General features: G+C 44.5%; 1 protein-coding gene and 1 long non-coding RNA gene across 2 annotated transcripts; both read left to right on the forward strand.

The window, feature by feature from the left end:
* The first annotated feature begins 2726 nt into the window (after positions 1–2726).
* LOC144693470 (uncharacterized) lies at positions 2727–67382 on the forward strand. Its single transcript, XR_013579543.1, has 5 exons — positions 2727–2827; positions 36337–36488; positions 44535–44611; positions 52638–52723; positions 67343–67382. It is a non-coding gene; the product is annotated as an uncharacterized LOC144693470 (long non-coding RNA).
* LOC144693561 (uncharacterized) lies at positions 67372–107681 on the forward strand. Its single transcript, XM_078563403.1, has 6 exons — positions 67372–67428; positions 74970–75085; positions 75684–75819; positions 98964–99026; positions 106545–106605; positions 106961–107681. The coding sequence occupies exons 1-6, from the start codon at positions 67372–67374 to the stop codon at positions 107116–107118; spliced, it is 591 nt and encodes a 196-aa protein (XP_078419529.1). The 3' UTR covers positions 107119–107681.
* The last annotated feature ends 36498 nt before the right edge of the window (positions 107682–144179 follow it).

Below are 144179 nucleotides of genomic sequence, written 5' to 3' on the forward strand. Positions count from 1 at the left end.
CATCCTACCCTGAACCTGCAAAACTTTAGCTCATCATTCAGACTTAGGCATTCAATTTTCTTACAAAAGATCTTAATTGGAATCAAACCAGGAATTCATGTCCATAGATATGTTATTAGACAATTTTGGATATTTTTACCTTATCAACAGCCCTCGGTTTGTACTTAATAAATCTCTCAACATGAGGGAATTTAATGAAGAAGAACTCATGTTATTGTTAAATTGGTTTATCGTTAAACTTAAAGATCTTTGAAGCTAAGTGCTTTTTAATCATTTTCAGTATCTGCAAGAAAGACTAAATGGAGCATCAGCTGCTAACCTTTAAGGAAGACTTTTGATTCAGGCAGAAAGGGTCTTTTTCTTCCAACTGCCATGTCAGATGCCTGTGGTATCTGGTGAATGCTGAAATTAAGTAAAAGTTAAGACTACCTACAATGCAATGTCGTTCTTTTTCCGCAAATTGTGGCATCCTCTACATACTAAACCAACCATTTTCTCTATTCTCTTGGCAAAATATTTTATCCCAGTAAGTTTTCTTCTGGAAAAGAGCTGATGCATTAGCCTGGCAAAAGTAGCTTTTATACCAGACAGGAAGGGTAGTTCAAACAAATGCCTTTTTCATTGACATCAAACTATCTTAAAGATATTGCATCTGCTATGATTTTTCCCAATTACTGTATCAATCTTACTCTTGCAGTGTGTAAAGGCTGTTTCTATTTCATGAAAGAAAAAAAACCCAAAAGATGAATAATTACAAAGGTGCATTCACATTATAACTGTAGTGTTGGTGCAAAGTGCTTCTGCTTTGTCCTGATGCTATACTTGTAAATGCAGCTTAAATCTGGAGTCAGAACATGACCTAAAACTGCAACAAAGAGGACTGAAACTCCATTAAAGTGGTAGATTCGCTCAATATCAATTTAGAATTTCCTCAAATTGACACTAAATTTACACTCCACAAGTTTAGTGTCAGTGCAATGATTAGTAATGTGAATACAATATCATTACAGCTGAAACAAAAACAAAAATACCTGGAAAAACTCAGCAGATCTGACAGCGTCTGCAGAGAGGAACAGAGTTAATGTTTCGAGTCTGTATGACTCTTCAACAGAACTAAGGAAAAATAGAAAAGAGGTGAAATATAAGCTGATTTAAGCGGGGGATGGGACAAGTGGAGCTGGATAGAGGGCCAGTGATAGGAGGAGATAACCAAAAGATGTCATAGACAAAAGGAAAAAGAGGTGTTGAAGGTGGTGATATTATCTAAGGAAAGTGATAATAGGTGACATTAAGGGTAGAAAGCAGGACGAGCAAGATACAGATAGCCCTAGTGGGGTGGGGTGGGGTGGGGGGAAGGGATCGAAATAGGCTAAAAGAGAACAAAGAGAAGTACAGCACAGGAACAGGCCCTTAAGCCCTCCAAGCCTGCGCCAATCATATTGCCTGTCAACTAAAACAGAGCTTCAACGCAAACTGGAGGAACAGTACCTCATCTTCCGACTAGGCACTTTACAGCCTTCCGGACTGAATATTGAGTTCAACAATTTTAGATCATGAACTCTCTCCTCCATCCCCACCCCCTTTCCGATCCCCCTTTTTTCCAATAATTTATATAGATTTTTCTTTTCCCACCTATTTCCATTATTTTTACATGTATTTCCATCCATTGTTTTACCTCTACCTTTTAGCCTATTTCGATCCCTTCCCCCCACCCCACTAGGGCTATCTGTACCTTGCTCGTCCTGCTTTCTACCCTTAATGTCACCTATTAGCACATTCCTTAGATAATATCACCACCTTCAACACCTCTTTGTCCTTTTGTCTATGACATCTTTTGGTTATCTCCACCTATCACTGACCCTCTATCCAGCTCTACCTGTCCCAACCCCCTTAAACCAGCTTCTATTTCACCTCTTTTCTATTTTTCTTTAGTTCTGTTGAAGAGTCATATGGACTCGAAACGTTAACTGTGTTCCTCTCCGCAGATGCTGTCAGACCTGCTGAGTTTTTCCAGGTATTTTTGTTTTTTTTTGGATTTCCAGCATCCGCAGTTTTTTGCTTTTATATTATTACAGCTGACTCTGGAGTCATGTTCATATTGTAACAGTAATTTCACTGAAGTCTTTCTACTATTATTTTTATTCGTTCATGGGATGTGGGCGTCGCTGGCCAGGTCAGCATTTATTACCCATCCCCATGTTTTATGTTATTGCCTTAATAATATAGTGCCACTTTAAAAATAGACACAGACAACAATTTGAGGCAAATTACTACATTGACTAAAGAGAAGGCATCAGTGGATCAATACGAAAGACAAGAGAATGCTTCACAGGTAACTTCTGTGTTTCTAAATTCAGATTGCAATTGTGTAATTTCCTTTAGTATGACTACATCGTGCACACTTCAGTTGACAATGTCATTATAAGAATTCTAACTAGAAGAGATGAACCTTAAATTCACAAATAAAAACAGAATAGCTTGTGATGTACTGTATAACATGACAGCATAGAATCTGAAATTTATTTTAAGGTGCCATTAAAATAATTACAATATTTAGTATATTTATCTACATGAACTAAATTGAAATATAGAAACATAAAATAATACTCCAGTAATCTTTTAATAAAGAAATATAGAATACTTGCTTAATGCCTGCAGCCTCATGTAATCTGTATCTTATTGTATTTGAAGCATTTTAATTTCATTTAAATTTTATCATGCAGTTTGGTGATTCTGAGAGTTTCAAAGAAATAAGCGAACTTCAATCAGATCTGTTGCATTTCAGTAATTTGCCAAATATTGTCACCCCTAAGGAACAAGAACAACGGTATGATTTCAAAATTCAAAAGTAACTTTAGCAAATATAGATAAATAATTTGGTGCTGAACAGTTGTAATATTAATAGGTATGCTTGGTACATGAGAGAAAAATAATGTCTATAACCAAAAAGGTGCAGAGCTCATGAGAGTTCCCTGGGAACCGAGCACAAACATGCAGGATTTGCTTTCTGCTACACGTTCAATTCTATCTTTTCTATTGATGAATGTGACTGGCTGTTGTCAGGGAGTTCTCAAGGTTACGTGTGTAGTCAATTGCGCCCTGTATTTGCGGGAAACCTGAGATTGCTACAAATCCCAACACTTGCAGCCTGGCTTTCAGGATCCACGTGGAATTGAAAAATTGGTGTGCTCTCCTGAACAGGGCATCTGTGACCTCATGTATGCGCTTGTTTGTCGTGACTGGGAGATGCCGCAACAGATCCCTGGTGGAGCCATAGAACCATAGAAAAGTTACAGCACAGAAGGAGGCCATTCAGCCCATCTTGTCCATGTCAGCCCGAGGACACCCAGGTGCCTTTTCTAATCCCACCTTCCTGCAACCGGCCCATAGCCCTGCAGCTTACAGCACTTTAGGTGCAGATCCAGGTACTTTTTAAAAGAGTTTAAAGTTTCTGCCTCTACCACCACCTTGGGCAGCGAATTCCAGACACCCACTACCTTCTGCGTAAAAAAGTTCTTCCTCATGTCCCCCCTACACCTTCTGCCACTTACCTTGAATCTATGTCCCCTGGTTCTAGAATCCTCCATCAAGTGAAACAATTTTATCCTGTTCACTCTATCTATTCCCCTCATAATTTTGTACACCTCAATCAAGTCACCTCTTAGCCTTATTTGTTCTAAGGAAAATAACCCCAACCTATCCAATCTCTCCTCGTAGCTACACTTTTCTAACCCTGGCAACATTCTTGTAAACCTCCTCTGCACTCTCTCCAGAGCTATTACGTCCTTCCTGTAATGTGGTGACCAGAACTGCACACAATACTCCAGTTGTGACCTCACCAATGTTTTATACAATTCCAACATTATATCCTTACTTTTATATTCTATACCTCTGCCAATGAAGGAGAGCATTCCATATGCCTTCTTCACAACCTTGTCTACTTGAACTGCTGCCTTCATGAACCTGTGTACTTGTACGCCAAGATCTCTCACTTCATCTATCCCTCTTAGTATATTCCCATTTATTTTGTAATACCTGTAACTGTTTGACCTCCCTAAATGTATGACCTCACACTTCTCTATGTTAAAATCCATCTGCCACTTTACCGCCCACTCCACCAACCCGTCTATATCGTTTTGGAGATTATGGCTATCCTCTGCACTATCCACTACTCGGCAAATCTTTGAGTCATCTGCAAATTTCCCAATCGTGCCTCCCACGTTCACGTCCAAATCGTTTATATATAACACAAACAGTAAGGGTCCCAACACCGAGCCCTGCGGAACACCACTTGAGACAACTTTCCACTCGCAAGGACATCCATCGACCATTACCTGTTACAAAGCCAACCTTTTATCCAGTTTGCCACATTACCCTGAATCCCATGGGCTTTTACTTTCCTGACAAATCTGCCATGTGGGACCTTGTCAAATGCCTTGCTAAAATCCATGTACACAACATCCACTGCACTACCTTCATCAACCCTTCTTGTCACTTCCTCAAAGAATTCAATCAAATTTGTGAGGCAAGACCTTCCTTTAACAAATCCATGCTGACCATCCCTGACTAGTCCATACCTTTCCACATGACAGTTAATCCTATCTCTCAGGATTGATTCTACTAATTTGCTCATCACTAATGTAAGACTAACTGACCTATAATTGTTTGGCATTTCTTTTGATCCCTTTTTAAACAATGGAACTACGTTTGCATTTCTCCAGTCCTCCGGTACCTCCCCTATATCTAGTGAAGATTGGAAAATCATCCTCAGAGCATCTGCTATCTCCTCCCTGACTTCCTTCAGCAGCCTCGGAAACAATCCATCTGGCCCTGGTGACTTATCAACTTTCAAGGATTTCAACCCTTCGAGTACTTCCTCTCTCTTTATGACTATCCCATCCAATATCTCGCAGTGTTCCTCCTGGACTACTATATCTACATCCTCCCTTTCCTTTGTAAACACGGAGACAAAATATTCATTCAAAACCCTTCCCACAGCCTCTGCATCTACACACAAGTTTCCATCTTCATCTCTGATAGGTCCCACTTTTTCCTTAACTAACCTTTTAGCATTAATGTATTGGTAAAACATCTTTGGGTTATCTTTAACTTTACTTGCTAATCTTTTCTCAAGCCCTCTCTTTGATTTCCTTATTTCCTTTTTTACTTCGTCCGTGCACTTTCTATATTCGTCTAGGCTATCTGCAGTGCTTAGTTCTTTGTGCCTATCGTATGCTTTCTTTTTCTGTTTGATCTTCCCCTGTATTCCTCTAGACAACCAGGGAGGTCTAGATTTGGCAGTACCACTCTTATTTTTGTAGGGGACATGTCTACTTTGTACAATTAGGATCTCGCTTTTTAGTGCTTCCTGGTTTTCCACTGTTTTATCTTCCAGCAGTGCTGTCCAGTCCACCTCAGCCAAGTCCCTTCTCATTTCTGCAAAATTTGCCTTCCCCCCCAGTTCAAGACTTTTACTCTTGCCTTATCTTTGTCCTTTTCCATGGTAATGCTAAATCTAACTGAATTGTGATCACTGTCCCCGATATGGTCGCCAACTGTCACTTCACCCACTTGCCCTTCTTCGTTCCCCAAGACTAGGTCTAGAATTGCATCTCCTCTCGTTTTTTTGTCACTAATTCGTTGAAAAAAACTTTCCTGGACACACTGCATGAATTTTTCTCCCTCAGTGCCCCTTATATTGTTTGAATCCCAGTTGATATTAGGATAGTTGAAGTCTCCTAATATTATTGCCCTCTTGTTCTTACAAGCAGAAATTTGCCTACATGTTTGTTCTTCTATCTCCTTTTCACTATTTGGGGGTCTGTCGTATACTCCCAGTAGTGTGACTGCCCCTTTTTTATTTCTAAGCTCAATCCATAAAGCCTCGTTTGTTGACCCATTTAGTATATCATCCCTTCTCACAATTGGAATTGATTCTTTAACCATTAGTGCTATCCACCACACACACCCCACCCCCCCCCACTCCTTTTTTTATCTCCTACTCTATTGTGTCTGAAGACTCTATAGCCAGGGATATTTAGCTGCCAGTTTTGTCCCTCCTTTAGCTAGTTCTCCATTATAGCAATGACATCCTGCTGCCATGTGTCTACCTGTGCCCTTAACTCATCCACCTTGTTTGTAATACTCCTTGTATTGAAGTATAAACAGTTTAACCCCGTCAATTTCCCTTGCTGGACACTTTTTGAACTTTGCTTCTCCTGTAACTCCATGTCTATCACAACGTCCCTAGCTAATGTTCTACCTCCATTTTTCTGATCTGAATCTGACCTATCTGATCCTACTCCTGGGATCCCATCCCCCGCCACACTAATTTAAATACTCCCCAACAGAACTAGCAAAAGCCCCCGCAAGGACATTGGTCCCAGCTCTGCCTGGGTGCAACCCGTCCGGTTTGTACAGGTCCCACCTTCCCCAGAACCGGTCCCAGTGCCTCAAGAATCTGAATCCCTCCCGGCTACACCATCTCTCCAGCCACGTGTTCATTTGGTCTATGCTCTTATTCCTGCTCTCGCTAGCACGTGGAACTGGGAGTAATCCTGAGATTACTAAATTTGAGGTCCTGCATTTTAATTTATCTCCTAACTCCCTGTACTGAACTTGCAGGTCCTCATCCCTTAGTTTACCGTTGTCGTTGGTACCAATGTGTACCACGACCACTGGCTGCTTACCTTCCCTCCCCAGAATGTCCGGAAAGGATCCACTGGCAAGGAAGTTCAAGGCAGCAGTGACTTTCAATGCCACAAGCAAGGGATTCCCTCCAAGCCCTTGTTGCCGCAGCTTGTCATGGAGAAGCTGGCATATGTGATCAACCACATCCCGGGACATCTGAAGGCGCCTCTGGCATTGCCTTTCATTTATTTGTAATAAGAGCACCAACTGCGATACAGCCATGGTCAGGCCAATGGTCGCTGTTGTAGTGGACCCTGTTCAGCATTTTGACCTTGTTGAGGCCTCGCTGCCTCCTGCTGCTTAGGCTGTTGCTCCTCCTGGCTGTGGCCAACCTGCGACAGGTCCTCCCTCTCATCTAGATGAGAGCCAATACCAAGGCAGGGTTGCCTGGAGGCTGCACTATTTATGTCTCAGTGGATCTGTGAACGCACTGAAGTAATAAATTTAGTAAACATATCCTTTACAGGTTCTCAAAGCGAGTGAGGCAGTGCTAAGCCCTTTGCCTGGCCTCTGTCTAGACATGGCATTCCCACCCCACCCCATCCAGGTGAAGGACATCCCTGGAGGACCAGAGATCGGTGTTCCTCCTGTTCACACATGACTGAAGATGGAGACATTGCTCTTTGACCAGGGTAATGAGAGCCATATGCAAGAGGCCTCCCTCTGACACTGTTCCACTTGCCTCCAATACCCTCAAGACTCTATAGAGAAACCATTGCCTTGGCATCTTAGAAAGACTAACCACATGAGCCCTTGTCAGGCATGACCACCTAGCTTTGAGAATGCAGGTTTAGAGACGCGAGTTGGCTGCCGTCCACCAGCTGGGTCCTTTGGAGGTATCGACCTCCTTCCCTCCCTTCATCTCTGCCTCTGCAGCAGATGGTAAATGGCACAGAATGAACAGCAGCTCCACACCTTGCTGGGATTTTGATGTTTTAAGACCCATGCATCAGGAACAAGCCTGCTGCTGTGTGTGCTTCCCCATAGAGAGAACACAACTGAGCATGGTTGACATCCAGTTGCCTCATGATTATTAGGGTGTCCCTTTAGTCAGCCACTTATGCTGACCTTGAACTCCACCCACCTGAAAAGACCCTCTTCCCACTTCAAGGGATTGCACTTACTGACTAACTGCACTGTCAAGGTCAGATTTGAAAATGGTGCATGTCACCTTACAAGCTTGGTCCACCACATTCCACCCTCCCTCTGTCACCCACCAACTTCTCCCCATCATCCTTAACCCACCTAATGTCACCGTTCCTCTTTCCTCTGTCACCCTTGAATCTCCCCCTGTTCCCTGGACTCTAACACCATTCAGCTCCACATGCGTTTGCTCCCCTCAAAGTCGAACCCGTTAACGTCCCCATGCCCACCCTGACCCCTTCCGTTATTTGAGCCACCTGTGTAGTCCACCTCTGTGACCCCACCACCCCCAACTCCCATGATACCTTTACCTACCAAGCCATCACCCTGGACCTACCACATCCCCGCTCCCACCTCTGACTGTGACTATTCTTTCCTCTGACCAGCACCCTGAGCTCAACACCCAGGACCCCACCATCGATAGCACAGATCCCACCCTCTAGGACACTCTTCCCCCCCACCGCCCCCAATCCCTCCCTGGACATTCTACTTCCCCCCCCAACTCACCCGCTACACAGACACTCTCTCCCACGCCCCTTCCCTGAACACTCCCTTCCCCCACTGCTTCCCCAGACACCTTCCCCCTTCCCCTTTCCGTTACATGCTCTGCCCCACTTCCCTGCATAGTCTCTCCCCCATTTTCTCCAGACAGTTTCACATCCCAGCCTTCGCCTGCCTCCCCAGTCCAGCCATCGCCCCACCTTCCAGCCTTTGTTCCATCTCACCCTGCATAGCCTGCCTCCCCTGTCCAGCCTTTGCTCAACCCTACCCTGCTTAGTATGCCTCCCCATCCAGCCTTCGTTCCAACCAACCCCACTTAGCCTGCCTCCCCTTTCCAGCCTTCACTCCACCCTATCCTGCTTAGCCTGCCTACCCTGCCCAGCTTTCGCTCCATCCTACCCTGCTTAGTATACCTCCCTTGTCCAGCCTTCGCTTCACCCCACCCTGCTCAGCCTGCCTCCCATGTCCAGCCTTCACTTCACCCTACCCCGTTTAGCCTGCCTCTCCTGTCCAGCTTTTGCTGCACCCTATCCAGCCTTCACCTGCCTCCCCTGTCCAGCCTTCATTCTACCCTACCCTGCCCCTGCTTCCACTCTTTGTCTGCCTCTCATTTCCAGCCTGAGCGCAGCTTTTGCTACCAGCAGCTGATGTGATTGAAGTTATGAGCAGTTAAATAAGTTCCCCCGCCCGCCATGCTTCCCGATGTTGGCGGGGCAAGAAGATTCCACCTGTCGAAAATTTGCAACGCAGGAGGAGGACATTTGGCCCATTGTGTCTATGCTGGCTGAGAAACAGTTATCCAACCAGTCCCACTTTCCAGCTCTCGAATAAGTTATGGCACTTCAAGTATTTTTTTTAAATGCGATGAGAGTTTCTGCCTCTACAACCATTTCAGGCAGTGAGTTCTGGACCCTAGCTCAAGATCTGAGTGACACAAACTATTGTTTTTTGACAAAAGCATTTTGTTATTATCACCTGGATCATGGACACAGGTGTGGGTACCAGTGGGTGGGGGCCAGGTGCTACATATGGTTCCTGATCAGTCTAGCTTTCTTGCATAGTTCTGCGTGGTATTCCACTTCTTGCTCTTCATGGAAGAGGAATTCACAAGAGAAAGATCAATTGCCGCAAATTTCAATTGAATAGCACCTGTATTTTGGTGCAGCTGTGCCCTTTCGGGTTTAAAATTGTGCCAGTGGGGGAGGTCACGTGATGGGAATGGAGTAAGACGTGGTCGAAGTCAGCTCCCACGATTTCTGTAATTTATCCGTATAAAAATTACTGATATTGGGTTAAACGGTTCAGCTTTTTGACTATCAGTGTCTTGGGGTTTATTCTGACGCTCAACATAGATTCAAAATGTCTAAACCCAGAGGCAAATGCAATCAGAATGAAACCGGGCCTGGTGCTTTATCGACTGCGGTGTCCGATACTACACCTGGTAACAACATGGTGGTTTCCCATGCTGAATTTAATTCTGATCAAAGGGTATGGGGAGAAAGCGGGAGCAAGCTATTGAGTTGGATGATCAGCCATGATCATAATGAATGGCAGAGCAGGCTCGAAGGGCCGAATGGCCTACTCCTGCTCCTAGTTTCTATGTTTCTGTCAGTACACTTGCTGACGTACACAGTACTATTCTTGCTGAATTTGCTGGACTCCGTTTGGAACCGGTTTCCTCTGTTGCTACTCTACACACCTGTCGCCTCCTTCAATCAAAGGCTGCAGGATGTTGAACAATCAGCTACTGACTCAAGTGACAGAATTGCAGTTCTGGAGACCTGCTGCATGCAGCTGGAAGCCTAAAATACTGAATTGCTGACGAAGGTGGATGACTTGGAGAATCGCAGCAGAAAACAAAATTTAAGGGGCTGAATTTTGCCGTCGGCGAGCAGGGGGCGGGGCGGGGGCGGGGCCCGCTTGCCGACGTGTAAAATGACGCGGGATGATGTCGGAGGGAACCTCCCGACGTCATCCCGCCCCATTTAAATTTTCAGGAAGGCAGGCCCGCAGCAAAATCAGCTGTCCGCCCACCGACCTGTCAATGGCCAATTGAGGCCATTGACAGGAGCATTGAAATAATTAAAGGACCTGCCCGTCCAACCTTAAGTTTGGCAGGCAGGCCAAAAACCCCGGCGGGCAATAGAAAAAACATGAAACCTCATCCACCGGCGGGATGAGGTTTCATGTAGGGATTTTAAAAGTTTAATAAAGTTTTAATGTAACTTATGAACTTGTCCCATCTCATGTGGGGGACATGTTAAGGATTTTTTTTCTTCTATTTTTAATGTTTTTAAAACTGTCAGCAATCTTCCTGAGGCAGTACTTAGCCTCAGGGAAATGTGTGCGCTTTTGTGCGCATGCGCGAAAGAGCGTGCTCTCGCTTTTGGGGAATCCCCCCCCCCCCCCCCCGCGCCTGCACAGGAAGTGCATAGCGCTTCCTGGCGGACATCACGCTGGGCGGGCCTTAATTGGCCCGCCCACGTAAATTGGCGGCAGGGCCCACCCGTCTAGTAGGCAGAAAATTCTGCCCAAGGATTCTCTCGTTGCCTGAGGGTTGGAACAGTGAAACTTTACAACTTTTACTGAGGCACTTCTTTTGAAGGTTTTCGGCAAGGAGAGTTTTGATCCACCGCCAGTAGTGGATGGAGCCCATCACTCTTTGGTATCACAGCCGCAGCATGGTGAGCCCCCAAGGCCGAATATACTAGGACTCCATCACTATAGAGTGAAGGAGCAAATTATGCATCTGTCTAGAGTAAAGAGTCAACAAACTTTTGTGGAAGCAAGATATTCATCTACCCTGACCTCAGCATAGATCTCGCCTGGCATCGTGGAGAATACAAATCTGTTAAAACCCAACTTCGTGAATCCGGTCTTAAATGTGGCCTTCTCCACCCTCCTCGTCTGTGTGTAACTTTCAACGGAGTGAATAAGATTTTCAACACGCCACAAAAAGCTTTAGCCTTTTAAAAGGACACAATTGTACATTCTCTTAATAAGTCATACCGTGACTTCATCCATGACAAAATGGTACTCAATGCTTAATTAGATAACTATGTGTGATGGTTCTGTTGCACAATAAGTTTTGTTGGTTATAATAATTGCTTTGTATCTTATGTCCCAACTGCATTAATTGCGGCAAGTTTTACATAAACCCTATGGGTGCTTTTTTTTTACCTTTTTCCACGTGCAATTGAATTCTTTGACAGTTCAATGTCTCTTTATATTCTCCCTCTCTTGTTGAGTACTGTACTACAAAACTATTGCTTCTGGACAGATTCTGCACTTTGTTTAGCATATGCTGAGCTTTACAATACTTTTATTTGGGATATTTAATTGTCTATTGCTTTAATGTGGGCTGTCTTTTCAAGACACACTGGTAAGATAGGTATGAATAGTACACTAGCTATGAGGGGTAGCATTCACCTTGTTTGGGGAGGTGATATAAGCTTTTTTTACCTTCCCCTTCTATTTTTTTCTCCCTTCTCTTCTCTTTTTTTTGTTCTTTTCCAAATATACGTTTATACTTTCCTTTTGGTCAGTTTTTAACATTCTTCAGGTGGATGAGCTCTGGTTCAAAAATATTTAATCCTTTATTTGTAATGGTTAACTTATGGGAACCATATGGTTTGATACGTTTTTATTATCATAATGTCCACTAATATTAAGGCCTCAGGGTGGTTGTCCAATCCATTTTATCACCTGGAATGTGAGAGGTCTAAATCACCTGGTTAAAAGAAATAAAGTTGTCTCTCATTTACATAATTTGAAAGTGGGCATTGCCTTCATGCAGGAAACTCATTTACGTACATCTGACCATTTTTGAATGCAGAAGGATTGGGTTGGGCAGATATTTCATGGGGCAGCAATTTCCAGTCGGCGAGCGGGGGGCAGGGCCCGCTCACTGACATGTAAAATGACGCAGGGTGACGTCTGGCTTGCGTCCCGACGTCACCCTGCGTCATTTAGATTCTCAGTTCGGCAGGCGCGCAGTGGCTACTTAAGACCTTTAAAAAAGTAATTTACCTAATTAATGGGCCTGCCCATCCAACCTTACAGTTGGCGGGCAGGCGAAGAGCCCAGGTAGCCTTCCGAAAAAGTATGAAACCTCATCCATGGGCTGAATGAGGTTTCATGAGGGATTTAAAATGTTCGGAAAATTTTTAAATAAAAGTAATGGACATATCCCAGCTCATGTGACAGTGTCACATGAGCGGACATGTCAGGAATATTTTTTTCTGCCTTTAATAACGTTTTCACACTTGAGTCGAACTCCCTGAGGCAGCACTTGGCCTCAGGGAAATCTGTGTGCTCTTTTGCATGCATGTGCGAAAGAGCGCACTCCCGGCTCAGGGCATCCCACCACCCCCCACCCCGTCCGCACAGGGAGCTCACAGCACTTCCGGTAGGATGGCACGCTGGGCAGGCCTTAATTGGCCCGCCCACGTAAAATGGCTGCTTGCCCCCAAATGGGGGCGCCAATCGGGAACCCGCCCACCCGCTCCTGCTCCCGCGCAACCCCCCCGACGGGGGAAAATGCTGCCCATTATAATTTTCACAGTAAGGTGAGAGGTGCGGCAATTCTAATCCATAAAGGCATTCCTTTTGTTCATTCTCAGGTTATAGCTGACCCTAATGGCTGCTATGTTATAGTATAAGACAGATTTTTTAACTGTCCATTGATTCTAGCTAATGTATCTGCACCGAACTGGGATGATCACCGTTTCATTTCAAACTTCATATTTTCCATGCTTGATTTAGACTCATATCACTTACTTCTTGGAGGAGACTTTAACTGTGTTCTTAACGCAAATTTAGATTGCTCATCCACAAAACCTGTTCCATTATCAAAATCAGCCACAGCCATCAGGTATTTTCTGGATACAGACGGATTGGTAGACTCATGGCGTTTTCTATACCCATCTCTTCTGCTCACACACCTACTCACATATTGACTATTTTTTCCTTGACAAGAGGCTGCTCCCGTTTATTCAGTCTTGTGCATAGAATAGTTTTGTGATCTCTGATTATGGCCCCTTAGTTTTAGCAATATGATCCCATGACCAACCTGTTTCTTCTCCACCATGACGTCTTGATTCTCTTCTTCTGACGGACTTGGATTTTACTAAATTCATTCCCTCGCAAATAGATACTTTTATAGAACTTAATACTGCTCCAGATATTTCCTTTGCTACTGGCTGGGAGAGTATGAAGGCTTACCTACGTGAACAAATAATTTCATATACTGCTCAATTTAACAAACGCAATACCTTAAAGTTGTCCCAATTTAGTGGACCAGCAGTATGCTATTGCACCTACCCCAATATTATACAAACAGTATCTGGCGCTACAGACTGAATTTGATCTTCTTTCTACTAAACAAACAGAAAAGCTTGTACTTAGATTATGTGGTACATTCTATGAGCATGATGAAAGAACCAGTAGACTTCTGGGTCACCAGCTTTGCCACTCTGCTTCCTCTCAACTTGAATTGAAATCACCACCCCAACAGGGTCAACCACCACCGATCATCAGGAGATCAATGATCAATTTAAACGTTTTTATTCCATTCTTTATACCTCGGACTCCTTTTCAGATCTTGGTTTATTTCACAATTTTTTTGATAATATTGACATCCCATCTCTAAAGTCTGACTCTATGAATGTGTTAGAAGCACCCCTTTCCCAAGATGAAATACTAAAGGCAATTAAATCCTTGCAAAATAATAAGGCACCAGGGCCTGATGGATTTCCAATAAAATTTTATTAAAAATTCTCATCACAACTTTCTCCGTTATTATTGTCTCTGTTTTTAGTATGTTTTTTCTTTAAAACGCTCCCTCCTACACTGCACGAGGCACCTTTGTCTATTCTTTCAAAGAGGGATAAGGATCCTCTGCATTGCAGTTCATAGTGGCCTATTTCCGTTTTAAATGCGGATGTCAAGATACTGTCTAAAGCCTTTGCCCACCATCTTCAACCCGTCCTTCCATCTGTTATTTCTCCTGACCCAGACAGCTTTTATACAGGGCAGGCAATCCTCTAATTTAAGGCGTCTTTTCAACATTATTTATATGCATTCAACTACTCCTCTCCCTGAGGTTCTTTTAACTATGGATGCAGAAAAGGCTTTTGATAGATATTTTACTATAGATGAATTTCACACTTACTGAACAAACATTACTTATTTCCTCTGTTTATTGGACTGTAGATTAATTACACACTTACTGAACATACATTGAGTGGAATGGGACTACCTTTTCTTCACTCTTCAAAAATTTTGATTCAGACCCATTTTTATAAAATGGATAAAACTATTGTATTCCTCAACAGTTACTTAAGTACGTACAAATAATATCCACTCTAAACTCTTTGATTTCATCAAGGTACTAGACAGGGCTGTCCCCTTTTCCCCTACTTTTTGCTATTGCTGTTGAGCCCCTGGCAATTTCACTGAAGACCTGTAGAGATATACAGGGTGTTATATGGGATGGAGCCAAGCAGAAACTCTCCCTATACGCCGATGACCTACTTTTTTACAATTCTGATTTGGCCTCATCACTCCCACGTATCTTATCTATTTTTGAGTGATTTGGTCATATTTCAAGTTTTAAAATTAATTTGCGAAATTTTTCCTATTAAACTCTATTGCAAAGAGTTATCTTCTTTCTTCCCTCCCTTTCAAGGTCTCAGTAAACAGTTTTAAATATTTAGGAATTTTAATTACTTGATTCCATGGAGACCTTTTTAAGCTCAACTTTGACCCTTTGTTGGAATGTACAAAGCAGGACTTAGCACGTTGATCTAGCTTACCCCTTAGTTGGTTGTATAAATTCTGTAAAGATGAATATTTTGCCAAAATTTCTATACTTATTTCAGTGCATCCTATTGTTTATCCCCAAGCGATTTTTTTGTTGCAGTAGACCAATTAATTTTTTCCTTTATTTGGAATAAGAAAACACCCAGAATTCGTAAAGTTTTTCTACAAAGACCCAAGCTGGCACTGCCAAATTTTCAGTTTTATTATTGGTCTGCTAATATCTGAATATTTATTTTTGGCTTTATTCAGACTTGGCTAATTTAGCGTGGGTGCAATTGGAGGCAGCCTCCTGTCAATTCACATCTCTGCCTGCTCTGTTGTGCTCCCCCATTCCTTTCTCAACTAGTCACTTTTCTTTAAACCCCAATGTTACACGGTCACTTAAGATTTGGACCCAGTTCAGGACACACTTTGGGCTACAATCTCTGTCTTTATGCAGCCCTATTGATGCAGATCATTTATTTCCGCCTTCATTAGGAGATTCTGCCTTTCAACTCTGGCTCGCAAGAGGCGTCAAAACCCTTGCTAACTTATATATTGATAATATTTTGCTTCTTTTGACTCTCTCTCAGAAATACGATCTGCCTTGCAAACACTTCTTTCGCTACTTACAAATCAGAGATTTTGCGTGCAAAAATATCACTCTGTTTCCTTTACTGCCCTCTAAATTACTGATAGATATTATATTAGAATATTAAATCCTTTTGTTAAAGGGTTCATTTCCAAATTGTATTCTCTAATTTTTCCACTACACTGCCCTTCACTTCTACCTTAAAAACTCTTTGGGAACAAGATTTTGACTCAGACTTACCAGAAGATAACTGGATGTCTATTCCTCTCGTATGTGCAAGACATGGGTTGCTACAATTTAAAATCTTACATCGTATCCATCTATCCAAAGTGAAATTATCTAAGATTTATTCAAATTTTGATCCAACCTGTGATAAATGTCATACTGTCCCAGCCTCTCTAATTCATATGTACTGGTCGTGTCTTAAATTGGCTTTGTTTTGGACAAAATTTTTTACACCACTCTCATATTTTTAGTAGCAACATTGAAGCTTCTCCTATTACAGCATTCTTTGCAGTGGAACCAAATGGCATCCCTCTTACAAAATTTCAGACTCATGTACTTGCCTTTTCATCACTATTGGCTAGATGCATTATTCTATTAAATTGGAAACAGTCTGGCCCACTTTCTTTTACTAATTGGATATGTGATCTTATGCAGAATCTTAAACTTGAGAACATAAAGTACACTATAAGGGGTTCCTCTGATGGGTTTTATGTAGCTTGGCAACCTTTCTTAGATTATTTTGAGGAACCACAACTCTACTTTCACTTAACTGATCCTAATTAGGTTGTATGTATGATATTATCATGTGAAACTATATCTGACCTATAATTGTTGTTGATTTTCTTATTTTTTGTGGGGGGCTTGGGAGGGCTTCTTTCTTCTTTCCTTTTCCTCCTCCTTCCTTCTACTTTTCTTTTCCTTTCTCTTTTCTTTCTCTTCCAAATGTAAATGCATTAAATTATTTCTGTACTGTAAGCCATTTTTTGTACTGTTACTCATTATGATTGTTAAAACTTAAACAGAAATAAAAAAATAATAAAATGGTGCTGGTGCTACATGTGCACATTTCTGGTTTGGGCCAAGCTGGATGCCATTTTGGTTTGGTTGTTAGCACAGGAGCTGGAAGCATGCTCCACCAGTGTGCAGAGTAGGCAGTTTGTGCTGTTAATCAGCTTGTAACACTGCTGTTTTCGACCTCAACACATCAGCTAACAACCTCTCAGCCTTACATAACTGAATATGTGGAGGAATAAGCAGAAACAACACAGAGGAGGAAATTCTGCTCAAAGAGGTAGAAGTTGGAAGGTTAGAAGAGCTTTCAGGAGGGGGCCATTTCCACCCAGAGTCTTTAGGTCGCATTTCCTCTACTTCAACCTAAGCCAGACAGTGTGTATAATATCTCCATTTCACTAAGGAGGTTGTCACTGAAGGCTGCCACCTATTGCAGAGAGGAGGAGGATGGCATAGCAAATGGTTGTGAAGGTGATGTGGCCATGAACTTTGCATCAGATTCCTTTCGGATTGGAGCAGGGGACATCTCCAACATCTTGCAGTTTACTGTCCACTGCTGTATAGAGGAAGTGATATGAAAAGAGAGAGGAATACGTTTCCTTCTCCCTTTCCAGAGAGAAGCAGACAGAGCTCTGCTAGGATAGCAGGCTTTCTCATGGTGCAGGGTGCCCTTGACAGCATACATTTCACTTTGTGGATGCTATATCTAAATTCAGAGATATACTGCACTGCAAAGAGTTCCACTCCCTCAATGTGTAGCTGGTGTACGACCATACTCAGCACTTCATGCTTTTCATGCTTGCTATACTGACAGCAGTCATGATGACTTTATTCTGCTGCAGTTTGCTGTACAATTGGCATTTGAGTGCCACAAGAGACCAGAGAGGGTTTCTGTGTGACCAGGCTTACTCACTGACCCCCTGGCTCATGACTCAGGTGCACAAGCCATTCACACGTGCATATAATGAAAGCATTTCCATCCTTTTCTGTTTTTAATTCAGATTTCCAGCATTCACAGTACAATTTGCTTTTGGTATAATGTGTGTCACACTGCTACATGAAATAGACCATTGGGATGCTTAAACAATGGTTATGATGCCTAGATCACTCTGGAGTCTGGCAAAACTCTGCAGTGTGTGGCATGATTCATTGTGGTTTGCTGCATTCTGCACAATCTTGCCATCAAAGGGGGTACAGTCCTTGGCACCAGGTATATGGCAAGCAACTAAGAAGGAGGAAGGGAAGCTGCAACCAATACACCTGCTTTCGGGTCAGACTGCCTGTGATGCAGTCACCTGACTGCAGTACCAGTGATGCAATCCCAATTTCCCATTCAACAACAGTCCCACAGCTTACCATCATTCTGTCCTCTTGGCCACAATGCTGAAATAAAAGCTACCATGAAACAAGCATGCAAACCAACTTAATCAAACAAGCCATCCAATCTTCCATAAAAAAGTCAACCAGTCACCCTTGTGCATTCCCTTCGTGCCTGTCTTCCGTGTGCCTAACTTCATGTTCCTGCATGGTGCAACCCCAGTGGCTGCGGCATTGTTGCTGAAAGGCTACTGACTAAGTGGGGAAGACTAGGGCTGTGTCAGTACCTGAGCTGGTGACTACAAGTGTCAGAGTGAATGACGATGTTTCTTCATCCTCTGTTTCTTCTTCCTCTAGCACTTCTTGTCCTGCACCATTGCCTGGTCATGTTGCAATTCTTAAACAACCAGAAAAAGAAAGGCTGAAGGGTGTAGTTGTAGAGAGGGCAGAGGGTGTGTAAGAGGTAAAAACTATCTGCAGCTTGTAAATCAGAACAGATTGTGAAATGTGAGTAGGAAGATTAGGTACGAATGTAAAGTCATCTTGAGTGGTTTGAGCCCTGCTACAGGTCCCAGCCTCTGTTGTGGCTGTCCCAGTGATGGCAAACACCGTCTTCTTCATCGGGGTGAGGGCTTGTAGCCGTGCCTGCTGCCAGCTGGTTAGGTGTTGCTTCCTATGGTTGTCTGCCATCTTGTCCTGAAAGTTAGAGGGAAGTGTGTCAGTGATTGTGGTGCAATGAGTTTTGATGATGTGGCTGTCATGGTTAAATAGCTAGCAGTGTGTGCAAGCTGAGAGATGTGGATGTGAGGCTTGCTGCTATGTTGTTAAGTGTTTGAGGGTGAAGTGAAACTATAAATGTGGAGCGAGAGTCATAAATGATAGAGATTGTTGGTAGGTAATTGAAGGAGAGGGTATTGAATTGAACAATGTTTGAAGTTAATAGTTTAGGTGTAAGGATATGGCATCTGAAGTTAAATTCACTGAATCTGACCACTCGGAATTAAACTTAATGTGGCACTGCCTCCAGGTCCTTAGATGACTGCTACCTGCTCTCAAAGCATTCTGATTGTCTGCCTGTAGAGCTTCCTGTCCACTTCCTGCACCAAGGCCTCCAGTTCTGCATTTGATTACCTTGGATCATGTTCTCTGTGCAGTGAATTAGTGTTCATCCTGCACAGAATGTTTTACTCAGCCACTTCCAGCAGTTGCTCCAGCCAGAATACACCGCTCCTTTAAGAATAACAGGCTGGCTTTATGTAGTGCAGGTTTTCTTAAAATGGTGCCTTGCCCAAACTTGGAACCCACCCTTGGCCCCACTGAGGCATTCAGCCACTCAACAGCACATTTAGCACTGCATTGCACCCATGTAGCATGTAAATCAGCAGGCAGTATGAAGTTTGCATGCTGCCTGCATTGGAAGGAATAGGGATAAAAACAAAAAACCGCGGATGCTGGAAATCCAAAACTAGGGCTGTGTCAGTACCTGAACTGGTGACTACAAGTGTCAGAGTGAATGACGATGTTTCTTCATCCTCTGTTTCTTCTTCCTCTAGAAGGGTCATGAGGACTCTAAACGTCAACTTTGCTCTTCTCTGCCGATGCTGCCAGACCTGCTGAGTTTTTCCAGGTATTTCTGTTTTTATTTTGGAAGGAACAGGCGCAAGTTAATCTTGCATTGTGATCCCCACACTCATTTGCAGGGGCCTTAATTTTGCCCCATTGTTTCTTGAGGACAAAAAGTCAACATAAATCAAAGGAACAAACCACAGCAGCAGTACTGAGTAAATTAGCAATGGTGAGATGACAGAAACCAAAAAGCATCTTCAGCATCGAACTAGAAAATAACTTCTGAAGATAGCCTTCAACTCATCTTTCACCTGCAAAAGCCACCTGGCAACCCAAAACATTTCTTTTGTACTAATGGTCATTTTTCAAGGCAGGTGAAAAGTGTAAATAGAAGAATATTCAATATCAAAGGAAGACCTAAATGCTGTTGGAATGCAATGAGCAGTATTTCAGCAAGTGCTGCAGGCCACACAAATGTGCACTGAGGAAAATTACAAAGTGACTTGTAATGAATAGGGATTTGTCACAACATTTCCTCATCCTTTATTCCTCTTCTTGCTGTCCTGAGTCCACCCAAAAAAAGGTGGAAAACATGAAGGACATCTAGCTCAGTGTCTTTTTTCATTTTAATTTGAATTATTTTTCTTTTAGAAACATAGAAAGTGGAGTAAGCCACTCAGCCCCCTCAAGCCTGCTCTGCCATTCAGTTAGATCATCTATACCACAACTGCATTTACCCGTCTTTGTTCCATATCCATTGATACCCTCACCTACCAATTTCAGTCTTTAAAATTTGAATTGACCCCATATCCACAGCCTCTCAGGGGACAAAATTCTAGATCTCCACTATCTTTTGAAAACATGCTTCCTTATTTTGCTCCGAAATATTTTAGCTCTAAATTTAAGATTATGCCTGCTTGTTCTGGATTTCCTCACCAGAGCAAATAGTTTCTCATGATCTATCCAGTCACTTTATCATTTTAAATACTTCAATTAGGTCACCACTCAATTTTCTAAAGTTGAGGAAATACAAGCCAAATTTAACCCTTTAAGTACAGTATCATTCCAATGAATCTGTCCTGTATCCCTTCCAAGGCCAGTATATCTTTCCAGAGATTTGTTGCCCAAAACTGAATAAAGTATTTCAAATGGAATCTTGACCATGGCAGCACCACTTTGAATTCCAAACATGTTGAGATAAGACCACTATTCCATTAACCTTTTTGGGAACTTTTTGTACCTGTGCAATAGCTTTTAGTGATTTGTGTACATGGACATCCAAATTATTTTGCTTCTCCACAGCTCCTAGTCCCCAGACACAAAAGTTGACTTCACACTTCCCCATGTTGAACTTCATCAGTTATAATTTTACACACTCACTTAGTCTGCCCATGAGGTCTATTTGTACCTTTGTAACTTCCTCCTCAGGACATCTTTCTGTGCCTGCTAACTTAGCGTCATTTGTAAACCTGGATATATTACTCTATTCATTCATCCACACCATTTATATACATTGTGAAAAGCTAAGGTTGAAGTACTGATCTCTGGGGAATATGACTTGTCATAACTTGCCAATCATAGAAAGAACCTTGGTGGGTGAAAGTGGGTTTATGCCAGCAGTGCAAAATGGGCTATTGAATCTGCAGCTGATTTTTCACTTCGCCCAATCTTCTTTCCACTGATGCTCATGGAATGATAGTTCAAACTCTTCTTGGAGATTCATTTCTTAGTCTCGCTGTCTCCTCTATTTGGTTTGAAATTAAAAATCTTGGCAATATTTTCCAAGTCATTTTACACTGTTGGCATAGACCAATTTCACACCGCTTACCTCAACTTTGTCTCCTTACTTCAGCCAATTACCAACCCATAGCACAAGCTTACCTCCAATTTAATGTGCTCTTATTCTTGCTAATAATCTCTTGTGTGGAACATATCCAGTGCATTTTGGAAGTACATGTAGACAACACACTATTTCCCCTATTCCTCATGCCAGTGACCTCAGTAATGCAACAAGATTTGTCAGGTTTGACCTACACTTGGTTATCCGCGTTGACTCTAATCAACTAATACCTGTCTAAGTGCTCAATCACTCTGGGCAGAATTTTATGGCTGACGTGCAGATGGTGGAGACCGCACGTCAGCGCTTAAAATGTCGCGCGAGCATCCTGACGTCAGTGCGCGGCATCGCAATATTTAGGTGGGCGGGTGCGCTATGAAGCGTGACGCACACCCGCCATTAATTAAAGGCCTTGTTAAGGCCCTTAACTCGGCAATTGAAGCCGATTTTGAGGAGCCCATGCGATCTTCACCTCGGCACACGGGCCCAACGGGCAGGCGGGTAACTGATTTTTTAACAAACCTCATTCATGGGTGGGATATGTGGGCTCAGAGGGGCTGTTCATGTTTTTTCTGAAGTATTTAATGCAGAAAGTGTTTTAAACTTGCCTGTGTGATTGTTAGCAGTTCATATCGATTTCCAATAGCTTTCTCTATACTTTGAAGCTTCAGCTCAGCAGTGTGCAGACAGTAATCTTTATCGGGCCTGCAGCTTTCCCGAGGCCTCCATTTAGCCTGGGTATGGGTTCTGACATCTCCACTGGAGGCAGCTCCTCTGAGGAGGAAGGGAGGGATAGAATAAGGAGGAGGCCAGGAGTGGACAATCAGCCTCCGGGGGAGCCACCTTTGGGAGGCCAGGCGCAGGCACAAGGGGTGCAGGGCCAAGAGGTTGTCCAAGGTGGAAGGGGCCACAGAAGACGCCACTATCCTGCTGCCAGGGTATACAGGCAGCGAAGCAGCTACCTCAACATGACTGAGGTGCAGTGCCGAAGGAGGCTCTATCTGTCAAGGGAGACAGTCAACTATACCTGTCAGATGATTGGCCCTGAGATCTCCCCTAACTGTGTGGGTGGACACCCCATGCCAGCAGCTCTGAAGGTCACAGTTGCCCTCCACTTCAATGCATCTGGCTCCTTCCAGGGCTCGGTGGGTGATCTTTGCGGTGTCTCCCAATCAGCTGTACATACTTGTGTCAAGCAGGTTACAGACGCTCTGTTCAGATGGGCATTGACCTTCATCCACTTCCGCTGTGACCAGGCAAGTCAGATACAGTGGGCCAGAGGCTTTGCGGCCATTGCTGGCTTCCCCCGCATCCAGGGTGCTATAGACAGCACACATGTGGTCATCAAGGTGCCAGCAGATGAGCCCAGTGCCTTCATCAACAGGAAGGGCTTCCACTCCATGAACGTGCAGATAGTGTGTGATCACAGGATGCAGATTCTGCAAGTTTGTGCAAGGTACCCTGGCAGCTCCCACGACGCCTACATCCTCAGACACTCCCAGGTGCCGGCGCTCTTCAGTGCTCCGGCTCGGCTGGATGGTTGGCTGCTGGGTGATAAGGGCTATCCCCTCAAAAGGTGGCTCATGATGCCTCTCCGCCAACCAAGAACAGAAGCTGAGGAGCACTACAATAGGAGCCACGGCACCACAAGGGCTGCGGTGGAGAGAGCCATCAGTCTTCTCAAGATGCGCTTCCGTTGCCTGGACCGCTCAGGGGTCGCACTCCAGTACCCCACCAGATTGCGTCTCTGTGATAGTGGTAGCATGCTGCGCTCTGCACAATCTTGCACTGGAAAGGGGGGATGCAGTTGACGATGAAGACCTTGACGCACTGGATGAGGCTGCACATGATGAATCCAGCAGTGGCTCAGAGGATGAGGAAGCACAGGGCAATGATGAGGGGCAGCACGCTGACCTGCTACTACACTAAGGAGGCAGGGACACCTGGGACACTTTAATCCAATGAGCCTTCTGCTAGCTCCACACACATGGATCAGCAGGACCAGCATTGCCTGGCGCTTCCACACGTGGCACTTAGGTGCTACATCTTCCACCTCATCAGCTGCAACTAAGGGCTTAGTACAGAAGCATCAATGTCCACCCAAATACTCATGAGATGTCTGTGAAACATACAAATGCAGCACAAAGGAAACACCCTCAGCCATGGTCATAAAAGTGGACTTTATTCCCACCAAAATAAACTACAAACGTCACTCAGATGTACATAATTATTCTGTAATTCTGTTGAAGAGTCATACGGACTCGAAATGTTAACTGTGTTCCTTTCCGCAGATGCTGTCAGACCTGCTGAGTTTTTCCAGGTATTTTTGTTTTTGTTTTGTACATAATTATATATTCCCTAATCTAGGGCCAACACAAAATCATCAGTGACAAACCCGTGGAGTGCCTAACGTGCCTTATGCTTACGTTTGCGGGTGCTACGTCTAGGTGCCGCCCCATCACTCGGAGTGGCTTGTGAGACAGCCTGCTGACTCTGCTGTCCTGTTGGCCTCAATGACCTTGGCGGCCGTCCTCTGGCCCGTGGAGCCTGTGATGGCCCCGCCTGGGAGGGATTGGCCAGTTCCAGAACTGGCACATCCCCAGTTGTCGCAGCCTCAACAGATGCAACGGTCACTGGCAGGGGGTGCGGAGGAGCTGCTGCCCTCATCCGGAGCACCCTGAGAGGAGCTCGCAGCGACGACAGGCAGCTGCTGCGCCGACGTGAGGTCACATTAGGCCTCCCTGCTTACCACAGATGGATGGGCACCGAGTGGCGACATTTGGTGCCCAGAACATCTCCCATGTTGCGAATGACCACCTGTGGCCATTAGTGCTATGAGGGCTTGCAGCTCAGAGCGTAACCCAATCAGATGCTGATCAATCCGTTGGAAGCCCCTCTCCATGAGACTCGCCAATCTCTCAATGGAGGAAGCCTGAAGCTCTGTCCTGAGGTTCATGCCTTCCTGACACTCTGCCTGGACTCCTCCGCCACAGAGACCAACTGAAGCACACCCTCATGCAACCCTGCCAAATGCTCCCGCGCACCCTGCCGCTTGTCCTGCAACTGCTGCATGGCTGACATCTCCAGAGGCACATCATCACTGCCAGACTCAGCATGTGCCTGGTCCCCTGCAGCCCTCCGGATGCTTGCGCCATCGGCACTCTCTGTCCGTGCCATCTCCTCCAGCGATTGTGAACTGCCCTCTCCACTGTGCCCCGGAACACTAGCCGACGTCATAATCCCCACCGAAGTGTTTGTCGCTGCGCTGGTGTCTGGCTCGCTGAAAGGATGTGATGCAAGTTGCAAGTCTTGGCCCTCAGGTGTGGAGGGGGGGGCTCTGGACGTGTTGGTCAGGTTGGTCAGATGGCCTAAGGAATGCCACATGGAATGTTATGTGGATAAGTGTTCGGTTAAGCACTTGGGCAAGACAAGCAAGGTACGGGAATACATGAATAATGGCAGGACCGTGGGAAGTCACGACGATTACAGGGACCTTGCTGGGCAGACCCGTTAAGGTAGCAGAACATAGGCGTTTAACAAGGTCGAAGCCGGACTTGCCTTTATTAGCCGAGGAATAGAATGTAAGAAAAGGGAGGTCATGTTGCATGTGCAGAAAACGCTGTCAAGTCCACATCTACACTTTTGCGTTCAGCTGTGACCTGCGCTTCATGGGAGGGATGGCATTGGAGTGGGGAGAGTGCAGAGGTTCCTGACCTGGATGCATGCTGGCCTGGAGAGTTGGAGTGACGAGGAAACATTATGTACACTTGCGACATTTGCCGTGGAGCACAGGAGATTGACAGGTCACATTATTGACCTTCATACCGTTATGAGGGGCATAGAATGGGTGGACAGAGGGCAACATTTCCCCTTGGCGCAGGGATGACTAACATGATGGCATTTATTTAAGTTGAGTGCCATGAGGTTGACAGGTGAGGTGCTGAGGACCTTTTGGACAGAGTAATGTGGGACGCATTGGCTGAAAGGGTGGTGGATGTACAAACCCTCCTAAGATGCAATAAGTCTTTGGATGTGCAGCAGCGATGCCATCTCAGGCCATGGGGATAGTGGTCACAAATGGGATAAGGCGACTTTGGAAGGTGCTAGAAATGCGCATCCTCAAGGGGCCGAGGGACCTTTGTGTATGACCCACACGTCTGACTGTATGAGTCTGTGAATGAGCAGTGTTGCTGCATTAACGATTGCAGCAACCATCAGTGCTTTGGATGGTGGGGAGACAGAGTGGATGGGACTGTGGCCCTCAAATACCTGACCGCTGCACCCCAGCCTCGCTGACACCTGCTGACCTGGCCGCCTGCTTCCTCCCCAGATCCATGGTCTGCTCCTCATACGTGGTGAGGCGCTGCAGCATGGCATGCCCACCACCAGTCCGCTGCCGCTCCCGCATATTGCTCTCAGCTTTTGCCTGCAGAACATAGAAGAGCATTTATTGGGGCTGATTGCTCATGTACTCTGCATGCGCATGCCGCACCCCAACCACAGTGGCCCATCGGAGGCCTCCAGCGGCTCATGTCCACCCTACTGGTGACCAGTCCCCAGAAGATAATACGGCTGGTCCCAACCCCCTCCCCCAACGGACACCTTGGACACATTCAGCGTCCATCACTTTGAATAACACATCTTAGCACCCATGGCAAGGAGGCGCAACTAGGTGCGACACTGAGGCCAGCAGATGGCTCTTGGCCACGACACCTTGAGGTTCCCCTTCCACCATCTCATCACCATCAATAAGACATGTGTTGGAGTTCTGATTATGTGTCTAGCTGCCTCCCCTGCAGGTTGTCCTCAGACTACTCAAATGCGACAAACACCAACATGTGCTGCAGGGAGAACCCATCTTCTCCTCAACCACTAAGGTTGATGTAAGCATGGTCACTATCTGTTTGCCCACCCAGCGTGCGCCAAAATGCCCAATGCAGTAACGACACTAAGGGGTGGGGGGGTGGGGGTGGGGGTGGGCCCTCAAAGGCTAAGGCTACCTGCTGGGTCAAATGGCCAAGGCTGACATGGTACTCACCCTTCTAGAGCGCAGCAAATCATTGAAGCGCTTGCGGCACTGCGTTCCGGTGCGCCACACAGCATCATGACAGCTAACAGCCTCCGCTACCTCCTGCCACGCCTGCCTAGTGATGTGGGGGGCCCTCCTCCACCCATCCTTCGGAAACAAGACATCCCGATGGTTGGACACCTCTTCGAGGAGGACAGCAAGGCAGGCATCTGAGAACCGAGGGGCACAGTGCGCCCCCGCTGGCCTACCCTGCAGCCTGCCCCCCTCCTCCTCCTCTGCCCTCACCTCTTGTGCTGCCTGATGACTGCCCAAGGTGAACAGCCTAAAGGAGGCTGCCTGGCCGCTCTTTATACAGACTGCTGGTTCCCCATTGGAAGCGGCGGTCTGAACACGCCCACCACCGATTTAATTTTCCCAATGAACACAGGAGTCAGAACCCTGCTGGGCAGGCTTTAATTGGCCCACCCGCGCAAAATGGCGGCGCGGCCCGTTTCGGTGGCGGGGATCGGCTGCCCACCCGCCGCCGAGTCGGTTGGGCCCGTCCGCCCATCAAGCACAAAATTCAGCCCTCTATCTCTGATGATAAATTTCCAAAACATATCCCAAACTCAACCCCTGCACCTAGCTCTGGCAAACTTCAGTTTTTCCCTCCACAATGGTGGCAAATCATTGGATGCCTCCCTGAGCTGCTAAGATGCTACCAATCATCAGGGCCAGGGAGAGAAATCATGGGCCCTGGTGCTTCTGCTGTTTCCAGGCACCTTACAGGCCACAATAAGACGTAGGCGCAGAAGTAGGCTTTTCGGCCCATCGAGTCTGCTCCACCATTCAATGAGATCATGGCTGATCTGATAATCCTCAACTCCATAACCTTTGATTCTGTTACTGATTCAAAACCTCTCTGTCTCAGCCTTGAATATACTTAACGACCTAGCCTATACAGCCTACTGCGGTAAAGAATTCCCCTGAGAGAAGAAATTCCTCCTCATCTGTGTTTTGAATGGACCCCTTACTCTGAGATTACATCCTCTGGTCCTAGGCACTCCCACAAGGGGAAACAACCTCTCAGCATCTACCCTGTCAAGCCCCCTAAGAATCTTATATGTTTCAATAAGGTTGCCTCTTATTCTTCTAAACTCCAATGAGTACAGCTCCAACCTACTCAACCTCTCCTCATAAGAAAATCCCTCCATACCCAGGATCAACCTAATGAACTTTCTCTGGACTGCCAGTACATCTTTCCTTAGATAAGGGGAGCAAAACCGTTCACAGTATTCTTGGTGTGGTCGAACTAGTGCCTTGTATAGTTTTAGCAAGACTTTCCTATTTTTATACTCCATTCCCTTTGAAATAAAGGCCAACATTCCATTTGCTTTCCCTATTACCTGTTGAACTTGTATGTTAGCTTTTTGGGATTCATGCACAAGGACTCCCAAATCCCTCTGTGCTGCAGCCTTCTGCAGTCCTTCTCCATTTAAATAATATTCAGCTCCTCTATTCTTCCTGCCATTTTCCCACATTCTATTCCATCTGCCAAGTTTTTGCCCACTCACTTAACCTGTCAATATCCCTCTGTAGACTCCTTGTGTCATCTTCACCACTTGCCTTCCTACCTATTTTTGTGTGATCCGCAAACTTGGCGATAGTACATTCATTTCCCTCATCTAAGTCATTAATATTATTGTAAATAATTGAGGCCCCATCACTGATCCCTGTGGCACTCCACTAGTTACAGCTTGCCATCCCAAAAATGCCCCCCTTATCTCAATTCTCTGTCTTCTATTAGATAGCCAATCCTCTATCCATGCTAATATACTACCCCCAACACCATGGGCTCTTGTCTTATTAATTAGCCTTATGTGCGGTACCTTATCAAACACCTTTAGGAAATCCAAATATATTACGTCTACTGGTTCCCCTTTATCTATCCTGCTTGTTACCTCCTCAAAGAATTCTAATAAATTTGTTAGGCATGATTTCCCCTTCATGAAGCCATGCTGACTCTGCTTGATTAGATTATGTATTTCTAAATGCTCTGCTATTACACCCTTTATAATAGACTCCAACATTTTCCCAATTACAGATGTTAAACTAACTGGCCTATAGTTACCTGTTTTTTGTCTCCCTCCTTTTCTGAATAAGGGCATTGGCAATTTTCTAATCCTCTGGGACTTTTCCAGAATCTAAGGACTCTTGGAAGATTACTCACCAGTGCACCCACTATCTCTAGCTACTTCTTTTAATATCCTAGGATGCAACCTATCAGGACCAGGGGACTTATCGGCCTTTAGCCCCATTAGTTTCCCTCATACTTTTTCTCTAGTGATAGTTATTGTATCAATTTCCTCCCCTGCTTTTGCTCCTTGATTAGTTAGTATTTTTGGAATGCTATTAGTATCTTCTACTGTGAAGACTGAAGCAAAGTATTTATTCAACTCCTCTGCCATTTCCTGGTTCCCCATTATTATTTCCCCAGCCTCATTCTCTAAGGGGTCTATGTTCACTTTGGTCTCTCGCTTCCTTTTTATATATTTAAAGAAGCTCTTATGGTCCATTTTTATATTACTTGCTAGTTTACCCCTCAAAGTTTATTTTCTCTCGCTTTATTATTTTTTTGGTCATCTTTTGTTGGTTTTTAAAACTTTCCCAATCCTCTGGCTTACCACTAATCTTTGCCACATTGTATGTTTTTTCTTTCAATTGGATACTGTCCTTAACTTAAAATAAAAGCAAAATACTGCAGATGCTGGAAATCTGAAACAAAAACAAAAATTGCTGGAAAAACTCAGCAGGTCTGACAGCATCTGTAGAGAGGAAGACAGAGTTAACGTATCGAGTCCGTATGACTTGAGTTCTGATGATAAGTCATATGGACTCGATATGTTAACTCTGCCTTCCTCTCCACTGTCCTTAACTTCCTTGGTTACTATGGGTTGGTTTATCCCCTTCTTTGAATCCTTCTTCCTCATTGGGATATATCTTTGTTGAGAGTCATGAACTATTTTCTTAAAGGTCTGCCATTGTTAATCAACCATCTTTTCTGCTAAACTGCCTTCCCAGCCCACTCCAGCCAACTCTGCCCTCATTCCATTGTAATTACCCTTATTTAAATTTAGCACAGTTGTTTCGGACCCAAGTTTCTCACTCTCAAACTGAATGCTAAATTGTACCATGTTATGGTCACTGTTTCCTAGGGGATCCTCTACTCTGAGATCATTTATTAACCTGCCTCATTACACATTACCAGATCTAAAATAGCCTAATCCTTGGTTGGATTCTCAACATATTCTTCTAAGAAACTGTCCCGAATACACTCTATGAATTCTTGCTCGTGTCTACCTCTGCCAATTTGATTTTCCCAATCTACATGAAGATTAAAATCACCCATGATTAATGTACTGCTTTTTTTTACATGCCCTCATTATCACCTGATTTATTCTCTGTCCTACAGTATAGCTGCTGTCAGAGGGCCTATAGATTACTCCCATCAGTGTCTTCTTCCCCTTGTTATTTCTTACTTCCACCCATATGGATTCTATATCTTCCGATCCAAAATCCTTTCTTGCTATCATACTTATTCCATCTCATACTAACAAAGCTGCCCCACCAGCCTTTCCTTCCTGTCTGTCCTTTCGAAAAGTCACATACCCCTGAATATTTAGTTCCCAGCTTTGACCTTCTTATAACCATATCTCCGTAATGGCCATAAGATCATACCCATTAACCTCTGTTTGTGGCGTTAATTCATTTATTTTGTTCTGAATACTGTGTGCATTTAACTAAAGGGCCATTAATTTAGCTTTTTCGCCATTTCTTCCCCCTTTGACCCTATTTGCTGCTGTTTTTTAATGTTTATACAGTCTGTCCCTTCCTGTCACACTCTGGGTATCATTACCTAAATAGCTGCCCTGCAAGGCTGCCATATCCTTTTGCTTTGTAAGCCTACGTATCCCCTTTCCAGAACCCCCCCCCCCCCGTCTATTTTGTTTAAAGCCCTCTCTACTCTCTCCCCACCCTACTTGAACCCTTGCCGTCAATCATGCATGATATTTTTTCCCCTTTCAAGATTGACCAATCAATTCACAAACAACCACAGAAAGATCCTAGTAAATGATAACGCACATTGTAACGTTGTGCAGTGCTCGTGAGGGTAGCCCATTGAACCTCAAGGTCGAGGTGCCGTGCATTCAGGCAAGGGCACAGGCAAGTCGTTTTTTCCTGCTGGCTGACAGTGCAGTGCTGGGACAAGGGCTGCACTGCAGTTGAGGCGAGTTGTGGAGGGGTTGGGGGGGGTGGGGGTGCAGATGTGCAAGGGCAGCACTCCAGTTGAAGTAAGTTGTGCGTTGGGGGACAAGGGCAGCACTCCGGTTGATGGTAGTGGACAAGCACTTGCGGAAGGGATGGTTGGGGAGGGAAGCAGCCACGCATTAGGGAAACCTTGCATAATGTGACCATTCCTCTGCAACTAAGACAGTTAAGGCACAGCCACATTGACATGCGTGGAGTCAAGCCTCTAGCTTATCTGCCCACTCAAGGAACGCTGAAGCCTGAAAGTGCCACCAAATGCTCCAGAAGATTTCACCCCTCGGGCATAGACTGCAAACTAATGAGCATTTTAGTGGACTGCAGATCAAATGGACGACCGCACATATTGTACAATCTCCTTGCGAAAGCTAGCCATACAGCTGTCACTGATGGAGGCACTCACAGCGCTTTGCAATGTCATCATTCAGGTTTGGACCAGTCTCTGCCATGGTTCAGGCTAACAGCGTAGCCTTGCAGTGTGGGTCAGGAGAATGCCTGAGCTGAGAGCACAGCATGCAGTCCAGTGGGCGAAGCTGCCGCCAATCGATCAGGTGGAGCGGGGCGGAGGTGGGTGGTGTTTCAGGCAGCCATGCAGCGTACTAAACTCTGGCCATCTAAGTGGTGGCCAGCACTTTCTGGGATGCGTTAAGGGGCCTTCAGACTTAATCAAGAGAGGTTCTAAGAATACCCAAGCTAACCCACGAGTCCCTCTCTTTCAACCTGCAGGAGGAGTACATTAGAAGCATGGAGCCTGGTGACCTAACTGTATGCCTCATGGCTTACAGAGAGTGGAGATGAAGGAGAAGAGAGCGACAGAAGCGCCTGGCTGGGCAGAAGGAGGAGCAGCATCCTCGGGATGAAGGGGAGGCTGGAGCACGTGTACCCGCGACTGAAGAGCCACAGCGAACCATTGCTGGTCGGCGTCCAACTATACCCAGGGTCCATAAATGCCACCTTTCATTCCTGCAGATGATCGAGAACCAGTGTTGTTGAAGACTGCACCTGTCTAGGGAACTGGTCAGTCACATCTGCCACCTGCTGCAGGATTTGACACCACAGGGACATGGAAGGCATCCACTGCCAGTGGCCGTGAAAGTGATTGTGGCACTCATTTTTATGCCATTGGCTCCTTTCAAGGTTCCATAGGTGACCTCTGCGGGATATCGCAAGCCTCCACCCACAGATGCATCCATGAGGTCACGGATGCCATCTTCACAAAAGCACACAACCCTTCCCCCATATATTCCCCCCATATCCTCCTCCCCCCATGCATTTTGCCTGGGCCCGGAAAGTCTGGATGCAAGAGCAATGGGAATGGCCCAGATCTTAGGTTTCCCATAGGTGCAGGGTGCCATCGGCTGCACTCACGTTGCGCTCAGATCTCCGTGGCAAGAAGTAGTCAACTATGTCAACCACAAGGGCTTCCACTCGCAGAAAGTTCAGCTGGTATGTGACCACCACAAACGCAACCTGCACATCTGCGCACGGTTCCCAAGGAGTGTCCATGACTTCTACATTCTAGTAGGTCTCCGATCCCTGACATATTCCAGGGCCCACAGAGGCTGCAGGGCTGGCTCTTCAGGTACAAGGGCTACCCGCAGAGGACATAGCTGATGACACCCATGCGGCGGCCTCAGAGTGCAGCAGAACAAAGGTACAATGAGGCTCATGCTGCAACTTTCACCTTGGTGGAGCAAACTATGGGGACGTTGAAAATGAAGTTCCATTGCCTGGACCCGTCTGCTGGAGCCCTGCAATACACTCCACAGAGGTTGTCAGGTGGCATTGTCGCCTGCTGCGCCCTTCACAACCTGGCGCTGCAACGGGGAGAGGAGCTGGCTGAGGAGGGATGGAGGAACTGCACGTCTCCTCCGATGAGGAGGACGTCGACGGAGATGAGGGTGAGGAGGTCCTCGAAGCCGATGATACCAGCAATGAGGCCATCGCACTGACCAGACGAGACAGGCATACTCGGGAGGCCCTCATAGCTGTTAGATACGTGGAGGATGATGATGACATGCAGTGAGGAGACACCATTGATCTTCACATGGCCTTCATGAATGTTTGATTCCAGTCTGGCTGAGGGCAGTGTACATACCCTCTGTGATAAGGCTCCTGTCATTCAGACGCAGCGGAGGCCCTAATAGTCACTAGATTCCAGGGGGATGATGACGACATGCAATGAGGACACTCCATAGATCTTCACATAGCCTCTGTGAATGTCTGACTCCTGACTGGCTGAGGGCAGCTTGCTTGCGCTTTGTGATCAGGGCCATATCATAGAGACACAGCTGTCTAGAAATGCACCTAATCCTTTGTCAGCCTACAGCACCTGACCCCTTCAGGAGCACAGTGTCACAGGTCACAGATGCTGAAGTGATGGGGGGCCTGCCCCACCTCAAAGGTGCTGAGAACACATAGAGAGAATGACAGACCAATGTGACGCCTGTCCACGACATTCTGGCAACCAAGACAGGCACCATCGAGGTGTAGGCATCACTAATGTGTCCAGTGAGTGTGAAGCCAGACCATCACTTTGGTCTGAAGGTTGCACACTGCACAGGGAAGAGGCCCTGGACTGAGGCACCTACCCTTATCTTGTGCAGGAAACAAGGTTTCACATCTGAGTGACACGAACCCTGCTCATCAGAACAAGGAGCCTTCGGCAAGGAGACAGTCTTGGGAGTTTATTTACAATATTGAACATTATGTACACATGATTAACACCCGTGCCCTGGCTGTGCAACTATGTCTTCTTAACCTTCCTAACCCTGCTGCTACATCTTGGTGCTCCCCCGACATCCATGGTGGATGTGAGGCAGCCTGCTGACTGCTATGCTCTGTCTGTGATGACCTTGATGGGCATCCCCTGGAGGGCTGAGACCTGGAGGGCCCCAGCCTGCTTTTGGAGTCCTGCCTGTGGAGCTGGAGCTGCTGAAGTCACAGGAAGAGGGGATTTGGATGGGTCGGACACTCCCGAGTCACCTGAGTGGATGGCCCCGGGGTGCACACCTGCTGAACCTCCACCCAATAGGTGTCCGAGGGCCCCTGGCTGACTCCTTGAGGAGAATGGGAAGCTGGAGTGAGATTGAGCTGTCCCACACCCCTCTTGCATTGACACTGTTGGAGGCCAACTATGGCGTCAGCAATGAAGTTCAGCCCGCACAGCAGTGCAGGACCAATGGTCACCTCAGACTGAAGGTGGACGGACTCCTCCATTGTGCCTTGCTATCTGAGGAGTGCAATGGAGATCCCTTCTTGATATTCCCGGGCTTGCCTTTGCAGCGCCAGCAACTGAGGTATGGCTGAATCCAGAGGCTTGTCATCTGACTCGGACTCAGCAGATTCCTGACCTCCAGTAGTCCTCCGAGTGCCAGAAACCTGGGAAGTCCTTGCCGCCTCCTGGTGTGGATCAGACAGTGCAATGTGCTTACCAGATTCTGACCCCGAGGCTACTCTAGAACTAGGTCTCACCAAGGTGTGTGTCTCTAAGCTGGTGGAGGGTGTGGCCGAGTGCTGTGACGGGTCTTCAATTGGGGTTTCAGTAGATTCCTCTTCTGAGGTGTCTTTGAGGCTTGAGTCGAGGACCTAGGTCATGGACTGCCTCGGCAATTTTCCAGATGTGCATGCAAAAGCAAGGAGAGATAATTGTGCATGGCAGTGGCCTGTGAAACAGGACACATCACTAACAACATGGTTGTTTGATGGATATTGCACTGCTTGGATCCTCACTTGGTAGAGCACCGCTGACCTCACCGTCAGCACAGGAAAGGTCCAGATCTTGACTGGCCAACTATCTGACTCTATTTTCAAAGTGTGTTAGAACCTTTAAGTCGAGCATTCCTTCACCAGTTTGAGACCTCTTCCTCTTTTGTGCCAGCTTGTCCTGCATGAATACAGATAGGGAGAATGTAAGCAGCACGCCTGCCAGACCAGATGATAAGTATGCCTGGCATGTGTGGGTGGTGAGTAGTGCCATGGACGGGATGATTACAGTGAAAGTGTGTGTGAGAGAGTGAATGGTGATGTCCCTTGAACTGGCAGTGAGTGGGATCCCTTTGGATGTGTGATGGGTTAATGAGTGTGTGAGTTGAGAGTGATGAGAAGAGTGACTTACCCTGGCAGAACAGAGGAGATCATTCATCCTCTTTCGGCACTGGGTGGTGGTCCTCTTTTGCAGGGCATTGGCAGTGACCACCGCTGCCACCATCTCCCATGCTGGATTGGTGATGTTGCTGCCCCTCCTGTTGCCAGAACAGGGGTAGAGGACATCACAGTGGACCTCCACAGTGTCCATAAGGTGTTCCAGGGATGCATTACTGAATCGGGGGGCTGCAGTCTTCTTGCCTGTCAGGGCCATGTCTTTTGTGCAGCAGTCCTGGGCTAGAAGCATTGAGAGGTGTGCATGCGGCTGCACTTTAAATATGGCGCCCAGCATAAGGAAGTGGCGATGTGATGGTGTGGCAGGCGAATGAGAGCACGTCCGCCAGCAAAACAGCATGTTTCCCAGGAATGCATGATTAATGAGGCAGGATTGGGACAACACAGCTTGAAAAGCCACCACTGCGGCCAATGGGTAAAACGTTCTCTTTCCCGTCCGCTACTGCACCTAGTGCGAATCTGGGATGATTCCACCCAGAGTGATTGTAACAATGGTGAAATTGGAGGCCCAATGCTGAGGATAATTCATCACAGAGCAATCAACTGATGTTACGAAACTGGTTACAAAGAAATCACTATATTTACAAAACAATTCAACTCTGTAGCTAACCGCCCCTCTAACCCCTAACCTCCCTCAACGCACCTTCTAATGGCCCACACTCCAATCTCTCCCCAACCGCCCTCTAATGTTCCCTCTTACCTCTCCCCCAGCCTCCCCGCAAACCCACTCCAAACCCCTGAACCCCCCCAAAACCCCCCAACCTTCCCTCTAATCTGCCCCAAACCTCCCCTCCAACCTCCCCTCCAATCCCACCTCTCCCCAACCTGCACTCTAACCTCCTCTAACACCTAAAAGTAAGTTTTAGTCTGCTCCTTGCCCATGTGTACCTGGAACTGTGATTATTTACAATATTGAGCTGACATAAGAAAATTGGGTGCAAGCAACATACTTCATTTTGGGTGAGCTCTGTACCTACTTCTGATACTGTAGCTTTACTTCTGATGTTGGGAAAGTGGCTATAAAGAAATCACTACATTTACAAAACAATTCAACTCTGTAGTTAACCTACCCCGCAACATCCCCTCCAACCACACCCTAACCTGCCCCCAACACCCACTCTAACATTCCCCCAACCAGCACTCCAACCTCGCCCCATTTATTCTATCAGGTGATTGTCCTTGAATGCCTGAAAATGACTTGAAGCTGCTGCAGCACAAAAATATAAGAATATGTTTCTCGTATTGTATTATTTGGTGATCTGATTAAGGTACACTGTGATAGAAATGTTATGAAGAAGAATATTTGACATATTTCATTAAGTAAGTTACCCTCTTGCAGTTTACTCTAACGTTACTGCATCTAAAATCTGTTTGCAGCATTCACCAACAACATGAATGCCAGATTATTATGAATGCTGCACAGAATACTGAACAAACACAGTTTCAGAGACATGGCACAGTTGGTTTGAAATCAACACTATGTTTGAAACCATTCAAACTTGGACGGCAACAGTCACAGGCAGAAACAGGTACACCTTTCCTTTAAGTAAAGTTACATTTTTTAAGTGTGTCTTACACGTTTTTTTCCATCAATTTTGAAATTTTATCTTTTGCTGTTTTTAAGGTTATTGTTACGGACTGTAAATCTATTTTTCAAAGTTAAACTTAAATTAGCTGTCCAGGTAGCAGAACGATCTATACCTTTGCTGAGAATTTCTGAGGTGATATTTGAGATGATGCCTATCCATGATTGAGGAAATATTAAACTTTTCCCTGAACTGTCATTGGTTTTTAGTTTTTCTACTCAGCAATCTCTTGTGGCATTGTAAACAAAATCAACACAAGATATAGTCTTCAGATGAAGTGGGGTAAACACACCAGGGAGTGGAGATATATTTCAGTCTCACTTTAAAGTCAAACATGTGGATATCCACAGGAGATTTTTGGAATCCCCAGGGCAAGTGTAAACAGCTAAAAAAAAAAGTTATGATTGCGATTCTCTAGCTTTCTGCTAATCTCTAGAAAAGAGCGACATGCTGCCGGAGCTTTTCGTCTTGGGGTCACCAGGACAAATGCAAAAATACCAAATTTCAAACAATCACAACAGTTTATATACAGGCAAAAAGGACGCTGATTGGTTGGCCCTGATGGGCCAAGTTATTTCCATGCAGAAAGCAATGAGGAACTATGGGCTGCCTGGGTAATTCAAAAAGGCACAAGACTTGAACATATTCCCTTTGTTTGCAGACAGTGGGTCCCAGTGTATGAATGTATGTTGCTTCTAGCAAGCGTAAATGAGCCACATTATGAGCTTGACTGATTATCTTAAATTGGTTGTTATTGTAGCTATTAGCGCACTCAGGATTATTCAACAAGTGCTGCCCAATTGTGAAATTATATCTAACAGTAGTCGTTTTGTTTTGGGTTTTGCAAGCATGGGTCGGTTATGTACAGTCTGTACTCTGTATATCACGAATAACCAAAGGAACATGCTGTTTGATTCGATCAGCCAAATGCTGGGATGCATGGCCTGCCTACCTGGCATCACACCAGCACTGAAATTCATACATGATGTTGCTTAATCGTGTGGTAGGCAGAACATCTTTTTGGACTGACAGCTGCATCCTGTTAGTGGAAAATACCACTCGCATAGTGACTGTATCGTAGCAGCATGAAACAGTTTGCTTAACCTGTTGTTCAAAAAGACTTTCTGCCTACCACACTATTGAGCAATGTCATGTATAAATTTAAGTGTTGGTATGATGTCAGGTACGTAGGTTGTACGTCCCAGCGATTGGCTGATTGGATCAAACAACATGGGCAGGATTTTTCAGTCGACGTGTGGGGGCGGGCCCGACGTGCTGATGCGTAAAATGACATGCGATGACGTCGGGCGTGCATCCTGACGTCATCGCGCTGTCTTGTGATATTTCGTTTGGCAGGCATGCACTGAAGTTGGCTGCACGCCCACCGATATGTAAATGGACTATTAAGACCATTAAGGAAGTAATTAATGTAATTGTTAATGCTGCCAGTCCAACCTTAAGGTTGGCGCGCAGGTAAAAAGGCCAAGCGACCTTCACGTTTTTTAGGAAACCTCACCCACGAGCGGGATAAGCTTTTATTAATTAAAGTAAAAAATGTTCCTAAATATAAAAACATGTCCCATCTCATGTGGCAGCTCCGTGCCTCAAGGACATTGAAGCGTTCTTTCGCACGTATGTGCGAAAGAGCGCTGGCCCCAACTCTCTCTCCTCCCCCCGCCCGCACAGGTAGTGCTGAGCGCTACAGCTTACGTCTTACGCTTGGTGGGCCTTAATTGGCCCCCCCCCCAACGTAAAATGGTGGCGCGGAACCGATCACAGGTGGCGAATGGCTCCACGACCGCCCCCGCTGAGCCTGCCCACCAACTGAAAAATTCAGGCCCATGTTTCTTCAGCTGTTCGTAATAGACAGAGTATAGACTGTACTCAACTGGCCCACTTTTGCGAAACCCAAAACAAAATGTCTACTGTTAGATGTGATTCCGTGATTGGGTAGCATTTGCTAAATAATCCTGAGTGTGCTAATAGCTACAATAACAATCAATCTATGATAATCAGTCGACCTCGTAATGTGGCTCATTTTTGCTTGCTAGAAGCAACATACATTCAAACACAGTGACCCATTCTCTGCAAACAAAAGGAATATGTTCAAACCTTGTGCCTTTTTTGTATTACCTGAGAGCTTGGAGACCTTATGGTTCCCCGTTGCTTTCTGCATGGCAATGCCTTGGCCAATCAAAGTCCACTTGCCAACCAATCAGCACCCTTTTTCCCTGTATATAAGTTGTTGTGATCATTTGAAATTTGGTATTCTTGCATTTGTCATGATGAGTGCAAGACAAAAAACTTTGGCAAGATGTCTCTCTTTCAGCAATGTTCATGTTCTGTACTACCAAGCGACTGTTAATCTCTCACTTTTCTTCTGCATGTATTCTGCTGCAAAGTTAAGCATCAGCCTCAGTTCAATGGATGCCTTCTTTCCTATAGCCAGATGGTTGTGGGTCCAAGCTACACTTTGTAACTTGAGTACATAATCTAGGCTAACACTAAAATGTTGTACTGAGGGTGTATTCCATTGTCAAAGGTGCTATCTTTCAGATGAGATAAGTGAAGTCAGGAATTTCATAACCTCCCAATAATTTTGAGGTTAGGCAATGGAACTTTGGCAGACTACCTCCATTTCACTCTCAAGAACCTCTGTCATCTGTGTTTGCTATGTGAGTCTGTTCATTCCTGGTTCAGCCTCAGAGTAGGTATGGCTGCAATCCCAGTACTCAGCTTGGTTTCCTTCCTGCCAAATCAGTCAAATCTCAAGTACAACCCCTTCCAGTATGCCAAACTCATCTTTTCCACTGGATGAGATGTTAAACTGAGGTCCTGTAGTAATCTAATCTGTAATATACCTTTAAGACAAATGTTGTAATGGAAGATCACATGATCTTGATATCCAATAGCAGAGTAATGCGGGCTACCTCTGTAGAGAAGTCTTGAGTTAGAGTCTGAAGAGAGAAGACAGAGTTTTGAGTCGTAAGCACACGAGTGTAGCTGCTGAGTTCCTTTTGTAAATAAACAGAATGTGTTTCTTCTAAAGAACGGTCTACAGATCTTCTCTGTCTTGGTACCAACTTGGTCACCCCGAAACAAGTGTGCAACCTGGATCCTTTAGCCCCAACAAACCAAGGCACTGGATCCAGTAGGTCCCAACTGCCTGCTTAAGAGGATGTAAAAGATCCCACTGCACCATCAAGGAAGTGCAGGAGAGTTCTTCCAGTGTACAGTTCAAAAACAGATTATTTGATGATTCATCTCACTGCTGAGACCTTACATTGTGCAAATTGGCTATAATGTTTGCCTTCATAACAACATGACTAAACTTCAAAAATAATATTTTAGATTTTAAATACTCTAGTATGTTCTGAAGATGTGAAATGTGCTATATAAGCACAAGTTCTTTCATTTTAGATTGCGTGCCTACTTTTAGTTTGAACTACATTGGCAGTAATTAGTTGTGTGATATTAGTTTATCCATTTTAGCAAAATAATGGATAGCAGAATTTTTGTAGATGTTCTTAGCTCTTTAATGTTAATTAAAAGCTATTGGGAAATATCAGAATTTATTCTAATTGCCCTCCTTTTAACCTTGACAGTTACCAGGTGCAGCTCCTGCAAACCTAATCACCATTGTCACCAGTTGCTCTGGAATCTCCTCTCTGAGAACCAGAGGAAATTGTTTAACTTGGCCTAGATGTTTCATCTTGAGAGAGCTATTCCAAATGATCTGTTTTTTCCTCATCCCCTGGTACCTAGTATTGCTGGCTTTTATAAATCTTTCACAATGCCCTTGTGCATCTCTCGTTTTAGTTGTATAGGATATAACGATAGTCTAGAAATATTATTGGCTTTAGCAGTTATATTCCTTGGCCGCAAAATTTGGTTCCATAGTACTGTGCTTTTGAAGTCCAAAACTTCACAAACGTTGGCCAGGCCACTTCCGGCATGGCACACCATGACTGTGACAGATCTAGCACACATGGACAGATTGTGGCATCAAACAGCATCTAATGTTGATTTGGCATACAAACTGCAATTGTGGACCTCACAGGTCCTGTTAACATCGTCTCTTAATAACAATATGAGGCAATCCCATCCTCTCCACACCTAATGGTGCTATTTAAACAGATCGGCATGAGACTTTCAGGTGAGGTGCTTTTGAGCTTTTGACCTTTTCTTTGCTGCTGCAGAGTGAGTGGAAATGTTGAGTATTATTGAAAGATTTCATTGTCTATTCATTGACTGGAGAGAACCAGGAGGAGTGAGCATGTGACTTTGCAAGACTAGTGATGCAGGGTGTCATCAATTGCACACATGTGGCTCTGCAGACACCAGTATTAATGGGGAGATGTACCACAACTGCAAGGGCTACCACTCCATGAATGTGCAGGTGCAGATGGTCTTGCAGGACGCCCTTAAGCATTGACGACAGCATCTTGGCTGACTGGCTGAAGGGCAACAGCAAGTATACTAGCGGAGTAGCAGTGATGGGAGGATGAATGCTCTCATCCTGAGAGAGGAGAGCATGTTCATGCACCATTGAGAAATTGGCATTCTGCAGGGTAGCAACTCAGCCATGCTAGTAATCTGCTGTGAGAGGTTGGCAGTGTGGTAGGTAGGAGATGTCACTTGAAGATGCAGCCACTGATTTTGACCAGTCCTGTGAGGTTATTGAAGTTTCCTGGCACTATGGTTAGGTCCTTAAGGCCAGACTCCGTGAATTCACCTCCCCTGGCCACCTGTGGAAACATGGCATCTTTCCTCCTTTTGACTTCTAAGGCCTCCAGCACCCATATTAGAAAACGTGGGAGCCCCCCGCCCTGGCCTTTTGTCACATTAGCAGTCTTCCTTTTTCCATCAAAGTCTCCCTGAGACTGCTTCACCAGCTGCTGTGGCCTGGGTGTACCTCCCTGTTATTATTAACCTGAATTGTTCTTGGACATGTATATGTTTTAAACCATCAGACCATTCAAGCAGTAGAAATTATTTTTATGTAAAATTGTCTTTTCACTTATTTTATTCATTCATGGGATGTGGGCATCGCTGGCTAGGCTAGCATTTATTGACCATCCCTAATTGCTCTTGAGAAAGGCGATGGTGAGCTGCCTTCTTGAGCCGCTGCAGTTCATGTGGTGTAATACACCCACAGAGCTATTAGGGAGGAAGTTCCAAGATTTTGACCCAGTGATAGTGGAAGAACGGCAATATATTTCCAAGTCAGGATGGTGAGTGGCTTGGAGGGAAACTTTCAGGTGGTGGTGTTCCCAGTGTCTGCTGCCCTTGTCCTCCTAGACAATAGTGGTTGTGGATTTGGAAGATGCTGTCTAAGGAGTGCATCTGCAGTGCATCTTGTGGATGGTACACATTGCTGCCATTGTGCGTCAGTGGTGGAGGGAATGAATGGCACCACATCCACAAACAATTAAACGGGCTGCTTTGTCCTGAATGGAGTTAAGTTTCTTGTGTGTTGTTGGAGCTACACTCATCCAGGCAAGTGGAGAGTATGCCATCACACTCCTGACTTGTGCCTTGTTTAGGGTGGACAAGCTTTGGGGAGTCAGGAGGTGAGTTACTTGCCACAGGATTCCTAGCCTCTGACCTGCTCTTGTAGCCATAGTATTTATGTGGTGAGTCCAGTTCAGTTTCTGGTCAATGGCAACCCCCAGGATGTTGATAGTGGGGGATTCAGCAATGGTAATGCCATTGATTGTCATGTGGCGATGGTTAGATTCTCTCTTGTTGGAAATGGTCATTGCGTGGCACTTGTGAGGCGCAAACGTTACTTGCCACTTATCAGCCCAAGCCTAGATATTATCCAAGTCTTGCTGCATTTGAACATGGACTGCTTCAGTATCTGAGGAGACACGAATAGTGCTGAACATTGTGCAATCATCAGTGAACATGCCCAATTCTGACCTTATGATGGAAGAAAGGTCATTGATCAAGTAGCTGAAGATGTTTGGGCCAAAGACACTACCCTGAGGAACTCCTGAAGTGATTTCCTGGAACTGAGATGATTGACCATCAACAACCACAGCCATCTTCTTTTGTTCTAGGTATGACTCTTACCAGTGGAGAGTTTTCCCCCTGATTCCCATTGACTCCAGTTTTGCTAGGGCTCCTTTATGCCGCAGTCAGTCAAATGCTGTCTTGATGTCGAGGGTAGTCAACTCTCACCTCACCTCTGGAGTTCAGCTCTTTTGACCATGTTTGAACCAAGGCTGTAATGAGGTCAGAAGCTGAGTGGTCCTGGCAGAACCCAAACTGAGCGTCATTGAGCAGGTTATTGTTAAGAAAGTGCTGCTTGATAGCACTGTTGATGACCCCTTCCATCACTTTACTGATGATAGAGAATAGACTGATGGGACAGTAACTGGCCACGTTGGATTTGTCCTGCGTTTTGTGTACAGGACATACCTGGGTAGTTTTCCATATTGCCAGGTAAATGCCAATGTTGTAGCTGTACTGGAACAGCTTGGCTAGAGGCGCAGCAAGGTCTGGAGCAGAAGTCTTCAACATACGATTGCCAGAATATTGTCATGGCCTTGCCCTTTGCAGTATCCTGTACCTTGAACCACTTCTTGATAGCACATGAGTGAATTGAGTAGGCTGAAGACTGGCACCTGTGATGCTGAGGACCTTCAGAGGAGGTCAAAATGGATCATCCACTTGGTATTTCTGGCTGAACAATGTTGCAAATGCTTCAGCCTTATCTTTTGCACTGATGTGCTGGTCTCCCCCATCATTGAGGATGGGGATATTTGTGGAGCCTCCTCCTCCAGTAAGTTATTTAATTGTCCCCCACCGTTCACGATGTGGCAGGACTGCAGAGCTTAGATCTGATCCATTGGTTGTGGAATCACTTAGTTGTCTCCTGCTTGCTGCTTATGCTGTTTGGCACGCAAGTAGTCCTGTGTTGTAGCTTCACCAGGTTGACACCTCATTTTTAGATATGCCTGGTGCTCCCCCTGATATGCCCTCCTGCACTCTTCATTGAACCAGGATTGATCTCCTGGCTTGATGGTAATGGCAGAGTGGGGGATATGTTGGGCCATGAGGTTACAGATTGTGATTGAGTACAATTCTGCTGCTGCTGATGGCCCCCAGTCTTGAGTTGTTAGATCTGTTCAAAATCTATCCCATTTAGCATGGTGTTAGTGCCACACAACACAATGGAGGATATCCTCAATGTGAAGATGGGAATTCATCTCCACAAGGATGTGCGGTGGTCACTCCTACTGATACTGTCATGGACAGACGCATCTGCGGCTGGCAGGTTGGTGAGGATGAGGTCAAGTATGCTTTTCCCTCTTGTTGGTTCCCTCACTACCTGCCACAGACCCAGTCTAGCAGCTATGTCCTTTAGGACTCAGGCAGCTCAGTCTGTAGTGCTGCTACTGAGCCACTCTTGGTGATGGACATTGAAGTTCTCCACCCAGAGTACATTCTGCGCCCTTGCCAACCTCAGTGCTTCCTCCAAATGGTGTTCAATATGAAGGGGGGGGCGCGTGGTATATGGTAATCAGCAAGAGGTTTCCTTGTCCATGTTTGACTTGACGCCATGAGACTTCATGAGGTCCAGAGTCAATGTTTAGGACTCCCAGGGCAACTCCCTCCTGACTGTATACCAATCATTTCTGAATATGAGATAATGACACAAATTTTAAAAGCTAAGAAAATGGTAAGAGCAAGCAGAGATGTGACCAATATCCTGTCAGAGATCAACTTACAAGAATCAGCTTTGTCTTTCTGGTTTATTTCTGTTACCCATGACATCTGATGAGGTGCTTCACTTCAGCAACTGCTTGTGGTGATATGTTCTGCAATTTCTGGATTTGAACTCTGGACTTCTAAATTATAATAAAATAATTAACTTATTGTATCTTCAAGTTTTATGGGGACTATTAATGATTCAGAACAGTAACTTATTAAATAATTTCAAATAACTATTTGTCTTTTAAATCATAATTTGTTTCTCAGAAAGTGGAAAGTACAAGAATCTGCAAGCAAATAATGTTCTGCTTATGCAGCTTAATTCAATACAAAAGGAATGCGAGGTAAGGTTCAAAATATGTGTGAAACTATATATTGTTGTTTGTTCAAGTAGTATTGGTGGTGGTGCAAGAAAATATAATAGACTTGCTACATATTCTTTATTGGAAGTTTATTTTATGCATCATGAGTTTTATCCAAATGTCAGTGCTGCAAATCTAACAGGCTGAATTTTTAGCTTGGCAGTCGGACGAGCATCTGGACGTCATTGCACATTCATACTATATTCCAGTCAGCGGGCGCATGCTGGAGCCGGCAGCATGCCTGCCGATAATTAAAAGGCCTATTAAGGAAATTTTTTGCTGCCCACCCAACCTTACGGTTGTAGGGCAGGCGAAAAGGCCAAGCAGCCTTTGCATTTTTTTGGAAACCTCAACCAGGAGCGGGGTGAGGTTTCCAACATCAAATAAAAATAAAATCAAAATTTTAAAATTTATTTAATAGCATGTCCCTGCTCATGTGACAGAGTCACATGAGGGGACATGTTTCATAACGTTTTTAAGATCTTTATTTTTTATTCTGAAAACTGTTAATCTCCCTGAGTCAGCTCTGTGCCTCAGGCAGCTTTTCAAGCGCACACTCACGTGCATGCGTGAAGTTCACGCTTGCCCTCCTCTCTCCCCCACACACGCAGCACTGAGCACTGCCGCTCACATTTCACGCTAAGCAGGCTTTAATTGGACCACCAGCGTGAAATTGCAGTGCGGCCCTGATCGCGGGAAATGATTGGCTTCCCAACTACACCCACTGGACAAGGGCAAAATTCTGCCCAACAAGTTTGCTTAAACCCATGAACTTAAGACTCAGGTGCGAGAGTGTTACCACAGAATTTTTTTTACAGCAGACCAGCGGCATTCTCAAACCTGGATCATTTTGGAGGAGCTCTCTAATGCTCAACTGAGCAGGTCTTCAGATTTGTGGTTTTATAGTGCACCATCATGAGGGAACAGCCGTTGCCATTACTTGTCAGGCTAGAAGCTGAGGAGCAGGAGCACTATGAGCAGGAAACAGAAGAGGATGGGGATCACAGCTTTGACAATTTCTATAATAAATAATTCATGTGTGATGCTAGTAACTTCAACCCCAATTCTCCATTCATCAACAACCCAAGGCCCAAACCTGCCCTCTGTCACTGACATATGATCCTTTTTTCCATTATGTAAAATATAAAAGGCAACACAAAATATACATTCCAACCCTTATATCGCACCATAGTGCATACATAAATAAACTAATCACCCTTGTGCATTCCCTTAGTGCCATTTCCGTGTGCTTTTGCCTTCTTATTTCTCCTAAAGGTGCTTCCCTAGTGGCTACAGCATGGCTGGTGGAACATTGCTGACCCTCAGTGGAGAAGACTGCAGATGATCTTGGAGGGCGACCTGAATTGCAGCTCTGATTCTCTGCAGCTCTGAGCCTAGATGGCCTTAATGCAGGCTACACCATCTCTGCTTATGCTGCATTAGTCTGGACTGGCTGGTTGACAGGCAACAGTGAGGGTACTGGCTACGTGGCAGAGGTGGGAACATGAATGCTGTTAAACCGTAATAGGACAGCAAGTTCCTACTCCATGGAGGCACTGCCAGTATCCCAGAGTGGTACCTCAGCAATCCTGGTGGTCTTTTGGAGAACAGTTTGATGAAGAGCTGGACTAACCTGGAAACTTTGCACATTCTTATCCATAGCCATGATTGCAGCAGCCTGAGCTCCCATAGCAGCATTCAGACATCAACTGGATTCTGCTTGTGCTACAGCGGTAATTGAATCATCGGCTATCATGTGCTGAGTCATATTGGACTCAAAATGTTAACTCTGTTTCTCTCTCCACAGATGCTGCCAGACCTGCTGAGTATTTCCAGCACTTCTTGCTTTTATTTCAGATTTCCAGTATCCACAGTATTTTGCTTTAATTTTGCTGCATCATGGTTGGTTTCACAAGTATGTTGATGGAGGTGGCCATCTGTTCCAAGTTGGAAAGAGTGGGCTCAAAGCTAACCCCTGTGGCAAATTTAGCTCACAAGCTAACCCCTGTGGCAAATTTGTGCTGGGCTCCTCCATGCTCTTTGACATTGCGTGTAGGCTTTCTGGCAGACTTCCTGGTGCATCAAGCAATTGGTTGGTGTAACACTCTAAGCTTGCCTTCTGTAGCTTGGCCCATCAAAGTCCTTACCTGAGTCCTCTGCAGCAGAACTAGTGGTGACCTGGCACCTGCGCTATCCTTTCCCCTGGGTGGGGGGTATTTTATGAAGCCCTCAAGAATGGGAAACATGGTGTTCAGGGTGACTTAATTAGGCAGGATGCGAAATCTCAATTTCCTGTCAGTGGATTGAGATGCAGAGATAAAGGGCAGAATTTTGCCCTTGATGGGCGGGCGGGCCCCACCAGCTCGGCGGCAGGCGGGCAGCCGATCGCCGCCGCTGAAACGAGCCCTGCCGCCATTTTAAGTGGGTGGGCCAATTAAGGCCCGCCCAGCGGACTGCCTGACGAGAAACGCTATGTGCTTCCTGTGCAGGTGGGAGGAGGGATTCACCAACTGCGAGAGTGCGCTCTTTCACGCATGTGCGTGAAAGAGCATCATCTCCCTGAGACTAAGTGCTGCCTCGGAGAGCGCTGAAAGTGTTTGAAAGTTTAAAAATAGAAAAATAAAAAAATTATTAACATGTCCCCCTCATGTGACAATGTCACACGAGATGGGACATGTTAATAAATATCACAGAAACTTTATTAAAGTTTTTTAAAACCGACATGAAACCTCATCCCGCCGGTGGATGAGGTTTCATGTTTTTTCAGAAGCTCGCTGGGGCTCCTAGCCTGCCCACCAACCTTAAGGTTGGACGGGCTGGGCCTTTAATTGATTTAATTACCCCATCAATGGCCTCAATTGGCCATTGACAGGCTGATCGCGCTGTCCCCCCGCCTTCCTGAATATTTAAATGGGGCGGGATGACGTGGGGGTTCCCCCCGATGTCATCCCGTGTCGGTGAGCGGGCCCTGCCCCCAGCTCGCCGACAGAAAAATTCTGCCCAAAGTCAGCGGCGTGTTGAACCTCACACTGGCCTGTGGATAGTTCATACTTATAATACATTTGCATGCCATGAATACTTATTAGGGGAAAACCTTTTTTAAAATTACGTCCTACACCTAAGACAAAGTCAGCGGTGCACGCGAATCTCGTGGCACCCAGTTCAGGTTTGTTTAAAGGTGGCGTGCGCCAGTCAGCTTTATGTGTAAGGTCAGCGGTTTTCTACAACACAAGGGAGGGGAGCAGGACAGTGGCTTGCTTGGAGGCTCAGGACCGGCAAGGGTGAATCAGTGGTGGGGGGGGTGTGGAGTGGGGTTAGTGGCATGGAGAAGTGAAGTGGGAAGGGCCTGGTATCCTGATTGTAATGGAGGGATGGGCGATGGGAACAGTGAGTCAAGGTAAGCAAATGAAGGGCCTAAATGGAGGTGACAGTACTGTCCATATTGAGTCCATCTCAGGATGTTGGCTGAATATTTAAATACCTATAACATTTCAGTTATCCCCACTGAGAGTGATTTGGGACAATGCCCTTTACAATACATAGAAGGGAAGGCCAACTGAGTCTGCAAGTTCAACCATGTCCCACAGAGTGGCGAGTACAACACTGGTCACTAACATAAACATTCATTAAAAAGTGAACAAAAATACAACATTGTTTCTTCCACAATGAAGAAAATATCCCTTACACTCCTGTAGCCATCAATGTGTGCCAATCATGAGGCATGCCAGTACATTTGGCTCTTTAAGCTAGTCTCAACAAATAACGATAATGCACATATGAATAAAGTGCAACCAATCTAATGTGAAATATTTACAAGCAAAGTTTAATTTTGAAAAACACCCATGCCACTTTTGCACTGTAAAGTTTTATGTTAATTGTAATGGAGTTGGGCTGGATAATTGTGGCCGTAATGCAGAGCCTCCCTGTTTGACCATGATGCTCTTTTATAGCTCATCCGTAGCTGCTGCATTGTCAGCTGACAGCAAGTTTCACCACAGAAAAGCATCCCTGCCGTGTGATGCACATGTCTCCCTTGCATGCTGCCAGAACTTTAAATTTTAATTGTATTTGCATGGGAAAAAGCAAGAGAGCAAAAGTGGCGCACACTTTTGGTTATCTTGTCAGGAACAGCACACTGTTGACAAAATCCCCCCATCTTGAGGGCTTCATAAAATACCTCTTACCTATTCTCTAAATTAAATGCAATGTCAGTATCTGAGCTGGCAGCTGTGACTATAAAATTAAGTGACAGAATGAAAAATTCTCAATAATGCTTTTGACCTTTTATTTTCATTGGCTCTGTTCATTATAGGAATTATGATGAACCAAGTCAGGAGACTAACAAGGCCTCTCATTAAGATGGGAAGAACAGAGTAGACTTATAGGCCAAAATGACATTCTATAATATTCTTTGTTCTAGAAAAAAAATTATATTTTATGCATTGACTGTACAGAATTATCAAAAATGTATTAAATTGACATCTTAAAGGTAATTTTTCAACAAGTCAAACATGATTATATCATATTCTCAACACAAAATTAGGACTTCTAAATTTATTTTAGGAAACTGAAGATAATATCCAAGATTCACAAATGGAATTTGGTGAAAACCATGAGAAACCTCTGTCAAAATTTGCTGCTGAAGCCCCGCAAGATTCCCAAACTTCCATAGTAAGAGAATATACTTTTGTCATTTTTTTGCTTATGCCGATTAAAAAACTTATTTTTGATTGTACTAGTATTTCACTTGGAGTATGCAGCAAATTTTTATAGTCGGTGGATTTTTCAATGTCAAAAATAAAATGAAACTGCTGATGGACAATATAATGTTGATGACTAAATAAAATATTGCTGTGCTGCCACAAGCCCACAATCTGAAAAGAGAGATTGTATTTTAGAGTTTTATTTGATTTTTTTTAAATTCAGAGAATCATACAGCACAGGAGACCATTCAGGCCACCATGTCTGTGCTGGTTCTTTGAAAGAGCTATTCAATTAGATCCACTGTCCCTCTCTTCCCCATAACCCTGCAAACTTATCTTTTTGAAGTGTATATCTAATTCCCCAAAGAAAATTACTGTTTAATCTGCTATCACCAACCTTTCAGGCTGTGTGTTCCAGATCATAACAACTTGCGTAAAAACATCTCTTCTCTCCTCTGGTTCTTTTGCCAATGGTCTTTGTCCTCTAGTTACTGGCCCTCCTTCCAGTGGATCTCATACAACATTTTCCTACTAGATAACCTCCAAATCAAAAATTTTGGATATTCACAGGAAATAAAGCAGAAATTCCAAGACATCTATATTCCTCTGATTACTATCCACGACCTTTCAACCAGTGTTCCTGCTAAATTACATGCGTGCGCAGCTATGCAGTAGCCTGAAAGATACCATGCAAGCATTGTTTTGTGAGAAATGGCACGTGTGAAATAAAAGGGCCACACACAGCAACTAAATTTTAAAGGGAACATAGTTTTGAACTTTGAAATCTGACAAGAAAGCAGTCTCACAATTGTCTAACTCAAAAATTCTTTCCAGTAAAGGCAAAATCTGCTAATAGGTCACCTTGGAGAGTGTAGGAAAACAGTTTGACCAAAAAAGGTAATTCCACTAAGCTACAAAAAGGACCAAATGCACCACTTCAGCTTTCTTTTGCTCATAACATGCTATTTCCTTCCCAGTTTGTATCTTTAGATCATGGCCTCCACATCAAGCCTGCTGAAGTTGCTTGCTGCTTGTATTGACATATTTCTCAGGGTACATTCGGAATTTATCGAGTAGCACTGCTCTGCTCTGTGGCAAAAGGTCCTCCTCAGGTTCATCTTCATTACATAATTATGCTGCAAGACTCATTTAATTTGTTTATGAGATTAAAACTTCTTATCCTTCTCAGTGGTTGGCAACCTGCTTCTAGTTTTAGAAGACTGAAGCCATTGGGCAGAATTTAATGCCCTTCCCTGAAGTGAGTTTGGAAGGGGATGGGGTGAGGAGGGTCATTCAATTGGGCTAGTGGGTGCAGGATGCAGACCCCGCTGCCTTCTTGCCTCTGCCCCAATTAAGTCCAGCGTGAGAAAGCTGTCCATGAGCCCTCCCACCCCATCGTCAAATGAGGCCTTTAAGTGGACAATTAATACCCACTTAATGGCCTCATCACACTGCCACTGGTATTCACCCGGTGGGGGGGGGGGGGTGGGGGAGTTGCCCCTGGGTGCCCAAAAAGCAAAGCCCTGTCAGGTTTGCTTATGGGCACCCAGAGGGTGTCCCCTCATTGTCAGGCACTCAGTGACTGATCAAGGGACCCAGCATTGAGGAGTGGGGAGGCCTGCTGAGATCCACCCCCTGCCCTTTCTTCCGACCTCCCCATCCCTCCTCCTCTAGCCAATGACCCCCTCCCTGCGACCCCCTCATCCCGCCCTTAATGACCTTTGGCCTGGGTCCCTCGCTGATCCTCGGTTTCTTGTGGCAAGAAGCTGTTGAAAACCTCATCCACGTCTTTGTCACCTCTAGAGTTGCCTATTCAAATACTCTCCTGGCTGGACTCGCACATTCCACCTGCGCATCCAAAGCAATGCCACCCATGTCTTTATTTGCATGTATCATCCCTTTGCTCACTGACCTACATTGTCTCCCATCAGGCAACTCTTTGATTTTAAATTTTTTTTCCTTGTTTTCAATCCCTGCATGGTTTTGCCCCTCCCTATCTATTAATTTTTTTTCCCCTTGTTTTCAGTCCCTGCGTGGCTTTGCCCCTCCCTATCTCAGTAATCTCCACAAGCCCCAAAACCCTTCGAACTTTCTATGCTCATTTCATTTTGACCTCTTGAGCACCCCCAATTTTAATTGCTCCATCATTGGTGGCCATGCCTTCAGTTGCCTAAGCCCTGAACTCTGGAATTCTTCCCTGAACACTCTGCTTCTCTACCCTGCTTGCTTCCAGTAAGGTGTCCCCTAAAACCTAGCCTTTTGACCAAGCTTTTGCTCACCTGCCCTAATATCATCTATGTGGCTCAGCGTCTAATTTTGCTTTAAAATGCTTCTGTGAAGCATCTTTGGATATGTTATTACAGTAAAGGCGCTATATAAATATAAGTTTTTGCTGTTGCAGTAGCTCATAAGCAAAGCTATTCTATCCTGAACAGCAGGAAATATACAATAACTGACTCAATTTTCTTGTCTTTTCCCTCCTTTCTGTCTGGAGGGACTCCTGCCTATGCTTGGGTCACAACCATGTGGAAATCAAACTATGACCAGAAATCTGACTGTGCTGCAACCATTTTTTGGATGCAAAACATGCATTGCAGGACTCAATATGTCCGCACTGAAACTGTGTAGCTTGACATATTGATTAGGATGAAACTAGCATTATGCTAATTGAATATGCAAATTGGGGACCTAACACCTGTTTCAGGCCTCTTTGTAAAATTTGTTTTCCCCTGACCACAGCATGTGTCCTGCATACTTTGATCAGTATTCTCAGACATACTGTTGCCATAACAGAGGTCCTTAAAGGTTCAGCTATTGGAAGGCAAAAAAGTAAGTCTAACATTTTTCACTTACTGAAGGTGTAGCCTGGAAGTTCAGGAAAGTTGCTCCTGACTGCTCATTGCAGTGACTGCTTGCCACTCCTCCCCATCCCCAGGATGCATCTGAGAACCTCAACCACATTCCAGCCAGCTGAATTCACTCCCACTGCCCACCCTGATTGTCAGCATGTCTCTAAAGCTCAGCTGGCCCCTGCAACTCACTGATACTATCCCCATGAGGCCAGCATATCAATTTGCAATGGTTCTGCCACTGGCCACAAGCAATGCATGCAGCATGTATGAACAGGATGCAGGAATGTCTATTCAGGTGCAATCCCCTTTCTGAACCAATATCTCGAATACTGTCTTGCTTTTTATATATGTATAATCTACAGAATAAATATTATGAACCTTTGTGATCAATAAACTTTCATGCAAGTTCTGAAAATATAATCTTGTCTTAATTATTAAAAAAATATTTTGCAGAGGAATCTTGAGTCAAGTGGAATACAACAACCGAAAAACTTTCAGATGGCACTAACAACTAAGAACTCAGGACAAACTCAATATTGGTATCAAATCTTTAAGATTCCACCTATCTTATCCAAGTGATGCTGTACCCATTTTGAATCTTCTGCACTTTTTCCATTATTTTCCTCACATTTGACAGACATTGATTAAACAGGAAAATATATACCAATTATAGGCAGCACTTTTTAAAAAAAAATTTCACTGCATTGCACCCATATTGAAATTTATACTTGGGCATAACCTCATTTTTATTTGCATATGGTCTTTTCTAATGAGTTAATATCAACCATAGTTTTGTAACATATCTACAGTATAAACATTGTATAAAACCTGGAATATTTTTAACTGTTTTACTTTACATTGTTACATTAGCCCATTTGTTCCCAAGGACCAAGAAGATACTGAACAGTGGTTAGAGGATAATCCCATAATGTCAGGTAAATCTGATATATCAATATTGAGTTATGATTTAGTTAGGTAACTATTTCCATGATCTGCTTGCCATCAATTAAAAAATATACATAACTTATGGCTGCAAAATTTGGCTTTGGGTTTGGCATTATAGTGCCATGTTATTCTCAAAATAGAGTCTACGTTGCTTTTCTGCTCACTTCTGGTGTGGGCTGGGCTGAACGCCATCTTGGTGAGGAGGTTACTATAGGCGTTGTGAGCATACGCCAGAAGGCTGCAGAACAGGCATATTGTGATGTCGGTCAGCATTTAACGCTGATTTAATGCCAGCGCTGCCATTTTGGACCTTGCCGCTCTAGTTAATGCTTTCTCTTATACACGCTCAGCTGAACATGCAGCATGAAGGACCCTCCACCAATGCTATTTAAAGGGATCTTCAACATCTTGCTGGTTAGCTATTTATTGCTTACTTTCTGCTGGCTCTGTTTGAGTTTGTAGAAGTGCTGGGTGTTTTGCAAAGTTTATTAGTTAGTGAAGTCTGCAGGGAGTGGTGCTGCACGTGGGGAAGGCAGTAATTGTGACTGGAATAGCTCTGGGCACATCACTTGCTCTCTGTCACGGGTGCCATAAAAGCATTCCCTCTGGGGCTGCAGCATGAGACGGAGATGGTGCAGAGTCAGAAAATAGGAACACAAGTTGCTTTCAGGTGGAAAAGTTGGAAGAGGGCTCTCAGTAGAAGGTCTTATCCAGTAAGGTCTTTTCCAAGAGAACGTTTCTTACCTTCACTTAAGCCAGGAGCAGTGTGTTCATCGTCTCAGCCACAGAACTCTGCCACATCATGGAACCAGACCTGCAGCCTAAGAGCTATGTGAGAGGTGACCATTACCTTGAATTCCTAAGCATTAGGATCCTTCCAGACTGGCACAGGCAACATATCTAATATTCCCCAGTTTGCCATCCATTGCTGCATCAGAAAGGTGACAAAGGCTCTTAATATGAGGGGCGGGGACTTCATTGTGTTCTCTCAAAATAGAGAGAAACAGGTGGAGCAAACACGTGGCTTTTCTACTGTGCAGGGTTCTATTTGCTGCACAAATGTCACTTTTCCAGCACCTCACATCAATGCTGAGATGCACCAGAACTGCAAAGGTTACCAGTCACCAGGTACGCAATTGGTGTGCAACCACGCTAATGAATGTTGGCTATCCTGACAGCAGCAACGATGTGTTCATTCTGCACTAGTTCACTGTTCCAGCAATCTTTCTGCCACCATGTCAAACCAGAGGATATCTGCTGGGTGACAAGGTGACTATCTGTTGCATACCTGGCTCATAACTCTGCTCCACAGTCCAACCACATGTGGCCAACATGAATTCAGTGAGAGCCATGCAGTCACAAGAAGCACGACGATTGGGATGATAAAGCAACGGTTCTGCTGCCAGAACCACTCTAATATTTGTCAGTGCTGTTATCCCGATTTGAGGTGGACTGCTGCATCCTCCACAACCTGACCATCATGAGGCTACTGCCTTCGCCACCACAAATTGGTTGACCACCTCAGGAGGAGGAAGGGAGGAGGCAGTTGGCATCTCTATGTTCCAGATAGGTTGTTGGGGAACACCTAATTCAATTCTGGTTCCTCTGAATACCGCCCTAGATCAACCTTGCACACTAGTCCCAGTCCTCAGCCATGAACATCTTGGCCACATTCCTGAAATTAAAGCCACCACAAAAAAAAACATTCCATACCAACTTTATCCAATAAAACATACAATATTCCATACAATAATCAACAAATCATCCTTGTGCATTCTCTTAGTAACTGACTTGTGGGTACACTTGCCTGGCCCAGTGCAGCTATGCAGTGCTTCCACTGTGGCTGCAGCATGGCTGGTGGAAGTCTGCTGACTTTCAGTAGGGTAGATAGCCTCGCAGGATGCCCTCAAGCAGCTCTAAGCCCAGAAGGCCCAACCATGAATTGCACCGGCTCAGCATGGGCACTGACGGAGTGACCTTGATGGGATCATGAATGTTGTCACGCTGAGAGAGGTTCCACAGAGCCAGTCAAACTCCCACCCAACCTATTAGATCTATAAACAAACAAGAAACCATATTGTATTCTTTTATTACAGCCTCTTAAAAGTTTCAATTGCTCTTGGATCAATAGACCACCTGCTGAGCTGAAGCCATTAGCAGTTTATCAAATACAGCCAAGTATTCATAATGGCTACAGCTGTGAATAACAAAAGCTTCCAGCTACATTGCCTGAAACTGACAACAGAATGGTGCCCTATTTCCATTTCAAAGCACTTGGGATATCCTGAAGTTGTGAAAGGTCTCATAAAGAAATGTAAGTTTTATACACATGTATAAAACTCCATTGCCTACGCCAGCATGGTCTAGAATATAAAAGAACAGGAAGAGCTGATATATTTTGAGAATCCTGCTAAATATATATATTTGCCAAGGCATAGGATTGTTAATTAATCCCTACCTCAGAGATACCCTTGAGACAAGCTCTTACCTTGAGAACCAAGTTCATTGAGTTAAAAACAGTCAACAATCAAATACAATGGCACCTAGCTTGCCTTTATACAGAATACAGTTGAGTCAGATAGTCCAACAATTAGGAATTCTGCTGTGTACCTGTAGACTCCTGGTCTATTACATTCTGCCATCTGTCTTTGATGGAATAAACAATCTAAACATTTGAAATTACTTCTGAAGTCACTTGCCCTAACAAAAGGCAGACTCCGACCCTCTCCCTCCACCCCTCCCCAATTTTTAGCTACGCATCAGGAATGTGATTTTGTCACCAAACTAGAGATCACAAGTTTGCAGTAAGCAAAATGAATGTGACTTCTAAAATCCCTTTAATTATCCATATTAAAACATTAGGGCCTAACTTTAAGATATGCCTGCACTATGGGGAGAAATGTCCATAACAATAACCAATTTAGCAATGCAGTGGCTTACACCCAATCAGCATGGTGGGGGTTGCCCACTGCTAAATTGATTGGGGCCTTTTTTTTTAAATGGTCTTGGCGACTGACTGAAATAAGCACAAACCTTATTTCAATATTTAAATGAGGTTCTTGCACCACTTCAGATCCAGATTGATTTTTGACTGCTATTTTCAAGGCTTGAGCAGCCTAACAAGTTCCTTAAAGGGACAACTGAAGGCTGTCCAAAGGTCCCAACCTTTGAAAATATCAAAATTTGTGGAGTCGGAGAGAGCAAGAATGCTTCTCCTGACCCAGAAAACAACCGCAGATTGCAATTAGCCTGTCCTTGCATCCTACCCAATTGCACCCGGCCCAGACTTACTTTCCGGACATCAGCACAGGGTAAAATTGATAAAGGTGCTAAGATAAAAGCAAAATACTGCAGATGCTGGAAATCTGAAATAAAAACAGAAAATTCTGGAAAAACTCAGCAGGTCTGGCACTGTCTGAAGAAGAGTCATACAGATTCAAAACGTTAACTCTGTTTCTCTCTCTACAGATGCAGCCAGACCTGCTGAGTTTTTCCAGCATTTTCTGTTTTTATCATTATTATTGGGTAAAGGTGCTAATTTGCCTCCAAAGCTTGCTTGATTTATTCTGATAAGGCTGAAGAACTAAGTTCGGACCTGGGGACTCTCTGTCCTGGTACACTATGAGCAGAAGCACAGCTCTCTGACTAATGTTCAGAAAAATCTAAGATCTTTCCAGTTGCTAAACATTGTTGAGTGGCTTCATATGTCTTTCATGATTTCTTACTCAAAGTGTATCCGATCTAGATTCTTTCAGCTCCTCATCCTTCTTCTCTTCATTTTTCTTCTTTTCATTTGTCCATGGGATGTGGGTGTTGCTGGCTAGCCAGCATTTATTGCCTATCCCTAATTGCCCTTGAGAAGGTGGTGGTGAGCCACCTCTTGAACTGCTGCAGTCCAAATGATGTAGGCACACCCACAGTGCTGTTAGGAAGGGAGTTCCAGGATTTTGACCCAGTGACAGTGAAGGAATGGCGATATAGTTCCAACTCAGGATGATATGTGGCTTGGAGGGGAACTTACTGGTGGTGGTGTGCCCATGCATTTTCTGCCCTTGTTCTTCCAGGTGTTAGAGGTTGTGGATTTGGAAGGTGTGTTTAAGGAGCCTTGGTGAGTTGCTGTAGTGCATCTTGTAGATGGCACATACTACAGCCACTGTGCATTGGTGGTGGATGGAGGGAATGTTTAAGGCAGTGGATGGAGTGCCAGACAAGCAGGCTGCTTTGTCCTGGATGGTCTCAAGCTTCTTGAGTGTTATTGGAGCTGCAGTCATCCAGGCAAGTGGAGAGTATTCCATCACACTCCTGACTTATGCTTTGTAGATGGTGGACAGGCTTAGGGGAGTCAGGAGGTGAGTTACTCTCCACAGAATTCCCAGCCACTGACTTGCTTTTATAGCCACAGTATTTATATGGCTGGTCCAGTTCCGTTACTGGTCAATGGTAACCTCCGCCTTTTCGCCACCCACCCCCCAGGATGTTGATAGTGGGGATTCAGTATTAATGCCATTGAAGCTCAAGGAGAGATGGTTGGAGATGGTCATTAACTGGCACTTGTGTGGCACGAATGTTACTTGCCATTTATCAGCCTAAGCCTGAATATTGTCCAGGTCTTGCTGCATATGGACTTGGACTGCTTCAGTATCTGAGGAGACCTGAATGGTGTTGAACTTTGTGCAATCATCAGCGAACATCCCCACTTCTTGGAATCCAAGGCTTGTAACAAAACCTTGCTTTCTGGAACAGCCAGACACTCCTCTGGGGTGCATAGAAGCTGCTTCCTTCACAGGTCTGTCTTCAAGATCACATGATCTTGAAGGAGGGAAGGTTATTGATGAAGCAGCTGAAAATGGTTGGGCCTAGGACACTACCCTGAAGAACTCGTGCAGAGATGTCCCAGGACTGAGATGATTGACCTCCAACAACTATGACCATCTTCCTTCATTTTTAGGTATGACTCCAACAAGTGGACAGTTTCTCCCCTGATGTAAAGAGAATATAATTTTTCCCAATATTACTGTGGGATACTGTGAAGCAGGCTTGTGGGGGTTGTGTGTATGTTGTGTGTTTGTGACTAATTTAATTAGACTAAAGACAGTCAGACTGCAAGGTTTAAATCAGAAAAGGGTTGGGTGTGAAGCAGGCATTTTGAAGTGGAAATGAGTGAGCTAAGATGGGATACAACATGAATAGGAATTTACATTTTGAAGTAAATGAGTTGAATTTTTAGCTGTTAAATTTTAAAGAGAGAAAAGGAAGCTTTACAACTGGCAAAAGTCATAAATAAATAAAGCAAAGTTATTAAGTTTATTTTTCTTGAAAGTAGTGGCCATGACGACAACATGAAAGATTTTAGATTCTGGGAAAGGTAACTTTCAAAAGACAGGTAAAAACAATGGGTTTAAAGATGAAAGGGGAAAAATATATTTAAGGGAAGATTGAAAGCTGTATGTGGGTGTGTGGCCATGTGATCTTGAAGACAGTCCTGCGAAGGAAGCAGCTTCTAGCCACCCCAGCGAAGTGTCTGGTTGTTCCAGAAAGCAAGATTTTGTTGCAAGCCTTGGATTTAGAAACTAGGAACAGGAGCAGGCCATTTAGCCCTTCGAGCCTGCTCCGCCATTCAATATGATCATGGCTGATCCTCTATCTCAAAGATATAATCCCGCTTTCTCTCCAAACCCCTTGATGCTCCTAATGTCCAAAAATGTATCAATTCCTTTCTTGAATATACTCAGTGACTTGGCCTCCACAGCCTTCTGTGGTAGAGAATTCCACAGGTTGAACACCCTCTGAGTAAAGAAATATTTCCTCATCACAGTCCTAAAAGGCCTGCCGCGTATCCTGAGACTGTGGTCCCTGGTTCTAGACTCCCCAACCAGAGGAAACATTCTCCCTGCATCCAGTCTGTCTAGCCCTGTTAGAATTTTAGACATTTCAATCAGATCCCCTCTCATTCTTCTGAACTCTAGTGAATACAGGCCCAGTCGAACCAATCTCTCCTCATACGACAGTCATGCCACCCCCGGTATCAGCCCAGTGAACCTTCGCTGCACTCCCTCCATGGCAAGTATATCCTTTCTTAAGTAGGGAGACCAAAACTGTATGCTATACTCCAGGTTTGGTCTCACCAAGGCTCTGTATAACTGCAGTAACATATCCCTACTTCTGAACTCAAATCTTCTTGCAATGAAGGCCAACATACCATTTGCCTTCCTAATTACTTGCTGCACCTGCCTATTTACTTTACTTACTACAAAGGGACACTTAGATCCCTTTGTACATCCACATTTTCCAATATATCACCATTTAAATAATGCTCTGCCTTTCTGTTTTTCTCACCGAAGCGTATAACTTCCCATTTATCCACGTTATACTGCATCTGCCATGTGTTTGTCCACACACACAACTTGTCTAAATTGCCCTGAAGCCTCCTTGCATCCTGCTCACAACCCCGCCCAGTTTTGAGTCATCAGCAAACTCGGAAATATTGCATTTGGTTCCCTCACCCAAGTCATTTGTATATATATCGTGAATAGCTGGGGCCCTAGCATAGATCCCTGCGGTACACCACTAGTCACCGCCTGCTGCCTGGAAAAAAGACGCATTTATTCCCACTCTCTGTTTCCAATCTATCAACCAATTCTCAATCCATGCCAGTATATTACCCCCGACCCCATGTGCTTTAATTTTGCCCACTCGCCTCGTGTGTGGGACCTTATCAAAAGCCTTTCTGAAATCCAAATACACCACATACACTGGTTCTCCCTTAATAAAAACAAAAAACTACTGCGGATGCTGGAAATCCAAAACAAAAACAGAATCACCTGGAAAAACTCAGCAGGTCTGGCAGCATCGGTGGAGAAGAAAAGAGTCGAAGTTTCGAGTACACATGACCCTTCAACAGAACTGAGTATAGTTAGGAGATGGGTGAAATATAAGCTGGTTTAAGGTGGGGGGCGGGGGGAGAGAGAAGTTGAGGGTGGGGTGGTTGTAGGGACAAGCAAGCAGTGACAGGAGCAGATAATCAAAAGATGTCACAGACAAAAGGATCAAAGAGGTGTTGAAGGTGGTGATATTGTCTAAGAAAAGTGCTAATTAAGAATAGATGGAAGGACACTCAAGGTACATCTCTAGTGGGGGTGGGGTGGAAAGACTGACAAGGTATTAGTTGTAGATTTAAAAATAATGGAAATAGGTGGGAAAAGAAAAATCTATATAAATTATTGAAAAAAAAGAAAGAAAAGAAAAAAAAACAAACAAAAAAAAACAAAAGGGAGGGGGAAGAAACAGGGTGGGGATGGGGGGAGGGAGTTTAAGATCTAAAGTTGTTGAATTCAATATTCAGCCCGGAAGGCTGTAAAGTGCCTAGTCGGAAGATGAGGTGCTGTTCCTCCAGTTTGCGTTGGGCTTCACTGGAACAATGCAGCAAGCCAAGGACAGACATGTGGGCAAGAGAGCAGGGTGGAGTGTTAAAATGGCAAGCGACAGGGAGGTTTGGGTCTTTCTTGCGGACAGACCGCAGGTGTTCTGCAAAGCAGTCGCTCACTTTGCGTTTGGTCTCTCCAATGTAGAGGAGACCGCATTGGGAGCAACGAATGCAGTAGACTAAGTTAGGGGAAATGCAAGTGAAATGCTGCTTCACTTGAAAGGAGTGTTTGGGCCCTTGGACGGTGAGGAGAGAGGAAGTGAAGGGGCAGGTGTTGCATCTTCTGCGTGGGCATGGGGAGGTGCCATAGGTGGGGGTTGAGGAGTAAGGGGTGATGGAGGAGTGGACCAGGGTGTCCCGGAGGGAATGATCCCTACGGAATGCCGCCAGGGGGGATGAAGGGAAGATGTGTTTGGTGGTGGCATCATGCTGGAGTTGGCGGAAATGGCGGAGGATGATCCTTTGAATGCGGAGGCTGGTGGGGTGATAAGTGAGGACAAGGGGGACCCTATCATGTTTCTGGGAGGGAGGAGAAGGCATGAGGGCAGATGCGCGGGATATGGGCCGGACACGGTTGAGGGCCCTGTCAACGACCGTGGGTGGAAAACCTCGGTTAAGGAAGAAGGAGGACATGTCAGAGGAGCTGTTTTTGAAGGTAGCGTCATCAGAACAGATGCAACGGAGGCGAAGGAACTGAGAGAATGGGATGGAGTCCTTACAGGAAGCGGGGTGTGAGGAGCTGTAGTCGAGGTAGCTGTGGGAGTCGGTAGGCTTGTAATGGACATTGGTGGACAGTCTATCATCAGAAATTGAGACAGAGAGGTCAAGGAAGGGAAGAGAAGTGTCAGAGATGGACCATGTGAAAATGATGGAGGGGTGGAGATTGGAAGCAAAATTAATAAATTTTTCCAGGTCCCAACGAAAGCATGAAGCATCACCGAAGTAATCATCGATGTACCGGAGGAAGAGTTGTGGGAGGGGGCCGGAGTAGGACTGGAACAAGGAATGTTCCACATACCCCATAAAGAGACTGGCATAGCTGGGGCTCATGCGATCATCGACACCAACACCCATCTGGGACCCTCCACTCCTGCTTGTCCCTCCGTCCCCACCCCATCTTCCAATCCCAGCCCCAGCCGCGTATTCACTATACCCCCTGACCTTCCCCTCTCCGATGCTGAATGTTCAGTGCTCAGCAAAGGACTTAGTTTCATACCCTTACACCCTCATCTTTTTTTTTTCAGGCTCGGGCTCGGCACGATGCTGAACCCTTCTTCCGCCGTCTTCGTCTCCGTGCTCACTTCTTTGGGCACGAGTCCTCTCCCTGTTCAATGGATCCTTTTACCCACCTCCAATATTCTCCCTCCATCTGGACCCCTCCCTCTGGATTCTTACCTTCTCTTGATCTTTTCATTGAGAACTGTCGGCCTGACATTAGCCGTCTCAATTTCTCTGCTCCTGTCACCCATTCTAATCTGTCTCTCTCTGAACTTACTGCACTCTGTTCTCTCAGGTCCAACCCCAACATTGTCATCAAACCTGCTGACAAGGGTGGTGCTGTTGTTGTCTGGCGCACTGACCTCTACCTCGCGGAGGCTGAGTGTCAACTCGCAGACAGTTCCTCCTACCTCTCCCTGGACCATGACCCCACCACGGAACATCAAGCCATTGTTTCCAGGACTGTCACTGACCTCATCTCCTCTGGAGATCTTCCTCCCACAGCTTCCAACCTGATAGTCGCCCAACCTCGGACGGCCCGCTTCTACCTCCTACCCAAAATCCACAAACAGAACTGTTCCAGCAGACCGATCGTGTCAGCCTGTTCCTGCCCCACGGAACTCATTTCTCGTTAACTTGACTCCCTTCTCTCTCCCCTTGTCCAGTCCCTTCCCACCTATATCCGTGATTCCTCTGACACCTTACGTCACATCAACAATTTCCAGTTCCCTGGCCCCAACCGCTTCCTCTTCACCATGGATGTCCAATCCCTCTACACCTCCATCCCCCACCAGGATGGTCTGAGGGCCCTTAGCTTCTTCCTTGAACAGAGGCCCGAACAATCCCCATCCACCACTACTCTTCTCCGTCTGGCTGAACTTGTTCTCACACTGAACAATTTCTTCTTTAACTCCTCTCACTTCCTCCAAATAAAAGGTGTGGCTATGGGTATCATTTTCACATGGTCCATCTCTGACACTTCTCTTCCCTTCCTTGACCTCTCTGTCTCAATTTCTGATGATAGACTGTCCACCAATATCCATTACAAGCCTACCGACTCCCACAGCTACCTCGACTACAGCTCCTCACACCCCGCTTCCTGTAAGGACTCCATCCCATTCTCTCAGTTCCTTCGCCTCCGTTGCATCTGTTCTGATGACGCTACCTTCAAAAACAGCTCCTCTGACATGTCCTCCTTCTTCCTTAACCGAGGTTTTCCACCCACGGTCGTTGACAGGGCCCTCAACTGTGTCCGGCCCATCTCCCGCGCATCCGCCCTCATGCCTTCTCCTCCCTCCCCGAAACATGATAGGGTCCCCCTTATCCTCACTTATCACCCCACCAGCCTCCGCATTCAAAGGATCATCCTCCGCCATTTCCGTCAACTCCAGCATGATGCCACCACCAAACACATCTTCTCTTCACCCCCCCGGCGGCATTCCGTAGGGATCGTTCCCTCCGGGACACCCTGGTCCACTCCTCCATCACCCCCTACTCCTCAACCCCTACCTCTGGCACCTTCCCATGCCCACGCAGAAGATGCAACACCTGCCCCTTCACTTCCTCTCTCCTCACCGTCCAAGGGCCCAAACACTCCTTTCAAGTGAAGCAGCATTTCACTTGCATTTCCCCTAACTTAGTCTACTGCATTCGTTGCTCCCAATGCGGTCTCCTCTACATTGGAGAGACCAAACGCAAACTGGGCGACCGCTTTGCAGAACACCTGCGGTCTGTCCGCAAGAAAGACCCAAACCTCCCTGTCTCTTGCCATTTTAACACTCCACCCTGCTCTCCTGCCCACATGTCTGTCCTCGGCTTGCTGCATTGTTCCAGTGAAGCCCAACGCAAACTGGAGGAACAGCACCTTATCTTCCGACTAGGCACTTTACAGCCTTCCGGGCTGAATATTGAATTCAACAACTTTAGATCTTAAACTCCCTCCCCCCATCCCCACCCTGTTTCTTCCCCCTCCCTTTTGTTTTTTTTTGTTTTTGTTTTTTTTCTTTTCTTTTTTTTTTCAATAATTTATATAGATTTTTCTTTTCCCACCTATTTCCATTATTTTTAAATCTACAACTAATACCTTGTCAGTCTTTCCACCCCACCCCCACTAGAGCTGTACCCTGAGTGTCCTGCCATCCATTCTTAATTAGCACTTTTCTTAGGTAATATCACCACCTTCAACACCTCTTTGATCCTTTTGTCTGTGACATCTTTTGATTATCTGCTCCTATCACTGCTTGCTTGTCCCTACAACCACCCCACCCTCAACTTCTCTCTCCCCCCCACCTTAAACCAGCTTATATTTCACCCCTCTCCTAACTATACTCAGTTCTGTTGAAGGGTCATGTGGACTCGAAACGTCGACTCTTTTCTTCTCCACCGATGCTGCCAGACCTGCTGAGTTTTTCCAGGTAATTCTGTTTTTGTTCTGGTTCTCCCTTATCCATTCTACTAGTTACATCCTCAAAAAACCCCAGTAGATTAGTTAAGCATGATCTCCCTTTCATAAACCCATGTTGACTTTGTCTAATCCTGTTAATGCTTTCCAAGTGTTCTGTTGCCACGTCTTTTATAATAGACTGTAGCATTTTCCCCACTACTGATGTTAGGCTGACTGGTCTGTAATTCTCTGTTTTTTCTCTCCCTCCTTTTTTAAATAGTGGGATTACATTTGCCACCCACCAATCTGTAGGAACTGCTCCAGAGTCTATAGAATTTTGAAAGATGACCACCAATGCATCCAATATTTCCATGGCCACTTCCTTTAGTACTCTGGGGTGTAGATTATCAGGCCCTAGGAATTTTTCAGCCTTTAACCCCATTAATTTCTCTAGCACCATTTTTTTTACGAATACTGGTTTTCTTCAATTTCCCCTTCTCACTAGACCCTTGGTTCCCTAACATGTCTGGGAAGTTATTTGTGTCCTCTTTTGTGAAGACAGAACCAAAATATGTGTTCAATTCTTCTGCGATTTCTTTGTTTCCCATTATAATTTCCCCCGTTTCTGACTGTTTGGGACCTACGTTTGTCTTTGCTTTTACAGTCAGTTTTCATGTTCCTTGCAAATTTACTCTCATACTCCATTTTCCCCTTCTTGATCAGTCTTTTTGTCCACTTTTGCTGAATTCTAAACAGCTCCCACTCCTCAGGCTTGCTGCTTTTTCTGGCAATTTTATATGTCTCCTCTTTGGATCTAATACTATCCCTAATTTCTTTTGTAAGCCATGGTTGAGCCATCTTTCCTGTTTTACTTTTGTGCCAGACAGGAATGAATAATTGTTGTAACTCATGCATACGTTCCTTAAATATTAGCCATTGCCTATCCACTGTCAACCCTTTTAGTAAGGTTCCCCAACCCATCATTGCCAACTCGCACCTCATACCCTCTTAGTTCCTTTTATTTAGGCTCAGGACCCTAGTTTCCATTTCCATTGTTGAGTGAAAGAGAGAGAGAGAAACTTGCAAAATACCTCCCTTATAGCAACAGTAGATGCCTTGCAGTAATATTACTGGATGATTATTGATTAAGAATCTATAGGGACTGTTGCCTGGAAAAGGGTGTTTATTTGTGAGCCTAGCTTGTAGAAACCTTGTCGGAAATGTTATAAGTCTAAATTTAACTGTGTAACTGTAATCTTGTGTGTTTAAATTTTCTTTTCTTTTGTTAATACATTCTTTAATTTAGTATTTAAAATCTCCAAAAGTGGAAGTGGAATCTTCTGACTTCAGTACACATACCTTCTTGTAATAAATACACAAATTGCAAATCGTTGTGATAGCTTGGCAAGTTTGCCTTTGGGATTTGGTCAGCCCGATAAATACCACCTGCCATATCATAACACCATTGACTCCAGTTTTGCTATTGCTCCTTGATGTCGCACTCGCTCAAATGCTGCCTTGATATCAAGGGCAGTCACTTTCACCTCATCTCTTGATTTCAGCTGTTTTGTCCATGTTTTGATCAAGGCTATAATGAGGTTAAGAGCTGAGTGGCCCTGGTGGAACCCAAACTGAGCATCAGTGAGCAGGTTATTGCTGTGTCAGTGCCGCTTGATAGCACTGTCGCTGACACCTTAGATCACTTTGCTGATGACCGAGAGTAGACTGATGGGGTGGTAACTGGCCAGTTTGGATTTGTCGTGCTTTTTGTTGTCAGGACATACCCAGTCAGTTTTCCACTGGTAGATGCCACTGTTGTAGCGGTTCTGAAACAGCCTGGCTAGGGGTGCGGCTAGTTCTGGAGTACAAGTCTTCAGTACAATTGCTGGAATGTTGTTAGGACCCATAGCCTATGCAGTATCCAGTGCTTTCAGCTGTTTCTTGATATCATGTGGAATGAATCGACTTGGCTGAAGACTACCATCTGTGATGCTGGGGGCCTCAGGAAGAGGCTGAGATGGATCATCCACCCAGCACTTCTGCCTGAAAATTGTTGCAATGGCTTCAGCCTTGACTGATGTGCTGAATTCCCTCATCATTGAGGATGGAGATATATGTGGTGCCTCCTCCTCCTGTTAGTTGTTTAATTGCCCACCACCATTCACAACTGAATGTGGCAGCACTTAGATCTTAGATCTGATCCATTGGTTGTGGGATTGCTTAGCTCTATCGCATAATATTATAATAAAAATTGCCATTGGGAAATTCATGTCCCCATTCCAAACTGCATTATTTACAGAGATGACTAAAAATAGCAGAAATGACAGAATCTCCAAAATACCAAACATTTAGATATGCTATGTTTTTCAGGGGGAGACGGTGGTATAGTGGTAACGTTACTGTAGTAGAAGCCCAGGCTAATGCTCTGGCATCATGAGTTAAAATCCCACTATAGCAGATGGTGTAATTTAAATTCAATTAATAAATCTGGAATATAAAGGTAGTCTCAATAACCATGCAACTATCATCAATTGTCGCAAAAACCCATCTGGTTCACCATTGTCCTTTGTGGAAGGAAATCTGCCATCCTTACCCAGCCTGGCCTAATGTAACTCCAGACCCATAGCAATGTGATTGACTCTTAACTGCCCTCTGAAATGGCTTATCAAGCCACTCAGTTCAAGGACAATTAGGAATGGGCATCAAATGCTGGCCTTGTCAGCGATGCCCATATCCCATCAAAAGGACAAAAAAAATATTGGCAAAATAACACACACCTTCAGTTACAGCCAACAAACTGGTCTTCTCAAGGCAGTGCCTACTTCAGAGGTGCCTTTTTAGTGACCATACCACCATTTATATATATTGGTAGTAATAACTTGAGGTAGGTTAGGAAGTTAGGAAAAACAAGTCAGAGGCATTAGCAATGCACACATAAATTGGCAGGGCAGAGTTCTGGTAGGCCTTAAAAAGGACTCGTGAATTCATGAAGGATAATTCTGGTATAGTTTGGTCTGGTTGTTTTAAGGTATCACTGTACCAGTTTACTCCATGTACAGTCTCTAAACTACTAGAAAATGAGTGGTAATTCTAGAGGAAAATCCAACCAATGACATTCTTATTCTGTGCAATATATATTTTTAAAAGCAAAACGTTTATATGCATATTTTTATTTATTAAATGTTACAGTAAATTCACATGACATAACAGTGAGGAAAATGGATGCAAGCCAGTCCAAGGCATGTGTTCTCACTGATTCACTTTATAAGTCTCAGGTAAGTCAAAATGCTCCAAAACTAAAATAATTCATATAAAAATTAGAGTTTTTTGATTGCATCATTGTTTGCATCCCCCTACCATCTTTTTCTCTTTCAAAACTTATACAAATGTAGCCTGTTCACAACACATACACTCTTCACTCACTCAGAGCTGTGTAATCTGGGATAAGCAAAAGAGTTAAAAACCCAAGCCAATTATGGAGGAAAAAACTGAACATTCCCCTCTGACCTCTATAGGCAATAAAACTAGCCCGGGCGATCACATTAATCCTGAACTTAAAAGAAAAATCGCTTAACATCCAATCTAGTTCTCCCCTTACTTAACTTGTAAGCATGACCCCTGATCATCCCTGATCTATCAGTTGAATTAATTTGTCCAAATAAACACAATCAAGTCACTTTGTTATTTTATAAACCTCGCTAAAATCGCCCCTGAGTCTACACTTCTCTAAATTAGATGCAGCTCTTTTCTGTCTGAGTAACTAAGGTGTTTTAAACTGAGAATCAATTTTGTGGTCCTCTCTGCATCTTTTCTAAAGCTTGAATATCCTCCACCATATGAGAGGACCAAAACTGGACAGTATTTTTTGAGGGCAATATTTGCTAGTGACTGAATTTGCTAGTGACCGAACAACACCTCCATTTCTTTCCAAGTTTTGCTTATTAATAAATCTGACATGCTTTGTGTGTAATTGACAACACTCTTCGGATGATATCCATTGTGGCATTCGTCCATTGTTCCTTAGAAGCTGGTGTAGTTGCTTCAGCAGTATTCTTTAGTAGTGATGTAGTATTTTCCTTTATCACCACGACCCTTCATGATTCAGGTCTCTGTACAATGCTCATGAATTTGGGGCATGCTTCATCTTTTTATTCTAGAGTGCTACTCAGTACTTTTTTTTGTATGCCACTGGTTATCCTGGAATTAAGGTAGTATAAGCAGGAGCATTTGCACTGGTAGCTTAGCAATGTGGTAGGTGGTTAAAGATCTCTATTCCATGCTCAAGGGTGGGCGCAGTAATTTAATTTGCTCAGGAAGGTATGGCAGGTTCCAATGCTCATTGTAAGCTTGCTGCATAAACTTGACTCTTCAGTCCCTTTTCTGCTTTCTCTTAACAATTTTTCACTGCTTAAACCTTTCATATTTGCTCTTTTCTCTTTTTTTCTGTTTTTCCATTGAAACCTGGCTAGCTTTTCCTGCTTGACATTATTTTCTCTGTAAGAAGCAGCTGTAAATCAGTTCCATGAGTTCTTTCCAAAAATGTTTTTCTTTTCCAATTTAATTTTTTTTCACAATGTAAGAATATAGGAGCAGGAGTAGACCAAATGGCCCCTCGAGGCTGCTCTACCATTCAGTATGTGCATGGCTGATTTTCTGCCTCAGCTCCACGTTCCTGCCCACTCTTCATATGCCTTGATTCTCTGGGAGATCAAAAATCTATATATCCCATCCTTGAATATATTCAATATGGAGCATCACAACCCTCTGTGGTAGAGAATTCCAAAGATTCGCATCTTCTGAGTGAAGAAATTTCTCCTCACCTCAGTCCTATCTTTATCCTTTTCCACCCTTTATCCTGAGGCTGTGTCTCTGTGTTCTAGATTTTCCAGCCAGGGAAACAACCTCTCAGTGCTTACCCTGTCAAGCCCCTTTAGAATCTTGTATGTTTCAATTATATTACCCTCTATTCTTCTAAACTCCAGAAAGTACAGTTCCAATTTACTCAGCCTCTCATCATCGGATGACCCTCTCAACCCAGGCACCAATCTAGTGAATCTATGCTGTATTGTCTCCAAAACAAATATATTCTTTATGGAAACCAACCTGTGCACAGTACTCCAGGTGTGGTCTCAGAAAAATCTTATACAATTGTAGCAAGTCTGCTTTGCTCTTGTACTCCAGTCCCCTTGCAATAAAAGCCATCAATGGATTTGCAGCAAGTTTGTGCAGCAAACTTACAATGAACATTGGAACCTGTCATACCTTCCTGAGCAAATTAAATTACTGCGCCCACCCTTGAGCATGGTATAGAGATCTTTAACCACCTACCACATTGCTAAGCTACCAGTGCAAATGCTCCTGCTTATACTACCTTAATTCCAGGATAACCAGTGGCATACAAAAAAATAAATACTGAGTAGCACTCTTGAATAGAAAGATGAATGGATTTGCCTTCCTAATTGCTTACTATACCTTTATGCTAATCTTCTGTGTTCCTCATAGGAATACACCCAAGTCTCTCTGAAGGTCAATATTTATAAGTTTCAAACCTTTTAAAAATAAGCTGTTTTTCTATTATTACCAAAGTTAATAACCTCACATTATACTCTACCTTGTTGTCCACTCACTTAACCTGTCTTTAGCTCTTTGCAGCCTCTTTGTGTAATCCTTACAGCTTACTTTTTTCACTTAGCTTTGTATCGTCAGCAAACGTGGATACATCACTCTTGGTCCCTTTGTCATTAATATAGATTGCAGATAGTTCAGGGTCCAGCACTGATCCTTGCAGCAATCCACTGGTTAGTGTCTACCAACTTGAAAATTACTCCTTCCGTCCTCCTGTCTGTTAACCAATCCTCCATCTATACTAATATATGAAATAGGAGCAGAAGTAGGACATTCGGCCGTTCGAACTTGCTCTGCCATTCAATAAGATCATGGCTGATCTGATTGTGTTTCGAGTTCCACAATTTCCTCTACCCCTGATAGCCTTTGATTCCCTTGCCTAATAAAAATAATCAGTGACCCCCGCTTCCACCACCTTCTGAGGCAGAGAGTTCCAAAGTTGCACAACCCTCTGAGAGAAAAAGATTCTCCCCATCTCTGTCCTATAAGGGCAAGCCCTAATTTTAAAACAGTGCCCGCTAGTTCTGGACTCACCCACAAGAGCAAACATCCTTTCCACATCCACCTTGTCAAGACCATTCAGGATCTTATGTACTTCAATCAAGTCACCCCTCACTCTTCTAAACTCCAGTGGAAACAAGCCTAGCCTGTCCAACCTATCCTTATATCCAGGTATCAATCTAGTAAACCTCCTCTGAACTGCATCCAACGCCTTTTCATCCTTCCTTAAATAAGGAGACCAAAACTGCACACAGTATTCGAGATGTGGTCTCACCAATGCCCTGTATAACTGAAGCATAACATCCTTACTTTTATGTTCAATCCCTCTCGTAATAAAAGATAGCATTCCATCAGCCTTCTTGATTACATGCTGTACCTGCATACCAACTTTTTGTGGCTTGTGCACAAGAGCCTCAGAGTAAAGGGATGACCTTTTAGAACAGAGATGAGGAGAAACTTCTTTAGCCAGAGATTGGTGTATCTATGGAATTCATTGCCACAGAAGGCTGTGGAGGCCAGGTCATTGAGTGTATTTAAGACCGAGATAGATAGGTTCTTGATTGGTAAGGGGATCAAAGGTCACGGGGAGAAGGCAGAAGAATAGGGCTGAGAAACTTATCAGCCATGATTGAATGGCGGAGCAGACTCGATGGGCCAAATGGCCTAATTTCTGCTCCTATGTCTTATGGTCTTATGGTCTCTGCACTTGGAATTCTGCTGTCGTTCTCCGTTTAAGTAATATTCTGCTTTTTTTAAATCTTCCTGCCGAAGTGAACAACTTCACATTTTCCCACATTATACTCCATCTGCCAGATTTTTGCCCACTCACCCAACTTATCTATAACCATTTGCAAACTCCTTATGTCTTCTTCAGAACATACTTTCCTACCTATCTTTGTGTTGTCTGTAAATTTAGCTACCATGCCTTCGTTCCTCTCACTTAAGTCATTGATGTAAACAGTAAAAAGTTGAGGCCCCAGCACAGACCCCTGCAGGACACCACTCATTACACCCTCCCAATCAGACAAAGACCCATTTATGCAGACGCTCTGTTTTCTGCCAGCCAGCAGATCTTTTATCCAGATTAATATGTTACTCTCTACACCATGAGCTTTTATTTTCCACAATAACCTTTGATGTGGCACCTTATCAAATGCTTTCTGGAAATCCAAGTACAGTACGTCTACAGGCTCCCCTCTATCCATCATTCATGTTACTCCTTCAAATATATTACCGCCAACCCGAATAGTATTAACTTTTGTGCGACACTTTACCGGGTGACTTTTAGAAATCCAACAACACTACATCTAGTCGTTTGATAGTACAGAACTTGAACATTGTTGAAAAAAGAGACATGCCTAAGCTTTTCATCTTGCACTCATCAGGACATTTCACAAGAATGCCAATATAAGGGGAAAACAATAATTTAGACTGTATGTGAAGAGAGTGCTGATTGGTTGGCAAGTGGCATTGCCATGGAAAATCCACTAGTGATGGTGACTGTTTGAAATTTAAACCAGGCAGCTTCACCCAGATTGTTCAAGGCATTGTCCTAAGGAATGAGTCAGCAAATGGCTGTCACTTATTTTGTTTAGCTGAAATGGGTGCAATGTGTGTACATGTTCTTTCTGTCTGCAAACAACAGGCCCCCGAGTATTAATATATATAGCTTCCAGTATATGCAAATGTGCCACACTGCGAGCCCAACTGACAACCTTAAACTGGTTGTCAGCATGATTCTTAGCATACTGAGGATTATTTATCAAATGTTGCCCCAATTGCGGAATCACATCTAATGTTGGACACCGTGTTTTGAGTTTTGCAAGCACGGGCTGGTTTGGTACAGTCTGTACCCTAACCGTTGCAAAGAGCGGCTGGGACATACTGTTTGATATGATCCGCCAGTCTTTGGGACATACGGTCTACATAACTAGCATCACACTGGCTAGATTTGTGGCTCCCCTTTATTTACCATGCTAGTTTCATTCTCAAAAAACTCTTAATAAATTTGTCAAACATGATTTCTCTTTTGTAAAGCCATGTTGACTCTGTCTGAGTATACTATGATTTTCTAGGTACAGTATGCTGTTAAAACTTCCTTAATAATAGATTCCAGCATTTTCTGAACAACTGAGGTCAAGACTGTATTTCCCTGTTTTCTGTCTACCTCCTTTCTTGAGCAGTGGTGTTAAATTTGCTAATGTCCAATCCACTGGGACTGTTCTAGAATCTAGGGAATTTTGGAAAATCATAACCAGCGCATCCACTAACTCTGCAGCTACCTCATAAAGAATCCTAGGGTGTAGGCCATCAAGTCCTTGGATTTGTCAGCCTTTTGTCTCTTAGGTTTCTCTAATGCTTCTTTCTGTTGATATTAATTACTTCAATTTCCTCACTCTTATTAGCTCCTTGGTTACCCTCTATTTCTGGTCCTCTATCGTGAAGACAGACACAAAGAGCTGGATTTTCATGGAGGAGGTGGGAAGGTTGAGTTCAGAAACTTCTTGATCCTAAATTTTCATTCCGGGGAGGCGGAGGCAGGATGGAGACGGGCCTACTGCCTCCAAAGGCAGGCCAAGGAAGCAGTGGCGACAGGCGGATGGCCAGGCAGGCTAGAGTACCCGGATCTGTTTACTAGGACATCGGCCCAGTTTTAATGATGAATGTCAGGCCTTCAAACCCTCACCCCTCGCCCATTTTCCCACCCATCCACCCCATATGCTTTCTCCATGGCCCCTCATATCCCCATTCCCCCTTAATTCCCCCTCATATACCCCATGCCCCCTTATGTTTGCCATGCTCCCTCATATCCCCATGGCTCCTCATACTCCCCATGTATCCTCCAAAGGTACTCACCCAGCAGCCACTTTGGGAAGATCCCAGGAGCCATGTCTATGAAATGAAGATGAAAACAATTAAACTTCTAACAATCTAATAGAGCTCTCACTCAAACACACTTCCTACTGAAAAAAAACTCTCATTCATAAAACCTATTAAAAATGTATATCTCCTCAAGTGATCAATCTGTTGTAAAACCAAACATCTATTTCACTAATCACATCAAAGACTGATAATCCTTGAATAACCTCTTAAAACTGTCAGTCAAAATGTGAACACAGCCTCCTGCTGAGATAAGCTGTCCTGAACATTTTGAAACTCAGCCAAATGTTCACAATGGGCTCAGCTATAATAATAAACCCTCTGAAATGTAAACAGTGGAGTCTGTTGGAATGTGAAAACCAGGTGATCTTTTTTCCTAAACTACAGCAGATGTCCCATCAATCAAAGCAGTCTAGGAGCAAGTGGGGGCTTTTTTTTTCTATAAGTGAAAGCTGCTCTATGTTCCTTTCATTTTAAAAGGACTCTGGACATTTAAAACACATTAGATTATTACGCTCGAGGTCCCAGGCAGTATTTTCTTCCATTTTGAATACATAAGAGCACTTCTCCCAATAGCAAAAGCACTGTAATGCATCTCAACACTTACACAATGGTGATCAGTACAATGATCAAGTTACTTTTGCGGGACAGAGCCCTATCATCAATCACTACAGTAAAAGCACACCTAACTTACAATACAGCATCTAAATATTGAAATTGAGAACCTGTCAATGAAACAATTCCAGGAGCAGGTGACTTTTTTGTGGGACTGGGGTTATGCCCTGTTTCATGCCTCCTCTGAGAGCCTGTGAACTGCATCTACTCACTGAAGGGGCCAGACTCTACTAGAATTGCGGGCAGGTTTAAACTATCCACGCCTGCAATGAAACCAGTAAGGGCGGGGGTGCTGTATGCATGGGCTACCTGTGCCGAAAATTGCCAAGAAAGGAAATGGGAACAGGAATCCTGGAATTGGGTCCTGCCAGCCATTTTTAAAGGGCTCCCAACTCATCCTAATCTGACAAACATCAGGCCCAAAATATTTGTTCAATAACAAATCATCCATTTCCTCATTCCCTATGATAATTTCTCTTGTCTCTGCCTCCACGGGGGCAATGTTTACTTTAGCTACTCTTTTTATATACTTATAAAAGCTTCTACAATTCATTTTTATATTCCTAGCTAGTTTAATCACATTCCATGTTTTCCCTTTTTAATTAACATTTTGGTAGCCCTTTGCAGGTTTCTAAAATACTCCCAACCCACAGGCTTACTACTATTTCTCACAACATTTTTTGCCTCTTTTTTAAATATCTAATACCATCCTCAACTATCCTAAGTAAGCCATGATGGATCTTTCTCGCTGAGTATTTAGCTTTTTAATGGAGTATATTTTTGTTAAACATTTTGAATCACTTCTTTAAATGTTTCCCATTTCTTACTTAAACCTCTCGATCTATTTGCACAATCAACCCTAACCAGCTCTCTTTTACCAAATAATGGGCTTTGTTTAAGTTTAAGATTCTTGTTTTGGACTTGAGTGTGTCATTCTCAACCATAGTTTTGGAAATATGATTGTCATTACTTCTACATACACATTCATTTAACAGCCCTGTGTTGTTGATATTACTGACTATTTTGGAAAGCAAATTGGTGGAAATTGTTCAGGGTGCTAATTGGGCTATCAAATAATGCTACTTTCAATTTATCATGTTATGGTAGGTTAACAATGCCACCTACTTGCAATGTCTGTAGAACCTTGAAGGCAAAATTACTTTTAATATATATATTTACTATTTTTTTCCTATAGACACAAATTGCACTAAAGTCTATGAGTGGTGACCCAGAAGAGACTAGAAGTGACACACCACAGATTTTTCTAAGAACACCTGAACGAGTTGAGCCAGGAGAAAAGGAATTTGAAATGTAATGATGGAGTTACTGACACAAATTAATTGTTATGCATTAGAAATTATGTTTATGTTATAAAAGAAGTAAATTTTAAACTTTTAAGCATAAAACTATTATCTTCCCTTTAGAGTGGCTCCTGATGTATGCACAGACTCAATTCTGTTGGTTCCAATTCTTTTAGGATGGTTCATGGCATTATCCTTTGGTAGACTAGTTATTGGGACCTGAATTCATTAGCTTCCTAAATGGGGCACAATTCCCACACTGCACAGCAAAAGCATGTCAAAATAGAGAGATCCAAAACGCAAACTAAATTTGTACTTGGGCCCCATCACAATAAATCAAGCGAGTGGCTCAATGCAGCACACCTGCCGGGACTTGCTAAAATTGTATCCTTTACCTTACCATCTGTCTAGTAGTTTTTTATTTTTCATTTTACAACTGAACTGTCATCTCAGTGTGACTAAAATCTGTACCTCAGTAGAATAAATGATAAACCTCTATTCCCATTTCTCATTGTGGCCCAATTTGGTGTTTCAGCATACTGTAGTACCTCATCATGCTTGTGTTTCTAAAAGGAAATGCTAAAATTAAACTATTATTTTTGCATTAGGAGTTCTAATTTACCCCATGAGAAAACACCATCAAAGTCACCTGGGTTTTGCTTTCTGAATACGTCCACACCCAAATCAACTGAATTTAATTTATTTGGAAGAACAACATTCGACTTAACTAACACCCCAGACCAGGTAAAAATATAATTTTTTTTTTAACATAGTAGCATTTTCATATTTTTATCTCTTTGGCTTGGAAGAGATTTTGATATAACTTATGTGATGATATTGTTATGAACTGAGATTCAGTTCACAAAGGGTTAACTTACAGAAAAGTGCAAACTGTCCAGAAATCAATGCAGAAGGAACTGGAAAATATTCAGCAGGGCAGGCAATATCTGTGGACAGAGAAACAGTGTTATTGATCTCCATGTTAACCATGCCACAATGGATGGGAGAGGGTTGGGTTTAGGGTGGTTAAAAGTTTTAAAACAGAGAATGCACCCCTAACCCCTTGCACGCGTACCTTTCACCATTGCTGGCGGGTAGAATGCCTAGTGAGAGTCCCACCGTAAAGATTTGTGATATTTCATTTAACATATTTAGATCAGAATCCCATTATGTAATTGGGATTCTGATTTAAATTTATCAGTTGCCTGCTAGGTTTCCCAGGGCATGTGAACCCGGTAGTAAAAAGGAGTTAGGAAAATGCCAGGTGAAAGAAGATAAATGTTGATTACAGCACTCCTTGAAGGGCAGGAGGAGCAGGAGTGCCTTTGGCCTCCCCTCTGTCAATCTTGGCCACTCACCCACAACTGCCTTAATCAGCAATCTCCAAGCCCAATCCCTGGCTTCTTCCATCCTGATTACTTCTCTCTTTCTTCCATGCTCAACCCACTATGCCATGATCTCCAGCTCCCTCTGTCCAAATTGCCACTGTTTTCCCACACCCTCATCCATCAAGCCTTGATCTCTGGCTCTCTTCCTCCCAGTTATTGTTCTCCTTCCCACCTCCCCCCACCAAGCCACGATCTCTAGCTGTTTTCCTTCCTGATTGTTGCTCCTCCCAATTGTTGTTCTCTTCCCCCGCCCTTCCGCACAATTACTGCTCTTTCCTCCACCAAGCCACAATTTCTGATTTTCTCCCTTCCGATTGCCATTCTCTACCTCACCCTTGTCACCCTTGCCAGCATGTATATTTAGTCAGCTGCTGGGCAAGAAACACAAGAAAAAAAATGAGATCCTGCTGTTTCACATTGCCAGAATTTCCCTGCCTTCTCATAAATATCAAGACCAACATTTTCAGGTCAATAACCTTTCACCTGAACTGAAAAATGTTAGCGATTAATAGTTTTTAGAAATAAATTAGCTAGGGAAATGGTGATAGTCAGAGTGGTGGGGTGAGAGTGGGAAGTGGAAAAAAAGAACAAAGGGTGGAATCTTCCCCTCCAGCCATAACATCCGTGGTGGGATTAAAAAGCAGAAATAATTCACGAAGTGGGGTGGGCTTTTACACGCAGTTGTGCACTCCCCGCCTCAGGTATACGTGCGTTCCACATTGAGTCTTGTGGCAGGATGGGTGGAAAGTCAGGCGCCTCGCCATCATGTCCGGGCGCCATATTTAAAAGGCACCCAGATAGCCCTTCACTAACGGGAAGAAGGAAGGGATGAGTAAGGGAAGGCAGCAAGCTGCAGCTCCCTGCTTCAGTGACGCATCCCTGGAGCATCTCTGGGAGGCAGTTCAGGAATTGCGGGACATCCTCTTCCCCAGAGATGGCCATCTTAGCTGACCACCGGGACCTGGGAGTAGGCAGCCTGGGTGGTCAGTGCCAGTGGGGTGCAGAGGAGGACTGCCCTACAGTGCAGGAAAATGGTCAACAATTTAATTTGTGCCACTAGTGTAAATGAACCTTCTACCCTTCCAGCCCCCTCACCACATCAGTGTTTGTCTCATGGGACCTGGCAAGGCCAGCATTTCTCTTACCCATCCCTAAGTAGCCTTGACAAGGTTGTGGGCTTCTGCCTTATGGAACCCTTGCAGTCCCTGTTCTGTGTTATTTGTGAGGGAACTGCAGGGTTTTCACCCAACCACAATGAAGGCACAGTGGGCAACTACAGGCTCTGCTGCTCCCATATGCCTGCTGCCCTTGTCCTTCTAGCTGGTAGAACTCGCGGGGTTGGAAGGTGCTGTTCAAGGGACCTTGGTTACTTAGTGCAGTACATCTTGTAAATGGAACACATTGCTGCCACTGTGCATAAGTGGTGGAAGGACTGATTGTTGAGGATGCTGGATGGGGTGTCAACCAAGCAGCCTGCTTTGTCCTAGATGGTGTCCAGCCTCCTGAGTGTTCTGGAAGTTGCAATCATCCAGACAACTGGAGACTATTTCACCTCACTCTTCACTTTTGCCATGCATATGGTGGTCGGATTTTGGGGAGTCAAGAGGTCAGTTAGCAGCCACAGAATTAGCAGCTCTTTCATCATACGTGCTCACAATCCATCTGTCTGTCTTGATGCAGGAGAAGGCAGCCCACAACAGGAGGGAGATAGAGAAAACTGAAAAGGGATGCCTGAACTACGGCATGGGAGGACCATGACCATGCCTGTGCCGATGGCAAGGTTGGCATCCTCCAATCTAGTGAGGAAGCATGCATAATCCAGACAACCTCATAAAATCAAGGTGATTGATGAGTGCTAAGTTTCAGCCAGCCTAGGCAGTCACTCATTTTCTCCCCACTCCATTCTAGGTGCCAGCAGGAAGAGGGTGAGGCTAGCCCCCACACCTGAAGTCAACCCCAGGCTGCAGGAGATCTCAGAAGAGGACGAAGATGACTTTTCACCTGTACAGCTGTCACAGCATTCACCTGCACCCTCCACTAGCCCAGAGACACACACTTCGGTGGCTCATAGATCTAGTTTAGGCTCGGGCTCACATTCTGGTGGTCACTGCACAGACACATGTCCACAGCAGGAGGAGGCAGCGTCAGCCAAGATCTCTGGCACTCGGAGGACTGCTGGAGACGAGGCCTCTGTTAAGTCTGAGTCAGATGATGAGCCTCTGGAAGGGGTCATGGAGAAGATGCTGAAGCATCAGGCAGATGTGTCAGAGGCCTTCAATAGAGTGGCACGCAAAGCAGAGGAGTCCATCCTGTGCTCTCTGATGTTGTGGCTCTGGCATGTGAGCTCATTGAAGTCCCCATGTGGAGGATGGTGGACGCCATGGAGAACCTAGTTCAGTAGAACACCTAGTTTCTGTCGGAGATGCGTTCAGACCTGCATTCCATCGCTGTAGCCATGGGTGTGCTTTTGCAGTGACTATGCGAGAGGGAGACGGGATACCTCTATCTCTAGGTGTCCCTCTCCTCAAGGAGTTAGGGAGGGGCCCTTGGTCACCCAAAACGAGGAGGAGCATCAGGTGGACACCTCAGGGCATCCATCCCGGAATCTCCAGGGATGTTTAGATGTCCCCAATCCCCTCTGCCTGTGATCCCATCAGCTCCAGCTGCTCAAATCGAGGAGGGTGCACCTGCCTGTGAGCAAGAGACCCAAAGCAGGCCACGGTTCTCCAGGCCTCCAGAGGACATCCGCCAAAGTCAACACAGACAACAGGACATAATAGTCAGCAGGCTGCCTCCACCTCTACTGCGGATGTCAGGGAAGCACCTAGACGTAGCAGTAGAGTAAGGAAAATTAAAAAGTATTGAATGAGCCCTGGTGTTCAATGATTGTGAATAGTTTCTGCACTCCCAAATATATGTTATGTTACACTGTTTGGAAGTCTCCTGGATTCATTCTTGCTGCTAGTTGTTTTAATGCTTTAATGCTCACACGCACTCCACCGCTTCCAGGGGTGGACCAAGGATGGATCTCTCTCTCCCTAATACATTGCTGCACATGGAGACATTGCTCTTTGACAAAGGTGATGACTGCCATGTGTGAGAAGCCTCCCACCCATACTATCCAGCTTTGAGACTGCCTTCGAGACTCTATGGATAGACCTTGACACACTGGAAAGACTAACCACATGAGCCCTTGTCAGCGGTCTATTAGGGTTTCCCTTTAGTTGTCCAGTTATGCTGACCTTGAACTCCATCCACCTGAGCAGACCCTGCCCCCCCCACCTCAATGTTTTGCACTTGGACATCAAGGGAGTTGCCTTGGTCTGGAGTTGGCTCTGTTTCATTTCAAACTGCCTCCACCCCACCACTTTTTACTCTCCCCCTATCACCCTCCAACTTCCCCCCTTCACCATCAGCACCCCCGATGTCACCTTTACTATCCTCTCGGTTACCCTTGAGCCTTCCCCCATCACCCTGGACCCTATCAGTATTAATCTACACATATCATACCTCCCTGCTGAGCCCGCTCCAGTCATCATTACTATGCCCACCTTGATCGTGCCCACTCCTGTGATCTGTGTCACCATCCTTGACCCCTCAATGACCCCATGGATGAGATATATACCTGCCGTACCTGGACCCTGACCCTACCATCCTACCGTATCTCACTTCCCCCTCTCCCAGTCACCGTCCCCTCATATCACCAGCATGCCCAGTTCTGCCCCCAGGATCCCAACATTGACTCGACTGGCCTCTCCCCATGAAGCATTCTGGCCCCACCCTCCCTCCTCTCCCTCTCGCTTCATGCCTTCCATCCCCCCCTTCACCTTCGTGCCTTCTTTCACCCCCTCCCCTTCACACCTTCTTTCCTCCATCCCATCCCCTTCATGCCTTCCTTCCCCCCGCACTCCATCCAGATCCCCCTCACCACCCCGTTCTCATCCAGACCCCTTCTTCTCATCTGGACCCCTCCCTTCTTCTCTTCTGCCACCCCCCCTTCACTTACTCTCCTCTGGACATCCCCCTCTTCATGTTTTGCAACCACCATCACCCTCATTCATGTCTTGCACCTGCCACCATTCCCCCACTTCGTGTCTTCCGCACGCACCATACCTGCGGCCAGCTCCAATTGTGCAGCCAGCTTTGACTCCAGGTAAGTGCTTTAAAATTCTCCCTTGCTGGGTGCACGCCAGAAATGTCCGGTTGAGTTATAGAACGGCGCAAATTCTGGTCTGTTGTGCTTTTAATGGGCATACATGAGATGCAAAGTGGGTTCCCACCGAGCTTCAGTGTGAGACGCGACTCGCCATCAATCCGTCTTGAACATCGAGAGAACGATCCCAGCTGGGTTTCTTGACATCGGGAAAATGAATTGGGGGGAAGATTCTGCCCAACAAGTCTGGATAGAGTGGAGGGAAGGAATAATTAAATGATGAAAATATTGATGTTGCAAGGTTGGTAATGAGACAAGAAACAAAAGGTAAACCTAGAAGAGATGTGAATGGTTACTGCAGAATAGCAGTGAGGCAGTGAAGCATGGAAATTAAGACTCCAATGGCCCAGAGAGGGTGGGTAGGCCCCAGAGGTCAGGACCACTTGACTGGCCATGTAGCAATGGGATCCCCACCCAAGCACCAGCCCACGCCTCCTCTACTCCCAATGGCCATTCATTATTACTTGCATCTGCTGTTCGAGATAACTGGTGTTAAGACTTTATTAAACTTGACGTCAAGGCCAAAAGTCTGTAAGATGCCTAATCAAAAGATGAGATGCTGTTCCTCAAGCTTATGTTGAGCATCATTGGGACAGTGTGGGAGGCCAAGATCAGAGGGGTCTGAGTGGAAGTGGGATGGAGAATTAAAATGGAAGCTCAGAGTTGCACTTCAGCAATGCGATCACCCAATCTGCATTTCGTCTTCCCAATATAGAGACCATATCACAACAAATACAACATAGCAAATTGGAAGAAGTACAACTAATTTGCTTAATTCACCAGGAAGGAGTGTATGAGGACATGAAAGGTGAGAATGGAGGAGGTGAGAAGGCAGGTGTTGCATCTCCTGCACTTGCCAGCAAAAGGAGAGCTGTTGGGGTGATAGAAGAATGGAGCAGGGTGTCACAGGGAACATTCTCTTCAGACTACTGAAGCTTTTGGTGGTGATGACATCATGCTGGAGATGATGGAAGATGATTAATTAAATGCGGAAGTTGGTAGGGTTAGAACAAAGGGGACTCCATCCTGATCCTGCGAAGGAAGGAAAAGGCTGAGGTGAAAGTGCAGGAAATGGGACATAGTCGAGGGCCCTGTCAACCGCAGTGATGGGGAATCTAGAATGTTTAAGAGAAATTAGTTGGAATACCCAACTGTGTCATAATTATGTTTTCTTGCATAGATTGAGGAAATAAGGAGTTATTCAACACTTTCCACAGATATTCATACCTTCAACGTTGGAATGATTTCCATTCATGGGTGCTTAATACGGGCAAAATTGAACAGGCAGCCTGGTTGCTCTGGTTTCCATTTCAATGGGAGAGATTTCTCATTTATGGTAGTTAGTTGGTTAGCAACTCATCAAACAAGTGCTCAACACACAAAGCTGAGGGAGAAGTTGGAAGACAACCTTTATTTTTAACTCTCTCCTACACCCTGGCAAATGCAGTCTGAAATAGGTTCGAGTCTGTAACAGTCAGCAGGGGGATGGCAAGGTCTTTTTTACTTTAATAACTCAGTTTATGGATTTCCAACTTGTAAAGTAGCTTTAGCTCATTAAAAAAAGTTGAATAATCTATTTTTCTATTACAAGGATGATACAAAACAGGGAGATCTCATTGTGATAATAGAATTCTGTTGATTCATAAATTTAATGTAAAATAGACCAGTTTATTGGTTGATGATTGCTGTGTCTAAGTTCACCTTGTGAAAGATAAGAAAAAAGCATGTTGCGGCACTTGCAAAATCACATTATTCATTGGCATAATGAGCCCCCTTACTGCTACAGTCAAAGTTCACATTATCATTTATGTAAATACTGGGCAGTAAAGGTGCTCTCCATATTAACATACTGAACATGAATGGAAGGACAGATGGATGGATGCTGAAATTTAGAATTGGCATTTAATAGATTTCATGCATGACCTCAGGATGTCACAAAGTGCTTCATAGACAATTAAGTACTTTTCAAGTGTAGTAAAGCAGGAAATACACAGCAACGTCCCACAAACAATAATGGAATAAGTGATCAGATCTTCTGTTGCTTAGATGTTAGTTGGGGGATATATGCTGACCAGGACACCTGAGAGAACTACCCTGCTGTTCTTTGAATAGTCCCATGGCTTTTTTATGTTGGTCTGAGAGGATAGGTGGGGCCTTGGTTTAACATCTCATTTAAAACATAACAGGCAGAACTTTAAACTGATCATCCCTGGTCAAACAGTGGGACTATTAGTGGGTTGGGAACCTGTTGGAATCTCCAATGGGCTTTGCTGAGGTTCTTTAACTAAACCATGCCACTGGCATCCTGCTTCCAGGTCCCCCAACAAATCAGGGAGGGTGGGCAAAAGATGTGCTGAATCTGTCAATGAAAGGATTTCTAATTAAAGGGGCTATGGCATGGCTTATAATGGTTGACCTGCACATGGACTGCTGAGGCTGCAGCAATCACATGAATGGAAAGGAGACCAAGGAAAGCTGCTTCCAGGGTCCCTCCCTCTTACTTGGAGATCCCACTGTGGAAGCTGAGGGACTACAGTGTAGTGATCTTTCCCAAAGACAGGAAGTAGAGGACATCCTCTCCAACCAAGATGGATGGAAGTGACCGAGGATGTCAGCAGCAGAAGTGTGGTTTCTCCAACTGTGAGACAATGCAACAAGAGGACCCAAGGCTATAGGAGGAGGGGAAAGGTGAGTGGCTTAGCAATTTCAGGTGCCAAGACCCACTCTGATGCATCACCAACACTCACACTCATCCTCATCCTAATACCTCTGGCATCCATGCCTCACAGTCATCCTCCACAAATGTTGTTCTTCTCTCCAATTTGCACAAGTCATTACAAACATTCATAACTCTCTGCTTTCTCTCCTTGCAGGAGAAGAGACCATACAACTCAGGAGAGCCAGCAATCTGAGGTGGGGGGTGGGGGTCATCGGTTTTCAGTAACAGACACCTTGATGGCTACCACCAATGTGTCCCACCTGGGAAGGATACCTTGTTCCACGAGACTGCTGGTGTCCATAAAAAATTGCTATGGAAACCTGAGCCCCCTGAAGCAAAGTCCTCAGACATGTCAAGAATACTGATCCTCTCCCTGTAGACCCTGTGTTGGGGTCTCACCTCTTTTAAGCTCAATCTTCATGTCCACTCTGCCCTGTGAAGCAGCATGTGGCTAAGAAGGCAACCCCTCTTATTCTTCATCAGAGGTACAAGGTAGAGCTGTATAAGCTGCTGCCATCCAGTGGTGAAGGCTGGCAGCAGCAAAGTGCAATGGAAGGTGAGTGTGTTGCACAAGGTGAAGTGACTTCCAAGAGGTTGGTAAAGACCTCTCAAGCACTAAAAGCACTCGCTGAGAAGGAATGCTGTGACCCTCAGCCCCTCCCTTGGCCATAGCTGGAGCTCTTCAGTTTCAATGATCAAACGCCTCCCAGCCTGTTAGTTTCACTGAAGAAGTACTCCCACTGTCCACTCGCCTTGGTGACTGTTGGATCCCATACCCAGGGTTGTTGGGACTTAAGGATCCAGGTTGCACGCCTGTTTCGGAGTGACCGAGTTGGTACCAAAGATAGAGAAGATCAGTAGATCGTTCTTAGAATAAACACATTCTGTTCATTTACAAAAGGAACTCAGCAGCTACGCTTATGTACGTACAGCTCAAAATTCTGTCTTTTCACTTCAGACTCTAAGTCAAGACTTCTGAGTACAGAGATAGCCCACGCCACTCTGCTATTGGATACCAAGATCATGTGATCTTTCATTACACATACATCTTAAAGGTATATTACAAGTCAGATTACTACATCCCTCCCACTTTACTCAAACACATCTTACAATTTTTTAAAGTGTCAAATTATTCACACACAAATAATTTACAAAGTCAGTCTTTCTGGGGGTTTCCTTATGCATGTAGAATGTCTCAGCTCTACAGCTTCTGATGTTTTATCCAGAACCTCCCTCACTGGAGTCATCTGAGCATCAAGCTCTTCAGTAGGCACCTGCAAATCTGTTTCCTCAACTCTTCAGGTACAGTCGACCCTTCAGACACATCTGTACTCAGTTGAGTTCTTTCAAAAGAGACGTTGACTCAGTCATGAACACTGGTGGAATCATTTCTGGGTATTTTGTTTCTCCTCTTCTTATATGATCCACATGTTCCCGTATGACTTGATCTTCCACTTTCACGTTGTAGGAAAGAGGTCCAGTTACTGCACTTATTTCACCAAACAACCATGTTGGTCCTCTTCTAAAATTCTTCACATGTACCTTCTCACCTATATTAAATGTTGTGTCACGACTGTGCCAGTCATGCCCAATTTTCTGACATCCTTGACTCCTTTCTACCTTCCCCCCGAGTTTGGCATAATTTCGATCGGAGACAGCGCTTCATCAATAATTCCACAGGTGTGACACCTGTTGTCATATGAGAGGTGATTCTATAATGGAAAAGAAAACGTGCTAGTTTACTGGCAGTAGAATCTCCAGGCAATGTCTTCGTACCAGACTTGAACGCCTGAACTGCTCTCTCGGCCATTCCTTTTGAAGAAGGGTGGTACGGTGAAGTTTTTACATGAGTAATACCATTGAGACTGATAAATCGGTGAAACTCACCACTTGTAAATACCGTTCCATTGTCTGATACGACCACTTCTGGTAGTCCATTGATTGCAAAACTTTGTCATAGCTTGCCAATTGTAGTAGAAAATGTCGACGACTTCACTTCGTATATGTCCATCCATTTTGAGGTTGCATTGACGATAAGTAGAAACATTAATCCCATAAAAGGTCCATAGTCGATGTGTACTTGCACCCATGGCTTTCCTGGCCACCCTCAAGGGCGTGACAGAGCTGTTGAAGGTAACTTTTGCACTTGCTGGCATTGCATACAATTTCTCACTAAGTTCTCTATTTCTCCATCTATGCCAGGCCACCATAGATAGTTGCATGCTATGGCCTTCATTCGGTTCATTCCTGGATGTGTGCTTTGAAGTTCAGACAAAAATGGCTTTCGTCCTTTTGGAGAAACAATCACTTGTGCTCCCCACAATAAGATGCCTTCCTGGCTGGTTATTTCCGATCGTCTCTGAAAATACAGCTTCATTTCATCAGATTCCTGTTCTTGTGACCAACCATGAAGAACTTGTTCTCGTACTTTGGATAAGACTGGGTCTCGACTTGTCCAATCTCTAATCTGCCGAGCATATATTGGTGATGAATCCAGGAAGTTCAATAATAAATAAAATCGGAATTCTTGAGGAATTGGAATATCCTCATTGTTTACTTGCATAGGCACATGACTAAGTGCATCAGCATTTGCAATTTGACTTCTGGGTCTGTGAATGAAAGTATACTCATACGCTTCCAAGATTAATGCCCATCTTTGTATTCTTGCTGAGGCTATACGGGGTATAGCCATGTCTTCACTGGGGCTTGTGGTCCAATATGATAGTAAAATGATGGCCATGTACATAATGGTGAAATTTCTTAACACCAAAAACGACTGACAGGCCTTTTTCTATCTGTGAGTACCTCTTTTCTGCTGTATTGAGTGTTTTCGATACATACCCTATAGGCCATTCTGATCCATCAGCCATTCGATGGGAAAGCACTGCTTCCACTCCATAGGGAGATGTGTCACAAGTTAACACCAACTCTTTCTTTGAATCAAATGGGTCATTTTGGGTCAAAATGTACTAGTAGAATAAATGATTGCAATGACTGTTTCACTTTTGTGAAAGCTTCTTCCTGTGGTGTTTGCCAAGACCATATTTGGTTTTTCTTGAGCAAGTAGTACAGTGTTGCCAGTTCTATTGATAAATTAGGCAAGAAACATCCATAGTAATTGATCATCCCCAAAAATGGCTTAAGTTCAGATGTATTCTTTGGTACTGGTGCCTCTCTAATGGCTTTCACTTTTTCCTCAACTGGGTGTAGGTCTTGTGAATCTACCTTGTGATCTAGGTAAGTTACCTCTTTCGCTTGGAATGTGCACTTCTCTTTTTTCAAACGCGCTCCCACCTGCGAAAAACATTTCAAAACTTCTTCCAAGTTTATCAAATGTTCCTTTTCAGTGAGTCCAGTCACTAGAACGTCATCTAAATAAACTACAACATGGGGCAGTCCTTGTAGTAAATTTTCCATGGTTTTTTGGAATATGGCGCAAGCAGAAGATTTGCCAAAAGGTAAACAGCCAAAAGGTAAACGGATATATTGATACAACCCTTTATGTGTAGAAATGGCGACAAACTTCCGGGAGGCCTTCTCTAATTCCAACTGTTGATAAGCATGACTCATATCAGGCTTTGTGTAGGTGGTTCCACCTGCCAGTTTTGCATATAAGTCTTCAATTTTTGGTATGGCGTGTCTGTCCAACTTAACCACTTAATTTGTAGTCTCCATAAATTCGAACACTTTGGTCAGGTTTGAGAACAGGTATAATTGGTGCTGCCCATTCAGAACACTGTACTGGTTGTATCACTTCCAATTTTTCTAATCTGTCCAGTTCGGCGTCTACCTTTTCCCGGTTTGCATAAGGTACTGGTCTTGCCTTCATGAATCTGGGTGTTGCCTCTGGATCTACATGCATTTTTGCATGTAGCCCATCAATCTTTCCGAGTTTGTCTTTGAAGACGGAGGCATATTTTTGTAGTAGCTCTGATTGCCCATTAGTTTTCTGTTGAAAGATTTCAGCCCATTCCAATTTAATTTCCTTCAGCCCATTTCATCCAAGGAAACTAGGGCCCGTAACTTCCGCGCTTCACAGAGTCAGATTTGGGGGATACCCCAAAGATGCATTGGGGAATCCCTCTGGCAAGTTCCCAGGCAAGGGTTTGCATGGCATTGGCCAGAAGTGCTAACTTCCTCTGGACAATTGCGCTGCGCTAGGAACCATCTGCAAATGCGATTTAAATCGCAAACTTCGATGGTTCCACTGGGACTATACCAAAAGTGACCCAGAAAAGGTTAGAGGAATTAAAACCTCTTATAACTTCTGGGTACTCTTGTGATGACCCAGACTGACCCCACGGGAGTCCCCCACCCCCCCACGGGACTCCCGCCATCCCCCCCCCCCCCCCCCCCGACCTCCGACAACCCCAACACCTCCCCCACCACCCAACCTTGAACCCGACATCTCCCCACTCCCCAATCTTTGAACCTGACAGCCCCCCTCCGCGACGTCGGACCCCCCCGCTCTCCCCCACAGACCTCGGATATAGCGCACACTCCCACCTCCGATCTCAGGACCCATCCCACTCTCAGATCTGACCTCCCCCATCACCTCCTGACCGGACCCCCCCCCCGCCACCCACAACCCCAGACCTCCGGACCCAAAAGGACCAGCCCCCACCCCCCCCACCCCCCCCAACCAACCTCTGGACCCCTCCTGACCTCCAGACCCCTCCCTTGAACACCCCCAGCCACCAAATCCTATTCACCTACCTTAGACACTTAACTTGCCCTGGCCTGTCAATTTCCCTGGCCCTTTAAACTTACCTGCTTTATAGCAGCAAGTGCAGTAAAAAGGGGGTGTGGCCTCCTTGAATACACTGGAGCTGCACCTCGCTGGGTCCTGCGAGGATTCTTTCGATGCAGGCCCCAAGCAGCTCCAGCAAACGGAAGTGCCCACGCAATTTTCAAGAGCAGGCAAGTAGGCATTTATTTCTACTCATTTCTGCAGCCCAGCACTTTCTGACGCCAGTCGGAAATTACAGCCCTAGGTCCCTCACCTGCTACCACCATCAGGGGTAATTCCACTGTTTGACCTCCATTGTGTACTGTGACTTTACATATGCTGTTGACTTGTATGTCTGTTCCTGTGTAAGTTTTCAATTTGGCATCTGTTTCTTCCTAACTTAGTTTACATCCTCCATGATTCAGGTATTTAAAAGTATGTTCACCGTAGTGGATGCGTCAGTATCCACCTGCATTGTGATCGGCCTCTCATTCACTCTCATGGTTACATAGATAGGTTCTGTTCTTCCTACCTTTAAATTATACACCAAATAAATATCTGAATCTATTACTTCAGGCTTTTCAACGCAGTCGATCTCATTGGGTTTTTGCTTTTGTTTGAGAGTTTGCCAGATTTTATCTTTACAATGTCTCATGAGGTGTCCATTTCGATGAAAAAACATTCAATATTTTTAAACTGTGGTTCATTACAAGGTTGTCTGCTTCCATCTCTATTACCCTCATAGCTGCGCTCCCTGTATGGCTTTCGAGTATCGCACTGCACCTCCCATTGCCAGAGCAATTTCCAATGCCTTCTGAAAATCCAAATTTGTTTCAGACAGTAATCTCATCTGAATCACATCTTCATTTATACCGCACGCCAAACGATCTCTAAGCACACCACTGATAGATGTACCAAACTCGCAATATTCTGTTAATTGTTTCAGACTTGCCACATAACAAGCAACTGTCTCCCCACAGCTCTATTCCTTGAGTTAAATTTGAACCATTGCAACATCACCAAAGGCTTTGGCTGGTAATGATTCTTTATGAGGTTCACTAAGTCATCAAAACTTTTCGAATCTGGGGCACTGGGCGCCAACAAATTTTGAATTAATCTATATGTCTTACTCCCACACGTGGATAAAAGAATCATGTGCTTCATCTCCTTTCCCGCAATGTTGTTCACCTGGAAGAAGAACATGAGGCGTTCAACATAATGAGACCAATCATCCAATTGAAAGGTTCCACGCTTCCAAATTGTGGCATGTTCTGAGGGGATTGCTTCAACGATCAGGATGGAAATTTTTCTTAATTTACAATTACCATGCGAGGTACGACCTGATTTCAGTTCTCTTGATTTCCTTCATTCTTTCTTGCTTTTTTTCATCCTTTCATGTCTTTTCTTGGGTTTTTGCTCTCATCGCCAGTTTATTGGATCCTGTACCCAGATTTGTTGGGACTTAAGGATCCAGGTTGCATGCTTGTTTCAGGGTGACCGAGTTGGTACCAAAGACAGAGAAAATCTGTAGATCGTTCTTAGAATAAACACATTCTGTTTATTTACAAAAGGAACTCAGCAGTTATACTTGTGTACTTACAACTGAAAACTCTGCCTTTTCACTTCAGACTCTAACTCAAGACCTCTGACTACAGGGGGAGAATTTTCTCCCCGTCAGGGGGGATTGGACGGGAGTGGGCACAGGCGGGCGCGTAGCTGATCGCTGCCCACGATCGGCTATGTACCGCCATTTTACGTGGACAGACCAATTAAGACCCACTCAGCGTGACACGCACCTGGAAGCACTTAACGCTACCTGTGCGGGTAGGGGGGTAGGCTGAGTCAGGACGAAAGAGCGAAAAAATCTCCCTGAGGCGAAGAGCTGCCTCAGGGAAATTAGTTTGATTTTTGAAAATTTCAATAAAGGGGGAAAAAAATTTAAGACATGTCCCCTCATGTGACAGTGTCACATGAGCTGGGACATATCAATGAATTTTATTATAAATTTTTATTAAACTTAAAAAACCTTCATGAAACCTCATCCCGCCTGTGGATGAGGTTTCAAGATAAATACGAAGGCTGCCTGGGCTCTTCGCCTGCCAACAACCTTAAGGCTGGACGGGCAGCTCAATTAATTAGTTTAATTACTATCTAAATGGCCTTAATAGGCCTTTGACAGTTCGGCGGGCACGCAGCCGACTCCGGTGCGCACCTGCCGAACTCAAGATCTGAAGGACTCGCAGTGACGTCAGGACGCACGCCCTGCCCCCACTCGCCGACCCGAAGTTTCTGCCCCAGAGGTAGCCCGCGCTACTCTGCTGTTGGATACCAAGATCATGTGATCTTTCATTACACATTCATCTTAAGGGTATATTACACATCAAATTACTACAGTGACCTTGGCGAGTTCCTGACAGATCAGGAAATAGGCCCGCTGGATGTTAAAGCCAAAACCCTTGATTTAAAAAGTACATAATTTACTATTAGAATATTTAAATGCCTTACCTGAGAGCTGCTAGGAGGTTCCCTGCTCACCTTCAAACTTGCCCTGGGAAACCCAGAAGAGGGCAGGATGATGTTGAAATCCTGATTCAATGTCACTTTTTGGGAATTTAACTCCCCATTCGCACCCAAACCCACCTTCCCGTGCATGTTAAAATTCCCCGCAACACCTCCGACACTATAGCATTCATAGGAGCAGGAGTAGGCCATTTGGCCCTTCGAGCCTGCTCCACCGTTCAATAAGACAATGGCTGATCTGGTTTTGGTCTCAGCTCCACTTTCCTGTCTGTCCCCCACAACCCTTGATTCCCTTGCCTAACAAAGGCCAGAATTTTAGGCCCTGTGGGCGGGCATGTGCCCGACCCGAACAGACATGAAATAGCGTGAGTGTCCTGACGTCATCATGCACTCGTGCGATATTTCACTTGGTGGACATGCGCGACAGTCGGAAGCATGCCTGCCGAAAATTAAGTGGGCAATCAAGCCCGTTAGTGATGCAATCAACAGCGATTTTACATGGCCCATCCATATTTACGGTTGGCGGATGAGCCATTCTCCCATGCGACATTCACATTTTTGCTCGATCCAGAGTGGGAGGAAATCTCCATGGGGAAATAAAATAAAAAGAGATATCTGGCTGCTGGTTTTTTATGAGGTATGCTTTCAGGTGCCTGATTGTACTGCATGGACATTTTTTTCATAATTTTTGCCATGTCCTTTAATATATGGAGGTCTGCAGCTCCCTGGGGCAACTGTCTGCCTTCAGGGAGCTCTCTGGAAGCACTCACCTGCACCCATGGTTACGTCGGTGCCTGCCCTCTTCCACCCCCATCCCAGCAGCACTGAACATTTGAGCACACGTTTCACGCTGGCTGGCCATTAACTGGCCAGTCAATTGGGAGTACAGGCGCAGGCACAAGGGGCGCAGGACCAAGAGGTAGTCCAAGGTGGAAGGGGCCGCAGAAGACGCCACTATCCTGCTGCCAGGGTGTACAGGCGGCGAAGCAGTTACTTCAATATGTCTGAGGTGCAGTGCCGAAGGAGGCTTCGACTCTCAAGGGTGACAGTGAACTATATCTGTCAGATGATTGGGCCTGAGATCTCCCTTAACTGTGTGGGTGGACACCCCATGCCTGTGGCTCTAAAGGTCACAGCTAACCTCAACTTCTATGCTTCTAGCTCCTTCCAGGGCTCGGTGGGCGATCTTTGCGGTGTCTCCCAATCAGCTGTCCACACTTGTGTCAAGCAGGTTACAGATGCCCTGTTCAGGCATGCATTGACCTTCGTCCACTTCCATTGGGACCAGGCAAGCCAGACACAGTGAGCCAGAGTCTTCACAGCCATTGCTGGCTTCCCCCTTGTCTAGGGTGCAATAGACTGCACACATGTGGCCATCAAGGCGCCAGCAGGTGAGCCCGGTGCCTTCGTCAACAGGAAGGGATTCCACTCCCTGAACAGGCAGATAGTGTGTGATCACAGGATGCTGCTTCTACAAGTGTGTGCAAGGTACCCAGGCAGCTCCCACGACCCCTACATCCTCAGACACTCCCAAATGCCGGGTCTCTTCAGTGCTCCGGCCTGGCTTGATGGATGGCTGCTGGGTGACAAGGGCTATCCCCTCAGAAGGTGGCTTATGACACCTCTCCACCATCCAAGAACAGAAGCTGAGCAGCGCTACAATAGGAGCCAGGGCACCACATGGGCTGTGGTGGAGAGAGCCATCGGTCTTCTCAAGATGCGCTTCCGATGCTTGGACCGTTCATGGGGTGCACTCCAGTACCCACCAGATCGTGTCTCGGTGGTAATCTTGCTGCGGCTGAACACGATGAGTCCAGCAGTGATTCCGAGGATGAGCATGCACAGGGAAATGCTGAGGGGACTACTCCAAGGAGGCAGGGACACCCGGGATGCTTTAATCCAATAAACCTTCAGCTTGCACAATACAGATGGATCACCAGACAAGCCTGGGTTGGCGCCTCAATCCTCGACACCTAAGTGCAAAATCTGCCATGTCATCATCAATAACTAAGGGCCTTGTACGTAAAGACGAATGTCCAAATAAAAACTCATGACACTTTTCTTAAACATACACATGCAGAAGAAACAAGCCACCCTCAGCCATGGTCACACATCTGGCATTTAATGTGTGAATCAGAAGTTCTCACAATTATTAAACAATAGTGTAAACAATCCAAAATAAATCATAAGGAACTAATCTCGGGCCAACAGAAAAGCACCAGTGAAAAACCCGTGGTGTGCCTGATGTGCCTTATGCTTTAATTTCCGGGTGCTACGTCTTGGTGCTGCCCCATCGCTCAGAGTGGCATCTGAGACAGCATGCTGACTCTGCTGTCTTGTTAGTCTTGATGACATTGGTGGCCGTCCTCTGGCCCATGGAGCCTGTGCTGGCCCGCCTGGGAGTGAGTTGTCAGTTCCACAGCTGGCATCTCCCCAGTCGTTGCAGCCTCACCAGATGATACGGTCACTGGGAGAGGGGCAGAGGAGCTGGTGCCCTCATCCGGAGTGCCCTGAGAGGAGCCTGCAGAGATGACAGGCAGCTGCTGCACCAACGTGAGGTCGCCTCACACCTCCCTGCTCACCATGGATGGATGTGCAACGAGCTGGGAAGCTTGATGCCCACACCATCTCCCACACTGGCAGTGACCAGCTGAGATCATTGCCGATGTGAGGGCTTGCTGGTCAGAGCGCATCCCCAGGAAACCCTGACGGGTCTCCTAGAGCAGACTCTCCACAAGAGTCGCCACTCTCTCCATGGAGGACATATGGCGTTCAGACATGTGGCTCATTGCTTCGGCGATCGTCCACATAGAATCCTCCACCAAAAGACCAAGCCAAGCATAGACTCATGTATCTCGCCCAGATGCTCCCGCATTTCCTGCCCCTGCTGTGTCACGGGTGACTCCAGAGGCACACCATCAGTCACCGACTGAGCATGTGCCTGGTCCCCTGCAGTCCTCCGACTGCTGGCGCCATGGGCACTCTCTGTCTCTGCCAGCTCCTCCGGCGACTGTGAAGTGCCCTCACCACTGTGCCCCGGGGCACTAGCTGATGTTCGAATTCCCACCGAGGTGCTAGTATCTGCGCTGGTGCCTGCCTCGCAGAAATGGTGTGACGCTGATGAGACTTCAGGGCCCCCAGGTGTGAGAGGGGGCATCTTCTCCTCCTCCTCCGGGCTGTGCTCTGATTATGCTAAAGGGAAGAACAAGGACAGTGGATCAGTTAGCGTGCACACACTGACAAACTTCATGCCTGTCCCCCCGGCTCATTATGCGCTCAACCTTCCAGAACCATTGGCCCAGCAATGTTGCAACAATAACTAACTTAACAATCTTCAGCGCTATGGCTGTTGGGAGGTCAATGCAGACCTCATTTTGGCCTTAAATACCTGGCCGTGCCACCCCAATCTCACCGACACCAGTAGACCTAGGTGCATGGTGCCTCTCTAGCTCAAGCGCCTCCTGCTCGAAACGGCTTAATATGGAGAGCTGTGCCTGGCCACCTCCAGTCCTCGCAGGCTTGGATGCATTATGAGCATTCTTCTCCCGAAAAAGAGAGAAGACCATTCATTAGGGCAAATTGCACGTGGACTCTGCTCGCGCACACCACACCCCAACCAGAATGGGGCATATTAGGCCTCTAGTGCCTCATCTCCCCGCTGCTGCTGATCACTCAAACCAAGATGCCAGGCCTGCTCCCCACACCCCCCCCCCATGCTGCGTACATCACATTAGGAACCACACGGTATTTCCTCCCATAGCAAGGAAGCGCAACCACGTGCAGCATAGCGGGCAGCAGATGGTTCTTTGCCACAACACCTTGAGGCTCCCCTTCCACCATCTCATCACCCGGAATAGGATATGTCCTGGAGTCCTGAGTATGCGCCTAGCTGCAGCTCCTCCAGACTGCCCCCAAACTAATCATGTGCGACTAAGAACAACACATGGTGCGGGAGAGAACTCATCTCCTCATGACCCACTCAGGCTGACCTCATGGGCACTATCTGCTTGGCCATCCAGCAAAGGAAAAATTCCATAAATGATTCAATGCAGTCAGGACAGTAAGACTTGGCCGGGGTGGGGGGGGGGCCTCAGAAGGTAAGGCAACCTGCTGGGTTAAATGCCCAATGCCAAGATGGTACTCACCCCGCCAGAGTGCAACAAATCATTGAAGCGCTTGCGGCACTGGATCCAGGTGTGCTGAACCATGTAGAGGGAGCTCACCACCTCTGCCACCTTCTCCCAGGCACATTTGGTCATGTGGGAGGGTCTCCTCCTCCCACCCTGGGGGACCAACACCTCCCACTGTGTTGCCACCTCCTCAAGGAGGACAGCAAGACATTCATCAGAAAAACAAGGGGCACTTTGGCCCCCTGCTGGCCTACCCTACAGCCTGGCCTGCTCCCCTGGCCTTCCCTCCAGCCTGGCCTGCACATCCGAACCCCTCTGGTGTGACCTAGAACTGGCCATCGTGAGCAGCCTACAGAAGGGTCAACATTGGACCCGGCGGTCTGTGCACGCCTGCTGCTGCCTGCACACTCCCGCTATGCATGGGAGTCGGCAAATATGCTGGGCGGGCCTTAATTGGCCCGCCCGTGTAAAATAGCGGAGCAGACCTGATCGCGGGCGGCAATCAGGTCCACGCCTGCCCGCTGCTGCTCCCCCCCCACCCAACGGAAAATCTTGGCCCATGTCTCTGTAATGCCTATCAGGTCATAAATATATTTATCTCTTTCTGTGCTAACAATTCATTCCTTTTGTTACAAATGCTACATGCATTCAGAAACAGGGCCATAAACTTTCTTTTTTTACCATTTTCGGCTTCATCTACTGGTGCACTTTTGCAATAGTATGTTCTTTCCCTTCCTGTTACACTCTGGAACTCATTACCCAAATTGCTGCCCCGCTCCATTACTTTGTTGTTTCCCTTTACTATATCTCCTCTCACATGATCCCTTCGCCCGCTACTTAGTTTAAAGCTCTCTCTACCACCCTAGTTAGACGATTCGCCAGAACACAGGTCCCAGCATGGTTGAGGTGTAGACTGTCCCAACAGTACAGCTCCCACTTCCCCAGTACTGGTGCCAGTGCCCTATGAATCGAAACCCATTTCTCCCACACCAATCTTTGAGCCACATATTCATCTCTCTAATCTTATTTACCTTAAGCCAATTTGCTTGTGGCTCAGGTAATAATCCAGAGATTATTACCCTTGAGGTTCTGCTTTTTAATTTAGCTCCAAGCTGCTTATCCTCCCTATACAGAACCTCTTTCCTATTCCTATCTATGTCGTTGGTACCTACATGGACCACGACCACTGAATTCTTCCCCCTCCCACTGAAAGTTCCTCTCCAACCCAGAACATATGTCCTTAACCCTGGCACCAGGCAGGCAACATAAACGTCTAGATTCACGCTCTCCACTACAAAGAACGGTATCTAACCCCCTGACTCTACTGTCTCCTATCACTACCACATTGCTCTTCGCTCCCCTCACTTGAATGGCCATGGCCAGTCCATTCATCCACCTTGCAGTCCTTCTCCTCAAGCTCTCATCAGGGGCTGAGGCTCCTCCATCACTACTGGCTCTCCTTACCTACCTGACTCGTAGTCACAACCTTCTGACCCTGACCACTGACCAACTCTAAAGGTTCTGCCTAACCTAAGGGAAGTGACTACCTCCTGGAACAAAGGGCTGAATTTTCCTCCCGTCAGGAGGAAAGTTGAAGGGCGGGCGTGCACAGGCGCACTTCCAATCGGTGCCCTCAATCAGAGGCACGGTGCCATTTTACGTGGGCGGGCCCACGTAAAAGGCCCACCCAGCGTGATGTTCGCACAGAAGCGCCATGCGCTCCCTGTGCGGGCGGGGGGGGTGGATTCCCAAGACCGAGAGTGCGCTCTTTCGCACATGCGCACGAAAGAGTACACTCATTTCCCTGAGTACTGCCTCAGGGAGATCGGCTCAAAATGCACAAAACCTAAAAATAGAAAAGTAAAATTTCCCTAAATGTCCCCTCATGTGACAATGTCACATGAGTTGGGACATGTCCATAATTTTCACATAAACTTTATTAAAATTTTTAAAATCCTACATGAAACCTCAACCCGCCCATGGATGAGGTTTCATGCTTTTTCTAGTTCGCGCCGAGGCTCCTGGCCTGGTCCTTTAATTACATAATTGACTCTGTCAATGGCATCAATTGGCCATTGACAGGTCAGCAGGCGCACAGCTGATTTCGCTGCGCCCCCACCTTCCTGAAAATTTAAATGGGGCGCAGGATGTTGGGAGTTCCCCCCGATGTCACTGCGTGTCATTTTACGTGTCGGCGAGCAGGCCCCGCCCCCGCTCGCCAATGCGTAAAATCCTGCCCAAAGTGTCCATGTAACTCTTCCCCTCCCTGATGCCCTGCCATGTCTGCAACTTAGACTCCAACTCAGCAACTTGGAGATGAAGTTGCTTAAGTTGCAGACCTCTTCTATAGATATGGTTGTCAGGGATAACAGTGCATTCCACAAATTCCCACATGCTGTAGTCACAGCACACCACCAGCGCTGCCATTTCTGTCCGACCTTATTTATTTAATTAGTCAATTAGTTAAAAATTTGCACAAAGTAATAGAAAGTTGCACTAGCTTGGAGACAAGAAAGGAAACTCACCAACCATTGGAGGCTGACAAAAAAGTAGAAAAAGGAGCACCTCTTTGCCCCTTTGCCCGCATTCCCACTTGTATCAAATTCCCAGTTCCTCAATCAATCTATATCTTATTCAGGCATAGTCTCGTGTCCCTTTCTGCCATTCCCTCAGTACTGCACCATTCTAAATTATGTGGTGAAGAGTGAGATTTGAACCCACATGCTGAGGTCAAAACAGTCTGCCTTTCTGAATATGAGCACCATGTTAGCTTGTTTCCAGTCTACTAGTACTGTATCTTAATGATAGTCAGTGCTTCATAAATTTCATAAATTTCTTCTGTGGTCTCAAAACTCTTGGTTAAATATCATCCATCCTTGGGGAGTTATTTGGTTTGAGCTCTTTTAGCTTGTCTAATGATCACGTTCAGATCCTTTGTCCTCAGTTTTACACTTGGTCACATTACAATCCAGTTCATTGGATAAAAATGTTAAACAAAAGGCACACTTACTTCCTGTTAGCATAAGAAATAGGAGAATAAGTGGACCATATAGCCCATCGCACCTATTCTGCCATTCAATATGATCATGGCTGATCTTGAGCTTCAACTCTATTTTCCCTTCCGTTCCCCATATCCCTTAATTTCCTGAGGCACCAAAAATCTGTCTATCCCAGCCTTAAATGTATTAAATGATGGAGCATCCACAACCCTCTGGGGTAGAGAATTTCAGAGATTCACAACCCTTTGAGTAAAGAAATTTCTCTTAATCTCAGCCCTAAATGATCGGCCCTTATCCTGAGACCGTGCCCTTGTATTTTAGATTCCCCGTTCAATGGAAACAATCTCTCAGTGCCCACCCTATCAAGCCCCTTCAGAATTTTGTAGCTTTCAATGAGATCGCCTCTCATTCTTCTAAACTACAGAGAATATAATCATGAGCCATAAAAACTAAAGCTTTTTGTTATTGCTGTGCAATTATTACTACATTATAAATTCATACACTAACCATAGCTTAAAGAATAACAGTAAACTCAGGTAGAGTCACATACCTGATATATAATTGATGAAAACTAAAAAGGTTCTCTACATTAAAGCACAATTCAACTCATCCAGGATAACCAATCCAGCATGGCAAACATTTCTGACATAATTCCTGGGTCTTTGTTATGAATCAAAGTGTACAAAGAAAATTTAAAGCTTTGCAGCAAATGTAAATTTTTTGTCACTAATGGAACCTTCCCTTTAATCACAACTTTACCATCTGTAAAACATGTACTTCCATTTATATTGCCAGCTTCTTTGATATTTGGATTGGTCTAATTATTTGTATCAAAATATATAGGACAATGAAATTTACCAAGAATCTAAAATGTACGTTCTGTGTAAACAGTTAGAGAGCTATCTTCTGATCCCTATCAACATAAAGGAAATGGGATCTAAACAGTTTTAACTCAGCATGTTATTTTAAACCGAAATGCTTTCTTAGAAAGTTTGTAAAGGAAGCTCATTTGGATTCCAGACAGAAAGTCCCGTGATGGGTTGGACATTTTCCTTCTGATTGTTTCAGATTGAATGACTGCAATTTACTGCAAGTAATAATGAGTAATCTACTTTATCATCCTAATTTAATTATTATAATTATAAAGATTTTTATATGTGTTTAAAAATAATTATTTCATGACATTTCAGATGACTGACAATCAGATGTCTGCTAATCAGTTTGAGTTCTCAAGTTTGTTCTTCAAGAAAACGGTAAAAATCAACGCTGTTGTAATTTTTTATAACAAGTTGGTTGACATGAACATGCACAAGTTTTTGTTTTTAGCATTTATGGACGCGGAAGGTCCCTGTTAGTGATATACAGTGTGAAAAAAAAAGTTTTGCATCTGAATGACCATCAACACCACATGTGCAGGACTCTAAGAATACTTAGATAATTGAGAGAGGAAGACAAATATAGTCCCAGGTGGATTCAGATCCGGGCCTCAGAAATGGAAGAACTGCACTACTCACTCAGTCTCTTTAAGAGAAACTTCCAAGAAAGATTTGTACTGAAGAAACAATAATAGCATTATCAATGGTGCACAACTATCAGAGGTGCAAAATTTTTAATTTAACCTAAAACAGTAGGTCCACAAGTTTTATGTTTTTGGTTATCAGCTTCACTTTGTCCAGCAAATGTTAGCTGCACCCTTGATATTAACACATTAGTTGGTGCTTGAAACAATATAGGCAGAGAGACCGATTAACTGAACAAACACTGGTAGTTTATTGGAACTAAGAACAGAGCCCTAACACCATGTGTGCTTCTTCAATCACCTCCAGCTTTAGACTTCCTGTTATCCAAGAAGCCCGCGCTGTATACCGAGTGGTCAATACAGCCACATGGTCAACTAACTACATTCTCTTAAAGGTACATAGCACTCCACTTTACCACATCCCTCCCCCTTTACTTGAAAGTACAATTGACAGGCATCACAACATCCCAATTATTTACATGAATAACTATTTACAATTCAAATCTCTCAGGCGGCTTCCTCGGATGTTTCGAGCATCATAGCTCAATGGCCTCGGCTGCTTTTTCCAAGACCCCCTTCTCAGGCATCAGCTGTCCACCAGGCCCTTCGGTGGAACTGGGCAGGTTTGTGTCTTCGACCCTCTCGGGCCCAACAGGGCGCCTGTACTTCCAAATCGAATGACATTTCTTCCACATGCGGTGCATACTCCAACGCAAATGATGACAGCATTCCTTCTTGTGGGACTGTCTCTCTTCTCCGGAGATGATCCACATGTCATCTAATTATTCGGCTGTTTACCGATACATTATAGGAGAGAGGCCCTGTCACGTCACTCACTTCACCTGATAGCCAATTTGGCCCATTTCCAAAGTTCTTCACGAGAACTGTGTCTCCCACCATGAAATTTCTTTCATAATTACAGCCATTATGCCTAGCCTTCCAGGCCTCTTGGCTTTTCTCCACCCTCCCCCGCTAAATTCGGCCTGATTAGAATTAGACGTGTGTAGAGACTTCTCTTCATTAGTAATTCAGCGGGGGCAGTACTGGCGGTCGTGTGTGGCATCATCCGGTATGCGAGAAGGAACCGTGACAATCTGGTACTGATGGAATCCCTGTTCAGCTTTTTCATCCTGGACTTAAAAGTTGGACTGCCACTCAGTCAAACCATTAGAGGCGGGGTGGTAAGGCGAGGTTTTGATATGAGTTATTCCATTGAGGGTTGTAAACCTGTGGAACTCCCCGCTGGTAAATGCAGTCCCGTTGTCTGACACGAGCACCTCTGCTAACCCGTGCACTGCAAAATTCTGTCGCAAACGGTCTATGGTGGCAGCAGACGTGGGTGACCGGACTTCGTAGACATCCATCCACTCGGAGTGGGCGTCTATTAGTTAAATGGACATCATGCCCAAGAAGGCCCCCACGTAGTCAACATGGAGGCACACCCATGGCCTCCCAGGCCATTCCCAGGGCTTCAATGGAGCTAAGGGGAGGTAGCCTTTGTACCGGCTGGCATTGAAGACAGCTTTTGACTAAGGTTTCAATATCCGTGTCCATCCCTAGCCACCACAAGTAGTTGCGCGTGAACATCTTCATCCTGCTAATGCCAGGGTGAGTGCTATGTAATTCAGCCAGTAATGGCCCTCTCGGCGGCACAATAACCCTTGCTCTCCAGAGCAATATGCCGTCCTGGCAGGTGAGCTCATATCTGCGATTGAAATAGGGCTTCATGTCATCAGAGTTTGGCTTACCTGACCATCCATTCAAGATCTGCTGCCGAGCGTGAGATAAAAGTGGATCTCGGCTTGTCCACTCATGGATTTGTTTGGCCTGAACAGGGGAAGTATCCAAAAGATTTAGTACTAAGACAAGTTCCTAGGAAACTGGAACCTTCAGGTTGTTATCTGGCAGGAGGAGGCGGCTCAGTGTCAGCATGTGCGATCTGGCTTTCCGATCAGTGAATAAAAGTGTATTCATAAGCAGTCAATATCAGTGCCCACCTCTGGATGCGAGATGATGCAATGGGGGGTATCGCCTTATCCTCTCCAGATAATCCCAGCGGAGCCTTGTGGTCGGATATAATGTGAAAATGATGACCGTGGAGGTATTGATGGAATTTCCAAACACAACAGGCAAGCCCTCCTTCTCAGTTTGAGAATATCATTGCTCTGCAGCACTGAGCATGCGGGATGTGTAACTAATGGGACTTTCGGAGCCATCTGACGTGGAAGTATATCCCCTACTCCATAAGGGGATGCATCGCAAGTTAAAATCAATTCTTTCTTTGGGTCAAAGTGGACCAGTAGGGCCGATGATCTTAACAATTGCTTTACCTTCAGAAACACATCCTGGTGCTGAGCTTGCCAAATCCATTTATGGTTTTTCTTAAGCAATGTATATAACGGAGCCAGGACAGTTGATAGATTTGGGAGAGATCGCCCATAGTAGTTTATCATGCCTAAGAAGGCCTTTAGTTCTGTAGTGTTTCTCAGTGCAGGTGCCTCGCAAATAGCCTTGACCTTTTCTTCCACGGGATGCAGGCCCTGCACATCGACCTTATGGCCCAAGTAAATTACCTCTTTGGCTTGGAAAAGACATTTTTCTCGCTTCTAGCACACCCCCGCTTGTGAGAAGCGATTCAGCACCTTCTCCAAATTAGCTAAGTGTTCTTCGTCAGTTCGTCCAGTGACTAAGGCATCATCCAGATAAACAATGACATGGCGCAGTCCCTGAAGCAGATTTTCCACGGTACGCTGGAAAATAGCATATGCTGATGAGATCCCAAAGGGTAGTCGAGTATACTGATACAATCCTCGATGTGCATTGATGGTCACGAATTCCCTGGAGCCTTCATACAACTCTACCTGCTGGTAGGTGTGTCTCATGTTGAGTTTTGAATATGTGATACCTCCTGCCAATTTCGAATATAATTCGCCAATCTTCGGTATAGGGTGTCTATCAAGTTTGGCCCCTCTGTTTACAGCTTATAGTCACCGCATAAGTGAACACTTTGGTCTGGCTTCAGCACAGGTACTATAGATGCCACCCACTTGGAAAATTGCACCGGTTGTAAGATACCCAGCTTTTCCAGCCTGTTTATCTCGGTCTCGACCTTGACCCCTAGAGCATAAGGAACTGGTCTGGCTCTGATAAATCTGGGGGTTGCGTTAGGGTCTATGTGGATTTTGGCTTGTAGCCCATGAATCCTTCCTAGCTCATCACTGAAAATGGAAGTGTACTTTTGGAACAATTTCTGTAAGTTTCTCATTCTGATTTGAAAAATCTCAGCCCATTGCAATTTAATCTTTTTGAGCCAGTTGCGACCAATTACACTGGTGCCCACCCCAGCTACTACTATAAGGGGTAAATTTGCAGACTGATCCCCATACTGCACCAGGACTTGACATATCCTTTTCACTCTTATTTTTTTTGCCCATATGTGTTTTCGATTTAGTGCCCGATTCTTCCAAACTAAAGGATGGACTCTTTTATTCAAGTATCTGAACATATGTTCTCCTGTGACAGACATTGATGCCCCAGTATGGACCTCCATCTTGATGGGTTGTTCATTGACTCAAATGTCTACCTGGATGGCTCAGTTCTATCCACTTTCAGGTTGTATAATGAATAGATGTCAGATTCTACTTTCTCTGGTTCTTCAACGAGACAGATTTTGCAATTTCTACCTTTGTTTTTAAAATGCTGCTTCAGCCTATCTTCACAGTGCCACATTATGTGACCATTGCGGTGGCAGAAAAAAGGTTCAATATTTCTGAACTGTCGATCGCCTGCAGGCTGTCTGGATGCATTTCTCTCATTAATGTTGTGGGTTTTCATTGTAGTACTGTTGTTCTTCAAGTTGTACATAGTGGGCATTTCCCGCCTTTTTGCGGATTTCAACGTTTTTGTGCCTTTTGTTACCGGTCCTTCCCACCCTACAAGATGGATGGCACTATTTTGTGTATCTTTTTTTGCCTCCAAGTCTCTAACAGCGCTCTCCATGGCTGTTGGCTATTCTAATGCCTTACTGAAATCTAGATTAATTTCAGAAAGCAATCGCTTTTGAATAGCATCGTCCCCAATTCTGCATATCAATCGGTCTCTCAACATGTCATTAATTGAAGTTCCGAACTCACAATATTCCATTAATCCCTTTAAAGCAGCTACATCGCCAGCGGTTGTCTCTCATGGAAGCCTATTTCTTGAATTGAATTTAAAACACTGCATAGTGACTGAGGGCTTTGGTTTCAGGTAGCTTTTGACAATATTTACTAACTCGATGAAAGTCTTCGTATCAGGGATGTTTGGTGACGTGAGGCTGCGGACCAGCCCAAACTTTTTGCTCCCGCATATGGATAAAAGCATCGCCCTCTTCTTGCCCTCCCCCATGATGTCGTTAGCAGTAAATAACACTAGGCGTACAATGTAATGAGACCAGTCATTGGAAACGGGGTCGAATGGTTCAAGATGCCCAAACTGTGGCATACTCGATGACTAAGGAGACTGCGCTTTCAAACAGCTTCAAGGTAGTGGCAAAGTAACGTAGCTGGCTTACTGTGGCTTTCTTGATTGCTGTCAATTGATCCGGTTTATCCTCGTCACCAGTGTTATGTTGTTTGCTTTGTCCAGCGAACGCTAGCTGCGCCATTGATATTAACACATTAGTTGGTGCTTGAAACAATATAGACAGAGAGACCGGTCTCTCTGGTAGTTTATTGGAACTAAGAACAGAGCACTAACACCATGTCTGCTTCTTAAATCTCCTCCAGCTCTAGACTTCCTGTACCCAAGAAGCCCACATTGTATAACGATTGGTCAATACAGTCACATGGTCAACTAACTACATTCTCTTAAAGGTACATAGCACTCAACTTTACCACAACAAGATAATAAGAACAGAAGATACAGGAGCAATTGTAGACCATATGGACACTTGTGCCTGCTCAGTCATTCAATAACATCGTGACTCATCTTTTCCTTAACTCCGCTTTCTTGCCCCATTCTCTTATTTCATAGAATTGGGCCTGGATCTGAACCTACTTGAACCTGCCTATGAATGGAATTTTTTTTCCCTCTTTCTCAATTACATAACTATTCTTAAAATCCTACACATGTGGTGTTGGTGGTCATTCACATGCAAAACTAATGTTATCTTCATAATGGCCTGGAATTTTCTGAAAACTTGTACTATTACATTACGGACATACGAACAAGGAGCAGGAGTAAGCCATTCAGCCCCTCGAGCCTGCTCCGCCACTTATTATGCTCATGGCTGATCTGATAGTAACCTGAAATCTTCATCCCACCTATCCCCGTTAACCTATCACTCCTTTACTTACCAAAAATCTGTCCACACCTGCCTTAAAAATATTCAAAGACTCTGCTTTCACCACCTTTTCAGGAAGAGAGTACTAAAGACTCACGACCCTCTGAGTGAAACAATTTCGCCTCATCTCTGTTTTAAATGGGAGACCCCTTATTTTTAAATAGTGACCCCTAGTTCTAGATTAAGAGGAAACATCCCCTCCGCATCCACCCTGTCCTCAGGATCTTATATGTTTCAATCGAGTCGTCTCTTACTGTTCTAAACTCCAGCGGATATAAGCCTACTCTGTCCAACCTTTCCTCACAAGACAACCCACCCATTCCAGGTATTAGCCTGGTAAACCTTCTCTGAACTGCTTCCAACACATATACATCCTTCCTTAAATAAGGTGACTAAATATGTACACAGTGCTCCAAATGTGGTCTCACTACTGCCCTGCACAACTGAAGCATAAACTTCCTACTTCTGTATTTTATTCCCCTCTCAATAAATGATAACATTCTATTAGCTTTCCTAATTACTTGCTGTACCTACATACTAGCCTTTTGTAATTCATGCAATAGGACAACCAGATACCTCTTCAGCTCAGAGCTCTGCAATCTCTCATCATTTAGATAATATGCTTCTCTTTTATTCTTCCTCCCAAAATGGACAATTTCGCATTTTCCCACACTATACTCCATTTTCCAGACCTTTGCCCACTCATTTAACCTATTCATAGCTTTTTGTAGCCTCCTTATGTCCTCTTCACAACTTATTTTCCTACCTATCTTTGTGTCATCAGCAGATTTAGCAACCATCCCATCCAACCCTTCATTCAAGTCATTTATATAAATTGTAAACCCAGCACTGATCCTGGTGGCACACCACTCGTTATATCTTGCCACCCTGAAAAACCCATTTTTGCCTACTCTTTGCTTCCTGTTAGCCAGCCAATCTTCTATCCATGCTAATATGTTACCCCCTATACCATGAGCTTTTATTTTCCGCAATAACTTTTGATGCGGCACTTTATCAAATGCCTTCTGGAAATTGATCCAGGTTTTTCATGAAGTTATAGCCACAAAAAACTAAGTTGAGTTAAGTACTGATTTAAGTTTCTGATTGGCCTCATTCATATGACTCTTTGCAGCTTGCAATAGCTTATTTAATTAGCTGTTTATTGCAGGTTTCCTTTGTTAAATTATTAATTTATGATTAATATCTAAACTGTATATGATGTACAAAGCAATCAACTGTCTCAACATGCTAAAGATTTATTTGAATAAACCAGATATAATTATGTTTATAAAGTCTATTAAAAGGTGATAGCCCATAAGAATTTTCTGTAATGAAACTCTTTCTACCAAACGGGGGTCCTGAGCCAGCACTTGTCAGAAGCGCACCCAACATCATAATCTTCTCAGAGGTGTCCTCCTAATGTACTGCCTCCACATACACCATCCTATTAAGGATAGTGGGCAGAGTCTTGATGCTGCCAGCCCAATCTGAAGGTCTTTGGAGCCTTAGCAAATTAAACATGTTTTCATTAGAATAGAGAAGATTTTGTTATAGATATTTACAATTTTGAAGGGATGAGAAACAGTAAATAGAAACAGATATTTTCCAGTAATAGATGGCTGTAGAGTGAGGGAACATAGATGTAAAAGTAAATGTAAAATTTTAGAAATTAAGAACAGAGAGCAGGAATTTTTTTTTATATCAAAGGTTGTGAGTTGTAGCGTGCACTTCCAGAGTTAGTGAAATAGAGACCATTTCAACATTTAAGAATGGATTGAAGGAGAAAGGACTGAAGAAATTTGGAAACAGAACTGCAAATGAAACCAGGACAAATGCCTGGAGGATAAGCACCAACATGGGCAGGTAAGGTCAAACAACACATTTTGTGCTATATACTATGTTAATCTCATTTTTCTGGGTTTTTTTCAGCCTGAAAAGGGCTGCTCTTCTAACGTAATCAGCAAATTTCAATCATCTCAGAAAGATATTGGTGAGTAATGGAGCTCTGAAATTCCCAGCTACAATCCTAGCAACCTGTAAGAGATTGATTCTTGCACACTAATGACACATGCCTGCCCCATTCTGTTTCAAGCTTCACTGCTAAAGTCCAGCCTTCCCCTACCCTAGGCCAGCATCTTTCCAGAAAGTGATACCCCTCCAAATTCCCCTTCCTGTTGTTTCTGTCCTGGCTAGCAGTCTTCTGCTGTCTAAAATTATGCTCTGCCTCTTCCCACCCATTTTGGGTGGACAACCTTTATGTCTTTCGATTGTATCTATCTTGTAACTCGTGCGTTTTGTTATAGTTTAGTAAAATGCATTTTAAAATTTTATTTTGATTTTTACAGGGATGGAGAGTCCATCAAGTGAACAGCCATTTACATTTTCTTTCCAATCTGACATAAATTCAAATAATTTTGGAAACAGCAAAGATGAATTCAGCTTTGGTTTCTCATTTGGACAGGATCAGAGGTCATCTCAGCCGGGTCTTTTCAAATTCTTTTAAATCTAGTCATCCTTTACATTCTTTGAAACAAATTAATAATAATAGATGGAAGATCAAAAATTATTTATTTTCCTGCTTTGCATACTGCACTATAATATTTGTGTGGATGGTCTTTTAATTGAAATAATTGCAACACGATTTTAACTTTTTTTTCAAAGCAAGCGTTGTTGCAAATGCAGGGGTCAATTCAATAGTCACTGTTATGCCAGCTGAGATGTCTCTTACCTTATTTCAGAGATGCCTACGTGCTACACTGTAACTCCCTAGCAGGAATTAACTAGTACATTTGGGAGCCGTCTCAGTTTAAAGTACTGTTGATTGCACCAGTTGCATTTATTACATATCCAGCTGGCATGAATTGTTAGTTCTGTTACTTTACACAAACATAAACATTTAACATTTGTTACCAACATACAAAAAAAAACTTGCCTTTTCAGTTTAATGCTATTCTGCAAAAGGACAGTACTGTCGATATAAATAGAGGATCATTCCTTCAAATCTTCAGTTTATCGGCAGAATGTCTCTTGGGAAAATAGTGCCACTATATTGAGAGATAACATAGAAACTCCAGATGCACAAATTATTTTCACAATTTTTACATAAGTTTAATAAAATTCTATAATTCAGTTACTTCATATGGCATAATGCCACTTGGTATTCGAAAGTGTTGAGTGTGTTAATAGTGACAAAAAATAAATTTCGCTATAATACTTTTTATTTGTGAAGGTTATATTTATTTACCATCAAACTGCAGAAGTCTTATTATAGGAATTTATGTTTGTTATTTAATTCACTAAATCTAATGAATTCTATAAAAGATGGCATGATTGACAAAAAAAGACTGAAAAGTAAAACTATACATAATGCAAATGTCAAACATAAAATGAAATTCTGATTTGTAAGTATTGTAGGTAAGCAAGTATTGTCAGTGTAGAGTATATTTAAGAGAGGAGGCCTGTTTTTCTGGCACAAATACATCCAAGGCAAAGATCTAATCCCAAATTCTGAAATGGTGTCATTTGCATTCCTGGGGTGTGCTGCTCGCATCACTCGTTCTGTATTTTTAGCAGTTCTGTTCTAATGTCCACATTCAGCCAAGACTTTGACAACCAGAATGTAATAAACATCGATAATTTTGAACTTTATGTCTGCTGTGGAAGGAAAGCATTTCAGTAACTCTTGTGTTTCATACAAGGGCCCAACAAATTTTATTATAAATTCCAGTTTGTCCATAGAATTTGTTTCTATTCTTGAGTATCTGCAAGTGTTTTTAAATGCTGGGATTATTTGCTGTCAAACATCAGTTTATGTAAAAGGTGCATTAAAACACTTAATGCATTGTGAATACCTACAACAGTTAAACAGGAATAAAACCATGCTGTGGGTATATAGCAGTAACCATGTTGGCTTTCACAACTATTACAAATTATGCTTCCCACTTCATTCACATGCTTAAAACAGCACCGCAGGAATGAACTGCCTCATGGTAGCCATTTCTGAAATGTCTGTTGCACAAGACAGGGCAACATTCTAAAGATGAGCAGATCAGGAAATGAAAAACAAATGTAGTTTGCAGACAAACTTTATACAGTAGACAACCAAATCTAAAATCACTGCTGTTCCTGCTTGCTCTGTATGATGGTTTGATGCTGTATTCACACAAATAGCAACAGTCTCACTATTTATGGCAGTGACCAAATCAAGATAAACCAACACGAGTACAGGCCTCTCCACAACAAAGTACAAACAAAGGAATCGTTGCTGGTTACCCAAGTACATCAGATGATTCATAAAAAATTAAACAACTCAAGACATTTTCAATTGTTTGAATTATTTTGTCATTCAGAGCCTTAGTTGTTACACAAATGTTTCCGGTGAAGCATTGGATGTTGTGTTTTCTGCTGGGCAGAATGGCCATACAAAATCATCAAGTAGGACATCAGCAAAGCTTATTGTCTGGCTCAATGAAAAGAGAGCACAGATGAATTCACGTACAGTGGCATCCTGATTTTTCTGATGAGCATCTGAATAACTGCTTCCAAAGCATTTTGGCTGCAGTTTCATCGCTTTTTGGAGTCTCTGTGTCTCTTGTTATCCAGTGCTTCATTATGCAGTCTTTACTTGCAATCAGTCAACTGAACAAATTTGTGCAGGCTGCAAAGTCCATCCCACGTTTCTCTCCTATTTGTTTATTTTTGTTCGCTTTGGGTTCCAAACACTTTGGATTCCACCAGGACTGTTCCGCTCAAGGCTTTGTTACATCTTTGATCTAAACATGGACAAAAGAGCTGAATTCAAGAGGTGAGGAGTGTCTGCTCTTGACATTAAGGCAGCATTTGACCAATTGTGGCATGAAGGAGCCATAGTAAATTTGAAGTCAGTGGGAATCAGGGAAAACTCTCCACTGGCTAGAGTTATACACCTAGCATAAAGTTAACAAAAGTTTTTTGCTTTTATAAAGTTAACATGGTTGTTGGCGGCCAATCATCTCAGCCCCACGACTTCCCTGTATGAGTTATTCAGGACAGTGCCATTGGCCCAACTGTTTCCACCTGCTTCATCAATGATCTTCCTTCCATCATAAGATCAGAGTGGGATTTTCACTGATGATTTCAGCGTACAGTTCAATTCGTAACTCTTCAGATACTGAGATAAAAACAAAGTACTGCGGATGCTGGAAATCTGAAACAGTAACAAAAATAGCTGGAAAAACTCAGCAGGTCTGACAGCATCTGTGGAGAGGAATACAGTTAAAGTTTCGAAACTTTAACTGTATTCCTCTCCGCAAATGCTGTCAGACCTGCTGAGTTTTTCCAGCTATTTTTGTTATTTCTTCAGACACTGAAGTAGTCTGTGCCCACATACAGCATTACCTGAACAGCATTCAGACTTGGGCTGATAAGTGACAAATTACATTTGCAACACAAGTACCAGGCCATGATCATCTCCAACAAGGGAGAACCAAACCACCTCCCCTTGGCTTTCAACATTACCATTGCTGAATCATCCACCATCAGCTTCCTGGGGTCACCAACGATCAGAAACTTAACTGGACCAGCCACATTAATACTGCGGCTAAAAGACCAGGACAAAGGTGGGGAATTCTGCAGCAAGTGACTCATCTCCTGACTCCCTAAAGCCTGTCCACAATCTACAAGGCATGTCAAGAGTGCGATGGAATATTCCCCACTGACCTGGATGAGTGCAGCTCCAACAACACTCAAGCTACACAGAATCCAAAACAAAATAGCCCATTTGATTGACACCCCATTCACCACCTTAAACATTCATTCCCTCCATTACTGGTGCACCATGGCAGCAGTCTGTACCACCTACAAGATACACTGCTGCAAGTCACCAAGGTTCCTCGACAGCACTTTCCAAACCCATGACCTCTATCACCTAGGAGAACAAAGACATGGGAGCACCACCATCTCCAAGTCCTCCTCCTCCTCCTCCAAGTCACACACTATCGCAGCTTGGAAATATATCATCATTCTTTCACTGTCACCGGATCAAAATCTTGAAACTCCCTCTCTATCAACATGGTGAATGTACCTACACCATACAGACTGCAGCTGCTCAAGAAGGTGGCTCACCATCACCTTCTGAAAGGAAGTTAGAGATGAGTAATAAATGCCAGCAGCACCCACCTCCCATGAATGAAAATAAAAAACCTCCTTGTGCTCCAGCACATAATCTCTCTGATTTGCATTTTCTGTCCATCATCATCAGTGAACAGAATAAAATTAATCAGCCAAATGCACTTCTTCCAGCTGCAGCGCATTGCACAGGTTGGGCTACAATTCAGCAAGGTATTTGAACAAAGATACTGATGATTTTTTTTTAAAAAGTCTAATTAGGAAAGGGAAAGGAGTGGTAGTATTGATTAAGGATGACACTGCAATGCTGGACAGAGGGGATCTCCCAGAGGAATCAAGGATTGAATCTGCTAGAGCTAAGGAACAAAAAAAGGTGGGAAAGATATAGACTCTAGAGGAACAAATTTGCAAGGAAGTTACAGAAAGGTGCAAGAATTATAGGTAGTTATGATGGGAGATTTTCTCCAAATATGGACTGGGATAGTAGTAGTGTAAAGGGCAGAGAGGGGCAAGAGTTCCTAGAGCGTATTCAGGAAATTTTTGTACAGCAATGTTTCCAGTCCAATGAGAAAGGAGGCACTGCTAGACTTGGTTCTTGGGAATGAGGTGAGCCAAGTGGATCAAGTTTCAGTAGGGAATGTTTAGGGGACATAGGAAATAGGAGGAGGAGTAGGCCATTCAAGCCTGCTCCACCATTCAAACAGATCATGGCTGATTATCTACCTCTATGCCACTTTCCTTACTATTCCCATATCCTTTGATGTCATTTGTATCCAGAAATCTATCAACTTCTGTCTTGAACATGCTCAATGATTGAGCTTCCTCAGCCCTCTAGGGTAGAGAATTCCAAAGATTCACCATCCTCTGAGTGAAGAAATTCCACCTTATCTCAGCCATAAATGGCCTGCCCCTTATTCTGAAATTATGTCCCCTGGTCCTAGACTCACCAGCCAAGAAAACATCCTATCTGTATCTACCCTGTCAAACCCTGTAAGAATTTTGTAAGTTTCAATGAGATCACCTCTCATTCTTCGAAACTCAAGAGGATATATGCCCAGTATCCTCAATCTCTCATAAAACAATCCTGCCATCCCAGGTATTAGCCTGGTTAATCTCTGTTGCACTCCATCTACGGCAAGTATATCCTTCCTTAGACAAGGAGACCAAAATCATACACCATACTCCAGGTGTATTCTCACCAAGGCTCTATATAATTGCAGCAAAACATCTTTATTCCTGTACTTAAATCTCATCACAATGAAGGCAAACATACCATTTGCCTTCCTAATTGTTTGCTGTACTTGTCTGCTAGTTTTTAGTGACTAATGGATAAGGACACCTAGGACCCTTTGGACATCAACATTTCCCAACCTCTCACCATTTAAAAAATACTCTGGGCCGAATCATCCACTCCCATTGGCAGCGGGTGTGCTTGGCGGCGTGAGCGGACAATATGGCGGGAAGGCCAAAAATCGGTTTCATGTCATCGTGAACACATTTGAAACCATCCGCTCCGCCCGTCAATGGTGGGCCATATTATATCGTACAAATACAAAAATTTAAGCAAAGCGAAGTCCATAAATGTAACAAAATTAGCAGCCCTATTGTCCTTTTCATTAGCTGTAGGCATAATTCCACCCTCAAGCTCCTTTACCAAACTCGCATTTGGTAAATTCTCATTTCCATTTAGCAAAGTCAAAATGGCATTTTTCTGTATTAACATCTCACTTCTTCTCTGGTCAAAAATCTCTTTTTGCCGTTTTGAGGATGTTGTTGAGATGCTTTTTATGTTCACACAAAAGGGTTCCGTAATCCTGCTTGGTTCGATCTTTAAACTTTTTATGATTTTGTTTCTCCACATCCCATTTTGAATGGGTCTTTTCCATTTCTCTTTCAGCAATATCAATTATTTTCTCCCTGTGGATTTTCGTAGTTCATTTCAGCCCTTCAGTTCTTTTGCATTATACATGAACTATATCATTCCACTCATTTACAGGTTTTGAATGCTCTTTACTGTTCACTTGCCTGAATTCCAGCTGCTGTACTTTGTGTATGAGCACCAGCAATCACTTTTAAATCAGTATCTCTGATCATTGTCATCGGAGTCATTTTGTAATCTCAGTCCTTTTTGTTGACACTTCTCAATTTCCAATCCTGCAGGCACTTTCGTTGTTTTCACATTGTCCATTACTGAAATTAATACATCAGTAATATTACTTGGATCAGTTCTTTGCTCACCTGGACCACAATTCAGCAGAGAGTTTTTAGTCACAGAAACAACTTCAGAACTGTGACACTCCATATCACAGATCTTCTCCTTCACTTTCTCCAGTTTGCATTGAAGTTCAAGAATCTCTTTACTCTTTACATGACGAAGTCCTAACAGTTCATTAGTTTTGGTTTTTAATTCTGCATTCGACCAATTATTTTAATTTACTAACAATTCCTTGCTTATTCAAGGCATTTTCCCTGATATTTCATAGAGACAATGGATGCTTGAAGTTCATCAAGTTTTAACTGAAGATTTAACTTTGTTAAATTTGCTTTTACAAATTTATCATTTCGACATTTCAAGTCTTCAGTCAAGTGCTCTACTTTCTGTGACTAATTCTCAATTGTTCTCACCAATTCTCATCTTTCATTAGCAAACTCTTCTTTCACACATGAAAATTGGTTTTCCACTTTAATCAGAGTTTACTTCAATTGCTTGTTATCAGCAATAAGCATCTCATTGTTGGCCACAGTAGTTTTCTGAATTTTGTTAAGATCAGCATGGTCAACTGTCTGTTGCAATACAGTCATTGCCATATTACTGTCTCCACTAGCCAAATCATTACCCAAAATAAAATCTACCCCTTCAATCGGTGATTTAGGAATAATCCCCAATGCAACAATTCCACTTACAAAATGACTTTGTAAATTGACTTTACACAAAGAAACAGGTTCATAAATTCCATTAATATGCCTTTTTAAATACATTTTCCTTCATAAAACTACCTGAAACACAAATTGTATCATCAGCCACCATCAATGGCTGACCTGCCCCAGTATATCTCAAAAATTCACTCTGTTTACTTACTTTGTTGGAGAAGTAAGGTAACACTTCTCCCTTCGAGACAAAACATCCAGAAACTCTATTAGCCTGAGTTCCTTTACCAGTAATCAAAGAATTCTCTGGACTATCCTGAACCATATCCCCCTTTCCTGTCAGTTCTGAAGGAACACGTTTCACCTGTACTACTGTGACAATTTTAACAACCATTTCCTTTTCTGGTTCTACCTTTCCTGAGGATTCCTTTGACATTCCTACTGTTGCAATAGGTTTACCATGTAATTTTCAGAAATCTGCCCAAACACGTCCCACCTTGTTACAATGAAACACTTAGGCTTTCGAATCTCACTTCCACCCCCAACACCTTCCTTTCTGGTCTGAGGAGAAATTTCCTCAGAATTTCTAACTGTCTCTTCTTTTCCCTTGCTACTTGCCTTCCTTTCACCTTCCCACCTTCTATCCTTCTCGGGTTTGTGGGGATGACGGGAAAAGGGTTTAGATCTATGGACCATTCATAACCGTAAGCCATCTCTGCTGCCTGTCTAGCTGTTTTTACCTTCTGGTCTTCAACATGAGTTCTAACTACTGGAGGAAGTGAATCTTTAAATGCTTCTAGAATTATTTCCCTAAGAGAGTCGTACATTGTATCGACCTTTAATGCCAGTGTGAAATGGTCAAAATTACTTTGCTTTACCCTCTCAAGCTCAATATAGGTCTGCTCAGGCTGTTTCCCTACATTCCGAAATTTCTGCCTGTGTGCCTCAGAGACCAACTCATATGCATTCAAAAGCCTTTTTTACTGTCTCATAATCCACCTCTTCTGACAGTGATGCATAAACCTCATGAGTTCAACCCAAAAACCTACTCTAAGAGCAATATCTAGATTTCTTTTAGCCACTTCATTTGCTTAGCCACCTTCTCAAATGAAATAAAGAATGCCTCTACATCCCTATCCTCAAACTTTGGTGAGGGCTTGCATGAATTTAAACATCTCCCCACTAGGCTTCGGGTTGAAGATGGCCGTTTCACCATCAGAATCTTCCTCCGCATCTGAGGCCTCCTTTTTAAAGTCCAGTCTTTTAAGCTGGTATTCCCCTTCTTGGTCCTTCTCTCTTTCCTCCATTGTTAACTTCTCTCTCTGGAGGTAGAGTTCTCGCATTTCCATTTCTCTTTGAAATGTTCTCTCCTTTTCCTTTTCCTCTCTTTCCCTTTCCTTTTCAGCCCGTTCTCTTTCTTTTTCTTTTTCATTTGCCTCCAATTCAAGTTTTTTCAGTTCCTTTTCATGTTCAAGTTGTTTCATTCGCAACTGGATCTTGACTCACCTCCTGGAGAACGTGGTCTCTCTGGTATCCCTTCCAGTGTTAAATGCTGCGCTATTATCTCAACAATGTCTGTTTTCCTCGCTCCTACAGGTGATCCTAACCTTAGTTTATCCTCCAATTCTGATAGTTTACTCTTGGTTACTTTTTGTAAACCAGTCAGGGTTACATTTTCCATCTGTAAAAAGTCTTAGCAATCTTCAAAGCCATTTCGGATTTCAACCCGCATAATACACTTCACAGCAACTCCAATTCCTACGTCCGGTGTCTCAGTACCTCCACTCATTTTAAGGATTCACTGATCCCACCAATGTTCAAGGATTTCTAATCCCACTTTATAACGATAATCCTGGCCAAGCCCCCACTTTGTTATGATCCCAGTTGATGTTACTTACTGAACAAGCCAAATCCCAGGGTGGAACCCGGCTTGATGGACCCTAACTGAGCTGTGATCAGGCACACCACACTCTGAAACCAAGTGATAGGTGCCACCCCCACCCCAAACAGATGCTATAGATCTCTCCTCAACTCCCTCAGACGCTTGTCGCACTGTGAGCCAGCTGACCTCACTGAACTCCATCTTTCACATGAAGGTTTCGAATCCCTCTCTCGAAGAACTCGCTTTGGAATCTTCTCCCAAACCAACACTTTCTCCCAGATGCCTTCCGCAAGGCTCCACCTCCAGTATTTCGAATTCTCCTGGATCACCGCGTGCATTCAAGCTTCCTTTAATGCATTCTGTCTCACTGCGTCAGCCGTGCCGATAGAACACCACTGTTTCACATGTCCACGGTAAAGATTACAAACCTTCAGCTGTCCCTTTGGATCTTCTGGCTTCTTGCACACCTATATCACTTTAAATCTGTGCCCTGCAGCCTTTTCTTTAATCTTAAGCTTGGAGCCTTCCCCTCTGCTCCTCATTTTCACTTCCACAGAACAGGACCTTTTCCAGATTCCTGCTCTCCCTTTGACTAGAAGGTCTTCTTGGGACCTCTTCTGTTCCTCTCCCCTGGATTTGGGGACTTCTTTCTTTAGTTTCTGGAACTTGTTTCTGCAGTTCATTTTCCTGCACTGCTTCTTCTGGCAGCTGGCTTCAATTTTAGTTTGACTTGCTGTCTGTCCCTCTGCTGTCCAGCCTCTTTGGAATCCCAGCTTGAACTAAGCTATGGTTTGGGACTTACAATGTGTCCCTCCTATGCTGCTTCCAACTGAACTCAAACTGCTTTCAATTGAACTGAAACCACTCTTCTGTCTCAGTGGGGCCCCTTCTCTCTGGACTCCTGTTGCTAGGCAACAGCAAAGTTTTTCTCTACTCTTGTTTATTTCACTCCTCTTCAAGAGTCATTAAATCTTCATTAAAATGCAGGCATCTTTTAAAATTAAACTAAAACTCAACTTCTCCTTTTCTTAACACACAAGTACAGAAACACAAATCAAACTTAAACATTAATGCTAAAACTCATTCCTAACACACCCAAGTACATATATAACTTACTTAAACTATCTCTGTTTCCTAACAATGCTTACTCCTTGTTTTTTGCCTTTAACCAATTCTCAATCCATGCCAGTATATTATCCCCAATCCTGTGTGTTCTAATTTTATTAACTAACCTCCTGTATGAGACCTTATCAAAAACCTTCTGAAAATCCAATTACATCACATCCACTGGTTCTGCTTTATCTATGCTACAAGTAACATTCTCAAGAAACTTCAACAGGTTTGTCAAACATAATTTCCCTTTCATAAATCCATGTCGGCTCTGCCCAATCATATCATTATTTTCTAAGTGTCCAGTTATCACATCCTTAATAATAGATCCTAACATTTTCCCCTACTACTAATGTCAAACTAATAGGTATGTAGTTCTCTGTTTTGTCTCTCTCTTCTTTCTTAAATAGTGGGGTTACATTTGCTACTTTCTAGTCTGCAGGAACCTTTCCAGAATCTATAGAGTTTTGAAAGATAACCACCAGTGCATCCACTATCTACATTGTCAACTCCTTCAACGTTCTGGGATATAGCTCATCTGGTTCAGGGGTTTTATCAAACATCAATCCCATTAATTTTTCAAGTACCACCTTTATATTAACACTAATTTCTTTAAGTTCCTCATTTTCACAAGTCCCTTGGGTTCCCTAGTATTTCTGGTAAACTTTATGTATCTTCCTCTGTGAAGACAGACACAAAGTAATTGTTTAGTTTCTCTGCCATTTCCCTATTCTCCATTATAAATTCTCATGTCTTTGCCTGTGATGGACCCACATTTGTCTTTGCTAATCTTTTCCTTTTCACATACCTAAAGAAACTTTTACATTTTTTCAATCGCTTGCATTCATATTCCCTTTTCCCTTTCTTTATCAGTTTCTTCTTCCTCCCTTGCTGTATTCTAAAGTGCTCCCAATCCTCAGGCTTACCTGAGGCTTACTTTTTCTGGCAACGTTATAAGCCTCTTCCTTTGATCTAATGCAATCTTTAATTTCATTTATGAGCCACGGTTGATTCACCTTGCCTGTTGTGATTTCATATCTTAGAGGAATGTATATTTTTTGTAGACCATGTAATGTTTCTTTAAATACTAACCATTGTCTGTCTACTGTCAAATCTTTTAATGTATTTTCCCAATCCACCATAACTAACTTGCCCCTCATACCTTCATAGATTCCCTTGTTCAGACTTAAGACCCTAGTTTCGGAATGAACTTTATCAATTTCAAACTTAATGTAAAATTCTATCATGTTATGGTCACCATTTCCCAAAGGCTCCTTTACAACAATCTAAGCCAGCCCAATCCCTAGTGAGTTCTTCAACATGCTGCTTCAGAAATTTCAGGATAAGAGAAGAGGCGGACAATCCTCTTAAGTACATGTGGGAATAAAACTTATGGCTTGTTTCAGAGTTTGATGACACCCAGTGCCCCAGACTCAAGAAATTTTGATGAATTAGTGGACCTGGTGAAGGGCCATTATCAACCAAAGCCCTCAGTAAGTTTAATTCAAGTTTAATTCAAGAATTAGAGCCCCCTGGGAGACAGTTGCATGGTATGTGGCAAGCTTGAAACAATTAAGGGAGCATTGTGAGTTTGGTACATCCTTAAACGATATGCTTAGAGATCGTTTAGTGTGCAGTGTGAATGAGGACACGATTCAGAAACGATTGTTATCCGAAACAAATTTGGATTTTAAGAAGGTGCTAGAGTTAGCACTGGCAATGGAAGGTGCAGTTAAAGATTCCAAAAGCCACAAAATTGGGCTGTCCTCCACATCAGGTGGGAAGCCCAAGCCAAAAAGGGTGTGAAAATGCAGCATTATACTGAGTGGTGGGAAACAGCTGGCAGGAAAATGAGAAAGGGAGTGTTTGAAACACTGGAGGTGGACCCTTGCAGAAAATGAGAAAAAACGACTCAGCAGCAAAAACAAGGAGTAATATCAATAGAGGTGGAAATAAACAATCTTTTAACGATTGGCACTTTAAAAAAATAGAATGTTTTTATTGTCATAAAAATGGACACATAATGGGACAAAAGGAAAAAAACTAGTGAGATTGTCAGAGATTAATCACACCAAGGCATCATTTAGTACTTAGAAACCCCATTTATTACTTGTGCACAAGGGAGACAATACAACGAGAGCTACTGTACCGTCTCGTAGCAGAATACATGCAGACCTGTTAAAAGCATTTTTACAGCCAATCAGTAAATTTTGCACAAACCTATCCGCTTATTTGCATAAGTTAACTGACCAATCCATATTTCATTAAATTTTCATTCCCAGCACAACAGATGTTGTGCTTACGCAAATCCTAATTACATTCGGCTTGAGAAAGAACAAAATGGAATGTCTCAGGGCTCATCCTACAACTGTGGTCAGACAAGATGGTATTGTTTCTCAAGGTTGCAGTATTTTTCTCTTAGGCCTAGGCATATAATTCAACTTCCCCATTAACCCTTTTAGCACTAAATGGGTTCCCTGTAGTTGCCTAGGCCACCACAAGATCTACAATGTAGAAGAACCTGAAGCAACAGATTCAGATATTTATTCATTGTATAACTTGAAGGTTGGAAGAGTAGAACCAATCTATGCAATAGTGAAAGTGAATGGTAGACCCATTCAAATGGAAGTGGACACAAGAGCTTCCACTGCAGCAACTGGGGAACATACCTTCAAATATCTGAGCAATGGCAAACATCAATTAAATTTGGAAGAAACAACTGCCCAATTAAAAACATGCATGTGTGAAAATATCCAAGTCAAAGGCATAAGTAAAGTAACTGTTCATTATGGGAGTCAATCGGTAAAGCTACCCTTGATGGTGGTAGCAGGCGATGGACAAAGCTGGCTATAGAAAATTAAATTGGAATGGACTGAAATTTTCCAACTAAGAGCAAGTGGGTTACCAGATCAACTACAAAAGTACGCCACAGTCTTCAAGGGTGAACTTGGGGCTGCAGGCAAAAATTCATGTGGATCCAGAGGCAACCCCCCAATTCATGAAGGCAAGATCAGTACCTTATGCATTGTGAGAAAAGGTCGACACTGAACTGAACGGACTAGAAAAACTGGGCGTTGTACAACCCATGCAGTTCTCAGAATGGGCAGCGCCCATAGTTCCAGTCCTTAAACCCGACCAAAGTGTCCGAACTTGTGGAGACTACAAGTTGACAGTTAACAAAGTAACTAAGCTAGGCAGACACACCATACCAAAAATCAAAGACCTGTATGCCAAGCTAGCAGGTGGAATCACCTACACAAAGCTTGATATGAGTCATGCTTATCAACAATTAGAGTTAAATAATGCCTCCTGGGAATTTCTCACAATTAATACCCATAAAGGGTTGTACCAGTACACTCGATTGCCTTTTGGCATCTCCTCAGCTTGCGTCATCTTCCAGAGAACAATGGAAAATTTACTAGGTAATGTTTTGTTGACAGGGTTCACGGAAAAAGAGCACATAGAAAACTTAGAAGAAGTCTTAAAACATTTGTTGCAGGCTGGAATGTGTTTAAAGAAGAAAAGTGTACGTTCCAAGCAAGGGAGGTAATCTATTTGGCTCACCAGGTAGATTCACAGGGCCTCCACACAGTTGAGGAGAAAGTGAGAGCCATAAGAGAGGCACCTGCACCAAAGAACACTTCAGAACTCAAATCATTCCCAGGAATAATCAGTTATCATGGGCGGTCCTTGCCCAATTTGTCTACAGAACTGGCACCCCTATATTATTTACTCAAAAAGAACCAATGTTGGTCTTGGGAGGTGCCCCAGAAAGAAGCTTTCAAGAAGGTCAAACAATTGTTGCACTCATCCAACCGATTAGGATGTTATGACCAGAGGAACGAATCAGTGTTGACTTGTGACGCAATGCATTACAGAGTGGGAGCAGTGCTCTCCCATTGAATGGACGATGGCACGCAACAGCCTATAGGGTACGTATCAAGAATACTCACCACAGCGGAAAAGGGATACTCACAGATAGAGAAAGAAGGCCTGTCGATCATCTTTGGTGTCAAGAAATTTCACCAGTATATACACGGCCACTATTTTACTATCATTTCAGCCCACAAGCCATTGCTAGGATTATTCAGTGAGGACAAGGCTATACCACCCATAGCCTCGGCAAGAATATAACAATGGGCTTTAATCGTGGCAGCATATGAGTATACTTACATATATAGTCCTGGTAGTCAAATTGCAAACATCAATGCACTTAGTCATTTGCCTTTACAAGAAAAGGATGTGGAAGTCCCAGTTCCACAAGAACTTATTTTGTTGTTACAGTTCTTAGATTCATCACCGGTATGTGCTCGACAGATCAGAGACTGGACAAGTAGGGACCCAGTCCTATCACAAGTACGAGAACAAATACTTCATGGTTGATCACAAGAGCCTGTATTTGACGAAATTAAACCATACTTTAACAGGAGACATGAAATAACCAGCCAGGATGGTATCTTATTGTGGGGAGCAGGAGTGATAGTACCTCCAAAGGAAGAGAGCCCTTGCTAATTAAACTACACAGCACACATCCAGGAATATCCCGACTGTAAACCATAGCACGCAGCTACCTATGGTGGCCTCGGATGGATGGTGAAATAGAGAGTTTAGTGAAGAATTGTGTGCAATGTCAGCAACAGCAAAAGTTACCTTCAACAGCTCCATTACACACTTGGGAATGGCCAGGAAGACCATGGGTGCGAATACACATTGACTATGTTGGACCTTTCATGGGAACCATGTTTCTGCTCATTGTTGATGCCCACTCAAAATGGATGGACATATATGAGGTGAAATCACCAACATCTTCTGCTACAATTGAGAAGTTACGTCAGAGTTTTGCCATTAACGGACGATCAGAAATGACCAGAAGTGGTGCACAGCATTTATGAGTGCTGAGTTTCAGTGGTTTGTCAGCCTCAGGGGTATCACTCATGTAAAAACTTCACTGTGCCACCCTTCCTCCAATGGACTGGCTGAAAGGGTGGTTCAAACATTCAAGGCTGGCCATGAAGAAATTAACTAGAGATTCTTTAACAACCAAGCTAGCATGCTTTCTTTTCCATTATAAGACCACCCCTCACAAAACAACAGGTATCACATATGTTATTAATGAAATGCCGTCTCAGGAAGAGATTGAGCTTAATAATGCCAAGTTTAGGGGGAAGGTGGAAAGGAGTCAGAGAAGTCAGAAAACTAGACACGACTGGCATAGTCATGAGAGGAAATTTACCATGGGAGAAACAAAATACGTGAAGAATTTTGGAGAAGAACCAAAGTGGTTACTGAGTGAAATAAGTGCAGTGACTGGACCTCTATCTTACTAAGTGGAGTTGGGAGGCCGAGTCATACAGAGACATGTGGATCATCTAAGGAAGACAGAAACTATGCACCAAGAAATGATTTCACCAGTGTTCACAACCAGGTCAGCGTTTCCTGTTGAGAGAACTCAACCCAGTACAGATGTGTCTGAAGCATCTGTTGTTCCTTCACGCATGGAGGATACAGAGCTGCAGGAGCCCACTGAAGCACCTGATGTTCAGACAACTCCAGAAAAGGAAGTTCCTGACAAGGCATCTTAAGTTGTTGAGCTGAGACGCTCTATGCTCATAACGAAACCCCCAAAAAGACTGAATTTGTAAATTTCTTAACAGTGTAAATATTTTGCTATTTTGAGAAGATTGTAAATGCAAATATAAAATGTATTTCTGAGTAAAGGGGGAGGGATGTGGTAATCTGTTGTGTAATATACCTTTAAGAAGAATGTAATAATGGAAGATCACATGACTCTAGTATCCAATAGCAGAGTAGCACAGGCTACATCTGTAGTTAGTAGTCTGTTGTCAGTAGTTAGTAGCAACAATGTATAGAAATAGAGTTTGAAGTGTAAGCACATATTTAGTTGCTGTTGAGTACCTTTGTAAATAAACACAGTTTCTACCTATGAAGTGTCTGCTACTCAACTCTATCATTAGTACCAAATTGGCCACCCCTTACAACAAGTGTGCAAACAGGATCCAACAAACAGGTGACTAAGATCCAACACATATGGCGGAATTTTCCGAGCTCGCTGGCGGCGGGTGTGTTAGGTGGCGTGCGTGGAAAATATGGCAAGACCCACTTCATAACGGCATGAAGGCAGGTTGCGATCTTCTGCTTAGCCCACCGAATGCGGGCTGCGTTTCCCGCCATCGGTCAGCGGGGATCTAATTGTAATACATTAGCATATAATTAAAAGGCTGTCCCACTAGGGACTTAGAACACCGCCGTATCATCCGTCCACATTGGCGGGAAAGCAGACAGACATGTTTCACAACAGCACACAGGCAACGTGCACTTGACGGCCTTCACTTTGGAGGAACTGAGGTGAGTGAGCAGCAGCGTCCTCCACAGCTCACCCGTTGTTTACAGGCCTCAGGGATGCCAGTGGACAGGGGGAACTGATGCCTGACTCTACAGGCGACTGCTGAGGGGTGGGGTGTGTCTGGGGGCAAGTGCTGACCAGCCTCATAGGCAACTGCTGAGCGGGGGAAGGGTTAAATGCTGCCTGGTGCTGCATCCCACGAAAAGGCAATCAAGGTGCAGGGCAGGGTAAGCGAGGGAAGTGGCCACGCATTAGGAACACCTGTATAAACTGACCAGGCCTCTGTAAGTAAGTCGGATCAGGCAAAGCCACAGTGATATGATTGGGATCAGGCTCCTAGCATGCCCACCCATGCAGGCAATGCGGAGGCACCAAAGGGCCACCAAGCGCTCCATACCTTAACCCCCACCACCCCCTCGACACAGACTTCGAGTCCACCACCACTTTATTCGACCACGGAGCAGTTGGACTGCACACGTTGTACACTGTCCTCGCCAATGCTGGCCATGAAGCTGGAGGTGCTCACAGCCCCTTGCAATCTCAGCATCCTGATTTGGACCAATGTCCCCCATGTCACAGGTTGACAGGGCAGCCATGCAGCGCCCTCATCTCTGGCCATCTGAGGGGTGACCGGCACTGTGGAAGCATTAAGGGGTGGTCGCACAGAGCTAGGAAAGGTGCTAAGTACAGCCATGATAACCATGTCTCTCTCTTTTTCATGCTGCAGGAGGACCACGTCAGAATCATTGATGCTGGTGACCTAGCTGTCTGCCTGATGACCTACAGAGACCGCAGAAGACGGAGAGAGAGCGACTGAGGCACCTGGCCGCGCAAAGGCAGGAGCATCAACCTCATGAAGAAGGGGCAGCAGGGATTCCCGCACTCACTGCCCAGGAGCGACAGCGAGCCGTGGCTGGTCCGCACCTAGCGACACCCAGGGTCTATAGACACCGCCTGCCATTCCTGCAGATGACTGAGAACATGTGTGGCCGATGACTGCGCATGTCTGGGGACCTGGTGGCTCACATCTGCCACTTAGTGCAGGACGTGGCACCAAGAGGACATGAAGGGCATCCACTGCCAGTGGCTGTGAAAGTGACCGCGGTGCTCAATTTCTATGCCTGTGGCTCCTTTCAGGGCTCCACAGGTGATATCACAATCCGCCACCCACAAATGCATCCATGAGGTCACGGATGCCGTCTTCTCCCTGGCACACAACTTTGTGCATTTCGCCCGGGACCGGGACACCCAGGATGAAAGGGCCATTGGATTCGCCCTGATCTCAGGATTCCCACAGGTGCAGGGTGCAATTGACTGCACTCATGTTGTGCTCAGGTCTCCATCACTACACTCAGTGGACTTCATCAACCACAAGGGCTTCCACTCACTGAACGTGCAGCTGGTATGCGACCACCAGAAACACATCCTGCAGGTATGCGCATGGTTTCCAGGGAGTGTGCACGCGCCTACATCCTCAGTCACTTGCAGATCCCTGCAGTCTTCCTAGGTCCACAGAGGCTGCAGGGTTGGCTCCTTGGGGACAAGGGCTACTCTAGGAGGCTGTGGCTGATGACACCCATGCGGCAGCCTCAGACTGCAGCAAAGTGGCGCTATAATGAGGCTCAGGCAACTTGGTAGAGCAGACCATTGGGATGCTGAAGGTGCGGTTCCAGTGCCTGGACCAGTCTGATGGAGCCCTACAATACAGTCCGCAGAAGGTGCAACACATCCTCGTCGTCTGCTGCACAGTTAACAACCTGGCGCTGCAATGGGGTGAGGACCTTGCATGAGGAGAAGGTGGAGGAACTGCACGTCTCCTCCAATGAGGAGGACACCGACGGGGATGAGGGTCAGGGTGTCCTCGGTGGTGATGATGACAGGGATGAGGGTCTCGCACTGGCTAGAAGAGGCAGGCGCATTCGGGAGGCCCTCATAGCTGCCAGATTTGTGGAGGATGATGACAACATGCAGTGAGGTGTCCCCGTAGATCCTCACATCGCAGTTGTGAACGCTTGACCCAGTCTGTCTTATTGTAGCGCCAATACCTCCATGAGAATGCTCCTGTCATGGAGATGCAGTGGAGGCTCTAATAGTCACTCGATCACAGGAGAATGATCACAACATGCAGTGAGAATATTCCATAAATCTTCACATAGCCTCTGAGAATGTCTGACTCCTGTCTGGCTGAGGGCAGCTTGCTTGCGCTCCATTATCAGGGCCATCTCAGAGACACAGCCATGAAACTGTCTAAGGCTATGTCTGCCTTCAGCACCTCAGCCCTTCAGGAGCTGGTGCACAGCATCACTGGTCACAGATGCTGGTGTGATGGGGGCCAGCCCATCTTAAAGGTGCTGAGAGCACCCAAGAGAGTACGAGAGAACTCTTTGGCGCCTGCTCCCCCACTACATTCTGGCAGCAATGACCAGCAATGGCCAACACTGCCGAGGTGCAGGCATCAGTAATGTTTCCAGGGAGTGTGAGGCTGGACCATTACTGTGGTCTGAAGGCTGCACAGAGAACAGGGAAGAGGTGCTGGCCTGAGACACCTGCCTTTTATCTTGTCCAGAAAGGTTTCACATCTGAGTGACAAGACACTGCTCATCAGAACAAGGAGCCACAGGCAGGGAGACATTCTTAGGAGTTGATTGACAATAGTGATCAGCATGTACAAGTGATAAACACCCATGGCAGGCTGTTCAACTACTTTTACCTAACTTTCCTCACCCTGCCGCTATGTCTTGGTGCTCCCCGGACATGTACAACAGAGGTGGAGGCAGCCTGCTGACTGTGACGTCCTCACTGTGATGACTTTAGCAGGCATCCTCTGGAGAGTCAAAACTTGGAGAGCCCCAGCCTGCTTCCGAGGTCCTGTTGTGAGGCAGTGGCACTCTCCTCGGCCTGTGAAGCTGGATCTGCGGAGGTCACAGGAAGAGGGGAGTCAAATGGGTCGGTCACTCCCAGAGTCACCTGGGTGGATGGCCCCGGAGCGTGCACCTGCTGATCCTCCTCCCTGTGGGTGCCCGAGGGCCCCAGGCTGACTCCGTGAGCAGAAGGGGTAGCTGGAGTGAGATCAAGCTGCCCAGTACCCCTCTCGCGTACACACTGTTGGAGGCCAACTAATGCATCAGCAGTGAAGTTAAGGCCGTGCAGCAGTGCCGGCCTGGACCAAGGTCTGCATGGTGGTCACCATCCTGCCAGTGTTGACCTCGGTGCATTGCAATGCCGGCACTATCACCTCAGCCTGAAAACGAACGGACTCCTCCATCGTGCCTTGCAATCTGAGGAGTCCAGCAGACACCCCTTCCTGTTGTTCCCTAGCTTGCCTTTGCAGCTCCAGCAACTGTGACATAAGCAAGTCCAGAGTCATCTGACTCGGACTCAGCAACGTTCTGATCTCCAACAGTCCTCCGAGTGCCGGGGACCTGGGAAGTCCCTGCCTGTGCCTGCTGTGGATCAGAAAGTGCAATGTGCTCACCAGATTGTGATCTCAAGGCTACTCTAAAGCTAGGTCCCACCAAGGACTGTGTCTCTGCGCTAGTGGAGGGTGTGGGTGAGCGCTGCGATGGGACTTCAGGGAGCGTGCCTTCAGATTCCTCTTCAGAGATTTCTTCGGAGCTTGATTGGAGACCCTGGGTCATGGACTCTGTCAGCTGTTTAGCAGATATGCCTGCAAAAGCAAGGGGAGATAATTAGTGCATTGCAGTGGCCTGTGAAACAGGACACATCACTCACAGCATGGTTGTCTGATGGATGTTGCACTGCTGGATCCTCACTTGGTAGAGCAGCACCAACCTCACCGTCAACACAGGACTGGTCCCGGTCATCGCCGGCCAGCTGGATAGCTCTGTTTTCAAATTCTGTCAGAACTTTTAATTCTGGGATCCCTCCACCTGTCTTTGACCTTTCCCTCCTACTGTGAGCTAGTTTAACCTGTATGGATAGAAATGGGGAGAATGTACTAGGATGCCTGCCGGGCCAGATGATAAGTATGCCTGCCCTGTGTGGCTGGTGAGTGGTCCCATGGACAGGGTGAGGACGAAAACAGTGTGTGCGAAAGAGTGAATGGTGATGTCTCTTGCACTGGCGGTGAGTGAGGGCCCAGTAGATGTGTGATGGATTTGTGAGTGTGTGAGTTGGGAGTGATGAAAAGAGTGACTCACCCTGGTGGAACAGAGGAGATCATTCATCCTTTTGCAGCACTGAGTGGCTGTCCTCCTCTGCAGGGTGTTCAAGCTGACCACCACTACCACCACCTCCCAAGCCAGGTTGGTGACATTGCTACCCATCCTGCGGCTAGAGTGGGGGTAGAGCACATCCCGGCGGGCCTCCATGGCATCCAACAGTCACTCGAGGGACCCGTCGTTGAAGCAGGGGGGCTGCAGTCTTTTTGCCTTTGAGACCATGTCTCCCAGGTAGCGGTGGTGAGCTGGTGGCGATGAGTGCTTTGCTGGCGGCTGCCCTTTAAAGATGGCGGCCGATGTGATGCCACAGCGGGGTGATGGTGAGTGGACGAATGAGAGCCCGCCCACCATGGGAAAGGCTGTTTCACGGGAGTGAATGTAAAATGAGACAGGTTCAGGAGCATGTGCCCTCAGGTTCCTCAACTGGAGTGTCTGCTCGAGTTTGAATATCCACAGGCCTGTGATCAGACTTGTACATAATCTGCCTCAGCAAAGCAGGTCATTGATTTCTTTCCAACACTGGACCCTTTCCTCCATATCCGTAAATTGGGTTTGATAAATTTATTAGAGCTCTTTGTGGATGTTAGAAGCAGGGTGGATAAAGGGGAACCAGTAGATATAGTGTATTTGGATTTACAAAAGGCATTTGATAAGGTGCCACATAAAAGGTTATAGCAAAAGATAAGAGCTTATGGTTTGGTGGCAACATGGATGGATAGAGGATTGGCTAACTAACAGGAAACAGAGTCTGGATAAATGGGTCATTTTCAGGCTGGCAAACTGTAACTTGTGTTGTGCCACAGGGATCAATGCTGGGGCCTCTAATATTTATGATCTATATTAATGACTTGGATGAAGGAACTGACTACATTGACACCAAACTAGCTGACGATGCAAAGCTAGGTAGGGAAGCAAGTTGTGAGGAGGATGCATAGTCTGCAAAAGGATATGGATAGGTTAAGTGAGTGGGCAAAAATTTGGCAGTTGGACAATATTGTGGGAAAATGTGTAGCTGTATAGTTGTCCTCCTTGGCAGGAAAAATAGAAATACAGAACATTATTTAAATGGAGAGAGACCGCAGAATACTGTGGTACAGAAGGATCTGGGTGTCCTTGTACATGAATCACAAAAATCAGCATGCAGGTACAGCAAGTAATTAGAAAGGCAAATGGAATGTTGGCCTTTATTGCAAGATGGCGTATTAAAGTCTTAAAGGGAAGTCTTGCTACAGTTGTATAGGGCATTGGTGAGACCACACTTAGTGCACTGTGTACAGTTTTAGTCACCTTACATAGGGAGGAATATACCTGCATTGGAAGGAGCTCAGAGAAAGTTCACTAGACTAATTCCTGGGATGAGGGAGGTTTGTCTTATGAGGAAAGGTTAAGCAGATTGTACCTATATGCATTGAAGGTTAGAGAAATCAAAGGCGATCTTATTTAAACATATAAGATTCTGAGGGGGCTTGACAGAGGTAGATGCTGAGGAGGGTCATTTTTCCTCATGGGGAATCCAGAATAAGAATATTCAAAATAAGGGTTCATTAGTGTTTGGAATTCTCTTCCCCAGTAAGCACTGGAGGCTGGGTCATTGAATATATTAAATGCTGTTAGATTGATTTTTGATCGAAACGGGAGGCAAGTGTTATGGGGGACAAACAGGAAAATGGAGTTAAGGCCACATTCAGATCAGCCATGATCTTATTAAATGGCGGAGCAGGATCAATGGACCAAATGGCCTACTCCTGCTCCTATTTCTTGTGTTCTTATGGATGTTATGTACCACACCTTAGCTGTTGATGGTTTCAGCCACCTGCAGTGATGCCAGTTTGGTTTGGGGAGGTGGCCTTCTCCTTCCACCCTCCAAAAAGAGGATTTCCCTCCTTGTCCTCACTGCCTCCATAAGGACCTCAAGGTCTATGTCTGAGAATTGAGGGGAGGCCCTGCATCTCTTTCTGAAATCCTTGTGCATCCATTCTTTCTGTCAAACGGCAGTCACAGTAGTGGCTGCCATGGTGTGCTAAAATGGGGTCTTCGCTTCTTTGGTCCCACCTCCATTTCTGCCTCTGTGACCACTAATTGGCTGCCCAATCCACCTTCCATCCAATTAGCAGCCTGCCGCTGCAAAAAATCAGGGGCTGTGATTGCTTTCCTACCCCCACCCTGTGATAGGATTGTTGCACGGAAATGGTCCCGTGGTTGGTTTCCCAACACCAGAAGGAAAATCTTGACCAGGGTCTTTGAAGCCTCCTTCACAGGTAGGAGTTCAAAAATACAAAAAGCAAAAGTTGTGGAAATGGATAAATAAACCACATATGAGACTAAATGCAAAAAAACATGTAAAAATATGGCCCAGAACGTCCGTACTCTGGATGGTCATACCCTGGAGGAACTCCCCAAGATGTGTTGGGGTACTACTGGGAATTACGTTGCACTGACCACGCAGGAATTACTTATGAAGCTTAGATTTCTGAAGGACAATTCCCTGCATCTGGAATCCTCCAGGATTCTGAGTTAGAGTTGGAGACTTCAGATGGTTCTGACTCACTTATCAGAATAGTTACCCAGGAAAAGTTAGAAGGATTAAAACCAGTTCTAACTTCTGGGTAACTATACTACTAACACCCCACCTCCCCACTGGACCCCACTGACTAAACCACTGACGCCCTGACTACCACTCCCAAACACCTGACTACCCCCCTGACCCCCAACTAGCCCACCGATCCGACTGTCCACCCCTAACCACATGACTACCACTCTCGACCACCTGACTACCCTCGACCACCTGATTACTCCACCGACCTGACTGCCCCCCCGACTGCCTGACTACCCTCTGAAACGACTATGCCCCCAACCCCTTCCAACCTGATTACCCCTTCTGACTACCTCCCAACCCCTCAACTAATCCCTATATCTGACTATGCTGAACCACCCGAATACCGGCCCGACCCAACTACCCCTCAACCAGACTACCCCCCAACTCCCCTAACCTGACTACCCCTTCCAACCATCTCCCTAAACCCCCAACTACCTACCCGACTACTCCCTGACCCCGCGACAACCCCCTGACCTGGCTACCCCAGACCAACCATCTAGACTTGTGACCAGCCCCTCCCTTGACCACCCGACTACCCCCCCACGACCACCCCTGCTCCACTCCCCCGAACTACACTCCCAACCGTCCAACTATCCCGTTGACTTGACTACCCTCCCCAGCCCGACTACCCCCCCAACCACCTGACTACACCCCCGAGCTTAAAAAAAGAAATCAACAAGTTTCTGCTGGCTTCCTGATATGCCAGCAATTTCAGCTCTTTTAACCTGCCACCCACTCGCACCCAGGTTAACATTTCCCCGCTAAGGGTTTTGTTTGTATTCAGCAAATACCTTGTTACAATACTCTGGATAGAAGTATTTGTGGTCTTTATTGCATGGTACTTTCCATCCAAAGCTTGTTTTGTCCCAATAGAATATATACATTACAATAAGTATAATTCAGTTAATGAAATTACAGAGAGGTGCTTTTGGGAGAGGAGAAGAATTTCAATACTTAGTATACTTCAAGATTCTGGATATTCTATAAAATCTACTAAAATTGACTTTTTAAAAATTCATTCACGGGATGTGGGCTTCACTGCCTGGGCCAGCATTTATTGCCCATCCCTAATTGCCCTTGAGAAGGCGGTGGTGAGCTGCCTTCTTGAACCGCTGCAGCCCATGTGTTGTAGGTACACCCAAAGTACTGTTAGGAAGGGAGTTCCAGGATTTTGACCCAGCGACAGTGAAGGAATGGCGATATATGTCCAAGTTAGGATGGTGAGTGACTTGGAGGGGAACTTCCAGGTGGTGGTGTTCCCATCTGTCTGCCCTTGTCCTTCTAGATGGTATTGGTAGCGGGTTTGGAAGGTGCTGTCGAAGGAGCCTTGGTGAATTCCTGCAATGCATCTTGTGGATGACACACACTGCTGCTACTATGCATTGATGGTAGAGGGAGTGAATTTTTGTGGATGTGGTGCCAATCAAGTAGGCTGTTGTGTTCTGGACAGTGTTAAGCTTCTTAAGTGTTGTGGGAGCTGCACTCATCCAGGCAAAAAATTTCAATGGTAATTAATCATTTAATATAAACAAAACAATAAGATGGAATAAAATTTCCTCAGTGGTAGAAATGTTTTAATTATACTTTCATTGTAATAAAACAAAATGTTAGTGGATATCTTTTTGCCTAAAGCAATCTGTAGAATGATTTTAGTACTACTGAGGACCAGTTAATCCTCTTCACCCATCTGTATAAAATGAAGATTAGGTTTTTCATTATACTGCATATGAGTGAATCATTTGGCTGGGAAATGCACTAATAGGTTTACATAGGTGATTGGATTTCGCTGTCAGTTCAGTGGAGATCATATTGTGCTATTAAGCCAACCTTTCACACTGGAGCTGCTGAGAAATAAATTGAAAATGAATTTCCTTTGTTGCTTAGACATGCTCAATTGTCAAGGAAAAGCGAACTGCACCTCGGGACAAGCTTTGTTAGCCAAATTAATAATTAGTTTAAAATGAGGAAAGCACAATCTGCTCTGAAACCTGAATAGCTTATTGAATGCAAGTGGCAAACTGAAGAATATTACATCATCAATTGGTAGACAGAAGTGATTGCAAGGCAGAAATCTCAAAACAAGATTCAGATGATGATTTGCTATATATTCGGATATAAGCAGCAGAATTTTGCATGACCTGAAGGTTATAAAAGGTGGGTGAGGGGCAGGAGAACACTGAAATAATTGAATCTGGATTGCAAAGAGTTTAATAGTAGATGGGCTCAAGTGGAAATTGGTGCTCTTTGTGCTGTACAGGATATGAGGTCATTAAACCGAATGCTGAGACTGCAGTCTCAATTTCAAGTTGATGGTGACCAGGAAACTGGATGGAATCAGTGGCAAGAAAGTAGAGCTTGTGGTGTGAGGTTGATGAAGATGACAAGTCTTTGCATTGTTTAGCTGAGGGAAGTTAATAGTCAATTTTTGAAAAATAATTAAATTAATATATAACTGCCATGAAAAAGCTAAAACACCAAAACTATAAAATAAACAATTCTAGTTCAGGCAGACATGCTGGGGTAGAAATTGCTCCAGGCCAGTTTCCAGGCAACAAATGAATTGGGATATGCGCGGTTGTGGGGTAGGGAATGGGGCGGGGTGGTTGGTTGATGGGAGGGTGGCTAAGAATCTCCAGCGAGATGGGTGGCTGTACCAAATAGGGACTGAGAAGGTCAAGCAAGGAACAGCACACCCAGGACATGGCTGCAATATCCATAATTCAATGATTTCACCAGAGTTCCTAAGTTATGACTCCTAACTCAGATTGCACATCACTTTCTCCTCAGCTCAGCACCACCTGTGGCCCCACTACTCACAATACGTTCCTCGCCCTCTTCCTTTCACTCTCGTACATTCTCTGCTTTTGCTTTGTTATATTGTTTCATTAAATTAACTCATGTTCACATTCATCTCCATCATCACACAAATACAGAAAACTGGGAATAATTATTTAAATGATGTCCTTGATGGACAACAGGCCATGAAAAACACAGTGCAAATCTGGGAGATTCTGCCCTAAATGCGGTAGTGGGTGTGAAAGTCGAGGTTTTACCTACCGGCCGCAATGGTGGGTTTTCACACCGCATTCTCCCCTTCCCAGTACGTCCAGCCTCATTAATAATACATTCACAGGAAATTCGCAGGATTGCTGGCGGGCGGACTTGGATTTGCCAACCACACCGTGACCTCAGCACTTCCTCCCTCCGGGTGTCATATTTGAAGCGCTCCAGAGTGCAGCCTACTTCATCTCTCCAGACTAGGACTGCTCCAGGCAACAGACGGCCTGAAAGCAAAGAAGATGACAGCCCCCAAATTTAGTGATGCCTCTCTTGGGCGCCTGCTGGACTCAGCGGAAGGCTGCCACATTGTCCTCTACCCCTGCTCTGGCCGCAGGAGGTCCACCAGAGTCATCAATCCGGCCCGGGATGCAGTGGCAGCGGCGGTATAGCGATACCAATTTCATCCACGCCATCTCCTGCATCCCTCCCTCTTGGACCTCCACTATCCTTGAGGGCTTCTTCGATCTCCCTGAGTACTTTGAGGTTCCTCAGGGATTCGATTGTTTGTTTATTATCAATACTGCTGAATTCAAATGAGGCCTCACTGGATGATCTCATCCATTTTGCCAGGGTAAGTCAACCACCTCATCACTCTCAACTCACACACTCACAAACACATCACACATCCGCAGGGATCTCACAACACAAGGGACAACACCACTAATTCTGTAGCAATCTGATGTGGAATATACCGTTTAAAACAAATGTTGTAATGTAAGATCATATGATCTTAATACCCAATAGCAGAGTAGTGCGGGCTACCTCTGTAATCAGTAGCCTTGAGTTAGAATCTGAAGAGTAAAGTCAGAGTTTTGAATTGTAAGCACACAAGTGTAGGTGCTGATTTCCTTTTGTAAATAAACAGAATGTGTTTCTACTAAGAACGGTCTACTGATCTTCTCTGTCTTGGTACCAACTTGGTCACCCAGAAACAAGTATGCAACCCGGTTTCTTTAGCCCCAACAAACCAGGGCACTGGATCCAACAAACTCTCACATGCACCTTCACATCTCCATCAAGCTCATATCCTCTGGAGCTCACTTTCTCATCCTGTCCATGGCTCCGCTCACCACACAAACATTCCATGCAGTGCCATGCGTCCTACTCACACAGTCTCCATCTGTTTTCATTCAGGAGAAGCTGGCTCACAACAACAGGGAGTGGGGTGGCCCACATTAGGCCCCTCACTCACTTTGAGGAGTGTGCCGTCATGTTGACTGATGAGGACATAGACCTTGCCTGCAGCAACGGTGAGATGGGCAGCAAACACGTGAGGATCCAGTACAATACCATCCCTCCCTTAACATAACTGTGACTGCTGTCTCTCCTGTTTTTGACTCTGCTGCCATGCACTAATTATCTCTACATTGGTTCACAGGGAGCTCTGCCAAGCAACCGACGCCCTCAGCCAGCCAGTCCCTCAGATCCATCCAGGTCTTCAACTCCAGCGAAGAGGACACCTCTTCCATTGAAGAGCTGGAAATAAGCAGCCTGGAAGACTCGTCCCAACGCTTACACACATTCTGCACCAGTACAGAGACACACACCTTGGTGGGACCTAGATCTAGAGCAGTCTCAGGTTCACAATCTTGTTTTCACCTCATGGACACATGTCCAAAGCAGAAAGAGGCAGATTCAGCCAAGCTCCCCGGCACTCAGACAACTGCTGGGAAAGAGGCTTCTGTGAGGTGAGAGTCAGATTGCGAGCTTCTGGATTCGGCCTTTGAACTCATTGTGGAGAGTCAGCAGAAGGCATGGGGACATCACGCAGAGCTGTTGGAAGCCCTCAACAGAGTGGCATGCGAGTAGTAGAAGTCTGTCCACCTGCTGTCTGATGAAGCGATACCCACATGTACATGCATGGAGGTCTCCATGGGAAGGATGGCGGAAGCCATTGAGATCCTGGTCCAGCAGAATGCAAAGATGTGTGCAGACCTGCACTCCAATGCAGTAGCCATGGGTGAGTTCCTGCAGTGCCAATGCGAGCGGGAAACTGAGCATCTCGATGTCCCTCCAGGTGCTCCTTCCCCTCAAGAAGTCAGGCCAGAGCCCTCAGGCACCCAAATGGAGGAGGAGTGGCAGCTGGACACCCCCGGGTCATCCACTCAGGAATCTCAGATGTTGTCCTCTCCCTGAGTCCCCTTTCCCTGTGACCACCTCAACCTTGTCCTCTGTCACCGCAGAGTGAGCTGGCCCACAGGAGGACAGCCAAAGCAAGCTGGAGCCCTCAAATCCTCGGCTCTCCAGAGGATGCACGCCGAAGTCATCAGAGGCAACAGGGCCAACCATTGCATAGACTGTCTCCACCCCTGCTGCTGCTGTCAGGGCAGCAACTAGAAGAAGTGCTAGGCCTAGAAAATTTAAGAAATTCTGATCACAAGTGGTTGCACGGGTGAACAGATTTTGTCACTTTATAATCTGAAAATGTATTCACTTTCACTGACAGGCTTCACGAGTGCTCCCACTGCATCTCCCTACACACTTCCCCCCCACCCCCACCCCCCCGCACTAGCAGCTCAGCTGCATCCTCTGGACCACGAGTGATTCTGGAAGGAGAAGTGTATGTGGCAGGGCCTGTCAGAGCCTCGTGCAAACACTCTCCCACGCACACGGAGCCTTCATCGATCACACTCATCTTACTGTCCCAAGCATTTTCAGTTCTGCCTGCTGGGGTTCTCTTTCTGTTGTCCATCTGAGCTGACCTGTATCTCCACCCACCCACTGACCACACTCCCATACAGCACCTGTGCCTGTCCAACATGAGGCTCCGCTCACTTTCGATTTCGACAACCATGGTCATGGTCAAGTATATTGTTAGCTCTTCCATCCTTTAGACTCCCTAAGTCACCCATGTCCTTTGCGCCTATCACTGTTAACCCCTTTGGCATCACATTCCACTTCTCCACCGTCACCTACCAACCCAAACCCTTGTCTTTCCAGGATGTCCATGTGAATGTGCACGTTCCCTACCTTCCTAAGAATCCCACCCCCATTGACTTCCCCGACCTCCTCCTCCCCACCCCAGAGTCCGTGTCTACCTCCGAGTCCCCACCAACCACCCTTGCCATCCCTTCTACTGCTACCGATGCACCCCCACCCTTCCACTTTACCGGCTCCCTCTGGCCCCTTCACACTCACCATTCCCTCCTACTACGCCCACCCTCAGTTCGCTCCCCAGGAGGCAGTCACTGACTCTACAGACCTGTCCTTTGCTCATTCACCTTGACAAACCCGTGCAGTCCAAGTCCCTCCTCCACCCTTCCCTTCCCCCAGACACATTCCTCCCTCCGAACTCCCTCCTTCCTCTGGTCTCCTTACCCCCTCCAAACTCCCTCCTCCACCCAGACACCTTCCCACCTCCAAACTCCTTCCTCCCGCCAGACACCTTTCCTCCTCCGAGCTCCCTCCTCCCCTCCACAGGACACCTTCCCCCCTTCCGAACTCCCTCCTCCCTCCAGACACCTTCCCCGCTCTGAACGCCCTCCCTTACACCTTCTTCCCCCCTTTACACCTACCTCCCCACTTGCTGGATTCTCCCCCGTTACACCCTCTTCCCCCTGTGCACCCTCCAACCCCTCCCAACCTCAACCCCCACCCCTAGCACCTTCGCCAACACCCCCCCCCCCCCCCCCCACCCCACTTTCCAACCTCCCAATACATCTTCCTCTCCACTCACAGCTGGATATTCCTCTGCCCCTCACCTCAACAATCACCCATAGCAACCGATGGCCAAGATGCCCTGAAGCAGACCCCAGACATCAACGTAGACCTCCCACCTTCTGTGAGCTGCTTCAAGTGGAGCCATGTCCATGAGAATCCACCCAGCATGTGATGCACATGTTCTTCCAGGGTCCTGTAGTTGTAGGGCTCCAGCATCTTCTTCTGCTTGATGATCTGCGATCTGAGCAAGTCCATAATGGTAACTCCTGACTTCTGCACATCACGCTTGCCCACACATGTTCTGGGCCGGCGTGTTGTACCACCAGCATAACAGTAAATCAGGCATGGGTGATGATTCTGGTCGGGCCTTACTTTGCACCCCATTACTCGGATTCGCGTTCTGCCATGGCAGACACCATCAGACGATCCCACTGTGCTTTCACACCAGCTTGAGACCGATTTGTGCCCCTCACGTTGAATTGCAGCCCCCCCACCTACCATGATGCCCATCACCAATTGGGCCGGTTGATTCCGCCCAAAGCAGTGTAAGACTATAATATTATTGACATGTATATAAGCTAATCACACAACGAGAATATCTATTTACAATTACAAACAATATGGAAGTTACTTCAACACTTAACAGAGTACTCAGCAAAGGTGGAGGTGGCTGAAATTCCAAAAGGATTTTAACTTTAAAATGTCATATTTTCGGCATGCAGGATCAGATATTGGTGTGAGTCTCCATTACACCAGAACAGGCACATTTTTCACCAGTCAGAATTTCCCATTAATTGTTTGCAGAAGCGTAATATGCCACTCCAAAAATGGGGAGCATTTGAAAATGTGGGAATGATAATCATGCTACAGAATTTCCACCTTTGCACCCTTCGCAATGCTGCCACAAGGGCCATGTGTAGATCCCCAGCATCCATTGTTCCCAAGGGTATAGAGGCACTTAAAATTAAAAAGGCCCAAGTTTCCCTACTGCAACTGCTTGCAGAGCTAACTAAACCCATTTTAAAAATGGGAATTATTTCATTTAAATACCTTTAGCATAACAGCATTCCAACCTGTGGCACTGTTAAAGGTATTTCCACCTGACCAATCTGTGTAAATAAGCTCACTCTGGAATTTGGGAATGACTTGGGGTGCAATAAATGAAAGGACAGAAACTCTTCTCTACTATAGATCCATAGTACCATCATAATATTTAATTTGTAATGTCTGGAATAATTTTCTGTGGCCTTGTCAGTGATGTTCCTGGGTTGCCTTTTGTAACAGTGGATAGAGTAGAGAATGAGGAACTCAACAAGAGATGAGCGAGGCATTTATTACATGTTACCCTCAATTTTATTAAAATATGCCAGTATATATAAAATGACATTTAGAAAATAACAGTGGAAGGGATAATTCTCCATTGTAGTCTTTAGTGATTTTCTTTTATGATTAAAGCAAAATGGGGCTCTTACAAAATGCCACTTACATTAAACAGTTACAGTTGATTATTAATTCAAAGTTAAATTACCGGACGATTTCAAATTAATTTTCAGTAGCAAAGCTAATAATATTGCTATCCAGCTTGTCTAGGTTAATTTGCATCATTGGATAATTTGAATATTTGTGCAATAAACGACTGAATATCCAGAATGTAAATGAAGTATTATAAAACCATTATATGAATGAAAAAGTACACAAATATAGTTTATTTATATATCATTTATTGTACAAATATTCAAATTATCCAATAATGTAAATTACCTTAGACAAGCTGGATAGCGATATTAGTAGCTTTGCTACTGAAAATTAATTTGAAATCGTCTGGTAATTTAACTTTGAATTAATAATCAATTGTAACTGTTTAATGTAAGTGGCGTTTTGTAAAAGCCCTTTTTTGTTTTAATCATACATTTATTTTGATAGATGTCTTTTAATTTACTTGTGCTTTTGAAATCATTGATTCTCTTGCAGCAACCATACACATCTCTGCATATGTTAAGTTGCTCTTTTAACAATGATGGCACATACCTTATGATGTTCCTAAAAAAATCTTAGTTTTTGAGAAAAATATTTTTTTGTATTTATCACTGAGTGCATAAAGTTTTTCTAATCTCCTGCTATTTATCATCTTTTTTTTAAGTTTACTATAACCAAAGCAAATTGCATGTCATTTACTTAAATTAGATAGTTCATCTAGTTGAGTAAACACTATGACAATTGTACAATGTGTATTGGCAATATTAAAATGCTAGACGATGAAAATTATATTGAAACAACGTTTGAAGAAATTTCAATGATACCCTAATACTTAGTTAAATTAAATTTCAAATAAGATTTAAGATGCAAAAGTGACAAAAATTAACCCTTCAAAGATAGTTCTCAGTGAATCCATATGACTGAAGAGCTCATTTATAGTACAGTTGCTTCTTGGTTCTGTTTTGTATTTGATGGCACAAGAGATGACATGAGTCAAAAGCAATCAAAGTCCTCATTCCTGGTGGAGAGACCTTGTCCTAATATTCTGTGACTCACACCCAGGTTGTTCTCAGCTCTACTGCTCTGCTTCCAGACACATCACTTACAGTGATTCTGATGTGAACAACTTGCTGAGAAATCGCCTCGTGGCATGTTGCTTCCCTGACCCTGTACCTTGCCCATTTGAGTAGGGTTTGATTTAAGGAGTGCATGATGCTCTTTTCTGGTGAGCTGTTTGACCCTGCAGCCTTTGCAGTACTAAAGTTGAATTTTGTGAATTGTCATTGTGGCTGTAGCATAAAGTATCTTAATACACTGGTGAAATGATTAGATCCCAAAGTAAAGGATGCTGCCTACTATTAATCTAGTCAGCTATTTGTGGTTTATCTTGAAATCACTTAATTAGATTTAGGGCATTGCCACCTGTTATCCACTAAATGTGAATAACCTGTAAATCGTCCACACATCTACAGTATTTAAATTAAAGCCATGGCGAACTTCAAAAACACAAATAAGGCTTGCATATCTTCTGAGGCCTAAATATTTGCATACTTTTTCATTCATATAATGGTTTTATATTACTTCATTTACATTCTGGATATTCAGTCATTTATTGCACAAATATTCAATTTATCCAATAATGCAAATTAACCTAGACAAGCTGGATAGCAATATTAGTAGTTTTACTACTGAAAATTAATTTGAAATCGTCCGTTAATTTAACTTTGAATTAATAATCAACTGTAACCGTTTAATGTAAGTGGTGTTTTGTAAGAGCCCCATTTTGCTTTAATCATAAAAGAAAATCACTAAAGACTACAATGGAGAATTATCCCTTCCACTGTTATTTTCTAAATGTCATTTTATATATACTGGCATATTTTAATAAAATTGAGGGTAACATGGAATAAATGCCTCGCTCATCTCTTACTGAGTTCCTCATTCTCTACTCTATCCACTGCACTTAACCTTTCATAAAACAGAACTATACTCCACATACCATTTCTATTAATCAAAGCAACATGTTAACAAAACTGAAGCAAAACAAAAATCTTAATATCATCACAAAAGGTAATAGAAGTAATAAACGGATCTCCATAATTATTTGTACTTTTTTTCTTTTGATTTATGAAGCACTATAGGCCAGAATTTTCCAGCCCCTCACACCAATGGGGTTTTTCAGACCCACCGATGTGAACGGAGGTTTCAATGGCTCGCTGGCCCCACCATGGGGGAAACCACCGTGGGGAGGCTGGAAAATTCCAGCCATATGTATTTAGTTATATTGATTTATGGATATTAGGGGTGCATGATATACATTTCCCTTGGGTATGTAAAGTTTGAAAAAAACATTTCATAAGAAGTAAGTAAAACTCTAAAAGAATTGCCTTTAACTTTACAAATATACCCCTTATGTAATGCTAATTTCTTTCCATTAACATCCAAGCAGAAAATGTAGATTATGTAAAGATACTGCCAGTCTATTAATTGTCAGTTTTCAATATTAAATATTTATTTAGAATGTAATTTAACTAAGTACTAGGGTATCATTGAAAATTGCTTCAAATGCTATTTCAATATAATTTTCATTGTCTAGCATTTTAATACTACCAATACTACCAGCCTATCTTTCTGTGGCTATTCTTTTTCACTTTCACCTATTATGAGTTTTTTTCTTTAATACCACATATAGTTTAGACCTGGTCCTGGCTGAAACCACACATCAAGCTAACTATTCAGGAACTGCATCATGTGTAAACTTAGTTATCATAGAATCATAGAATTAGATCCATACCTTCTCCAATAATTGTCTAAATTGTTGTTTTGCAGTCCAGGGTATTTTTTTTTTATCTGTGTGAAACTGGAAGCTTCAAACTAGTGTAAAAACTATCATTTTAAAGGTTAATGTTTACTAGTTTCCAGATACTGGTAAGTCTGCATTTAAAAAGGCATTTTTAAATTATTGCTTAACTCAAAATATAATTCCAGAATTTTTGTATGGTGTCATTTAAAATGGAGAGATTCTAATTGTGATGTGGAAAATTACACATGCATTTAAAAGAGATGTTTTAAATAAACATTCAAATATTTAACCCTTTATGGAATTGTTCCTATTGCTGCATTGTAGATATAATCAGCATTTCAGTACAACTAAAAACTCTAGTTATTAAATCTCATAAGTAAAATAGACTGAAAATTACAGATTAAAATTATTTCCAAGGTCTAATATTATAAAGATAGTTACTTCATACATCTATGATCAAATAGTGTTACATAAAACAATGGCTGACGTTCCAACCACTTGAACTGAACAGCATTTATTAATATCCTACCACTGCTGATAAGCGATGTTGCATTTTTCCTACAAAACATGCATTGTCTGACAGCCGAACAACAGAATAATTGTACCATTGGAACTGTGAAGTGATTTGAAAGTCATTGCTTCAGTCTCCCAGTTAATATGCAAAAGAAAGCTGCTCTCAAAAAGGTTATGTGAAACATGGTAAATTAAAGGAATTATTCTCAAAGAGAAAATTAAGCATTCTAATTAGTTTATATTAGTATTTTGTGATCATCATCTGTGTTTCTAGTCACCAAAGTAATCTCAACTCATTCTTTGTTTTTCCTTAGTTTTCTAGAAATCTCCCTATGCAAATGATTTACTGACCTTGAGCTAGGTATTCCTATTGGCATTAGCACTTGAGAGAAGATTTAGCTCCAGCGGTGATTTTTTTTTCGGGGGAAGGGGGCATACTGCCAGTTTACATTTTCCATACTATATTAACAGCCAGGAGTAACGGTTAGTGGAAGAGTCATTAAGAACCAATTAAATCAATAATTAAGAGGCAGGATGATGGGGACAAACCCTCAAGAAGTAATTTTTCATCAGACAGGGTTAAAGTTAACATTAAAAATCCAAACACATGGAGTAAAAATTGGTCCCATTCGTCAGGCATACAACGGGCACAGTTATGGTCAGCTCCCAATCTGCACAAGCATCATTCCGCGCTGCTAAAAGTAATGGGTCTCTTTTCTAGGCATTACTGATGGATGCCGAAACAGGCATTAAGCCCTGTGAATGTGTAAATTAGGAGCCCAAACCCCACTGAAACAATCCTTTTCAAAATTCAGCAGAACTCAATGTCACATTAATATACAACTGAGAACTGTCAAAATAATTTTACATCAAAACAAATATTATTTATGAAAAAAAACAAATGTAAAGATTTCCATTATTGACTTGGGCCCAGATTTTCGCCAAGTCAGGATGACTCTGGAGACATTTAAAAATGGCGGGCAGGACACGGATGCAGAAGTCCTGCCCCCATTTCCGGCAGGTACCATTTTGCCTGCAGCGGGCAATGGGGCATGGCCTGAATCACACAGGTGGGAAACCAGATTCTGCTGGGCCATTTGGAATTAATGCTGAGTTCAAACAGATCCCATTTTGACTGTTCCAAGGGTCTTCACCTGCAATGCAGGAACCACGATTTTATGGGGTAGGCAAAAATGCTCTTGAAGAGCAGATTTATGGTCTGATTAAGTGTCAAGGTCTGAAGTGATTAAATCGCCAGCCCTTTAAAAATGAAGAAAAAACAGGCCGCAGCTTTCACTTGAGGTGGAATCATCCCAGAGTTGCACAAAGTGCGGTAGTGGGCTGGAAAAAAGCCGTTTTAGCCGCTGGCCACAATGGCGGGCTTTCGCACCATATTGCCCCATCCTGCCTCATTAATTATGCAGCCACAGGAAACACGCCATCTCACTGGTGGGCAGCCTCCGATTTGCCCACCACGCCATTACCTCGCTGCTTCCTCACGCAGGATACCATATTTAAATTGCAGCTGCGCGCACACTTCATGCAGCCCATGTTGCTCTGGTGAAGACATGGTCCCAAAACCCAAGAAGCGTGCAGCCCCTCAATTCAGTGACACATCCCTTGGATGCCTTCTGGATGCCATGGAGGCCCGCTGTAATGTCCTCTAACCCCGCTCTGGCCACAGGAGACCCATCAGTCTCACCATTCTGGCTTGGGATGCGGCGGCAGAGCCAATGCTGTACACAAGAGGTTGGCCATCCAGTGTAGAAAATAGATGAGTGATCTCATCCATGCTGCCAGGGTAAGGAAACCAACTTATCACTCTAACCTCACTCACAAGGCCATCACACATTCACTGGCATCTCACTCACTGCCAGCTCAAAGGACATCATCACTCACTCTCACAAACAACCCCACATCTCCAACTGGCTTTATCTCCTCTGAAGACTGCCTCCTCAGCCCTCACCACCTTGAGGCCACTTGCACAGATCAACATGGGACCCCACATACCCCCTGGGATACCCCCCTTCCTCAAGAAAGCCCTAGTCCTGCAACCATTGAAAAGCCATCCCCACCTCACAGCTGGTCTGGTAGGTAGAGACCTGCCCATGAGACCCCTAAAAGTGTTGTGTTGCTACCTGCAAAGCCTGGCACTGATGACCATGAGTGCTGCCTGAAGCAAGGTAGGCAAACAAACCTCAAAGTCCTGAGCAAAGTGCAGCTCATCAGGTGCATGTCGGATGATCCAGCATGGGGGGAAGATTCCAGCAAGCAGGGCTTATAATGAGATGTTAAATTATTGAAATTAGGTTCCTGACATGGGGTGGTGGGAAACGCGGTCCACCATTCATGATGGTGAGAAACCTATTTTTGGCTTTCTCGCCCTATTGGTCCCCCTGCCCGCCATAATGCCCGACACCAACAGGGTCAGAAAGTTCTAGCCTTAGAGTGAAAAAACAAACATCCGCTATTGGAGCGCATTGATTGACAGGCCATCTGGTGCAGCTTAGAAAAACATAGTCATCTATTCCTGGAGTTTCAATAGGTTTCATTGTTGACATTTTTCAAGAGTTTTTTCGTTATAGTTGAGCCCATTTTGAATTCTTAGCTGTATCTTAAAATATGAAAACTACTAACCTTAACAGAAGCCTGAATTCACATTTTGATATATAGTTTTGAGAGGTTATTAAAAGATTAGCTGTTTTTGATGTGGTTAAGTAATAGAAGTTTATTTTTACAACAGATTGACTGTTTGAGAGGATTTAAATTTCTTGAATGGTTTCATGAATGAGTTTTTAGTATCAAGTGCGTATGAAAAGAAGGTCTCTTATATCATAAGAAGAATCTTTAAACCTCAACATGGCTCCTGAGGTCTTCCCATAGTGGGCACTGGGAGAGTGACAATGGAGAGGGAATGGAGGCATGGAGGTTTCTTGAGGTATGAGG

This window comes from Cetorhinus maximus, chromosome 18 (genome assembly GCF_964194155.1).
Source record: "Cetorhinus maximus chromosome 18, sCetMax3.hap1.1, whole genome shotgun sequence".
Lineage (NCBI taxonomy): Eukaryota > Metazoa > Chordata > Chondrichthyes > Lamniformes > Cetorhinidae > Cetorhinus > Cetorhinus maximus.

Coding starts and splice junctions, on each gene's coding strand:
- LOC144693561 (XM_078563403.1), top strand. CDS start 67,372: ATGGATGCAAGCCAGTCCAAGGCATGTGTTCTCACTGATTCACTTTAT. Junction 75,086..75,683: donor GGAGAAAAGGAATTTGAAAT/GTAATGATGGAG, acceptor TTTTTGCATTAG/GAGTTCTAATTTACCCCATG. Junction 99,027..106,544: donor GTTTGTTCTTCAAGAAAACG/GTAAAAATCAAC, acceptor GGTTTTTTTCAG/CCTGAAAAGGGCTGCTCTTC.